At 47.7% G+C, this 141,613-nt stretch overlaps 3 protein-coding genes and 1 long non-coding RNA gene across 9 annotated transcripts in view; 3 read left to right on the plus strand and 1 right to left on the minus strand.

The window, feature by feature from the left end:
• Positions 1 to 14,292: 14,292 nt before the first annotated feature.
• LOC109282924 (uncharacterized) lies at positions 14,293 to 28,783 on the minus strand. 4 transcript variants are annotated; one of them, XM_059718292.1, is made up of 13 exons: positions 28,649 to 28,783; positions 26,847 to 26,882; positions 25,882 to 25,930; positions 25,665 to 25,731; positions 23,487 to 23,537; positions 23,288 to 23,315; positions 22,680 to 22,710; positions 21,966 to 22,023; positions 21,551 to 21,581; positions 21,213 to 21,249; positions 20,777 to 20,812; positions 15,873 to 15,908; positions 14,293 to 14,469 (listed from the first exon to the last, which is right to left on the minus strand). In XM_059718292.1, the coding sequence occupies exons 1-13, from the start codon at positions 28,671 to 28,673 to the stop codon at positions 14,439 to 14,441; spliced, it is 516 nt and encodes a 171-aa protein (XP_059574275.1). In that variant the 5' UTR covers positions 28,674 to 28,783; the 3' UTR covers positions 14,293 to 14,438. The 4 variants fall into 4 exon arrangements, with proteins under 4 accessions (XP_059574275.1, XP_019342002.1, XP_059574276.1 ...); XM_019486457.2 differs by lacking the exon at positions 28,649 to 28,783 and adding an exon at positions 28,483 to 28,642; XM_059718293.1 differs by lacking the exon at positions 26,847 to 26,882.
• Positions 28,784 to 29,488: 705 nt separating this feature from the next.
• On the plus strand, positions 29,489 to 78,007 carry VPS45 (vacuolar protein sorting 45 homolog). Its single transcript, XM_006263138.4, has 15 exons — positions 29,489 to 29,766; positions 30,816 to 30,950; positions 38,281 to 38,341; positions 39,168 to 39,247; positions 39,776 to 39,844; positions 40,513 to 40,650; positions 41,289 to 41,399; positions 43,786 to 43,920; positions 44,310 to 44,423; positions 44,829 to 44,996; positions 49,950 to 50,108; positions 51,371 to 51,478; positions 52,055 to 52,176; positions 63,063 to 63,194; positions 77,410 to 78,007. The coding sequence occupies exons 1-15, from the start codon at positions 29,674 to 29,676 to the stop codon at positions 77,495 to 77,497; spliced, it is 1,713 nt and encodes a 570-aa protein (XP_006263200.1). The 5' UTR covers positions 29,489 to 29,673; the 3' UTR covers positions 77,498 to 78,007.
• Positions 78,008 to 92,128: 14,121 nt separating this feature from the next.
• PLEKHO1 (pleckstrin homology domain containing O1) lies at positions 92,129 to 108,915 on the plus strand. Of its 2 annotated transcripts, XM_006263139.4 has the most exons (6): positions 92,129 to 92,702; positions 93,566 to 93,712; positions 103,610 to 103,750; positions 106,520 to 106,624; positions 107,359 to 107,460; positions 107,957 to 108,915. In XM_006263139.4, exons 1-6 carry the CDS (start codon positions 92,673 to 92,675, stop codon positions 108,716 to 108,718), a joined length of 1,287 nt encoding a protein of 428 aa, XP_006263201.1. In that variant the 5' UTR covers positions 92,129 to 92,672; the 3' UTR covers positions 108,719 to 108,915. The 2 variants fall into 2 exon arrangements, with proteins under 2 accessions (XP_006263201.1, XP_059574274.1); XM_059718291.1 differs by lacking the exons at positions 92,129 to 92,702; positions 93,566 to 93,712 and adding an exon at positions 93,771 to 100,797.
• Positions 108,916 to 129,040: 20,125 nt separating this feature from the next.
• The window catches only part of LOC106738090 (uncharacterized), a 17,185-nt gene continuing 4,612 nt past the window's right edge, over positions 129,041 to 141,613 (plus strand). Inside the window, exons 1-2 of one of the 2 annotated variants that reach the window (XR_009457278.1) lie at positions 129,041 to 130,961; positions 134,051 to 141,613. The exon at positions 134,051 to 141,613 is cut by the window's right edge and continues 2,572 nt beyond it. This is a non-coding gene — a long non-coding RNA (uncharacterized LOC106738090). The remainder of the gene's footprint in view (positions 130,962 to 134,050) is intronic. The other variant, XR_009457279.1, reaches the window with a different exon arrangement.

Consider the following 141,613-nt stretch of genomic DNA (forward strand, 5'->3'; position numbering starts at 1 on the left):
TCCCATGCCAGCTCGTGTGAACTGATGTGTGTCTCAGCTGTCTGGTGCTGAGGCTGGGAGAACATTGCCTTTCTGCCCCTAGGTTGTAATCTGTTGCAGTGTGTCCACGCAGCACCCAGGACACTGAAAAACCCGCAGCATCCTTATAGGCTCGGCAGTGCTATGCTGGCTAGCACTATGGAAGAAAGAGACTTGGGGGTCATCATTGACCACAAGATGAACATGAGCCTGCAATGCGATGCTGCGGCTAGTAAAGCAACCAAAGCGCTGACTTGCATCCATAGATGCTTCTCAAGCAAATCCCGGGACGTCATTCTCCCCTTGTACTCGGCCTCGGTGAGGCCGCAGCTGGAGTACTGCGTCCAGTTTTGGGCTTCACAATTCAAAAAGGATGTGGAGAAGCTTGAGGGAGTCCAGAGAAGAGCCATGCGCATGATCAGAGCTCAGGGAAGCAGACCCTACGATGACAGGCTGAGGGCCCTGGGGCTCTTTAGCCTGGAAAAGCGCAGGCTCAGGGGTGATCTGATGGCCACCTACAAGTTTATCAGGGGTGACCACCAGTATCTGGGGGAACGTTTGTTCACCAGAGTGCCCCAAGGGATGACGACTAGGTCGAATGGTCATAAACTACTACAAGATCGTTTCAGGCTGGACATAAGGAAGAATTTCTTTACTGTTCAAGCCCCCAAGGTCTGGAACAGCCTGCCACCGGAGGTGGTTCAAGCGCCTTCATTGAACACCTTCAAGAGCAAACTGGATGCTTATCTTGCTGGGATCCTATGACCCCAGCTGACTTCCTGCCCTTTGGGCTGGGGGCTGGACTTGATGATCTTCCGAGGTCCCTTCCAGCCCTAATGTCTATGAAATGAAATCTATGATGTCCCAGGCTTGGTGGTGGCTTCTTGGTGAACGTGGGTGTTTGCTGTCCTTTGGAGCTGGTCACTGGATGCCTGGGTGGCTGTCTCTACCCACTGCCATGTGTACAGCATGCCATCCACCCCATCACAGCAGCTCCCTGCATCGCGCAGACCCTGCAAGGTCCCTGCTAGGACCACTGAGTCTCTGATGCATGGGAGCAGAAGGAGGATGGAGCTGCAGAGAGGGCTCTTGAGCCAACATCTGTGGGGAGGGAGGAGAGGCCACATGAGACAGAACATGAGATCCATGGGGGTGAGATCCTGCCCCTCCTGACATCCCAGGGCCGGTTCAGGCCCCAAGGCAGGACCACTGGGAAGCTGCTGGAGTTCAGCTCACCCTACAGCAGGATCCTCCAGAAGGGGGTAGCTACTTGGATCCCATGTCCTTGCTGCAAACCCCTATAAAACAAAGCAGGGAAAGGGGAACTAGGTGAGGAGGGAGGGTGTCTTGCAGTGACAGCCTTGGTCTGGGTTACCAGGAAGTGCAGGGGGCAGAGGAGCAGGGAGCAACATGCTGCTGGCTGCCCCGTGCCCAGGCACGGGAAGGGCTGGGGCGAGCTGTACAGGCCAAGTGTTTTGCATTCTCTCTGGCGTAGGCTGCCAGCACCCACAGGCCAGGCATGCTAAGCGTGCACCCGATCAGCTGCCATTCATTCCCTCTCCAGAGGTAGAGGTTTCCAAAGCCACCACAACAATGGAGTGGTCCCATGGGCCTCCGGGCTGCTCTGAGGCCAGAATTGGGCCCACAAGGCTGGTAGTCAACTAGGGCCCTGGTGTGAGGTGCAGAGAGCTCACATGCTGGGGTGGCAGAGGCTGCAGAGAGCGGCTGGACTGTAGCTACATCTGCCTGCCCCTCATCTCTGAAGTCCAGTGCATAATGCACTGCAGCCAAGGTATTCTCCCTGCTACAGACCGAGGCCTTAGGGTGGGCCTGGAGGCAGCGGGGCTGACTCCATCACTCTGTAGACTGTCCTCAGCAGAGCAAAATGTGGCTGTTCCCATTGAGTAGCATTTTGCACCCGCTTTGTGTTGGCACAAAGGGCTTCCCAAGATGCAGGGGGTTGGGCAAATTCAGGACACCCAGGTTCTCTCCCTGACTCTGGGAGTCTTCACACCCATCACAATGTCTCATGGTTGGAAGCAAGGACAAAATCTCAGGACTCCTGGGTTCTCTTCCTGCCTGGGCCAGCAGCTTGCTGCATAACCTGTGTAAGCCACTTTCTCTTTGTGCCTTGGTTTCCCCTTTTGGAAATGTGTGGAGAGCTGTGTCAAGTGCCAGGTTTAGAATACCTGGCTTTGCACTCTCTGAGACCTACTCCTGAGCTTCACCTGAGCAGAGCAGGGCCCCCTTCTCACTGGTAGCACATGCAGCTCCTTGCACGCTGGTCAGACTCTGGTCCCATAGAGGCTGGTATAGTATAAATGAGAGCAACTCAGCTGATTCTCCTTGGGCAGGATTGTTGTTTACATGTGGCCGAAGTGGAAACGGGACGTAGAAAGGAAAATCCCATCACAGAAGTGGCTGCATCTCGGCAGAGGTCTCTGTGTGCAAGCCCAAGGCTGGGGCCAGGGGGAATTATATCCAGACATGATAAATGAGCCAGGCACACAGGAGATGGAAGTCACAGTCCCTGTCCCTCTGCCCCCTGCACGAGTGATGGTGTCACACTGGCTCCTGGACAGGTCCAGCCCATCCTGGGGACACATCAGACAGTTGCTAAATTACTGCTGGATCAGGGTTCCACAGACACATGGGCAGTTACCCCAGAGCCTGCTTGCTTTGCAGCCAGCGTCTGCCTCCTTTTAACTCAGGGCAAGTCTGTTCATTTCCCTGTGCCCTGCATCAAATTTTGCGTGGGACATGGAATGCTCTCTGCGCCCCCAGCCCTGTCTCTCCCCGGCAGGCTTTGCTCCGTGCACTGGCTGGGGTATCTGTTGCACTCAGAGGTGCTGATGCTCTCCGGCAAACATCCACTCCAGTAGGAGCAGCACAGGCCTCACCATGTGCACAGTTCAGCTGACCGGGGCTGTGAATCGAGGGCTTTGTTCTTCCCCAGCCGCCTCCTGTTGTTTATCTCCCGCACAAAGGGATTGTTTATCGTGTCGGAGGCACCGAAAAGTCCAGCAAAGAATGAGAAGTCTGTGCCCTGCAGCCTGGCCCCCTCGAGATGGGGGGGAGGGGGGTGTCACAAATGTGTTTTCCCTGCAATGTTTGTGCAGAGGGGAGATCTTTCCCAATGCCTGTGACAGCCCCAAGGCTGCGTGTGCTGTGTTATTCCCCCTCCTCTTAGGGTGCATTTTGTGCTGCTTTCCAACATCCCAGAGGGTTTGCACATCTGGAGGGGAGTAGGGGCTTCCTCCTTACCTTCTGTCACCTCATTCCCCAAGCCCTTTTCATTGAGGGGTTGCTGGGTCCTGACACTGCAAAGCAGCCACCTCTGGGCCAAAACCCAGCTGCTGCTCAGCAGCATGCTCATCGCCCACCCATGAGGAAATCCCTCCTGGGCTCTGGCATACAAGCTGCTCTGGTGTTCAGGGCCAGAGTGATGGGAAGGAGCCTCAGACACACCGGGCCCCAGCGTCGATGTCTGAGCCCAGGCTCATGACCAGGCAGGATCCATCCCCACCAGACAGGATCAGCATTCGGTACTCTTTGTGCTAGCGTGAAAGACTGCACCTGGAGCCTCCATTTACCAAGCGGCTATGAGTGCAGCTCTCTCCATACCCTTCCTGCAGGGATGTGTGGATGGCTCAACACAGGCTATAGCTACCCCCACATGGGCTGAGATGCTGGACTCTCACCTTGCCCGCATCCCCTTCCGTTGGCTGTTGGGGGGACTCTGGGTTTATAGCATTGGCCATTCAAATCAAGGGCTCAGTCACATTCTGCACAGCCAGGGGCTGGCGGGCTGGAACCCCCTCACCAGCTTGTGACTAGTGGGAACGATGATGAGAGGAGGTGCAGGGCAGCAGGTGATCAGAGCTCCCTGGAACCTGAATAACGCCATTCCCTTGCGAGTCTGATTCAGCTTATCCTGGCTGCTGCGAGTGGGACAGCAAATCCCAACTCAGCTGGGCATCAAGGCACCTTCATGCCTACGAGGTCCCCAAAAATGCTGTGAAGCTGCCTAGTTTGCTTTCAAACCCCAACCCTCTCTTTTTGCCCATAAAATCCCCTGGACTGTGATTGGGAAGCTGTGATATAACTCCCAGGTTGAGCTATGTCACTGGATGTTCCTTATGCTCCCCTCTCTGCCTGTCTGTACCTCCTGTCGAATCTACTTAGACCAGCGGCACTCAACCTTTTTATTTCATAGATTTCATAGACATTAGGGCTGGAAGGGACCCCGGAAGATCATCGAGTCCAGCCCCCTGCCCGAAGGGCAGGAAGTCAGCTGGGGTCATAGGATCCCAAGCATCCAATTTACTCTTAAAGGTGTTCAATGTAGGTGCTTGATCCACCTCCAGTGGCAGGCTGTTCCAGACCTTGGGGGCTCGGACAGTAAAGAAATTCTTCCTTATGTCCAGCCTGAAATGATCTTGCAGTAATTTATAACTGTTCGACCTCGTCATCCCTTGGGGCTCTCTGGTGAACAAATGTTCCCCCAGATACTGATGGTCACCCCTGATAAACTTATAGATGGCCATCAGATCACCCCTGAGCCTGCGCTTTTCCAGGCTAAAGAGCCTCATAGGTCTCAACCTGTTGTTGTAATGTCTATTTTCCTGACCTCTGATCATGCACGTGGCTCTCCTCTGCACTCTCTCAAGCTTCTCCACATCCTTTTTGAATTGTGGGGCCCAAAACTGGACGCAGTACTCCAGCTGTGGCCTCACCAAGGCTGAGTACAAGGGGAGAATGACATCCTGGGATTTGCTTGAGAAGCATCTATGGATGCAAGCCAGCATTTTGGTCACTTTACTAGCCGCAGCATTGCATTGCAGGCTCATGTTCATCTTGTGGTTAATGATGACCCCCAAGTCTCTTACTCTGTAGTGCTAACCAGCGTAGCACTGCCGAGCCTATAAGCATGCTGCAGGTTTTTCCTCCCAAGGTGGAGAGCCTTATATTTTTCAGTGTTAAACACCATCAGGTTCTTGTTCGCCCATTTGCTGAGCTTGTCCAGGTCAGCCTGGATCACCCTCCTGTCCTCAGGTGTGGATGTTTTACCCCAAAGTTTGGTGTCATCGGCAAACTTGGCCAGCCCGCTTCTGACTCCAGTGTCCACATCATTAATGAAGATGTTGAACAGTATGGGTCCAGGGACAGAGCCTTGGGGGACCCCACTGGTCACAGGGCACCATGATGATTGGCTTTCGTCAATCACCACCCTCTGGGTCCGACCACGGAGCCAATTCCCCAGCCAGCAGATCGTGGTGGACCCAAGGCCACAATTGGCCAGTTTTGCCAAGAGGTGATCATGGGATACCAGATTGAAGGCTTTTTTGAAGTCAAGATATATGACATCAATCTCTTTTCCCTTGTCCAGGTGATAGGTCATCTGGTCGTGAAAGGAAATGAGATTGGTCAAGCAAGATCTACCCGCAACACACCCGTGCTGGCTATCCCTCAGGATGTTGGCGTTGACCAGTCCATTAAGGATGGCCTCTTTAATAAACTTTTCTAAGATCTTCCCCAGGATAGAAGTCAGGCTGATGGGCCTATAATTTGCTGGATCTACTTTCCTCTCTTTCTTGAAGATAGGCACCACATTGGCTTTCTTCCAGTCTTCGGGCACTACACCAGAGCACCAGGAGTTCTCAAAGATCTGTGCCAGAGGCTGGGCTATGATGCTTGCCAGCTCCTTGAGTACCCTGGGGTGTAGATTGTCAGGGCCGGCTAACTTGAAGGTGTCCAGCCTCTCAAGGAGCTCCTTCACGAGGTCAGCATTGATGGATGGCAAGGGATGTCCCTCACTCGGACCTCCCTGTCCCATAGCGGGCGTGGGCTTTAGACTTAAGACTGCCCTTGGAAAATGCCAGCTCTTAATTTTCACTTATTTGACTATGGAAACATACCAGAGCAATGCTTCTTTTGCAGAGAACTCAGAGAGCCCACAGCAGGGCAGGGCACCTATGGATGCCTTTTTGCAATTTCTGGGTTTAACTTGTGAATCCAGTTCACACACCTAACATTGCTACCATGGTGTGGCACCCTTGAAAGGATCTCAAGGGTGCCACTGCGCCCTGGATGAAAATTGCTGGTTTAAACTGCAAGCCCCTTGGAGCAGAGACTGCCTCTTTAGGTGTTTCTAGCATGCAGGCGCATGGTCCACAACAGGACGACAGAGCAATACAAATGCAATCTATAAGAATGTATTTCCCGGGCACCAGGAAATCACCTCTCACTGATTACAGGCTGCTCAGAATTCATATGCCACAAACAGCCTTGTCTGTATTTCACCTACTCCATGTGGCTGCTGTTGTCCTCAGCGCTGCTGTTCCAGCCCAGCAAATTCACGCTCCCAAGTGTCACCCCTGATTTCACCCGGCGTTTGAAAACTTGTGATCCTGTCACTGCAATTCCAGGCCTCCCTTGAAGCAGCCTTGTCCTGGGATCCTGGTAGACATGTAGCAATCACAACCATTCCCATCAGCGGAGGCTACAGGCTTTTAAAACACCTCTTAGCACTTTTGGTAGCTTGGTAGAAGCTGGGCCTGTGGGTGAACTGCAGGGTGCAGGGAGATATTTTTAGGAAGGCAGAACATACAGGAGGTGCAGGGCTAATCAGGCAGCTCCACCGAGCTGGGGTGGGTGTGGGCTGAGAGCTGAGCCTCCCCCATAAAGCTGGCACCTTGCCCCTGGGGGCAGTGCTCTGTCTTCCTCTGGTGATGCCTCAGCTTGAGGTGCCTGCTACAGCCTCCAGGTCTTTCAGTTCAAACCCTGAGATGTAGCCGTCTCCCTGGTTCAAGCCCTAAGTCTGACTGATGCTAAAGGGGGAGTGGTTCTACTTACTTTACAGTACAGCAGATGCCACCTCAGTGAGTGGACAGCATTGCTCATCGCAGAAGTTTAGGGCTGGTGAGATCATTGGGTCCAGCCCCCCTGCTCGTGGCAGCAAAGGCTGCTGGGGTCAAATAACCCCAGCAAGGTGTGCGTCCAGTCTCCTTTCGAAGATTTCCAGGTTTGTTGCACCAGGAGCTCTGCTGCCGCCACTGCTGGCAATAGGAAGAGTGGCAAATAGTACTGTAACCAGAAGGTTTCAGCGGAGGTGCAGCTTAGGGAGTGACACTGAAACAGCACTATCTCTCCAGGATGGAGTGTACATTACACTCAGGCCCTTTTATGCCATCCTGACAGAATAAAGGGGCATTAAAGTGGGTAAAAACAGGCCTCCAAGCCTGCCCCTGATAGGGGCCTCCCTGGAGCAGATGCAAAGGCCATGAGCCCTGATCCCAACCCCAATGAAAGGGGAAAGTCAAGGACATGCCAGAGCATGCTGTACCGTGACCCTTGGCTGGAAGTCAGCGGGCACAGAGCAGTGACTAGAGCCACCTCAGTGCTAACTGGTTTCTGGGGCCACTTTGTATACAGGTTAGCATGAGTGTCTCAGGCCCAGCTTCACCACCAGTCCCTGCCCCCAGCCCAGAGCCGGGAATGACACCCTTGCTCTTGGCCCCGTGAGCAGGATCTGAAGCCAAGTGTTCAGGAAAGGGTCAGCAGAGCCAAGGCTCCATATATACGTCCCCTGCACAACAGCCAGGCAGGGGGCCGACATGAAAGTTTGTTGAAAGCACAATGGCATCTTTGACGGCTGACACTGTGGTTCTTCGTGGGGCTGAATGGTGTGATTCTCAGCGCACTGTGTGGTGCCATCAGTCAGTCGAGGCCAGATCCTGATGTCATGTTAAGCTGGGGTGACCCCGCTGCTGGGACGGAGTTTTGCTCCCTGGCCGCTGCGCTGAGCTGGCCTCGAGTGTGCTCAGGGATGGCATTTTCAGGCAGATGAAAGCTTTCGGGAACTTCCTGGTTGGAAACGTCTCAGGCACCGCTGCGTGAGCTGCTCTTCAATTGCCAAACAAATAATAATGCTTTGCACTTCTAAAGGACCTTTCATGTGAGGGTCCCAGAGCACTTCCCTGATGGTGATGGATTAACCCATGCCGAGCTCCCAAGAAAATGCTATTAGAGCCGTTTTACTGCTGCAGGAGTAGACCTGCAATGCCAAGAAGTGAAGTGACTTGCCTGTGTTCATAGGATGAGTGAGTGGCAGGGCTGAGACGTACCTGCAGGTCCATGTGGGTCCATCTCACTTAAGAACTATTATTCAAAGTGGAGCGGGCACATAATATACAGCACTGCTATGCAGTAAACCACAGGGATTCAGGGTTGTTACCCCATAAAAACAGCACGGTGATTTTACTATCTGGGAAAGTCTCTAGGAGGAATGGGCTGTGTGCCCACTCCCCTAGTTGGTTTTAACCCAGAGTAGCTGTCTGCTCAGTGCAAACTGCTTTCCCTGCCAGGTGCTATAATAGCCCATACTCTAGAAGACTCCGTTCTGTCTCTGCTCCTTGTTATGGAATAAAATTGGGGCAGGCAACCCTTTCAAACAGTGGAGAGTAACTAGACACCAGGGCAATTTTCGTCACGTGTACAAGCGCCCATGTGTACCAATCCCTGCTCCCCAGCAGTTTCATTCTGGGGCAGAAACTTAGTGCAAACCAGCTGCCCCACCGTGCCCTCTAATGTCACCTCCTGTGGACATCTCCCTGAGGGGGTCACGTGTCTGCTTTTTGCCATGTAATAATTTTAATATGGAATTAAATCTGAGATAAATGACAATTGTGCTGTGTGTTCACATGCTAAAAGAAAGCCTTTGCTGCCTTGCAGTGGAGTCAGTAAGAAGACAGCTTCTGTTGGCACAGCATCCAGAACATTGATCACGTTCTGGGACGTGACGGTTACAAAGCACTGTAGGTGTGTAGATGCCCTGTAGATGGTGCCAAAAAGAATAAAGCACAGCAGATCAAGATGAAATAACTGCTGCACTTTACATCAAGGATAATAAGGGAGGGGAAGGATAAAGATGGATCCCTTGGGAGACTAATGAATATGCCTGAGGGACAATTTGGTCTATTTCTATAAGGGAGGAATAACATTTGTAAGCCAACCTGAATAAATGAGGCAGGGGAATGATGTTCAGTGAGGAGATTGACTTGGAGAGGAGATAGGCCCTTGAGAAAACAAGGGACATAGTGCAAGAATACACGTAATGGAAGTACCACGATAAAATCAAACTTGGTGGAACAATTAGCCACGGTAAAACTGAAAACATGTCGGAGGTGGTCTAACTTGCCATGATAAATCGAAACCTACCACGATAAAAAAAGTCAACGCATATGTCCTCACGCAATTAATCTAGCAAAACAGAAGTTTTTGGTGCTGTTTTGTAACACGTATCTGAACAGTACACATCATATACAAGAGCCCATAGACAGCAGTCAGCATCATTCTTTGCTTGTACCAGTGGGTTGAGTTTTTCAGGTGGCTTAAGGGGAATTTTCAATACCCAGTGGCCATTAATATTAACAAGGAGCAAGACATAGTGCAAGAATACACGTAATGGAAGTATCACGATAAAATTAAACTTGGTGGAACAATTAGCCATGGTAAAACTAAAAACATGTCGGAGGTGGTCGAACCGGAATCTCAGCCTCAGCTCTTTCCCTCCCATTTTTTTTAATTGCATTTCACCTTGTAGCTGAATTCTCACTGTTTCCAAGACTCTCTGTAAACACGCTCTGCTTGATGACACAGTTCTGCATCTGGAGATTTTTCATTTTCTTTGAAGACTCAGGTATTGCCTGAGAAGCAGAAGTATTAGATCCAACGGACCAATCTTCTGAACAGTCAGGACAGCTGTTACAGTACTTGGTGTTTCTGTCCTGGTCCTATCCAGAACAGACTGACCCCACAGTGCACAGGAGCCATTATAGTAGGTTACATCAGCTCTACTAAGGGAGATTAAGGTGCAGGTCCTGAGTCAATACTATGACTAGGGGGAGATCACATGGATTTGTTAGGGGACATTAGGATAAATAAGAAGAGTGCAATAAAGAGGATAAGGGATTGGAGTAAAAGGGGATAAAGAAAGAGGAACAGATGGCCTGCGTGCCAGGATACGAAAGGAGGTGAAGCAAGACATTTGTTAGGGTAGGGCTGCTATTGTCAGCGCTTTGTATAGAAATTATTTCCCTACTGCAGAGAAAAATATTGCCAGGAAGCACAGGGATTTGGAGCATGAAACCTTTTCAGATTAACTTAGAAAATTGACCAGTTGGCTCTGGACTGATTTGTGAAGGAGATTTTTAAAGGCTGCCACTCACAGGAAGGGGCTGGAGTTAGTGAAAGAGCTTTTCTTGCCTTAAAACCTGTTTGACTTTTTCCAAGTCGCTGGTGGAATAGCTAATTAACACAACACAATCGACATGGCTCTGCCGTTTCCAAAGGGCATTTGATGAGGGTCTGGACAGAAAAAGACCTTTTGTTTGTTTGTTTCCTCTCTGCAAAAAGGGAAAGAACAATATGATTATGAAAAAATAATGAAGGCGAGCAGATAATTGTCTGTAATGAGGTGTGCTTTTTTTCCTAGGCAAGTGACCAATAGGAATCTACGAGACTCACTTACTGTAGGTCTGATCAATAACTATGTAGACTATCCCACAGGCAATTAAATCCAGCTGTTTGTATTTACTAATGGTAGATAATTGGGTAGAAGAAAAGGCATGCATCCCCATGCTATGCTAATAGATTCGCCTAGAAGAGGAAAACAGTGGGTTACATGGCAGCTTACTCGGGGCTTGTAAGATCAATACAAATTAAAGTAGGACTTTTGGGCAGTGAAACACTCCAAAGATGAACTAAGATCCAATTTCTACTTTATTAAGCAGGGCACTTGCTGTTACACTTTTAAAGACTTTTAAAGCATCTGGAAATCCTGCTTGTGCAAACAGTCATGCAGTAGCAGTGCAAGAAAGGGCAAAAAACGTGGCGTGTACAAATGCCCTTAGTGTTTTTAAAAGGTAGATTTCAAAGCATAATAGATAGCCCCAATTAGCTAATGAATAGCCTAATAGATAAGGTACTAGCCTCTTAAGTCAGGGATTGTGGGTTCAAGTCCTACCTGGGGTGAAGATGTGTGTTTTGAAGGATCATATCTGTGTGAGTCCAGCAGAAAAAATAATGCAGCAGGGAAATGTACCAACATGGATTATTTGTAGTAGGTAGATCATGCTTGACCAATCTGGTTTCACCTAATGACAGGGTCTACTCCTGTTTAGATGCAGGAGTAGAGGTGGATGTAATTTTCTTGGACTTTAGCAAGGCCTTCGATACGGTATCTCATCCTATTCTCATAAATAAATTTAGAGGCTGTGACATAGATGTTTACATGGTCAGTGGGTGGCAAATTGGCTTAGCGGTCACACCCAGGGAGTGGTAGTAGATGGGTTGGTATTGACCTGGAAGGACGTGAGTAGTGGGGTCCCGCAGGGTTCGGTCCTTGGACCTGTACTCTTCAATATCTTCATCAGCGACTTGGATGTGGGTGTGAAGTGTATTCTGTCCAATTTTGCGAACAATACTAAATTCAGAATGATTGCAGGCAGACCTGGACAGGTTAGAAAAGTGAGCAGCACACAATACAATGCAGTACAAAAAGGGCAAGTGCAGAGTGATGCACCTACGGCACAAAAATATCCAGCACGCTTACTGGCTGGGAAGTGACCTTCTCAGCAGCACAGAAGTGGAAAGCGATTTCGGCATCATAGTGGACTCCAAGATGAGCATGAGTTGTCAGTGTGACGAAATCATCAGCAAAGCTAACTGCACTTTATCATGCATCAGCAGATGCATGACAAATAGATCCAAGGAGGTGATGCTTCCCCTCTATGCAGCATTGGTCAGACCACAGTTGGAGTACTGCATCCAATTTTGGGCGCTGCACTTCAAGGAAGTTGATAGACTCAACAGGGTCCAGAGGAGGGCCACTTGTATGGTTAGGGGCTTACAGGACAAGCCCTATGAGGAGAGACTGAGGGACCTGGACCTCTTCAGCATCCACAAGAGAAGGCTGAGAGGTGATCTTGTGGCCATCTACAAATTCATTAGGGGGACACAGCAAGGGATTGGAAATGCTCTGTTCACCAAGGCGCCTCTTGTGGTAACAAGGAACAATGGTCACAAACTGACAGAGAGCAGATTTAAGCTAGATATCAGGAAAAACTTCTTAAAGTAAAGGTGGCCAAAATTTGCAATGGGTTCCCAAGGGAGGTGGGGGGGTCTTCAAGAGAAGGCTGGATAGGCATCTGGCGGGGGTTATCTGACCCCAGCGCTCTTTCCTGCCTAGGCAAGGGGTCAGACTCAGTGATCTGTTGAGGTCCTTTCTGACCCTAGCATCTATGAATCTATGAATCATATTACAGAAGAGGTCAGTGTCTTTATTCCCCTTTTATTGATGGAGAAACTGAGGCATAGAGAAAGGGCATGACTTAGATAAGTCACCCAACGGGAATAGAGGCCAGGTCCCCTAACTTTTAGTTCAGGATTATATCCACTAAACAACACTGCTTCAGTCCGACATGTAAATATTTTAGATAGCAAGCTAAGGAACATGATCCTGCTAACAAGTCATTATTCTCTAAAGGAAAAAAATATCACACAAATGCTGACATACAGGCATCAGTGTTTCTACAGAACTACTTTATTTTCAAAGTTTTACTTGAGTAACAGCTCTTTTCTGTTAGCAACTGTAAACAACCTGATAATACTACCAGTGATTTAGTGCAACACTGGAGGTAGTTAGCTTGTTAACCTCCTACTTATAGAATAGAAAAAATAATTTTGTGGAGCTACCGAAGACATTCACTGATAGGTCAAGATATGGACCTGGGCAAAACTCCAGAGTTGTATCTGCTCACACCAGGCATGAATTTGGCCTGTTTTGTCAAACCTGGCAGTAGAAGGAATCCGATAATATTATTTGATGACAAGCAGAGATCTTGTCATCTATAGAGAGATCTATAGATTTTGCATCCTGTCAGGCATGACACTCTGATGATATGCAGGGACAGGCAGTAATGAGATAAGGTACACAGGAGAAAATCCAAGATTTCTTTGTCAGAAGACAGTGTTGCTTTTGAAAACCCATTCTCTATTTTTTTTCTTACAGAGATGATTGATCCTTGGTCTGATAGCAGTGCTTTCTGTGTGCCGTTCCAGAAAGCACAGTAGCCTGACAGGGTTCACACGTCTGTGTGGCATGATCATACTCAGGTCTGATTCTGCAGTCCTTCCCATGCAATGCTGTCATTGATTTCCAAAGACACTTTGCACTTGAAACAATGACAGGATGTACAGGATGATCTCCTCCTATGACTTGTTAATGATCATGTGGTTTGCTGCAGTTCTATTGCTTCCTACCTGCAAGCGTGGCAGTTTTATAACTGAAATATTGCATATCATCAGGCAGAATTGATATGAATGGATAACAGACACTGAGAGCAGAGCAGCGGAGATAGCTGGCTCAGGTGGGCTCATCAGAATTTTTCTAAGTGAATCCCAGCACTTATAGCAATTTATCGCAGTATCTCAAACAGCAACAAATAAATAGGAAGCAGAAAATTATTCCATAGAATTGTTTTGCGCAGGACAGTATGTTCTTCTCCCAGATACAGTTTGAATTACAAAGAGTTCCTGTAATTCAATCCAAGCAGCTGTATATGAATATCACAAGTAAAGGTATGACAGCATTAATTTTAGGGCACCAGGAAGCAATGCAATATGAAACTGATCTCATAATGCCGTTAGTTTGTTACTTGGTTCAGATACAAGTTGTTTTAATTGAACATACCAGTAAGCTAGGTAAAGAATGATTTGGCAGATTCTGTCCATGAGTGGGAGAAGCCAACTTGAAGAGTGCATTTATGGCTTTGTTGTGTCAGAAACTCAATGTGGAATCTTGGCTCAGGCTTGACAGGACAACTCCCAAAGGTGATGAAAAGCCAGGATGACATGCAAAGGCACAGATAGTGGATGGTGATTTTCTTAAGTGAGAATTTAATAAAAAACTCTTCTAAAGAACGTGACATGGGAAAATATAAGGCCTCTCAGAGAACACCTGTCTCCCTGAAGAATTTCCTCTGACAATCTTTACTTGGAAATGAGGGAAGGAACATCAATTTCATCTTAAATAACAAGCCCAAATGTTGATCCCCTTGCTCACAGGGATCAGCACCTTATTTCTCAAGTAATTCTGTTGATACCACCCTTGTATAGCAGGTGTCTTTAAAATAAGGATATCAGAATCTGGTCCTCAGAAATCCCCTTTTCAGTACAATGTTTTACAGGAATTAGACTACAATAAAACACCAGTGAGATTAGAATAGGTTTTTATTTGTATGTATATATATGTGTGTGTATATATATATATGTATATAGATTTGAATAATTTGTTCAATAAGAGTTAAACGTGAAACAATGTCAAACATTCTATTATCCAGCAGCTAGTCACATTGAAGTTAAATTGATCTTCTGCCATTTAGAGTCAACCTGTGAAGGGAAGGCAAGATAGTTAAGGTTTCCTCGAAGCACATTTGCTGTGAATGTCTTTTCTATAAATAACACATTTACGTTCTACAAGACTACACAAACATTTTCACTCTGCATATTTAGCAAAAGAAACACCCAAGCTGTTTTTACATTAGAGAATTTCATTTCTATTAGCGGTGGAAAGTTTTTATCATATTGTTTATTAACTAATTTGGAAAAGTGGTCGATTGGCCAATTCTGGTTAGCGAAACGTGTCTAGTTTCCAGTTTATCACAACGGCTAGAAAATGTTTTTGGTGAATCTTCCTCACAGTGATGCCATTATTACAAGATACTGGCCTTTGGTGGTTAGGTAAATGCCACAGTGGAAAAACACTGATGGAAGAAAAGGTGCCTAGTCTTGCAATTCAGAATAACACAACTAACTACCTCTCTCAGTTGTTTCATGAGAAATGTTTAGTAACCTCAGTAAGTCTGTTGACTTCAATAGGTCTACCTGAAGAGAGAGCAGGGGTTGCAAGACTGGGTCCTCTTGCTTTTGCTTCCAGAGACCGCAGTTTAAATCTAGTTAGGTAACAAAAGAATATATTTGGTAGTCTCATGCTAGTTGCCAGATGTTCTCAATTACTAAAGTGTCACACAATGGCAGGACTAAAGCTCCATTGCAGAGGCTCAGGATTGCTTTGAAGGGGCACTGGAAAACTGTGGGGAGAGTTCACACAGCACCTGCCCAGAGTCTGCAGGGTTCACACAAGGCAAAAATCAAGATATTGTGGTTATACTGTATTAACACAGAACATGAGTGACTGGTGCCTCCTGAATTTGGCGGGGGCACCTGCAGGAGCTGCCAATGGCAGCCCTGTCACGGGGGGCACCAGCCCTACTGACAGCATCAGTGTTGGCTGTCGGGGGGGGCACCAGCCCTATCAGGGGGCACATGCACCTCCTACCAGTCGCCTGTGACAAAGAACAAATAGACTATTCCAAATCCTAATGTGCTTTAAAGACACACAATCCCAACCATAATCTGCAATATATGGAAGTTTTGCCACTGTTTTCAATGGAGCCAGGATTTCACTTCAGGTTATTTTTTTTAATAAACTGAATTTATGGACTTCAGCTGGAATGATGGTTTCTTAGTGTCCATGAAAATCAGATTCTGGGTATCTCAAAGCCATCCAAAATTACAAAGGAGAAACCAAATCCTTTGATACTAATTAAGAGGCCAGAAGGTTGTAACAAAATTGAAGTGGTGGTTTTTTTTTGGTGTATTTCACATAATTTTAAAAGGCAAATCCATTAGAATCCATGTACAATCTTTATTTTGAAAAGAAACCAAGTGCTTTGCTAAGATCTGGAGTATAATATTTTTACTAAGCATTCATATGCTTCATCTTGTGGTACCTTGAGCTATCTTCATCAGTCTGAGTTGCAACAGTCCTTTGTTGAGAGAACAATACAAAAGCAAGTTAATTACACATATTTGGCATCTTTCTTTAGTTAAATATTAATTTTAAGATCAGAAAAATCAAATGTTTTACTCTAGTTCTGATTTTTTAAATTATCTTGGCAGATCCATCATAATGCAAAAAAAGGTAAATGAACAAAAAGACATTTGTATTCCTTTAAGGACAATTATGAGGATGAGTTTATAAAAAAGGAGGCAACACACTTGGCTTATTTAGTTGAAAGTAACATCACTGACACCATTACAAAAGCATTTCCAAGGAAACAGAACAATAATTAAATGATAAGTGCTTTCCAGACATTATCAAAGTGCTTTAAATCAAAACAGACTGAGAAAAAAAAATGCAATTCAACCCTAATTTTGAACTTTATTTTGCATTCCTTAGGTCTACTAGGTGTGCCTATATGAGACGTTTACTGCAGAGTAGGCCAATTAGCTGCACAGTAAACATCTTAGTGTCTATACATGCAGGGCAATAATAAACTCTGCAGCAGCACAGTTCTTGTAAGTACAAGAACTATCCTTCTGCAGAGTTTTTTTTTTACTCCGCAGCACTGAACATGGAGACACTTATGTGCCTGGATAGGGTATGAGGGTGCTACCAGCTAGCCCCGCACTGGAGCACCCTCATGCCCCAGCCAGCCCCCCTGCAACATGTTGAACTGGGCAGGAGCAACCTGGGGCTCCTTGCCAGCTGGGGCTGCTCCAACCAGGGTCAATGCACTATGGTCCCGGGCACATGTTCAAACAGCACACCTGGGAGCAATAAACTCTGGAGCTCATTGCTTCACATTAATTGCATGCGTAGATGCACCATGTTCATTAATGTGCAGTAGTTACCATGCATTTAGTTTAGTACTTGCTTAATGAAGTACTAAACTAAATGTGCATTAACTACAGTTACTGTGCAGTAGCAACAGTGAACGGATTTTTTTGTGACGCTTACTGCGCAGTAGCCTAATACTACTGTACAGTAGCCTATTAGCATCAGTTTTGATTGGCATGCTACTGCAGTGTTATTAGGCTACTGCACAGTAAGCATCTCATATAGATGTGCCTGCATAGTCCCATTGACTCCTACTGTAGTAGATATTAATCAATAAGAGTATGACACAAAAAACTGGTTAAAAAATTTCTGTGTATCTAGTTTCTTAACTTACAATAGTTCTACTATAGTAAGTCTCAGAGTACTAAGTTCAGCAAAGTAAAATAAAACAAGGGCTCATATAACAATTTGTGTGCTTAAAAGAAAAACATCACACCAGATGAAGAAAAGACATGTTACTTAATCAAAGCCAAAAGGCAGGATTTATCCATTCAAAATTGTTCTATAAGTATGGAAGTTACAGTAAAGGTATATACTGGATTTATTATGTTTAACTCCTTTGTTGTTGTTTTTTTTCACCTCAGCCATTCTCATTCTAGGAATAGCAGCTAATCCCAAATGCTATTTTTACCGAGATTAACAGGACCAAGAGCTGTTGTCTGTTCTTCAACATTAGTGACTCAGAGCTGATATTCTCTGAAGGAAGCATTACCTAATTTCATTTAAAAATAGAAAACCGTCTGGTGCTTAAGAACAGAAGTTATAATCATTCGATTTGTCAGGCGCTAATCATTCATGTTGAGTTCTCAGTAACAGTCAGTTAGGGCGTTATGAAAGTCTGCAGTACAGGGGTTGTTATACTGAACATGCTGCTGCCTAGTGCAGAGCAACCTGATCTCTTGCAGGTTCAATACCAACCAGTTGTTTGAAGCCAATAGCCATGCTGGCAGAGGTTCTGAGCAATGCCTTACAGCTTTGGAGTTAGCAGGAGTCAGAGGGAAAAAGCTGCTGAAAACTGTTTGATTTACAAGAAAGTATAAATGGATGACAAAGGACAAAGCTTTAATGCCATTCATAGGTTTCCAAACAGCCATACATGTCATCTCTTTTCTTATGACCAGAAATTATGTGCCATTTTGTAACGTGTATCTAAACAATACACATTGTGTACAAGCGTCCTGAATGGATGAGATACAACAGGCCCGGGAAAAAAAAGAGACATCCCTGAATACTAGACACTGATCAAGGAAAGCATTAGGCTACTGTGCCTCATACTCCCCATTGGTGGGACTTCGAAATACCACACTACGCATGTGAGCCCGGTACTACTGTTGCTCTAATCAGGGAGATAGGTGCAGAATTGCACTGTGTTATCTGTGGGGGAATTTAAGGATCAGGCTTTTTGTATGGCACCAGTCTGAGTGTGATTTATTGGTATAATTTACAGGTCCAATGCCCAGAAAGTTGAAGCTTATTTTTAATATAACTGAAGAGAGGCTGCAAGGGATTTTAGGATCTTTCCCCTCAATTTAGAAAACATTTGGATTTCTTCCACTCTGTTCCTTGAAAGACTCCTCCTGTTATATAATAACCAGTCTCACACGTGTGCCAGCTGACTGGCAGGTGCAATGGACCAGTTCCAGTGCCGGGGAGTTTTCCTTTATTCCATATACCTAATAGGCCCATCTTGAACATTAGCTATAAGGACCATGGTGGGTTTTAGGGTAAATCTCTGCTCACTGCCTCTTATGAAGATTGAGAATGAGTTCTCTAAACTTTTATTCACAAACTGAAATGCTCATTAGGCTTGAAATCCTGGTAACTGCCTGTATAAGAAAACTGAGCAAACCAATAAATAAGCTCTTCATATGTGGAGTCCCATGGCCTGTACCCCCAGCACATAAAATACCTAACTAGAAAGGTGTGTGGGATTGGGTTGCACTGTAGCTACTCCTAAATTTATGCTCTTGAAGAATTAATTAGGATCATAAGTGGCAAACCTGCAATGCCAAATACTTAGAGCAAAGGGCCAGCCATGACTTGGTCATGTGACAATGTGAGTGGTCAAAGGTTACACTTTCTTCCCACCCTCACTGATTCCCACTCATTTGAAAGCCAAATGTACCTGCTACTAACTCCATTTAGGCAATGCAGAGCTTTAAACTCCATTTAGAATAAAGCCACCATCAGTGGCAGATGCTCCCAAACATGCTCCTTAAGAATGATCCATAAAGAAGAACAAGAATGATACCAACAAGTAGAAAAGCCTAGGTTCTGAACAAGTGTAGTAGAATGCATGTATTTATTCCACACCTAGCAAGGTATCTGTCGCTGTTTACCAAGATTAAGGTCTGTAGAAACTCTGGTAAAAACTGAACCTGTGCTTCAAGGGAGTTTAGTGATTTCAAGTTATCTGTTCAGACCACTAAACTAATCCCCTTTATTTTATAACTCTCCCTCAACTTAGTACAGCAAGGATACTTGCTGTGCAGACCTAATTCTGAGAGTACATTTACTATGGTATATCATCTGTGTCTTATATGGTATGCAAAGATGTTGGATGTAAAAACGGCAGCAATTCACTAGATGTCTTAGTGGCAAATGAATAATAAAGATATTGCATAACACTTTTAGCTAGAGGATCTCAACATTTCGTATACTTATTGCTCAGTATCACTGTGCCTATTTTCCAGGTAGGGAAACTGAGACCCAACAAAGTTTAACTGGCTTGGCTGGTAACAAACAGCATGAGAGTGGCACTCAGAAAAGTGAATAGAGTTTAAGACTAGAAAGGACTACTTACTGTCTAGTGTGACCTCCTATATACATCACAGGTCATTAAATCTCATCCAGATACTTCAGTATAGAGTCATTTGACCTTGTCCATTCATTTTGTTTGTGAAGCCATACATTTATAGGTGCAGATCTGTGACCCTGTCACTGCATATGCTGGAGTCCTTTTATTTCACTATTTCACTCCAAATTTCCCAGGCAGCCTTCCTCATGTTTTAGTAGCTACCGGTTCTAATCCTGTGCCTCCTAGAGTCAGTAGGACAGGATTACCTTCCCATCAGAAGGAAAACAAAGTCTCTTAAGTCCCTAGTCCAGCCTTTCATTTCTAGACCACTCCCTTTAAGAGTCTAAAGTTCACAGTTAGCTAGAGAAATCTTCACCAGTTGTGAAAGGAAACAGCCATTGCAACACCTGAATTTAGGAACTCATGCATCGGAGCTATCCACAAATTATGAAAGGAAACATTCATTGCAACACACAAACAGATTTAGGGATTCATATATTAGAGCTATGCACAAAGGTCTCTCATTTCAGCTAATCTTATCTGAACAGTGCTAGACAACCCTGCCTGCTGATCTCATTCTATTTATTGCATGTCACTGAACACAGCTTCTCATTCTTCTATTGATCTTCACTGAACATGGTGATAGGAGATGCAAATGACACATTCTCTCTTGTACAGAAGTAAAGATTTCCCTTAGGAGAGGGTGGGTGGCAGTGACATTGCTTGCCCTGCCTCATAGTTTTAAATTCCATTGGGAGCTCATACTCTGCCAGAAGATAGTGAAAGCAGAAGCTCTGAATCACTCTGATCATCACCTCCTACCCCAGAAAGCATCACTTTTTTGGGGGCAGTACTGTCCCTCAACAACCAGCCTCCAGCATATGGATGACTGTAGCCACTTAATTCTGCTCAGTTCCAAGTGGAAATTCTTCCTGATGTTTAATACAACATAAATAAAGTATCTAAACTTGTTTGAAGCTAATGATGTGACCAGACTCTGGAACAGACCCCCAAGCAGGTGGTGCAGGCACCTACCCTGAAGATGTTCAAAAGGAGACTGGACACACACCTTGCTGGCATTATTTGACCCCAGCAGTCTTTCCTGCCCAGAGCAGGGGGCTGGACCCAATGATCTCACGAGGTCTTCCAGCCCTAAACTTTTGCGAATTTGTGCGAATCTGTGAATTGCAACAAGTAATTCAAATAGGAGCGGTTACCTTTTCTCTTGTCCAAGCACGCCCTCTGTCTGAACGCTGTAGAAATACAAATACAAGTACAAATTTTAAAAAAGCCATTGATCTTTCAGCATTAGCCCTTTAAGCTGCAGTTTAGGGATATTAATTTTATCCTTATATAATTAAAAACCCAGATTATTAGGTTTGACTTGGTATTTGGTCTACATTGCTATAAATTTCTTGGTAAAGGTAGGTGCTTTAATTAAATGCATAGTAGTGCAATTTTGATTTTTATTTAAAGTTCAACTGAGGTCACTGGAAGTTGTAAGGGCTTAGCACCCCTGAAAAATCAGACTCAGCCTGCCTGCAAAATGTTCTTTAGCTCAAACACTACACTGTGAAACAATGAAATAATGTATTATATATAATTATTTCCTTTGAAGTGGTAACTGGTAAATGACATTTTTTCATTGCTTACCTAACATGTTTGGTTTCTTCCTTTGTTGTTCTTTTCTCTGTTAGATGTAAAAATAGAATTACAGCCTTTTAACTTTTGGAACTTTCTGACTTCTGTATACTTGAATTATCAGGTCATTACTGTCTCTATAATTTATTTCTTTGTAAAGTATTGTGATCCTGTTTATGATTTTAAGATTATGTTTTCACTGTAAACCAGGTAACATCATAGATGTATCTAAGATAACTGAGTAACATTCTACAGGAGCCTTGTAACAAAGAAAAATGTAGCAGCCCACAGAAGAGAGTACTTTTATTACTATATTTAGATGTCCTTTGCACTCACTAAAAATAACATACCTGTGCTATTCAGAAGCTCTGATTCTTCATACTAAGAGAGAGATAGTTCATTTCACAATCCATCAGAAAAAGCCAAATATTTTCATAAAGGCTAAAAAACCTACTTTGGACTATATCTAGAAGTACCATACATGTTTCATAAGCATCCGTTTTCCTAGTGCAGGCAGAGGAGATAAGACACAGATTCATAATTGGTCTTTTTTTTCCCCCTCACTTATATTCTGTCTGTTTCTGATACTTTTCTAATCCTTGCTAACAAATAGAACAAACTCTAATCATTTTCATAATGAATGTCCTCAGGCTTCTTTCCTTTGCTTTAACTATTTTTATATGCCACCATAGCCAATTGCAAAACAACATGCCCAAGAGGGCATTCAATTCCATTAAAACCATCCCACCACACACACATACTCACCCAGAAATTGGTGACATTTAAGTAATTAGATATCTCGCCAGAAAGTCTTTCGATCTCACTTAGAAAACAAAGCAAAATACAAATAGATGTGTTACTCGTCAGAATGATTTTTAATTACAGTACTGATGGAGACATCCATTTGTCATTGAATCATAACAGGTAGATATAGAAAAGATTTATTTAGAGTGAAATTTACCCCTGTGAAGCTGAACCACAAACCCATTTAAGTTTTATAGTAAGGGCTTAAGTGGTATTTATGTAAAAGGCTTTAAACGAGCCCAGTATACTGGCGTGAATTCAACCTATAGTTCCTCTTTAGGGTCAATATAGCTGTGATTTTTCAAAGCATTTCCGTCTATTCTTAAATTCAGGTACATGTTTAATCCCATTGAAGTTAAGTGATCATATTTTCTTCATTGTGTTATTCTGTCTAGCCTTCAATAACTGAAGCAAGCAGAATTTATTATTGAGAAGTTTTCTTGTCATTTTGCTTAAATTTTCTTTTTTTCAGTTTTATCCCACATACAGAGAAAGGAAAACAAGTATAAACTTGAGGGGGAAATAAGATATGAAACAGGTACCAAAGCGATATTTTCTGACAGAGATAAATCCATATTCTGTTAGATTGTGAAACGGTATTGAAAATTAATAATATTTAAATAGTGTATATCATTTTAAACCTTAAGTAAGAACACTCTACTGCCTCAGCCTTACTTCTCATATTCTTCTTTCTTTAATGCCCAATCTAGAAAGAAAGAAGGGGGGAAAGGATTCATTGTCTTTGTTAGCAAAACAAAAAGTGAAGCTGGAACAGGAAAAGTCCCCATTATTTTTAATTTGCTGATTGAAAGATATATGGACTTTTTCCAAAAGTATTTTTATATAGACTTTTCTGCCTTTAAAATAATCTGTTTCAAAACAATTTCAGCTCCTGATCCTGTAACAGTAGTGTATGACACGTCGATTTGAATGATGCAGCAGATTGCAAGAGACTAAGCCAGCCATGCCTTCCCCAGGGATTTCTATGACTTCCAGGGGAGTTGTGGTTGTTCATTACCTCTGAAAATTTGAAAGCTTATTATGTGTTGAATTTATAGTGTCTCATTTGAAACATTTTGGCCACAGTATATATTCTAAAGCTTAATTCTTTTTACCACTGCATTTTACTAAACATATTTGTTTTTTCCATCATTTCCCTCCCACATGCTTCCACCTAAAACTCTCAAACCCAGTTTTTCATCTTCAATTCTGCTTCTAATATAAACACTGACAATGACAGAAATTTCCTGTTGAAAATTTGTACGTGCTTTTAGATCCTGTACCTTTGGTTTTATATCGCAGTCTTGAGTTCTAATGAAGAGAAAACAGAATGAAAGGGGTATTATGCACATATAAAGCATTAACAGTGAAGTCTTTATATATTGAAAAACCAGAGTAATCAATGTGATTTGTGGAACTATTCTCTGAACAGCTGCAGAGAGTAGTTACCTAAACATGTAAATAAAAAATGTAAACATATACCGCATTTTTTAGCTTCCTGTTTTCTGTTCTCAGAGCATCAATTTCTTGGACCTGACAAAGAAAAAAAAATTATACCTGTAATTGGGTGTTGAGCATTTTAATGTCAGTATCATGTGTACGCCTGGAAGTTAATGTCATTTTTTTTCTGGCTTGCTACAATTCTGCTGTCAGATTTTAAAACGCTTACAATATTATACTGTATTGGTTAGGTGTATGGTTTAAACAACTGTAAGAAAGTTAACTTTTTTTATATAGTCAATAAATACCATAATCATATAGAATTAATAAATATAAGAGTCTTGAGACTATTGTGATGTGAGTTCATTGCTGTTCCATGTGGGACAATGTTCAATTCTTATTCTAGAATCAGAGCCATTTTTAAAAATTACATTGTAATTGGCTGAATGTTACTAACAAGCTGAATCACTAAAATGAAGAGCTGATGAGCACCACCAGCAAAGAGAGGTGCTATGGTATATACATCCCCACTGGCAGAAAAATAGTTGGTTGGAACCTGTGACCTCAATTAGTACTCATGCTGCAAGGGTAGTGGGATTGGAAATTCAATGTTGAGATTACACCTGCAGAAGCATGTAAAAAGGAGCTGGAAAAATGTCAGTGAGGACTGAGTAGGGAAGAATTTCAGTTGAGAAGAGAAATACCTGTGGTATATGTTGCAGGAAAAGTAGAGGAGGTTCTGGCTAGTTAGCTCTGTGGGGTAATCTTTTGCAAAAAAAGTACTGAAACACTTGAAGGAATGTCTAAAGGGGCTACAAATACAAGTTTTGTGGTGAGCATAAGATATTTGAATTGCATTTTATTTGTATGGGCAAAAGGATTCCTATTAAAAGACCCCAAGGGACACGCCTTAGCTCTTCTAACTCTAAAAGAAGACTGGAAATGAGGAAGAGCCCAGGTGTGTATTTTAGAAACAGTGTCAGAATTCTTATAGATAACTTCTTCCCTGGATGGTGGGGACTTAAACATGACCTGGTCGGGAGGACTGAGTCACAAAAGCAGCAGAATATTAGAGCTGGAGGTGTCAATTGGCAGGGGATGCCACGTGTGGGCAAAATCTGCAATACCCTGTCCAATCCAGAGGGAAGCATTGTGTGGTGAAAAGCCCCTTCTTCCAAAAACACACGTGTTCTTGCGAGGCTTATTACTGCAATGTTCCATGCGTAGTAATGCTATGTTACAAACAAATCTGGGTGCCTTGGCTTCATGCAATTGCTGAAACTGAAAACTAGGATTATAAAACTGCTGCTGTTTGCATCATTCTAGAGATGCTACAGAACTTTTCTCTTTGTCTCCCTTTCTTTTGTTTTTCCTCATGGAAGCATCATGTGTTTATGAAAGTAGGGGAAGAGAGGAAGAAAGGCATCTTTGGCTTGTACACTTAAATCATAGAAATTGAAGAGATCTACTTTCATATTAATTGTATACATTTATTGTTATCCCCTGAACACACAAGTCATTTTTACCAAAATAAGATATTGTACATGTCCCAAACAAGTACTGATTTATTGTAGTGCAGAAGCAGACAACATTTAAGTGGCATTGTGCTAGACAGATAAGACAAACCCCTAAATCAGTCTACCTCAACCCTATCCAGCGGAGAATGATCAGTTATACCTGCGTGAAAAGGATAAAATGCATACTAATATAAGTTGCATCAATTTAGGTTTTGTTTGGGTTCAATCCAGGGTTGCCGTGTGATAAAGGCTAATGTGCTGTTACTTGATCATGATTTCCATCTAGTGGCAAGGGACAGTAATAGCCTAGTACAGTTGATTCCTTCCTGTTTTTGATCCCTGTATATCACTGGTATATCAAACCGATGTAGATTATACAGGAATTTGCGTGTGCTTGTTTTCATAGCTGCAGATTAACTATGTAAAACTGAAAACAATATAATTCCTCCACTCAGCTATGCAGTTATATCCATATAAATATACTTACAGTAGTGAACCAGATTCTCGTGAGTATGGGTAAAAAACAGCATCTATTCTAACAGTCACATGATCTAACCATCAGTTTAAAAAGATGCCCCTAACCAGCCTAATTACATGGGCATAATAATTGTAACAGCAGTCCAAAGAGATTCTCATCTACATATGTAAAATTCACTTCTTAGAGGCTAAATATTAATAATATACTGATCAATGTCTTACTTACAGACTGACTGCTGTCTAAAAAGGTACAGATTTCATGGACAAGTCTTTTTCTCTGATCCTTATTCTTCCTAAAAAAAAAAAAAGTGGACATTTTAGACTGTCCATATTTTTGCAACTTATTTTGGTGTATATTAAATGTAAATCAAGCAGAACAAAAGGTAAAACCTGAGCAAGATGAAAGAGATCCTTTTAGTCAGCTTTTATGAGAAGGTACTTACAAGGTTTGCAAATAGCTTTCATTTTTCACCAGCACCTGCTCACCGTTTTCTGTATAAAACATGCAGATATTAGAGGATTACATTTTTATGAATATAATAGCTCTCTTCCAAAATGGTCATATTCAGGAATAATAATAGCAGCAGAACAAATAGCACAGAGACCCACTGCTTCTAAAGACTGTCAAAATCTGGATAGGTTGTAACTGTGCCTATTGTTCCAGGTAGGCAGACCCGGCACAACCCATAGAGATGAACAGGACTCCAGGGGGTAGATCTCTGCAGATGTGTGGATTTAAAGTACAGAATGACTAAACTAAGACCCAGCTGTATTTATAAATACTGTATCTGTTTTATGTTAATTTCTTACAGAAAGTCTATATCACAGTCCAAGGTGAGATTTCACAGCCACTGTAGACATACCAGAGAGAACTTTAAACACGGTACTGATACCGGTATAACCGTAGCAGCATAGAACTGTGCAGGCTGAAGAACCCACCAGAAAAGGGGTAAATACCCAGGTACTTAGCTTTGTACTACTGCAGGTGCCTAGTTTCAAGCCAGCATGGGTACATCTACAATCCCTTGGCCTGCAAAGCAGATGTAACTATAGCTGTCCTGCTGACTTGTGGAAACTCTTTTTGTGCACACAGACTGCATTTACTGATTAATATGCAATCGTTCCAACTCTTACTAGGGTAAATGGAGAAGTGGGTCCAAGGTTTCTAAGCACCTGGATCCTCCAAGACTGACTGTCCTCTCTAATACGGCCTCAAAAAGGAGCTTAGCTCAGCATCTTACAGAATTTGTGGCTGCGTTTTGGATAATATGGTACGATCAACTTTCCCAAATCAACAGTTGAGCCTCATTACTCTGGTGTACATAATACCTGAAAAGATAGCATTGTTGATCTTACTCCTGGCCATGTGATATACCTCTCATAAAGATATTCAAGAGTTGGCACTTACCCTGTTTTTTAAGTAATGGCATTTTGAAAGTGAAACCTGGAACACACAAAAAAACAAAACAAAAAAACCCCCAAAACAAACAAACCTAAAGATGAGCATAGACTAAACCTATTTCCTTCAGTGCATGCTACTATTTTCCTACTTTAAGCCTTCTTTTCCCGCAGTCTGTTTTTAATAGCTAAATGGAAGGAACGGTAGGAAATTTACTTTTTAAGCAGAGGGAAAGGAGAAGATGACGGGAACTTGCCCTTTAGCTCCTACCCACGTCTGGGAGGAGTGCTGCTCTCTCTCAGACCACTGGAAACAGTGACACAAAGCAGTACATCACACTAGCCTGAGACATAGCAGGATTCCTACCCAAACTGTAGCCTTTTTGCCACTATGATGATGTTTTGCACCAGCAAACGCAGCAAACGCAGCCAAGTCTCCAGTGAAACGACAGGGTCATTAGCAGTATGCAGTCACAAACGCTGCCAGTAAACCTTTCAAGTATGGATGTGGCCATAGATCAAAAATGCAATAGCAGTCGTGTACTGTAATACACTTTTCCTGGATAGATCTGAAAGCGATTAAAAAAGGAAAGCAAGCACCATGGTCCTTGTTTTACACCTGGGGGAAATTGAGCCCAAGTGACTCAGCTGTACAGTAAGCCAGTGGCACAGGCAGGATCAAGAATTGGGTCCTACTGTTTTATCCCATGGGATCCTATAATGATGCTGATTCTGCAAGCATACTTAGCTATGCGCCTAATAAAGCTAAGTATACACGTTTCTGCAGGACTGGGGGTCTGCCGTCATCTAGATATCTTATGATGTCTCAAAGTTCACAATTCCCCTGAATGCCAAAAGAAATAAATCCCCAAGATGTTACACTGTCAACAGAAGTATTAGCATCCATAAAATCCCCACGGTTCAATCTTGAACTACAGTAATTATGCAGTATAACCCTGAACTATGGTAGAGCACAGTTTGTCAGCCAGAGCGTCCATGTTTGAACCACATCCCACGCAGCGATTCCTATTTTGGTTTTTTTACACATGGTAACAACAGGATCAGCAGGATGTTAGTGCCAGGAGTCCTGCTGAGTGGGATGTTGGATGCCCTTATGGGAGGGCTCCTAGCAAACTTAATAGAGGCTGAGGGCGGCTGAGACTTCAAGGGTAGATGACAGCAGATAGCACGCACATAAATAATACACAGCCTGACCCAGCTACCCTACCCCAAGGTGGGGAGGAAGCCTGCATCTAACACTGTGCTATGAAACGTCAGAGATTCCCAAGCTGTATTTTGCACACAAAAGCCAGGTCTCACAGAGAGGACAGGCTGAACTTTTTAATGGCCAGGCACAACTTCCAGGAGGGACCTCAACCCTTCCCCTCTCCTAGCTGAGGGAGAAGGAGCCTGGGGCTCATTCCTCACCCCCAGCATCCCCCCTGGTCCAACAAGGCTTGGGACTGGAAACCCCACCCCAGCTCTCCCCTTTCTCTGCTGCAAAAAGATGTTGGGGGCTTTAAATGACCCTCCCCGCTGTATTATCCCAGCTAGGAAGACCCTGACAAACCCCCTCAGCCCTGAGGGGCTGGGGGACACCCCACAACCCTATTATTATTCAAGCCGGGAAGCTGGGAGACCCTCACAGCCTGCCTGAAGACCCTGCCGGTCACCCCAGTGAAGGGGGGTCATGTTTTTATTCCTGACAGGAAACCGGTGTGTCTTGTGGTAGGGGGGGTGAGACCCCTACAGCCCCTCCACCCTCAGACAGGAGACCCATGTGTCTTGTGGCGGTGGGGATGAGACCCCCACCCTGAGGTGTCTGCACAGAGCTCATCCCCAGGAGCGGGCGCACCCCCAGGCGCTGGAGGCGGGGGCGGGGGCGCCCCACTCCTCACCCCTCAGGGAGGAGACGAGGGCCCCGCCCCGTAACGGTCGCGCGGGGGCTGCAACCGCCCGTGGGGGGGGGGGGGGGGCAGGCTGCCTGCAACGCTTGCGAAGGGCGGACTCAATTCGGAGTCACGCCCCACCCCAACCAGCTGCGATGAGGCCCAGGCGGCCACTTCTTTCCCCACCTCGCCTCCCTCCTCAGTGACACTTGCAGAGTGCAAGGAGCCCGCATCAGAGGCTAAATAATAATAATTCGTAATAATAATAATAAAAAAAAGCAACGAGCCCGCACGTTGGGGATTTGATCTGGTGCAACATGGAGGCATAATAATAATAATAATTATTATTATTATTAAAAACGCAACGAGCCCGCACGTTGGGGATTTGATCTGGTGCAACATGGCAGCATCAGGGGCTGCAAATGATCGCTCCGTTTTGTTTTGTTTGTTTTTTTGCAAGAGAGCTATAGGAGTTTTTTTGGGTTTTTTTTTTTTTGAACCCACGAGGAAGGGCTGCCCCCGCAGGTGGTTGCAATGCTGTGCTTTGCAAAACGCCTCCTGTGCAAGACCTCCCCGCGCAGCCGCACTCGCACTCGCACGCGCAGCGAAGGGCTGTCAAGGCTGCCCGAGAGCGCGGCGCACTCAGGCCCGCCCGGCCGGCTGCAGGCAGCGGCAGCGGGAGCGGGAACGGGAACGGGAACGGGAGCGGGAGCAGGAGCAGGAGCAGGAGCAGGAGCAGGAGCAGGAGCAGGAGGCTGGGACTTGTAGTGCAACCCCGCTGCTGGCGGGCGCCGGGCTTCGGCGCGCGGACTACAGCTCCCAGGGCCGCCGCAGGAGGAAGTGAAGCCGATCAGCTGCACCGGGGAGAGGAGCTGCCTGCTGGGCTTTCACCCTTGCAGCGGGGGATCGAGTTGTCGGAGGGGTGGTGGTGGTGTGGGGAGAAGGAAAATGAACGTGGTGTTTGCAGTGAAGCAGTATGTGTCCAAGATGATCGAGGACAGCGGGCCGGGGATGAAGGTCCTCTTGATGGATAAAGAAACGGTGAGCTGGGAGTGCTGGCGGCGCTTCTGCCCTTCCTGAATTGCGGGCTGCGGTTTGCAGAGGGGTTTTTTTTTCTCCACAGCTCCCCTGTGGCTCAGCATCCCGGCTGCCCCTGCCTGAGAAGCAGGGGGACGACTATACTGTCAGAAGGCAGTTTTTCCTGAACTGCTGTTCTGGTGTGGTTTGCTGCCCGCTTGATGGAAATGGGAGTCTCCTCCCTTGCTTGCTTCGAGGGCCTTCTGGCTGAGGGCAAGCAAAACTCGGGGGGCATCCGAACCCTGAGCCTCCGGGGTTGGGCCTGCAAGTAGGATGCCTGCCAAAGGTTTTGGAAACATCTGAAGGCCTAGGAGGATATTTGCCAGTAGTAGCACCACTTATAGTTCTGGAGGCTTGGATTGGGAATTTAGTTTTAGCTAATTTGGCCTTGGGTTGTTTTTTTTAAATTTAATTTGTATCCAACTGTATTATGCTTTCCTTCCTCTCTAATCTTTGGTCTTTTCGGGTGCAGACAGAAGTGCAGCTCTCCTACTTTTCAAGTGCAATATCCCTTCTTCAAGGAGGGAATGGGGTGGGGGGGGACATTTTGCTGGGTCTTTGAGTTGCTGAGGCTACAGACTGCTAGAATAAATGAGAAGGGCTGAGGTGCAAGCAGTTTTATGTTCGCTTTGGAGGGAGATGAAGATCAGGTGAGCATGCAGTGGATGTGGATGCATGTGTTATGCCTTTCTTCACATCCCAATAGATTTGCTACTAAGCTTAATAGGGTCTATTATCGTGAGCTATAAATTCAGCTGAGGCTATATCTTGCACTGAGGCTTCTGGGTTAAAAATACAATTAAAGTGAACCTTACAATTTCCCCATAGAAAACTATGGCCCAGGAATTAAAACTATGTGAAGCAAATCTTTGGCAAGGCCTGGAAGTAAAATCAGGAGGCCTGACTCCCAGTCCTTTATGTTTTAGCCATTAGACACCATTCCTTCGTCTCATCTAGTATGTCATCAGATGGTACCGGTGAGTTGAAATAACGGCTGCTTTCTTTTGCTGCAGACCAGTATTGTAAGCATGGTGTACACCCAGTCAGAGATCCTGCAGAAAGAAGTTTACCTCTTTGAGCGCATTGATTCTTCGAACAGAGAGACCATGAAACACTTGAAAGCAATCTGTTTCTTACGACCCACGAAGGTAAGGCAGTTCCGTCTCCGTGTTTGATCTCTCCAGCTTCTTGATTTCAGCTGAGTGGATCGTGCACGTGTCATATAACACCTCAATCCTGTAAATATTTAGTCACGTGCTTGTCTGCCTATTTCTGAGCCTAAGCTCTCAATTTCAAGTCCATAACATCAGCACAGGGGCATATGCTTGCAGGGTGAGGGTATTAGTTTGCTCATCTGCAAACTTTGCCTTGTCCACTATTTTGGAGATGGCAATCTTCTGTATTTTTCTTTTTTTTCTCTCTCATTTATGTTATAAAGTGTGCCCAAGTAGGTTGTATATCCAGGTGGATACTTTTTTGTGATGGTTTTATAAGAGTGGTGTGCTCTATGGTGCCTGCTTATGAGAGGGTAGGGGGAATTTGTTAAAACTGTTGGGATTATATCAAGAAGGTCACCAAGAATTCCTCATAACTACAGAGAAATGCAAACCTCTAGAACTCTTGGTTCAGAGATGATACCTTTTATTAGACCAACCTTATATCTACAGAGTTTGCTACGTTTTTAGTTTAACTAGTCATCGTACCCATGACTGGGCAGTGGACATTGAGGGCTACAGGCTGTACAGACAGGACGGGGGGGTGGGGGGGGGGTGGTGAAGGGCGTTGTGTTGGCAAATAAAAATGTAGGGTTCTGGACTATCCCAGGGATTGACACGACACCTCGTTGGATGAGTGACAGAATGGCTTTATTTACTACTAGTATTTAAAATCAAGTCGAGTGAGCCCAAACCAAATCAAAGTCCAGTAATTAGCTATAAGGTGATGATTTCTTACCAAACGGGTGATGAAGAGGCGGTCTGTTTCTCTTCAACTTCTCGAGTAAGTCGGGCGTATCAGCAACTGGTGTCAGAGATTTCGCACTCTTGAAGTGCGCATGCTGTTTGCTGTTTTACTGCCTTTTTATACCCTTGCTTTAGCATCTTCAAAGCATTCTTTTAGTTGTGTAAATCAAGAGAGTCCCAGGCAGTAATTGACAGGAAAAACCTGCTCATTACTGGTTATCAGAAATTCCTAATTTGAATGAGTTGCCTTCTTCAGTAACAAGAAGTTATCCAGTTTGAAATTTATCAAGAAACTGATTAACAGCCAGGAAAAACATACTAAATCAGGAGGAGACATCTATTGCATATGGGGAATGTCTCTTCCTGCACATAAACACGAGTTAGTCGCAAAAGAAATATTTACCATACTAATTAATCAAGGATAGACATTTCATATGGTTACACACCAGACAACTAAGAGTCTGCTTGAAATTACCTTGAATATAGCAAGATAAGCTGGAAGAGTTGCTTCGTTATTCCTTCTTAGATGGCCTAGCCATGAACTTGCATCCTCTTGCAATATGCATTTAGTATTATTATTCTGTATTTTAACTTTTGTGAGTAGGCCCAAGCTTAGCACAAGTTTCAGAGTCATCAGTTGCTCTCTATGTTAAGGAGCAATATACATCTTCCGTAGTTAACTTGGGCCAGGAAGAAGGGCAAATTGAGGTACTATGGGTCAGGTTACAGGGGGGTCAGGGTGAAAGGGACATGGTAGTGGGGGGTCTACTACAGACCCCCACACCAGGGGGATGAGCTAGGCCTAGAATTCTCAAGATGGCTCTTAGAGGCAGCACGCTCAAAGAACCTGGTTGTCATGGGTGACTTTTAACTTCCCAGACATCTGCTGGGAGAAATAGGCAGCCAGGTCTGCCCATTCACAAAAGTTTCTAACCTTCTTACAGGACCTTCACCTATTGCAGGAGGTACGTGTTCCCACTAGGGGAAATGCCTTACTAGACTTGGTACTGGCCACAGGGGACAACTTGGTGGGGGATCTGCAGGTGCAAGGTAACTTAGTGACCACCTAAGGATAGTGACCACCTATTGATAGGGTGGCACAAGTTTTGTCTGTCAGCAGCAAGGGGTGCAGGGCCCCAGAACCCCTGCACCAATCTCCTCGACAGCTGGCAGGCTTCATGGCTGCAGCAGGGGCCACCATCCCTGCAGCTGTCACCCCGCTGTGCCTTAACGCATACAGTGTCACCCATGGCATGAGTTTTGCTTGTCCACAGCTTGAGGGGCAGTTTCCCTCAAACCCCTGCACCGATCTTCTTGAAACCTGGCAGGCTTTGTGGCCTCAGCAAGAGCTACCAGCTCTGCAGTTTTGACCTCCCCTGTGTTGTAACACATACATGTGAAAGGAGTTTTGCTTTCAAGAATTTGGGGTACAGTTTCCCCCCCCCCAAACCCTTGCACTGGTCTCGAAACTTGGCAGGCTTCATGCTCTCTGCAGATTCTACCACCCCTGAAAATTTCATCCAAATCGGACAAAAAAACCCAACGTTATAGATATTTTATTGTTTCCCAGTCCTCCCTGACCTTAGGCCTGGCAGTGTTTCTCCTGAGTCCATCTGGAATCCTGGTCGGGGAGTCCTGGTCCCTGCAGAGGAAAATGGAGGCAAAGAATTTGTTAAAGAGGTCTGCTTTCTCCTCTGGTGCAACCACCAGATTGCCAAGCATATCCTGCAGGGGCCTCACATTACCCAGTGCATTCTTCATTCTCCCTATATATTTAAAAAAGGACTTTTTATTATCTTTCTTAGCTGTGTGCATGGTGGAGAGGGAGGGAAAGAGGAAGCTTGGGGGGTGGGAAGAGACCTCTGAACCTTAGCAGATTCTGAAGCCAGAAAACAAATAAAAACCCTGAATTTGCGATTTAAAAAAAATATCACAAAGTATTTAATCCTATATTGTGATATATTTATATACTTGGAACTGGCAACGCTACTTTTCTGGAGTGCAAAATGAAACTCCTATCTCCTTTCAGTTTGTACTAGAGCAGAGTTTCATATATGTTAGAATCAGAAGGAACCTATTAGATTGAGTCCAACCCTGTCCTGGGCAGGAATGAGTGCCTGAGTCAGATGACCCCAGCCAGGTGTCTGTCCAATCTCCTTTTAAACACCTCCAAGGAAGGGGACAGCACCACCTCCCTTGGAAGCTTATTCCAAATTTTGGCAACCCTCACTGCAAAGAATTTTTTCCTGATGTCCAGTCTGAATTTGTTCTTCCAGTTTGTGGCCATTATTTCTAGTTGCCCCGACAGCTGCCCTGGTAAACATTGTATCCCTTATTTTTTGCTGGCCCCCCCCCCCCCCCCTCCCCCCGCATGAGTTTGTAGGCAGCCACAAGTTCACCTCTCAGCCTCCTCTTGTGGAGGCTGAAGAGGTTCAGGTCTCCCAATCGGTCCACGTAGGGTTTTTTCTGTAGGCCTTTAACTAGATGAATGGCCCTCCTCTGAACCCTCTCCAAGCCATCCACATCCCTCCCAAAGTGCAGCACCCAAAACTGGACACAGTACTCCAGCTGCAGCCTAACCAATGCCACATAGAAGGGAAGTGTCACCTCCCTGGGCCTGTTTGAGATGCATCTACTTATGCAAGAAAGGGTGCGGTTAGGTTTACTTATTACCTTGTCATACTGGTGACTCATGTTCATTTTGGAGTCAACTACGACTCCGAGATCCCTGTCTGCAGTTGTGCTACTTAGAGTGGTACCTCCCAGGCAGTAGGAGTGTTGATGATTCTTCCTCCCCAGGTGCCACTCACAACACTTATCCTTGTTAAACTGCATCCTATTCTGTTCAGCCCATTTCCCCAGCCTGTCCAAATCAGCCTGGATTCGTGCCCTGCCATCTAGTTTATGTACCTCCCCCCATAGTTTGGTGTCATCAGCAAACTTGGACAAGGTGCTTTCTACTCCCTCGTCCAAGTCACTAACAAAGACATTGAATAGTACCGGTCCCAAGACAGAGCCTTGCGGGACCCCGCTGCTCACATTTCTCCAGGTAGAAACCGACCTGTTCACCACTACTCTGAGTGTGTCTCATAAGCCAATTTTCTACCCACCGGACTGTGTAATAATCTGCATTGCAACTGTTTAGTTGAATTATAAGAACTGGGTGCAACACTGTGTCAAAGGCCTTTTTAAAATCTAAGTAAATAACATCTACCTCTATTCCTTCATCAAAGCATTTTGTGACCCGGTCATAAAATGAAACCATGTTAGTCAGGCAGGATCTGCCTGCTGTGAACCCATGCTGATTGCCCCTTAGCATCATTTTACCTGCTGGTCCCCCTCAAATGTGATCCTTAACAATTTTCTCAAAGGTCTTGCCAAGGATAGAGGTGAGACTAACCAGCCTATAGTTATCAGGTTCCTCCTCCCTCCCCTTCTTGAAAATAGGGACAACATTGGCCCTTTTCCAATCCTCTGGGACCTGTCCTGAGCACCATGAGTACTCAAAGTTGTGCTAGCAGCTCCACTATGACTCCAGCTAATTCCCTAAGTACCCTAGGATGAAGATCATCAGGACCTGTTGACTTAAATACATTCAACCCCTCCAGGTGCCCCTTTACTAGGTCAGCTCGAACAGTTGGTGGGATGGTAGCTATACTGGTCTTACCTAAGGTACCAATGGGGTGCGTATTTGTATTCATGTCCAGGAACACAGATGCAAACAAATCATTTAGAAGCTCTGCTTTGGCCGTCCCATCTGTTACCAGTTGCCCTCGTTCATCCTGAAGGGGCTCTAAGTTACCCTGCACCTTCTTTTTGCTTCCTATGTACTTGAAGAATGACTTTTTGTTATCTTAACTTTTGATACCAGCCTGAGCTCCTTTTCAGCTTTGGCTCCCCTCACTGTTTCCCTGCAAGCTCAAGTCAAGCAGGTATACTCCTCCTTGGTGGCAGCCCCCTGCTTCCACAGCCTGTAGGCCTCTTTTTTTCCCCCTCCAGGCTCTCCTGGATTTTCCTACTCCACCAAGAGGGTTTCTCTGCTTTTTTCCACCTTTTATGTGTACTGGGATGGTCCTTTTCTGTGCCTGCAGGATAAGTCCCTTGAGAAACACCCACTAGGGCTCTGCGAGGCTTCAGACACTTTGGGGTCCAAAGCAGCATGTCCGGGTCAAAATGCTGGCCTCGTTACGCTTCCTGAAGCACTTCGGCGCCGCCTCGGAGATCTGGCCATAGTTAGAGAGCTTCTGGAGGGGCTGGATGTGTTCAGATCCGCAGGTCCAGATGCTCTCCACCCCAGGGTGTTGAGGGAATTGGCAGGGATTATTGCGGGGCCCCTGGCACGGCTTTACGAACACTCGTGGTGCTCTGGCCAGGTGCCAGATGACTGGAAGAAAGCCAACGTGGTCCCCATCTTCAAAAAAGGGAAGAGGGAAGACCCGGGCAACTATAGGCCCATTAGTCTTACTTCAATCCTGGGGAAACTCTTTGAGAAGATCATCAAGGAGCACATCTGTGATGGGCCAGCAACAGGGATGATGCTTAAGGGCAACCAGCATGGTTTCATTAGGGGCAGGTCCTGTCAGACCAACCTGATTGCCTTCTACGATCAGGTCACAAAAACATTGGACGCAGGTGTTGTGGTGGATGTAGTCTTTCTGGATTTCAGCAAGGCCTTTGACACTGTCTCCCACCCCATTCTCATAAAAAAACTGGGTGACTGTGGCATCGATGCCTACGCAGTCAGATGGATTGCAAATTGGCTGAAGGGTCGTACTCGGAGAGTAGTGGTGGACGGGTCTTTTTCAACTTGGAGGGAAGTGAGCAGCGGAGTCCCCCAGGGCTCAGTCCTTGGGCCTGCACTGTTCAATTTCTTTATTAGTGACTTGGACGACGGGGTAAAAAGCAGCCTTGTTTAAATTTGCTGATGATACCAAGATTTGGGGTGAGGTGGGCACACTAGTAGGGAATGACAGATTACAGCAGGACCTGGACAGGTTACAGGGGTGAGCTAACGAAAATAGGATGGGTTTCAATACTGACAAGCGCAGGGTGCTGCACTTGGGCAGTGGGAACCAGCAGCACACTTATAAGCTGGGAAACTCCCTTCTCGAGAGCACGGTGGCAGAAAGAGATCTTGGAGTCATTATTGACTCCAAGATGAACATGGTCCGACAATGCGAGGTCTCGGTCAGTAGCGCTAACCGTACCTTGTCCTGCATCCGCAGATGCACCTCAAGCAGGGCCAAGGAGGTGATCCTCCCCTTCTATGCGATACTGGCCAGGCTGCAGTTGGACTACTGTGTTCAGTTCTGGGCACCGCACTTCAGGAGGGATATGAACAGCATTGAGAGGGACAGCAGGGCAGACCCTACGAAGAGAGGCTACGGGACCTTAACCTGTTCAGCCTTTGCAAGAGAAGGCTGAGGGGGGACCTGGTGGCCATCTATAAACTCGCTGGGGGGGACCAGCAGGGAATGGGAGAGACCCTGTTCCCCTTAGTGCCCCCCGGGGTAGCAAGGAATAACGGCCACAAATTGTTGAGGTTTAGACTAGACATCCAAAGGCACTACTTCACAGTCAGGGCGGCTAGGATCTGGAACCAACTTCCAAGGGAAGTGGTGATGGCTCCTACCCTGCGGGTCTTTAAGAGGAGGCTTGATGTCTACCTGGCTGGGGTCATTTGAGCCCGGTTTTCTCTCCTGCCTGGGGCAGGGGGTCGGACTTGATTATCTACAAGGTCCCTTCCGACCCTACTTCTATGAATCTATGAAAGAAACTTTGCTTTAATTAAGCTGAGGGTGTTATATATTTGCATGGTTGCAGGAGCATTCCAGAAAAATTCAGGTATTGTGATCCTTTGATAAGGTTGCAAGAGCTGGCAACACCACAGAAGTGGAAGCACCCTAAGAAACAGAATTCTGAGGGACACGGCACACCACACAGACTTCTTTTCTGCAACATTCACTGTAATAGCTGGGACTCTGTCCCACCTTTTCAGGATCAGCTCAATGATATATAGCACTACTTCACAATTCTAATTGCCCGAGGGAGTTGCCTGCCTCCTGGCTCACTTTCTCTTCTTAATAATGCCTATGGCAAGCATAGAATATTACAAAGTACACTTCCTTCTCTAGGGTCTAAAACAAGTGGCCAGGCTTTTAAATGAGATGGTGATTAAACTTGTTTGCAAATTGGTCACTGTCAGTGGGAGGTACTGGGTGCTGAGCTCCTGTGGGCACGTATAGCTGCCAGAAATGGTGATGAGAGCCACCAAACCCCAGTGACTTTGGAAGCTCTCTCTGCTGCTGTGAGAGAGAGGTTACTGGGCTAGATAGGACTGTGGTCTGAGTCCTTTGGGCACTTTTTATGTTCTAATAATGCAGCGACTTGCTGGATCAGGCCCATGGTGCTCCTTGTCTTTTGAACTACCAAAGAAGCATTAGTCTAATTTTTTTCCCCCCCATGATCCATGGGGTGTCTTCTTATTCTGCTTCATCTGGAATCTGTTTTTATCCAGGAGAATGTGGAATACCTCATTCAAGAGCTGCGGAGACCAAAATACAGCATCTATTTTGTTTGTAAGTATATCCTTTCTAGCCATGTTCTTGGGTCCCTGCATTGCATTAAAACTCCTTGACCTCATCTTTTACTGACTACTACCCCAGGTTATTTTTTCTTAGTGCCATATAGCATTACTTGGTTTTGAACAACAGTCTAGTCACAGTTTGTGCTTTGCTTGGTTTTGGCTTAGTCCTCTAGAAACTGAAAAAAGGGTTAGGGATACTTCATCTGTTGCAAATCTTGTACAGCAGAACTCAGTTGGCCTCTAGATGTCATTGTCTCTCTGTACAAATGCACTAAAGCAGGAGCAAAACTAGTTGGGGGGGGGGGGGAATGCAGCCCTGGGAAAGGTGGTGTTGGTTTAATGTAAATATGATGGGATATAGGGTTGAGGATATATGGTGCTAAGCTTTATATAAAGGTATAATAAGAGATGTACCACTGTTGATCGACTACAACAATGGATCTGGTGCTGCTGATGTGGAGTTCACTATCTAGGCGTGTGTTAGGTGCAGAAAAGGAAGAAAATTGCTCTGATGCTGCTTGTGGAGTCCCGAAACTTATGTGAGAGTCTGTCTCTAGCTCTTTGATTAGGTGTTGAGCTCATACAGAGTAATAGGGAGAGAGGAAGATAGTTAGAGTAACCTTTTTAAAACTGCATTGGTAATCGGGTGATTATGCCCCAAGGTCAGATTCATGTCTGCTATAGTTTGGGAGCTACTCTTTCCAGTGGAAAGTTCCTTGCTATCTTTTATTGTCCTTGTGCTGTAACTCCTTTGTGTCCTACTTGTCGGTTTTATGCTGCAGCCATTACTTCACTACTGTGCCTTGTCTGTCTTTCAGATTTCAGTAATGTGATTTGTAAGAGCGATGTCAAGTCACTGGCCGAGGCTGATGAACAGGAAGTTGTGGCAGAAGTTCAGGTAAAATCTAATCTCCTAAATGGCTCTCTTCTCCCCAAAGTACTATGAGAATTGACCTACAAATGTATGTTATTTTCTCCCCACCCTGTGGTTACTAGAGCCATTTTTAGGGCTCATGTTGTAACAGCTGACTAGTGCATAGCAATAACACATTATTCCAGGAGTGGAAAGAAAGACATGCATGTAATGCTGCTCTTTCCTCAGGTGCCAGAACTTCTTCATCCATTGCTACAGTCAGTCTCTGTGCTGTAGCAAGGATGGTACTTGTCTCTTGTCTTGGTGACTAGCAGGTGTATGGTCAGACAGGGGAATAAAACCCCTATATCAAGGACAAGTGCTAGAAGTTCCAGCAGATGGAGGAATTCTAGTGGTTGGAGTTGAAGGCATGGGGATTGCTAGGAGTTTTCTTCAGCAACTTGAAGAAACTGTCCCTGTATGTAGCATTTTGAGCTGGTATTAACATTTGCTCTCCTAGGACAAAGAGGTGTTGGCAAAGCATTAACTGTATTTGTTTTTGTTCTTTGGCAGGAGTTCTATGGAGACTATATTGCAGTGAATCCACATGTCTTTTCCCTCAACCTCTTAGGCTGCTGTCAGGTATGGGAAAGTCTAATACTCTTTCAGGGTTTCAGGTGTGTGTAGTAGCTGAGGCTGAAGGAGACTAGCAGGTGCAACAAATGTGGGACTCGTGTTTGAGCTTCCTGCTATTAGGATTTGCAGACTGAAACTGGGAGGGTGATGGGCTTGCACAGCATGAGTAGTAGCAGCAGTTGGCTATGCTTTACTGTCACTTTATAATTTCAAAGTAAAATTTCATTTATTTAACATAGCTGCTACTCACTGTAACTGTCTCACTGCAATGGAAAGGAGACATGCTTCATGCAGTACAACTGACATGTAATACAGCCAAGTACAAATATGAACGTAAAAACCCAAAGCATCTACAATTCAGCATGAGCTTTGTAGGATCAAAGAGTACCCATGTTGTTAAAACCCAGTAAAAAGAGATGATAAAAGTGTAATTAAACAAAATAACTGCTTTTATCTGAACCATCCTTCTTAATGATTATTGTGGAGACCTAAAATTTGCCTTGAGGTTTTTTGTTTTTTTTTCTTTTGGAATTTTCTTGACTTTTTCCCTATTTCTCTTCATTCTGTATTAGACATGGGAAGTAATGTATAAGACATTTTGGCTAAAGCTGTGTTTCCTTCTCCCCCTCACTGAGAGGATGCATGACCCAAGTGTCTGGTGTGTTATTTTTCAGGGTCGCAACTGGGATGCAGCCCAGCTATCCAGAACCACTCAAGGGCTGACAGCTTTGCTTTTGTCTTTGAAGAAATGCCCCATGATACGTTACCAGCTTTCCTCTGAATCGGCAAAGAGGCTTGCTGAATGTGTTAAGGTACAGTCCTGTGCTAAAATAATTTTAAATGAGCCTGGTAGTGTGGCTCCTGTCAAAAATCTGCATCCATTAAGAGGAAGAGTCTAAAGCATAGTGTCTTGGGCACTGTCACCTTGCCCAAGTTGTAACCCCTCTGTGCTCCTCAACTCCTTCATTTGGCAAATAGTCAGAATACTTGATCCCTGATTCCCACAAGTTCTGTGAAGTTTCCTAGGCAGATAAGTTTCTTTGGGTAAATGTGATCTCTTTTATTAGACCACCTGAATACACTAGCTGGAAAAATTGTTCTTTCTCCTTTTGGGCACAAGCACCCTAGCTTGTAAAGAACAATTTTTCCAACTAGTGTATTCAGTTGGTCTAATAAAAGAGATCACATTTACCCAAAGAACCTTGTATGCCTTTGTCCTTGAGGAGGGTGTTGGCTAGAACCATCACTCTCAAAATGGTGATTTTTTCCTGTAATTAATGGATCTGAGAACTCTAGAGTGTGCAAGGTAGTGTTACATTTGCCATGTTTACTTAAACACTGTTGTGGTCTCTCTTTACCTCTTGCTCACTAGTGCCTAAGACACAGGGAATTTTTTTCCATCTGCAGTTAGGACCAAATGGCTTATCCCTTTTATTTCCTTCCACAACAGCAAGTAATTACTAAAGAATATGAGCTGTTTGATTTCCGGCGCACAGAAGTTCCTCCATTACTCCTGATTCTGGACCGGTCAGATGATGCTATCACCCCACTTCTGAACCAGGTGAAGTACCTCCTGACCAGCTGGGAGACATGGGGTATAGTAACCAGGGATCCTGAAATGCACATACCTGTCTGGTGCTAGCCTGCACCCCAGAATTTGGGTTCACAATAGCCTAGGGCAAGGTTTAGATTTTACATGTAAAGAGTCTTTTCCTTAAATTATCTCTGTTGTATTCTGTCTGTCAGAGCCTCTGAATACTATTGGATTCTCCTGGGTTCTGTGGCAGATCAAACAAGCTGAGTAATTTTCAAGGGTTCTCATGTTTTGTAAAACATGGCTTTCTGTGTAGGGCCTAAACATCGTGGCAGTGCTCTTCCCAACTGTTTATTTGCAAAGGACATTTGGCAGCACACTTATCAAATGACCTTGCATTACCTTGTTCCTTGTGCTGCGTTATTGATGAGTGTTAGCATTTACTGGGTGGCTATTGTGATTTCTCTAGCTGCTCTGCAGACTTTGGCATTGAACAGTCTATGTGTCTCCTTTCATTTCTCTGGGATGTGCTCAGACACCAGCCAGCTTGGTGGTTAGGTAATGGCTGGAGCTGCAGCATTGTTAACTCAGAGGGCAGCTAAGGCTTTTGTGCTGCTAGTGAGTGTTATTTAGAACTGAGGACTGCTGGAATTCTGCACTTTCTGCCATGAAGAATTTCAGCTTCTTTCTCCTCTTGACCTCTACTATTCTTAAATTCCAACAGTGGCATGAAACTCAACCTCTGGTATTGGTTTGACCTATGTCTTAAGAGTTACACAAGTCCCAGTCTAGTTTTCATGGCTGCCTATAGACATGCTTGTTCTTGTTTTAATTTAAAACACTCCAGTATCATCACACTGTTGCATGTATTAAGCCCCACCCCCCCACATTTCAAAATGGTGGCAGGGGTGCTTTAACTAAACCTTGTCAAATGAATTTTAGTTAAAGTGATCCCACGGCCATTTTGAAACCTGGCCCGGGTGGGGGGGAGTGGGGGTTAATACACATGACAGTGAGCTGTTTTAATTAGAGTGACTGTCTGGGAGCCATTCTAATTAAAATGCACCTCCCCCCTCCCCCCACATCCCCCTCTGAGCATGTGTTTAGGTAGCCCATGGGTTCTCCAAACCACCATCACAATGGACACTAATTTCTGTTAAACTCAAAGGACTGAGGCAAAGTAGTGTATAGGTTGTGAATGCCTAATCCCTCTACTTATAACAGGTAAAATATTATTTGCCTCTGAGCTGGTTATACCAGTGCTACTATCTAATCTGCATGCACCACTGGTCCAGTTTATTGTGTAGAAGGGACTTTGTGTCTAAAGCTCAGCTCAAATACAAGCTGTATTTGTGCTGTAGCTAGTTTCTTGCTGCAGTTGTCTTGTGGATAGGTGGGTCGTAAAGGTGCCATGTCTGGACGTGTGTGCTCTCAACACTCGGCCTCCAGTGAAAGAAAAGCTGCCTGTGTTTGCCTGTTGAGTGATTTTTTTTTTTTTTTTGCCCAGTCTTAATAAAAGGGTACAGACATTTTTTCTCAACTGTCCTTGATTCTTCTGGCTCATTGACTGAGAGCAATATGGCAGTGTTAAAAAAAATCAAGCTGGAACTGTGGGCAAGACACCAAAATATGTTGCCTGCTGCACAGTCGTTGTTTCCAAACCCAGTGCAGAGGTTCAGAGAAGTGGATTGACAAGTATGTCAGTGCTTTGATCAGCTTGCAGACTTCCCTTCGAATTTATATTAGTCTTCCCAGGATAAATATAGCAGCGCACTGATGTGCAAAAACACACAGTCCTGCTGCGTAAGAAGCACAGGAGCGTGTAGGAAATGGTACAGCCTGTAACTGCAGCATCTCTGCAGCCAAAAATACCCTCTGCTGTGCAGGCAGAGGACAATAATCATGGCAAATGTATTGGTTCCCTATTTCCCATCTTCCAGAAGCTTGTCTCAAATACAAATGCAGCAAGCTGTCTGGGGTAGAAACTGTTGCTGGTTTACCTGTACATTGCGTAGTGCAACAAGCTGTTGGTCTCTTGCTGAGGATTCTTGTGTGCTAACTCAAACAGAAATCATGGTTCTGGGGATTTTTTGTTTGTTTGTTATAAAGTTTTATACTCTTTAAAAAGGGAAAATTCCTGCCAGAGAACTGTGGCTATGGTTTGGTGTTTAGTAACATTGGGTCTAACTTTTTTTTTTAATTTGCAGTAAGCCCTCCTTTATTTGAGTAAAGCTTCCCAAAAGTAAGCAGGGCCATACATCACAAGCAGGTGATGGCCTGGCTCTCTTTGCACTGTCTGAATGGCATAAAGTTGTCTTAGCATTACTGGGAGTGCAGCGTGTTGTTTTGCACCCTGGATTAGCTTGTGCTCCAAGTGAAACTTTTTTTTTTTTTTCCCCCCCCTCCTCCTTAGTGGACCTACCAAGCTATGGTTCATGAGCTGCTGGGGATTAACAACAACCGTATCGATCTGTCTCGAGTACCTGGAATAAGCAAGGATCTGAGGGAGGTAGTTCTGTCTGCGGAGAACGATGAGTTTTATGCCAATGTAGGTGTCTGGCTGGTGGGAAAGGGGGTCCATTCAGGTGGTTGAAGTTGGGGCTCAGGTTCTGTTCTTCATTCTGCTGCTGAATTGTTGTGTGCCCTTCCCCTCTCCTGTGTGTTTTCCCCTTTTTCTGTAGAACAAGGATGATGGCATTGGCCTATTACTTGGGCAGGTGGTGAAAGTAAACAGACACATAATGTCTTAGGTGGCTCCTGCTGTCTTTGTTTCCCTAAATGTACTTACTACTTTTCCCTTTTGAGCTGAAGTTTGGGGAAAACAGTTCAGCCTTATAGAGCTTTGGGGAGAGAGGCTGGTGTGTTTTTTTCCACTTAGGTTGCAGCCCTCATCAGAGCAGCCTGCCCTCCAATTTCCCTCCTCTGTCACACACACAGAACATGTATCTGAACTTTGCCGAGATTGGCAGCAATATCAAGAACCTCATGGAGGATTTCCAAAAGAAGAAACCCAAGGAGCAGCAGAAGCTTGAGTCCATAGCAGACATGAAGGTAAAGAGGATGCATAGCATTAACCCGATTGGTTCATGTCCTGTTACTAGTAACATTATGTTGAGGCAGGTCCCAACGTGCTCCATGAGCCAACTCATGTTGTATGTCTGTACATAGCTTGTGAGATTCTGGTTGGTGAAATGGGCTCCTTGGTGCTACTTATGAACAGTGGAGCTCTAGCTGCAAGGAGACTCGAAGCTTCTCTGGGCTCCTGAACTTGGGGTCAAAGGGAATGTTGTCCCAGTTGCTTTACATTGGTGTAAATCAGGAGTAGTTTAATTGAAGCCTCCATTATTGCACCAATGTAAAACCAACAGATATTAATAGGTGCCTTCTGTGCTGCCTTGCTGACATACTTTTGCTCCTATTTTGAAAGAACTTTGTACTTGGGTTTCCCATTTTCAGGCCTTTGTGGAGAACTACCCGCAGTTCAAGAAGATGTCAGGCACAGTATCGAAGCATGTGACAGTGGTGGGCGAGCTCTCCAGGCTGGTCAGCGAGCGGAACCTGCTGGAGGTGTCAGAAGTTGAGCAGGAGCTAGCTTGTCAGAATGACCACTCGAGCGCACTCCAGGTACTAGAGGCCCGGCAACCTAACCTCCATGATCTTTGTCCACTTCCAGAGGGGCAGCTGAGACAGCTCCTCTGCTTGTGGAAGTAGTGTTAGTCAGTGGGAGCTCTTCACATAAATGTGTCATAGGGTTGGGAACCTCGGATACCAGAACTGGCTTCTCAGCTCCTACCCATTCAGTTCAGATGCGAATGAATCATAGTTAATAATTATCTTGAGAAGCTGTTGCACTCCGCAAGCCAAAATCATCTGGCTGTGCTCAGTTGATATATTCAGACTCTCCCCGGATATTTCATGTAGAGAAGGATCTTGGATTACAACTGTTGGGCTGTTGTTTTGTTATGCATCCTACTTCTTGTAGCTAATTTCCAGCAAGGGGTGGGAGTAAGTTTGGTTTTTTGTTTTGTTTTTTTTTTTCTTTTCTTATTTATTTCCCTCCACCCCACTCCACGGTAGATTCTTGGCTGCTTACTGAAACCTGCAGAATTAATGTGCTGGGGAACAGGGCGTGGCTGTGGGAATTATTCTTGGTATCTATGGCCTTGTCTATGCTGGGTGAGGGTGGTCACTCTTGGAACAAGAATCCCAAGTCAGATTTTCCAGCCCAGAGGCAAGACTATTATTTCTCAGTCCCTCAGGATAGTGTCTGGGCTTCTATGAGTCTTGGTTGTGTCTGATGTGAGAGGGCATATGTAATCTGCAGTATTTGCATAAAAACAGCAGTAAGAGAACTGTATCGGTCTGCCTGGCACTAGACTTGTTACAGGACAGATGCACCATGCATACAGTTGACTAAATGGATGTTGTCATTAGCATGTTGGGAGTCCCTCCCTAAGTGGTAGAGTCAGTCTGGAGATGATTACGATAGGAATCTGAACAATTTTCTCTTCCTCACTTATGCTGTTTTGTTTTGTGTTTTCCACATCTGTCATCCTTGTATGAAAGCAGAATTTTTTCGTACAACACTGTAGGTGTATGTGGTGCATTGTCGGTGACTAGACTGGCTGGGTTTCACATGATAGTTTTGGCCTTGATTGCGCAGCAGACTTTATGTCCATGGAATGTGGGACCCACACTAAATCTCAGTTATTTCACTGAGGCTGCCTATGGTTTCAGGGCTTCAGCTGCAAAAAAAATTTCATTGTCTCAATCAGTTGCATTGATTGTCCTGCATTACATTATTGTATCAGGGTTCGCAAAACCACAAGGCTCAGTTCCGTTCATCAAGGGCTCCTGATCTCTTCATTAAACTTCTTATTTGTTAAATCTTATATTATTCTTATATTTTGAACAGACTTAAAAGGAGCAGAGCTCTTGATTGCAGCTCTTGGGCACTTTGTGTACAGTGCTGGTAAAGGGCAATTAACAAGTGTCATAATTTTATGATTAGGTTGGTGAAAGAATGAACTCATACAGAGAGCTAATGGATTATTTTGAACTGCACAAGTTAAAACCAAAACCACCATCTGTGAACAGAGTGTGGGAGGGTGGCGGGAGGAGGGACCCCGTGTCTGATTATTACCCTTATTTGGAGTGTCTTTTCCAGTGTGGAGCTGCATAAATAAAGGATGCCTTTAGCAAATAGGCTCAACCTTAAAAAGAATCTCCTTGTCTGACATCTGAGTGTAGAATGAAGTTTTGACCCCATGATGGCTTGTCAAATTCCATGACCTGCCCCAGAATCTGTCAATACATCAGTAGTGATGAACTGAGGTTGTTGACTCCTAACAATATTGCCATTTTTTTGAGGGTGACTGTATTGTGATACATGGAGAAATCATGCAGAGACGCAACACTTGTCCTTTTGAAAACGATGCTGATCTGCGCACTGCAAACAGGCTTTTCTAAAAAGGATTTTGTTAAAATGGAAGCTTTATATTGTAATGGACTCCTTCACACCATAGTAAGTAAGAACCTCTGACTAGAAAGCTAAAGATCAGGATCTTAAATAGATTTGAAAAGCATTTCTTTTTAGCCTGTGTTATTCAGCGTCATGAGTGGGTGGCTCTGTGATAATATTAGCACTGCAAATAGTTTAATCCTTGGGCCGGATCCTTGAATGTGGTAAGCCAGTGTAGTGCTGTTGAGATCAGGGCAGCAATACTGATTTGTGCCAGCTTAGGAGCAGGGTGAGTGTTTTTATATTTGGTATGTCCTGATAACTGCTTATTGAAATGGCACTTTAGCTATAAAAAGATGGGATGTAAACAGCCTAGGATCTGTTGCTTTACACTGTCTCGTTGTTCCTAGGTCCAACTCACTCCATTTTATAAATCCAATGTTGATTTATCTGTCAGGCCTGTACCCCACCCTCTTCTTGGATTGCTCAGCCTCAGCAGGAAAAGATTCTGAAAAGCACTGTGTATACAGCAAGCTCTAGTGCAAAGAAAGTCTCAGCTGGTGATGCAGTCAGTGGTGAGGAGGGGCAGAAGAGACTCTTGCCCTTTTGACTGTTAGCCCCTGCAGGCGAAATAGGAGGAAGGACTTGCTTAGCAATGCCCAGCTAAGGGTGTGATTCTCACCTAGGCCTGGCACCAATTTGGTTTTGTACTAATGCAACCATTTCAGTAAATAAAACTAGTAGTCAAAAATAGGTATCATCTTAAGCTCTAATGTGAAATGTGGTTATACCAATTTAAAGGTGCTTTTACCAGTACAATCGTACAGTTTAATGCCACATCTTCATAGGATATGAAGTATAGAGGTGGTTGTATCCGTATCAAAGTCCTTGTGTGTAGATGAGGCCTCATGCTGAGGTCTTCATTATCACCCTGGCATTGCAGAGGCAGACTTAAGGTGAGAGCAGATGGCCTGTGTACCTTTTCAGAATGCTTCAGAATGCCAGAACAGTGTAATAAGATGGTAGTGCAATTGAATTTAAGGTAGAGCTCCCAGATCTTGCATAAAAAAGTGACACTTTTCACAGTCACTCTTCTAAATAGCTTCTTCTCTTGAATGCTTGGGTCGTGGTTTTATCGCAAGAGCAGAACTGTCCCGATAGAAGCCACCTGGAGCTTCAGGTGCTCAGCACCTGTCTCTCTCCAGACTGAGGTTTTGACATTTGGGTGCTCAAAATTAGAGGTGTCTGCTTCTAATGGAATTGCCCTTGGATGCATTTGTGGAAGAGCTGAGAGTTGGCTCTTACTAGCAATGGTGCAGCTGCCTTGTCAACTCTGCAATTAAGAATCCCTTCTGAGAAGCCTGTGCTGCAGCATGGACCTTGGTGTTGGCTACAAAGTGTGCCCTGAACCCCGAGGAAAGCTTGAAGATTGACTAGCTGCAGTGAGCTCTATGCTGCCCCGGTTAAACTGGTACCAGTACCTAACTAGCTGAAAAAAATACCCAAGTAATCTTTAAAATCAGTAAGCTACATGGAGCATACAGCAGACATCCTGAACACAGGCACAGCTTCCATAGACACAACCCTCTAGGACATTGCTGCAGTCACATTCGTAGATGTTAGGGGCTGGAAGGGACCTCTTGAGACTATCAGGTCCCTGAAAGGGATTATGGGAGAGCCAACAAATAGGAACCGATTTGGAATTTTTTCTGGATCAGCCAGAAAACAAAATTGCAAACTATATGGGACTGCTGTCTCTTTAAGTGAGGGGAAAGGCCTGTAATTGGTCTATCTGGGTGCACTGGCCAAGGGTGTTCTCTGTTGCAACCTCCTAATGGCTGTGTAGGGGAAGGGTCATGGAAACAATGAAGAATAACCCAGGGCATCAAATAAAGGGGGGATTGTTCTCCTGCTGATGTAATTTCAGCAATTGTTAATTTCTCTTGTGGCCTTGGGCCCCCGAGTACAGTACATTTTTTGGTTATTCCTTTTCTGATCTCTTATTAATTCTGACAATGTACATGAGTCTTGAGTGATGAATGGAAGGTTTTGAATCCCATCTTCTTGGATGGACAATAGCTTTTCTGTTCCTTCTGCTTCCTGCTTACACAGCTATGGCCACCGTGTTCCCAGCCAAGGACTGGAAATCCTGCAAGCAGATATCCTTGTAAGAACCCGTTCTGTGGGTGGAATGGAAGGGAGTCAATGGCAAATCCTCCTCCAGGAATTTGCCCTCTATTTCTGTTGTAACTAGAGCTTGTTATTTAGCCTAGTTATGGCAAACCTGATTTAATTGTGTCCAGAGAAATTATCCTACCTGAGTTGGTCCTGCCCTTTACTTGGTATTGATGTATTTTCTGCCCTGCATCATGTGCCCCCTTCATCTGTATGCCTTAAAAGTAATCCAAGCTGACTCTGCTCTTTAATCTATCACACAGGAAGGATTGCAGGTTTTACTATGAGGTGGATCTTAAAGCATCTGCCTGTCCTTGGCCAAACATCTGCAGGCTTAGTCTGTTGTAGATGGTGATTCTCTGACATCCATTACAAAGGACAGACTTAAGCAGTTTATTATTTCCACTGCTCAGCTAAGCATTGGTGTCTACTTTGTTTGGTCCTTATCTTGACTGACAGTCTGGCATTGCACCATGTCTGAGAGGGACCGTGGGGTGTTGAGAAGCTGCACCACTTCTTGTTGCATGAAGGGGTAGAAATTAAATGTGGGGTAGATCCTGGTTGTATGCCACCTTGGGCAGAATACAGCCACTCCTCTAAAACCCCTGGGCAGTATGAAGTGAACCACATCTTAATAGGCAGGCAACACATCCCTGCTAGCAGCTAAAGCAAGAGATTTGTTTGTTGGAAATATGATGCTTATATGTTTGTCGTCTTCATGCAATAGCTAATCTTGGCCCTTCGTTTCATTCCTTCTTTGGCAGGTTTCCGGTACCTGTTCTCTCCTATCAAATCTGAGACTGCTTTGCCTTCTTCATGCATGTGGCTGTTGCCAAGCAGCTGGGTAGATGCATGATTTGCACAGTTGCTCTCAAGGCACAGGCTTAATGCATTGGGTTTCCCCTCCCCTTTTTATACTCTTGCTTACCTTCATGTCTCAGAACATGCGGCGGCTCCTGCAGAATCCGAAGGTGACGGAGTTTGATGCCGCCCGCCTGGTGATGCTTTACGCTCTGCACTATGAGCGCCACAGCAGCAACAGCCTGCCTGGGCTGATGATGGACCTCAAGAACAAAGGAGTTTCAGAGAAGTATCGGAAGGTAAGTAATTGCTGGCTCTTTTCTGGGTAGATCCTGGAATGACTGGGCTGAGAAGATATAAGGATGGCAGATCTTTAGCTGTTGTAAAGTGTCCTGGCTCCAGTGGCTTTAGCAGAGCCATGAGACTTTCCATCAGCTGGAACTCTGTCCTAGGGTGGGAGTTCCCAGACATTGACTGGCTTGTCTTGCCTTAGTCCTCCCATCTCTGCTTGCCTTCTTGAATAATGAGATGCCTCTAGCAGGGAAAGCATCTCCGTTTCGGACTGTTTTAACATGTAGTAAAAGGGAAGCCTGACCTTGGATAAATAGGGCTGGAAGGCACCTCAGGAAGTCATCTAGTCTGACCATCCCTTCCTAAAACATTCCAGACAAGTCTATCCACCCTGCTCTTAAAAACTTGTTGACTTGGCTCTCTGTGTGTATCTAATAATAATGGAGAATCCCTGTACTTTTGAAGTCCATCTAAAGTGCTTTGGATACTGCTTGGATTCCCCTATTAGAAGCAACTCTTATCAGCTGATAAAGGCTTTATTATTCATATAGTTGCTTATGAAGGACCGTTTGCTCTGGCTTTCTGAAATGCCCCAAACAGTGGTGGTGCTGTTTACAAAGTGCTTTTGCGTCCTGTAAGAGGAGGGCCTAAATGAATGTGTTGTCAGAAAGCTTCCTTGCAGAGGAGATGACCCACCTCCTCCTTCCTTCTAGACTCTCGCTCCACTCCCACCTCCCAGAGAAAATTTTTCAGTTTAAACACTTAAAATGACGCGGGATCCTGAACTAGCTCTTATTTTTGTTTGTATTTTTCCAGGACTGGGGCTCCATTCTGGTAGGTGCTGTAGAAAATGTGTGCATGGGTGGGCTAGATTTGCTAACCTTTCCTTCCTGTAGTGCTACAATGTGTTCTGTTTGCATGGCCCATTCAGTTATCAGCCACAATGTTCTGCCTGTAATGTGTATTCACTTGGATCTGGACAGAGGCCCACCACCCAGACTGGCATGATTATGAGAAGGCTTTCAGCAAAATTGTCCAGGATTGAATTGATCTTAAACTAAAATTCCTTCTCCCTAGAAGTCGCAGGGAGTATTTGGGCACATTTCTTGGCTTTCTCTAGGCTATGCCTTTATTTGAGACTAGATGGAATCCTTTTCAGCTTCTTGGGTATCACTTCGGTACCCCTTTGTCGATGTTAAAGCCACAAAAACTGTCCCGAACCTAGTTCCCCACATTAATAGAGCTCCATCTTCCATCCCTCTCTGTACAGCTAGTGTCTGCAGTTGTGGAATATGGTGGGAAGCGCGTCCGAGGCAGTGATCTTTTCAGCCCCAAGGATGCTGTGTCCATCACTAAACAATTCCTCAAAGGACTGAAGGTATGAAAATCTCTGCCACATAGTCCAGTAGAGATAACCAAGGAAGGGTGTGAAGCGCCCTGTGCACTGTTAAAATGAAAGAGCAACGCTGATGTGTGTAATCCCTGCACTTGTTCATAGATCAGTTCCAGGTGGAAGTTGGGGCAGGTGAAAAAGGGAATGTGATTCTGAAGGACATAACACACGCACTAACTATATATTGAGTTATCCAATGTCTGCTTATTACACAGCAGCCATGGCACCCGTAGGCTGCTTATTCCCGTGGTTCTTGCTGTCCCCAGAAAGCCAAATTAAGGCAGGTTGGTGTGTGCTGCAACTCTATTTCCTGACTTTTGGAAGTTTAGCTGTACGTGTACTTGGCAGCTTGGAAAAGTACATGGTATTTGGATATTGCATCTACTGAAATCTGTGGGAGGTAGGTGCCCACAAGACTTAAGGATCTGGGCCCTTGGATGTTGTTCATTGTACCCACTGGACCACTGCTTGTTTGTGGTGGTGGCTTTTCTGACCTGCTTTTTAAACTCACTGCGTCGGTTTCATTTAATGAACAAACAACTGCTTTCCTCTGCATCGCAGGGAGTTGAGAATGTGTACACTCAGCATCAGCCCCTCCTTCATGAGACGCTGGATCAGCTCATCAAAGGAAAACTCAAGGACAACCAGTACCCCTACCTGGGCCCTAGCACACTCCGTGACAGGTATGCAGTGGGAAGTAGCAGAAGCCTCTTAAGATTATCTGCTCCTTATTTATGCTTGGGTCCAGTGCATGCTTAGTGAGCATTATGGCTCTCTAAATAATGAAAGCTGTGCCCTGTGGCCAGGACTGCCAAAGTGCTGAGTATTGGCCCAACTCTTGGTCCCCACTGAAATTAATTAGAGCAGAGGGAGTTGAATGCTGACAGCTTTTGGAAACTCCCACCCAATAATTTTCCCTTTGCTTTCAGACAACATTGTGTGGAATCTCCTGTTAGCTCTGATTAAAGAATATTGATGCATGTCAGCTTGATTTCTTCCAGCTGCTGAGAAGCAGTATTCTCAAGAGGCAAAGCTGGGAATTGAGATTTGAGTTTCTGTTCTCAACTCTGCTACTGGCTTGTTATACAGCCACAGCAAATTGTTTGACTTTTCTGTGCCTCTCTTCATGCCTGTAAAATGGGAATGTTGCCTGTTTAACTCCCAAGCTGGTGATTTGGGCTTATGTGATGTTTAAGATTCCCAGACAAGATGGAATGTGTTTTATGGTTGTAGCTTTTCAGGTAGCTACATACTGAGCTAAAGCACTTGCTCCCCAGAACAGATGTTTGGAGGCCTGTGCTTGCTGGAAGCAGTACAGTGATTCCAGGATGGCGCAGGCATGCGGGGTTGAGCTGAGACTTGTACTTTCTATCACCCTCCCCTACCCCCAACCCAGCTGCCTTCAGTCCTTCTCTTGCTGTCATCCTGTCTTTGGGGCCAAGGAACAAAAGCTCTCACCTTTGATAGAAATGTCTGGAGCTCTGTCTTTAACGGCATAGCTGCTTGCTTGTTAGAATAACTGTGTGGGTTGAAAGCTCCAACGCATTGCTGTTGGAGATCTGGGAACTTCCATCTGACAGCTGGGGATGGGGAGGGAGAGAGAGAGAGATGAACCTTTGTCCTATAGGTCTAGTGCATTTATTTGACAAACTTTGCCATGACGTTTAATTACTCTGTGCCACCTGGGGTTGTTTGTTTTTAAACAAGGATAAAAAATAGCCCAGTATCTTCCTCACCCTCTTGAGTTGATTTTGTTACTCTTTTTGGTGAGAGCCTGACCTTGCCCAACATGGCTAAGGATCCTATTGAAAAGGAGTAGCTGAGCTTGCTGGGACTATGGGACTATGCTAATCCGTTTCTAACAGAGTCAGTAATGGCAGGTATGTGTTGGGAAGGAAGGCCTAGAGGCATAAGGTGCAGCTCCTGGGAGGCTGAAGACCTGGGTTTCTATTTCCCCCCCCCCCCCCATCTGCACTTCTGTTTCTCTGTCAGTAAATCAAAGTTTAGGCCTCTGAAGTAAACTGGTTCAATGCTTTGTTCCCTTGTGAATGGTTTGCTATCAAGGTAAGAACCTGTTGTTGTGTCAGCTTTGAATTTATTCCTTCAGCTCTGGTAGCTGAGGCCCATTCATTTGGTACTCAAGGTCCTAGGTTTGCTCTGATGCCCCAGGATGGTGTTATCACAAGGGTGTTGGGAATCCTCCTAAGAATTTACAAAATACTCTAAGAGCTGCTGGAAGGTGTCTTATAGGCTGAGTGTTAGACCTCTCATCATTACCTTCCCATGCTAGTTGCTGCTGGCTTTTATCAGCAACTGCCATGTTCTTAGTGAGGCAGAAATTAAATGCAAACTTGTGCTTCTTGACAAATCGGGTGGCTGTCGCAGAGCAGCCTCTGTTAAATTAAAACTGCAGACTCATTTGGGGGAGAGGAGAAAGCAGAATTTGGGACCAAGGCTCAGAAATGTCAAGCGAGTGGGAGGGGAAGGAGCATGTCAAAGAATGATCATCAATCTCCCTGGCTCTCAGACATGCACACTGCATGGCTTTTTCTTCCTTCCTCAGCCTGGCCTTGGGGCATTGCGATCTGCCTTGTGAAAATGGAAGCGTATTTCATAATGGGGAGGCATCCAAATTCCATGCCAGCCTGACAGCAGGGGACATTAATCACTTTATTTACGAATAAGAAAATAATTATAGTCACACAAGAGACAAATTGTTTGTGTACATCCCCAACATGCCAGAAAATCTCTGCCTGGCCCCAGATTATCCCTTGAAAATCAAATTGTGTTTGGGGCTGGTGGAAGGTGCTTGGCTGATGGACCCCAGAACAGATAAGACCATAGAAATGTAAGCTTCCTCCTCAGTATGTGTCCCAGACTGGCCTGAGAGAGAACTACTTGGGTAGGACTTCATGTTCCATACCATCCTTGGCCCTTTCTGCCAATAAAAGGGTCAGCTGTGGCTCTTAAGAATTCATTGAGCCCTTATGAGATCCATTAACCTACTTTGCACAGGTGGCCAAAAGGCTTGAGCTGCTTTCAGCCACTGCAGACTTGTGCTTGACTTGAGCTAGTTAGGTAGGGGGTGAAAATCCCAAAAGGGTCAAGGAACTTCTAGGTGGCCTTCTTCATGCAATACAAAGAAGGGACCCCTTTAAATATCTCATCTTGTCTCCTCTCCAGGGCTCCATGATTTAAGAACCCAGCCTTAGGAATGCCACTGGTAAGGGGTCAGAAAGGAGAATGTAAACAGGGCTCAATTCCTGATGAATAAGTCTAGCAACTTCCTAATGCCAGTGGACAATGTAACTGAAACGAAAGGAAAACAAACTTCTTCCTCCTTTCCCCTTTGCTGTAGAGCATCAGCCTGACCACGTAGCTGAATTGCTTCAAGAAAATAAATCCATACCAGAATTCACGTGCACCGATGCCAAACCAAATTCTGTGGCAAGTTACTTGGAGCACGGCTGCCTATAGTGCAAGCATAGTATCTAGCCATGACCATTCTGATTTGAGCCTGGAGGCCCAACTGTTATGCACGAGAACTAGTGTGACATGGAGGGTTAGAGTATACAGCACAGGGCCTTTGGCTGGATTTTTCTGAAAGCTGGGAGCATGCAGAATGATATTACTTCACTGTAACTGCTTGGGAACTATTAAACATATGATTTTTTTACCTTCTGTAATACTTAACCTAGTGCGTGGGTTTGGTGGTGGGTTTTTAAGGGCTGGCCAGTAGATGGGAGCTACCTGGTTATTTTGCCTTTGTCTTCAGTGTCTTTTGGAAGCTGAACTCTTGGCAAGAACCACTAGCATGTAAAGTTGCCAACTCTGTTTGAATCTATTCCAGGAGGTTTCGTCACATAGTGGATTACAGTGCATAGACTTTTTTACATTAGGAAGGCAAATGCATGTTACTATTACACTTAAAAAACCCACTGGACTACTATATAAATCAGATTCAACATTTAATATTTATTTTAATGAATACCCTATTCTTGATTTCCTGGGTGACTCTCAGCAATCTCCTGGAGATTTATGTCTAATTCCTGGAGACTCCAGGGCAATCCTGTGGTAGGGTTGCCAACCCGCCCGTGGCTGACCCATGTTACCAATCATTTGGCAGAAAGGCCAAGGACTCGAGTGGGTTATAGACACTGCTGAACTGCCTTGAGTACTAGAGGAGGTTGGAGGGTGGCACTGCATCAATTCCCCCTGCCACTCTACCCTAAGTCAGTGCAGCTAAATGCTAGGGTCACCTGTTGACTTGCAGGCACTGTTCCTGCAGCATCAAAGCATTGCTTGATCTTCCAGGTAGATGGCTGTGGGGCCCAACCAATGCTGAGATGGGTTGCTGGAATGCAGAGCAGGATGGTCTGGCAGGGGGCACTGATGTGCTAGAAAGCAGAGCTCAATGTATAAATGAAGTAGGGCCCAGTGGTTAAGGCACCAGCTAGGCATGTGGAACGTGTTGATTCAACACCTTATTACCATTCGGGCAGCTCTCCCACTGTGTCTACAGTGCTCTTTATGGTTGACCCCCTCCCCACCCCCCCTGCCCTAGTCTGGGCCACATGCTTTCTACCCTTCCCTGTCAATGCCACTTTGGCTGTTGTACCTTGGGCTTCCTGTTATAGGAATCAGCCTGCCCACTGCTTGCTTTGCCTTGAAGGAATCCTCAAGTAGCAGTTCAGTCTCATCCTACTATCTCCTTTTAAGATTGTGCCAATTCTGGGAAATACGTATTAGATTGAGAGGTTCTGAGATGCCATGATCCTGGGGCCTTAAAATGTACATAAGTACTCTAAAGTAGATGGAAAGATGGCCTGTTTAATTTTCCTCATGCCAAAAGAGTGGAGTGAAGAACTACCTTTAAATTTATGGCATGTGTTGAGGAACCACTTAAAATCCAGCCCCAGGCAAACTGGGCTATCCTGTCTAGTCTGTGGTGGTTTCAGAGGCCTGAGCACAGTGATTGGCAGGAGTTCAGGAGAGGGTCAGGGTGAAGTGCTTTGTGTTTCGTGATCAAAGTGAGGCAGCTGTGCGACCAGCAAGGAATTTTTAAAGGGCTCTTTTCAATGATTTTTCTGTAATAAATATTATACTCTCTTGCGGGAGATGAGAAGCTTGTGGTCCGGCTTTGGAAATTGGCAGCAGGGAGAGGAAGGGAATCTCCAAGGCTTGGAGCAGGGCTCTAAGCAGATACTAGTAAGCATTTCCACTTTGTTGTTCACATCCACATCAAGTGTCTTGATGCCCATCTTGCTGGGGTCATCTGATCCCAGCAGTCTTTCCTGCCTAAGTGCAGGGGGGCTGGACCTAATGATCTTATAAGGTCCCTTCCAGCCCCTAACAACTATGATCCTCATCCTGTTTGCTTATACTCATGCAGTCCCAGCCACCCTGTGGGTAGGTCAGTGCTAGCTACAATATAGTCCCAAAGCAAAGAGACACCCCAACTAAAGTTAGAACTGTGGTGTGTTGAGTGCTGTATGTACATCCTGTGAAGCAGCCCCTGCCTTGAAGACCTGGCAGGCTAAATAGATAATAGATAAGGCAGGGTGGGAAAAAAGGAGTGTTTGTATCTCTCTTTTATAGATGGGGAAACTGAGGCAGAGTTAAGTTACTTGTCCAATGTCATGTAGTGCATCTGTGGCAGAGCTCTGAAATGGGCGTCTTGCCTCTCAGCCCAGCATCTGACCAGCGTTTTGAGGAAGGATGATTTGCATTAAACTTGATCCTGCTTCCCCTGTGCCAGTGACTTTCCTGTACAGTTCCTTGACTTTCCATTCTGATTTGGTATGGGGCCCACATTAACCAAACCTGAAGCTGTGGGTGACCTACAGGCTAGGAGTTGGGGACAGTCTGTGTGCCCAGGGCACTTCTCTACTGGGGAGTATTTTGCCTGGCCTGTGCTAAAAGTGTCACCATGCATGATTTGAGGTTATGTAGTGTTGTGTCGCTATGATGCTATAATGGGTCTTATGCCAGGCAAGGAGACTAAGACGTGGTTGTTCTAAACTAAAAGCAAGTTCGTTTAAACCCTAACAGCACAAAGGTCAAACCCAGGCCTGAAGGCCTCTGGGTCCCAACCCAGGATCTCTGTTTGTGACTGGGTTTGTGTGACGCTGAGGGTCCCTAACATGGTTTTGTTTGTAAGGCCGTGTACAAGATAGACTCCCTGTCCCAGCCTTTGTGATGTAAAGGCTCCTGGTCCCAGCAGATGCAGGTGCGATTCAGATCTGAGGCTTGTAAGTAAATGGGTCTGTATCCAGTGAGAACTCTCAGGGCCTTCTCGTTCTCCTCCATGGACTTTGGATCAGGCTGTAAGACTGGGCAGCCAAACATCTAGTGAAGTCACTGGAAGATTGGAGTGTTCAGCACCCTCCGTCAGGGTTAATTCTTTCCCTGCTGACTTGAGAGATCACAGTGTAAGTCGGACAGCTTTGCCATTTGACGGAATTGTTATGGACACCATGAAGAAGAGCTTGTAAATTCTTGCAGAAGCAATCTTGCCTTGCAAGAGGTTTAAACCTCCTTTTTTGGAAACATCTACTTGCAACATAAATTGCAAAGCCACTTGGTTGCATGGTCTGTAATATCTTAACCCGTGATATGAAGAGTGCTTCAGAGACTAATGAAAACAAAGTAATTGCCAAGTCCTTTTCTTACATAGCATGCTTCTTCAGCCAGAATTGTGACTATTTCCTTATTTGTGCAAAGCAATTTTCTTCCCCTGCTATGAAATTTCCAAGCATTTAGCTATCAAATTGGTAGTTAACCCAGAGAGAAACAAAGCCATATCCACAAATTGGGTCTGAGGAGGGGAACAGCTGGGGGAGACAGCAGATTGCATTTCCACTAATCCAGTGAGTCTTGGTTTTCTTCCTGCTCCAAAATTGCTGCTTATTGTCCTTGATATATGCAGCAACTCCCTGAGCTCTTAGCAAGAGAGCTGAGATACTCTTGTTCCTTTTATAGCAGTCTGTCTTGGACAAATAAAAGGTAACTGCATTTTGCCATGATGCTTAAATGCACAAAACTAAGCAGTGTATTTAAGGGAAGGTGAAAAAAGACTGCATCCTCCCTGCAGAAAATTAATGATGGTTAGCGTATGCAAGATGCATATTTTGTTCTCATGTTAACATCTTAAATGGTTCCGTGGTACTCTTGATACCAAATGATCCCCATACTTCACTTGCTCATAGAGAGTTATAATTTCACCTGTAAATGGAGTGTAGCCACTCTTGGGGTGCAGTGTAGCATTGCTCTGCTTCATTCAGCAGCTGCTAATAACACTTGAGAATGGGGATATAAGGAAAGCCTTTCCCTTGTGCCCCTCATCGATCAAAATTGTGAAGGAAATGTAGGTAAACAAGACATTTACTGTCTATCTGAGTTAGCCACCCCATGAAGTATAATGCTTTAGTGGGTGCAGGCCCCAGTCAACCTAATCTGTTGAGGTGTTAGCTTGTGGCACAAACGTGCATAGTGTGATGTTGACTCTCCCTGTTGCATCTTCCTTCACTCTACTTTACTTTACAGCCTTCTTCCTTCACTTGACTGTCGGGTATTATGTTTTCAAATGGATTGAGTGACCCAGCTGTCATCCCAAATCGCCTCTACTTCAGGGTGTTGGGGGTCTCCTGCTCTCTGTCTGTGGCACACCAGAGGCCTCTTTCTTTCTTCGGGTGCTTTCCATCTGACATGTGCAAGAGGGACCAGACTGGACTGTTTTTGGGAAAAAAACTGTTGCCTGCAAATGTAGGAGATGGGACCTGATAGCCCAGGAGGTCCCTTTCAGACCTGTGTTCCTATGAAAAATGCAGAGACTTGAATACACTGAGATGGAAGAAAAGATTCAGGTGTCTTTGACCCAAGTCCCTGATTCTAACAGATGCAGGATTTATGTTTGTGGCCCATTTTTAGGAAAAGTGTATTTCTTCCTATGGGAGCCAGTACCAGGTGACATAAGAAATCGCCTATCAGGCCAGCAGATTACCTTTCTGCTCTTGTGTGGGACAGTGAAGTCCCATCCCATGACTGGTGCTCTGTGGTACATGTAATGACAGAATTACCTTCCCAAGAAAGAACTAACTGCCTGGCACTAGGAAGAGAGTAAGCATTAAGGATGAGGGTTTTTATCTTTTTATTAATTCAGCCCCCGCATCTCTTCCTTGCTTGGTTTCAACTGCAGATTTCAACAGGAAGATGTTCACCTCTCCCTCTCCTGGGTCATGATATTAAACTGAAACTTATTTGCAGGGTTGCTTCTGCTTTAATTTAAAGCGATTGACAGCAGTGGAGGCAGAGAAATAATGAACGCAACACTTAAGCCATTCTTATTTGCATTCTTGGTTCTTCCCTAAGCTAATATGATTGATTATAACATTTGGGATGGTGCCTATGTGAGCAGCCTTGGTATGATGGTTTCTAGATGCAAAGATGAGAACAAACAAGAGCAGACCCTCCTCCTGTCCTCACCTCCATCTCTAGTTTCAGATAAACAATGAGACCCCACTTCTAACCCCCCTAGCAATTGCAACCTTCAGCAGTACCTCTGTCCTGCTAGCCCCCTGCCTCTGTAGATCAGCAAGAACGTTACAGTCCTCCTGGCCTTTGTAAACCCTTGGAAATGATGGCATTAGTTCAGGGTAACTGCAATTTTAAAACCCCCCAGAATATTTCAGCCTTTAAAGAAGCCTGTGGGAAGCAGGCGCAGAACTCCTCCTGAAAATCAATGAGGGTCTGGATGCCCTAAATCTCATAGGCCTCTTCAAACAGCAACAGACTTGTGCTGGAATTTGGAGGCAGGTGAAGCAGGAATGGATGCAACTGGTAAAGGAACTATTTCCCTGTCCCAAAATGATTATTTTGTTACCCTGCTGCTTTACCGATCTGGTTCATATTGCTGAAGTTTCAAGACCTAATGAACTGACTGGAGTTTTTGGGGATGCAACCTTTCTGGTCCCCTTATCACATATATAGCCTTCTTCCTTGAAGCAAACTGGGACACAGACTATTCGGTGCCTATCTCACATGCATGGCAGCAGAGGTGAAATCTTCAAAACAGCAGGTGATGGTTGATTAGCTTCTTCTCTGGCCCCTTCCGTCCTCAAAAGACTTGAGCAGCTTTGCATTTAGTTTTGAAAAAGGCATACCCAACCCAGCTCAAGCTGTGGAAAAGCAGTCTCCTGTCCTCTGGGGCTGACTCAGTGACTTGTGTTCTTGCTAGTGTTCAAGAGCTCCATTGTCTGCCTGGGAGAAACATTTTGAACCTGCACAATATGACTGTGCAGCTGCTATATATAACCTGCTTATCTTGAGTCTGCAGTGCAGAAGATTTCACAGCTTGTTCCTTTTTTAGGGGACAGTGCAGTTCCTTGGAGAGAGCATTACACGGAGCCCTGACTCCTTGGGAATGTTGCAGGTGCTGAGCTGCTAAAATTCAGATGGCTTTCCTGCCTGCCTTTAAAAGTTCCTGGTTGGAAAGGCCTAGGTCATCTGCAGGGTAAAAGTACCACAGTGGTTAGAGTGCAAGCATGGAATATCTTGGCTTGCACATTCTTGTACTGCGGGCGTTTCTACACAGGGTTCTGCTCTGATTAACGACCTTGGCCTTTGTAGGAAACCATGCAGCAGGCTGCAAGCTAGGAATCTTAAGAACAGGTACCAGCTATGCCAAAGAATGGGAGGAAGAAATTTTATATAGTGACTGTAAAAGAAACCTGTGCAATGGGAAGGGACTTCTCTGCTTTAATTAGTAATAATTAATACTACAGGCTGCACTTTTCCAAGTGGCCTGTGATACTAGGTGTCAAAACTGCTAAGCACCTAGGACCTGATCTTCTTAGGTGCCAAGAACCAGAGCTTCCAAGCATCTTTAAATACTGGCCTTGCATGCCAGGAAATCCGGGCATCTAATTATGGAGGATGCCTCTGGAAGTTGAGCCTTCAGTTGCTTAGAAGCTGTAAGTCTGTGTGTATTGTCTTGTCTTGGCAGACAAGGTTCCTTGGGTGAATTTGATATCTTTTATTAGACCAACCCAAATAGCTGGAGAATATTTATTAAGCAAGCTTTCGGGTTCAAAAACCCTTCATCAGGCTAAGGAAGTTTCAGCAGTTGTCTTGTCTTGAACATTTATGGCAAGAAAATGCCATCTGGCTGATGTACCTTCATTGGGTCTGGTGCTAAACAAAGGGGTATGTCTAATCCGTATTTGGATGAGGTCCCTTTTTAAAAAAAGAAAAAGAGAGACATTACTGCAAGAAGACCTTTTGGCGGTTTAGTAGGAAGAGCCCTACCTTCTCAACCAGCATCCTATTCCTTAACTAGTGGCCACTGTTCTTTTGGTGGGGCTTCTGGTCAACCTGTGAAACAGAGGTGCTGACCCTGTGAAGTGGCTTATGTTGTGGTCCCATCTCTTGACATTAGCCTTCTGTTCTGATACCACCAGTATCTCTTGTGCTGAGCAATAACAGAGCCAGGGCCTTGCAGGTCTCCTTCCCAACAGGGATGGAGAGTACGCGTGTTCAGAGCAGTCATCCTTGTCCCTTGGTCTGTTTGCTTTGCTGGTGATTAGGAGCTTGTGCAGACAGAACAGCTGAATGCCTGCTGTTCTGATCACTGCAACAAGCAGCTCTTGTCTAATACAGTACCTGGCTGCAGGACAGAGATTAGACTTAAAGGGGAAAAGAGAACACAGCACAAAGTAACTGTGCCAAGACCTAGCTGCCCTTCGGACTTAAATGATTTGACTTGAGCAATGAGAGTCATCCCAGAATGATACAGCACCTTCTGCTGTGAAATCTCTGACAGCAATTCCAAACTTCCTGGACTTTTAGTGTTTAATGTGACAGCAAAGCTGGGTTGTAAGCCACGACGAAATTCTTGTGCTTCTAAGTGATTTATCGAGTGAGAAACGAAGAGGAGGATCAAGGTGCAGGTTTTCTTGAGAAAGCAAAAATAGACTGTGCCATGTGTCTGCATGTGGAGAGATGAAGGCATCCCCTATGCTATTTCCTTGCAAAAGCCTGAACTTCAAGGGTGGTTTGGGACCCTTGGGATCTCAGAGATAAAAAAAAAATATATATATATATAATTGCCGCTGTTCAGGAATCAGACAGAGAAACTGCTGCTGATCCTTGCCATTCAAGCCAAGCAAGCCCAAGAGGTCTGAAGTGCCACTGCTGTCCTAGTTTGACTCCTAGACTGATCTTAATTTAACAGTCCCAGCAGCATTGTGATCATGCTTTAAACGTTGGCGGATGTGTCATGGTGGATCAGTGTTGTACAGGCAGGGTGTGGGTGTTGTTGAGGAGGTGTACGGAGCTTTTTAAGCACCGTTGGCATGCTGTGTAAATGTTTAGCAGGTACAGCATTCATATGTCACGTAATGGGTCACTGCATCACTGTTGGTCTGTGTCCATGGACTCTGAAGGAATCGGCAGCGGGGAAAATCTATTGGAGCATTGACTCTGCCCTAGGTTGGCACAGGATTTACCCCTGTGCTGTGTTCTCCACTGCTTTGTCTCATCCAATTTCAACAGCTCTCTCTTTTCATTGCAGGCCTCAAGATATTATTGTGTTTGTAATTGGAGGAGCAACCTATGAAGAAGCCCTAACTGTCTACAACCTCAACCGCACCAATCCGGGTGTCCGCATTGTGCTGGGTGGGACCACAGTCCACAACACAAAAAGGTAATGGCACGAATCCTGAGCTGAGATCCTGCATATTGCCCAATTTGGAATGTGAGCCCTGGCCCATAACACTGAAGAGAATTCCTGCTCACAGAGCAGCATTGAGCTGTCAGATAAACAGGCTAATCTGCTTTCCTCAGCAAGCCACTCTGTGGCCCTAAATGCCTTGCTGGCTCTGAGAGATTTTTAGGGACTTGAAAGGAGCAGATAAGAGTTCTGGGTAACAAATGATGGACTTAGCTTCTCCTGATGTCAGTTCAGTGCGTGCTGTAATGTTGCGGGGAAGGCAGAGAGATGCCTGAGTGGGCTCTCAGTGACTCCTGATTTACATCAGTGGAGTTATGCTGGTGTGACTGAGATCAGAATCTGTCTCTGGCAAGCGGGGTGTCACTTTTGGATATTGCCTGTTGTCTTCCCATTGCCCTCCAAAGAAGGGAGCTTTCACTGACAAGCACCCATATCTTCTCTCTTGAGAGGAACCATTCATGGGTTTGAACCTGCAAGAAACGGAGTGCTTCTTGAGTGCTGAACATCCTAATTCTGTTTCCCTCAGTTGCTTCCTCTCAGCTGCTGGCTTTAACAGAATGGGAGGGATTTTGCCCAGGTCAGTGCTGATGGCATTCTGTTTTCCCAGCAAGAAGCTGAATGATCTGATCTTAAAACACTCCATTTCTACGTGTACATGTTCTCCATTTCTCCAGTAAGCAACAGGACTAGAGCAACATGATCAGCTTAGAAAATTTTCTAAGATCGTTTTCCAAACGTGAGCACTTGCTCACATGCCTGAGTGGTGATCTGATCATCCAAGGGCAAGATTTGCCTTTGCTAGTAAGTTGGGAATTAGACCATATGTTGGTGCTACTTCCTGTCATGGAGGAGGGGGGCCTGAGCGGGACTACATACTTCTTTCCCACGCCAGCTGCTAGCCAAGCAGAGATCCAAGAATGCTTACAATTCTTCCCCTGCTCCTCTCCATATATTCCATTCTGTCCCCTTTCATAGTCAAGTTGCCTAGGCCAGTCACTGTTCAGTTGTTTGGGAGCAGAGGGTAAAGTTAAAAGGAGTATGACAGGTGACCTGTCCTCCCCCCATGCTGCATCAGGAAATGTGAAATCTAAACTGTGGAAGGGTCCTTTGAGTTGTCCAACAGCTGCTTTGGGCTTAAAGGGAACCACTCTACTCAAGATGGGGGCAGATTTCAACCCCACCCCCCGTTATATAAATACAAAAACATACATCCACGCAACACCAAAGCAAAATTCCAGTTAAACACTGGGGCTGAGATAATTTGATGCTGCCTGAGGGACTTGGGTGTGTGAGTTTTGTTGTGTAAAAATTAATAGAAGTTGGGTGCCCAAGTCCCTTAGATGGTTCTAAAAAAATCTCTGTCTCCAGTATTTAGGAAATGCAAAACTTTACCTTCTGATAGAGACCTTCACTGACCTCTGTTATATGCTGAAAAAGGCCTGCACCCTACTCTTGAGGCCGGCCGGCCAGCCAGCCAGCCACCTTGCAAGATTAAATGTGTTTAAACCAGCTTCTTGGGTCCACTCTATGCTCCAGTCTTCTTTGGCTGTGCTGCTAGGAGGACCTAAGCAGGCTCTCATATCCCTGCATTGTAGTGCAGCAAGGATCAGGGTGTTCGCATTCCCTAAAAAGACAAGTGACATCAAAGTGTGGGGTGGGACATGTTTGAACACATGCAGCCTATTCTCTGCGCACACTGGCTGTGGCCCTGGCTTGATAAACTTACAAAGTAAGTGCCTGGTTTTAACATGCTGAGCTCTTGAGTGGCTGACTTATGGTAGAGCCAGGTTCAGGGTTTTTGGTTTGTTAGTTGGTTTCGCTTTGATTTCAATGCCTCCAGTTCACACAACTCTAAGAGTGTGAGCACGCATGTAAGTACATGCTGTGTAATCAGGAGAGACTTCATAATGCCATGTCTGTATAAAACCACTGCTACTGGGCTCTTTCAGTTCCTAAGAGCTGGGTGCGAGTGTCTTGTGGATGTAGCTATAAAAACAGCTTGGGTTTTAGGCATATAATGTATTGCTATTGTAACAATCCATGCTGTCTCTGAAATTTAATTTCTGTATCTCTACCCTTTTATTCTCCCTCTTGTAAGGCATCTTTAGTTTGTACAGCTGTTGGCACAGTAAGAATACATTATCTTCTTTAAAAGGTTTAGAGGGATCATCCTGCCTAGAGCAGGGGATTGGACTAGGTGACATCCTGGGGGCCCTGCCAGCCTTACTTTTCTATGCTTCTAGAAAGATCTGGTGGCTTTCATCTGCCCAACATACTCTTTCACCTTTCTGCAGTATCTGTGCCAATGTCCTGTTTTTTTCTTTTGGGTTGATATCTAACAGTTGGAAAGCCTTTGAGCCAAACACCCAGAAGCAAATGATTCTCTTGAACAGGTTTACGAAGACAGATCTGTGTCAACACGTGTTAAATCCCACCTGAATTATCCAGCTTTCCCCTCCTTCCCCCTTCTCCAGTAGTCTTTGAGCTTAACTGCATTTAAGGCCCAGTGGCAGTAAATGGAACAAGAGCATTCAGCAGTTTATACTCACTGCTGCTTGACTGATAACTAACCCAGCAGCTCCCATTTTCTTGTCACCTTAGAAAGATACACTGGGCCTTAAAGAAATGTTGCTTTGGTGAACACATCTGGCTTTGCTGCTTATGAATACTTGAAAACCAGTCTCCTGTTCCTCCTTCTTACTGTAACTCCCAGCAGGCACTGGAGAATGCAGTGCCTGAGCTAGGTTCCTGAGCTGGGGTAAGCACCCATTGGAAATCATAGAGCCTGATGCAGAGAGGCTGCCAAGCACCTGCTGATGGCTTGTGATCCGTTTTGGTGCATGGCAACTTCCTGTGCAATTGGAAGCCCTCCAGTGGGAGGGTTATTAATCAATGATCTTTAGAGACGCTGGAAGCAGAAAGCAAACCTTGATAACCAGTCAGAAGACAAAGTAAAGCTTGGGCCCTAAATATCTCTAATCTGGGAAATGAGCCCGAGGCTTGTAAAACAGTCTCAGCTGTGGCCTGTTTTCTCTTCCAGCCACTCTAATGTTCTAGTTAGCACAATACCAGTACTTTGCACTTCTGTATCCCCTTCTGTCCAAGCACTTTGGCCTTCCCAACAGCAGGCCTGTGACTTTCTAGCCCTTACCCCCCTCCCCCCCCCCCCCGCTTCCTTTTCTTCCCCTTCCCAAAGAGCTTAAGGGAATGAGGTGCCCACATTACTTTGGGCAAGGTTTTCCCCTCCTTCAGGAAAACACTTATGTCAGCGTATGATTAACTTGAAACCAAGGGGACTTCAACACATGCTTGATTATGGCACTGTACAGAGATGCTTCCCTGAAGTATTACCCTATCTTACAGCTGAGGAGATGGAGAGAAGGGACTTATTCCTTGTTTGCCAGCTGACTTTCTGCAATACAAGATAAAACCCAGCCATTGCTGTTCTTGGAGGGGGGAGTAGGGAGAGGCCTGTGCTGAGCTCTTAGTTCTTGAAGGCTGGCAAAGGCAAGGGCTTAATTGCACATTTCTGTGCTGTATTTAGGGTCTTCCCATCAGCGAGATGACATGGTCGCTAACCCATAATTAGTGGTGTGTAAAAGCCTAGCAGGGGTCTGCTGCCAGTGTTGTAGTTGCTGTTTCTACAGGCTCTTTGCAGCATGCACAGAGGAGTGGGGGAGGGTGGGGGGAAGACATCTGTTCTCAAGGCATGAAAGTTTAGCCTCTCCTGCTACTGGACCAGCCCTCATTCCACACCTTCTCAAATTGGATCCCCATCACTGCTGTTGCACTTACCATGTGTTGAATAAAATTGAGGTTGCCTTTTGCAATGACCCTGAAATAGAAGCCACAAGAAGGGTTGGAAGAGGCGGTTGGACACTCCCGGGCTGAAGAGTGGTGATGGATGTCAGAGTGAACCTGTGTGCACTCTAGGATAGCGCAGGGTAGCTACACCTGCCACTGATCCAAGGCACTTCTCTCTCACTGGAGCATATCACTTCGTGTTGATCTTCCCAGTGTTCAGGCGATAGGGCTGTGTTATCCCTATTGTAGAGATGGGAGGCTAGACACAGAGAGACTAAGTGATTTGCTCGTGGGCATGCATGAAATCAGTGGCAGAGCTGGAGGTGGAGTCAAATCCTTGGTTTCCCTGCTCTTGTTGCTCAAAGCACCAGGTCCTCTCGCCTCCACTTGCTGCCAGGAGGCTTGGGGTCATAACTGGGCCCTTACTTTGCAATGCTTCCTTTTCCAGACCCTCCAACTGAACTACCATCCATGTGGTACTTCAATAGGAGTAAAGGGGCTATGTTTGGGACCATCACAGTTGAGAGCTCTTTCAGTTTTAGACTCATTACTCTCCCAATACACAGCAGTATTGTACTCTTTCATCTTGGGATCTCAAAGTGTATTGCAAATGCTTGTTTTTGTAGGACCTACACTAAGGTTCTGTGCATATTTCTCTTTGACTTGTAACCAGCTGGCTTTTAATCGCCCTTTTGGAAACTGTCCAAATATGCTTTGGCTCTCTCTGCAGCTGAATGCTTGGTTGCATTTGTGGTCAACAAGAGAGAAGTTTTGCTAGCCTAGACCCTGACTGGCTCAAAGATTTTTGCAATCATTGAAGGGTTGTAACCAAACAGCCCCTAATCTGAATCGCTTCAGATTTTATGGAAAACTTCTACACCCTCCCCAGGCTAGCTTTGAGTACAAATACACTAGCTTTGAGCCTGGTAGCACTTGTTGGGAGGCAGCAGAGTTGGGCTATAACAGAAACCCAATTTCTCCTGAACAGTGTACAAATAAATGACAGAGAGTAACTGATAGCAGCGCTCTCTAGAAAGGTATAATTTTCTTGCAGTATTGCAGGCTGAGACCTGCCCTGAAAAACGATCTGTGTAATGGATTCAGCAGAGACCTGAACTCCCTGTAAGGTGCTGCATTCAGAGGTGACATGTATCGGCAGGGCTCTGCAGAGAAGTTGTGATCCTGTTTAATATGCTCCATGGAGCATATCTGCATTACCTCTCTGTGTCCTAGCACAGAGGGAAGTCGTAGCTCTGTAACCGTGTTTTCCTGCCTGTTCAGGAATAGGCTTATAATTTCACTGTTTCAGGAAGGAGAACTTGCCAGATGTTCCTCCTGAGGCTCTTTACTGCCTCCCTTGGAGCACTTGGGGAAAGGTGGACTGGCTGTGACCCCTCCACCAACACCTGTTTCTGAGCCTCTCCCCTCTGGAGGTTGCGACCCCCAAATTGGACCCCTCCTACCCTTCATTTTCACTGTTCTCTGCCAAATACGATACGTGGGAGTTGCTAGAGGACATAACCATTCTTGCTCTGTGTGTGTGCAGCTGTGGTGAGCACATAGATGGGGGTGAGGGGGGGAGGGTCTGGATGGAAGGCTAAGGAGTTTGTTTGATGCTGGCACAAGGCGAAGCTGATCAACAGGCTGGGGTCTTGGGGGACAGATCATGAACATTTGGCGTTTTGAGTGGAACAGAGGAAGACGGGAGAGGTAGTGTGGTTCAGTGGGTGAGACACTAGACCAGGTGTTGGGAGATCTGGGTTTGTTGCCCCCATCCTGCCACTGCCCTTGGGTGACCTTGGACAAGGCACTTCATCTCCTCTCCCTCTTCCATCTTCACTTGTACCTTTTCCCTTTTTAGCCTGGACCTTCAAGACAGGGATGATCTCTCTCACTCTGCGTCTGTGCTGAATCCAGCAGGGCCCTGCTTTAAGGCTGGGGTCCCTAGGTGTTACCATGATAGTCAGTCATGGAGCAGGCTTGCTGAGAGGTTAGTGGGACACTGCTGTAGAGATGGTGCTGGAATTACTGGGGCTCTGTGAGGATGGATGTTTGAGGGGGGTGGGGGGAGGCTAATACGTAGAGGCTTATGGTGACTGAGAAGCAGCCATATAATGTTTGAGTACCATTTTTTCCTGGGAGAGTGAAGAAGATGCAATGAAGATTGCCAGTGAGGATCTAGGGGGAAGCTTTAGCTCTGGTCACCTACCTATGTCCTGCAAGTGACAGCAACTAAGAGCAGCAGAAGTGCAGCCAACATATTGGTCTTACATGGTAAGGAATCCCAAAGTCAAGAGTCGGAGCCGTATCGCTGGGCTGAGCTCTGCGGATTTGTGCTGTGACAAGTAACAATAGCTAGTGTTGGCCTTCTACTGTGACCAGGGTTTGGTGCAGTCTCTGAATTATTTACGGAAAAGTAGGATACTGTAACAGACTTTGCATTTCAAAGAAGGAAATAAAAAGGATGTATGTAGCCTCTGATGACAGATTATAGCAAGGTGCTGTCCAGAACCCCCTGGTTTGGGATTAGTTGATGTCCTGTTTAAAAACAAAATGACATCCCCCCCCCTCCCCCAAACAAAAAGAAAAAAGAGAACACACAGCTCAACATGGTGTCATGAGCATGTGTGTGTTGGTAGGTGGGGTGGTTTACTTTCTCCACTGGGTGAGACTAGCATTCCCTGAAGACAGAAGGCCACTGGCATAATAAAAATACTACTTTCCCCCTCTACTTCCCAAAGCAGCATCCAGAGATGGTATGGTGTAAGTATGCAGAAGAAGCTGAGGTACAGAGCAGGGGAGGGATTTAACCCACTTTGGGTGCTGGATGTAGAATCCTGTCTGGGGTATTCTATAGACCATGGTCCCACAGTGGCAGGGCAGAGAGACTTGAAAGAACTTGTAATTCTGCCCTGTAGAAAACAAGGCTATAGTAGCATCAGTGCTCATAAGTAGATCACTCTAGCATGTTGCTGCTCCTTCTTTAAAAAATAAAAAAAAGCTTTTATTTTTGCTTGAAATCTAAACCGTGGCTGCAAATGAGTGGCTGTGGACTGCCCATCAGATCACCCACCCCAGACTCTCCACTTCCCTCCCGGCCTATGCAGTCGCCTGCGGTGGGTGTAAAATGAACTGTATGGGAATGGTAGTCCTCTCCAGCTGCTTGGGTCATTCTCTTTGGTGTAATATCAACCCAGATACAAGACAAGGAAGGCTCTGGTCCACACTGCACAAAGCTGTGTGTAGGGAATGACCAAGCTCTTTGCTGTCATTCCCAAGCCCTTTCTTCAGGTCGGGGCATAGGTGTCAGCTTCTATTTTTGCTGGGGTGGCCCTAAGATGATTGACAGGTGGAAAGTTTTACACATTTCAGGAGACAGCCCTCTTCCTGAGGGGGGGGGCAGGGCCCTCAGGCCCCCCATGTTCTCTGCTTCTCTGGGTCAGGGGTACAGATCTAGCCCAGGCTGGCAAGAATTGAAAGCTGCTGCCTGTTCCTTGAGGCTAGGATTTATGTAGATAGTATCCTTTATTGGACCAACTGCATGGTTTGGATAGACTTAGACGAGCTTTTGAAGGCAATGCATTCTTCTTCAGGTCTCAGTTCTGTGGTGTTATGAAGGCAGAATGAGTTGGCATGTTTCAGACCAGGGAAGATTGGGAAAGCTAGCCAATGGAGACTGATGCAGCTGGCACTAATTGGTTTCAGTGTTGGCATACTTTTGTCTTCATCTTCTGAGAAAATCCTGGAGAGCTATGAAATAATGCAGAGGATCCAAAGGGACATGATTAAGGTGTACAAGTACCTCTGGGGAGAAGACACCTGGTACTAAAAAGGGCTTTTTCATTTAGCAAAGAAAGACCTAAAAAGAACCAGTAGTTGAAGCTGAGGCCAGGCGTGTTCATATTACAAGTAAAGTATGAGTTTGGCAGCATGGGGATTAACCATTTGAACCAATACTTGCGGATCTGAGACTTATGGAGCTTCTTTGAAAACTTACAGAGCAGTGTTGACCTGAAAAGAGATGCCCCCAAGCCACTTCATAATAAGAAACCCACAATGCTCTCTTGAGCAGCCTGGGGAACTGATTAATGATTTCTTCAGAGAGAAGGCGAGCGTTGTGGTTTCAGACCCTGCTTGAATTCATCGACTCTTATGTAAATATTTGCAAAGTGCTTGAAAAATCTCGGGAGGCAAAATGCGCAACTTTTTAAGACCTGAAGGAGCTGTTGGATGCTCTGTCTGACCTCCTGCAGAGCCAGGGCAGAGGGTTGTAGTTAGCCCTGTGCAAAGCCCAAACATCAACTGTGTGAAAACCATTGACATTTAGATATTGACCAAACCGAACAAAGCATCGATCCTTCACAAGTTTTTTTTGTGGTGTCTGTGAATTAAAACCGCGCAATCTCTTTCTAATGTTGTCAGCAAGGAGGATTTTAATAAACTGCCCTCAGATTTTAAGCAATTTAGCAGGCGCAACAGTGGTGTCTAATGCACAGAAACCTTCATGGGTTTTATTAGATCTCCATCTCATTACAATTTCCCTGGTAATCCATTGGTCTCCCTCTAATGAACTACCAGTTATTTCTCCTGGATTAGAGTTGATATCTCACAATATACAGGGAGATTTTTATATTAATGCTGTGAGCAGCCAGCGAAAGCACATTAATCCCATGCTCTCATTGTTCTTACTAGTCCCACACTGACTCTCCGCAACAGCTGTGTGCGCGCATTGGAGGGGGCCTATTCTTTTCTTTTTCTGAGCAGGAGACAGACATGTTATTGGATCTGGTTGTGCAATGGTGTGGGTTCAGACTGCACTGTACATCATACAATATCTACGTACCTATTGTGTTTGTAAGTAAATGCTTTAAAGTAGTATCATCCCAATTCTCATTTATGCAAAGCCTCCTCTGGCAGTATAAAGGGACCTCAATGGGTATAAGTGTACACCTAGTTTGAGGGGTTTCTGATGTAAAAAGGCCTTTATGTAAGTAAAAATCTGGCCCGGTGTGTGTGGTTCTACATGTTACTTACATGCACACATGTTGATAGTAGTGTGCAGGGGTGGGAGTTCCCTGTAAATTAGCCCGAAAGTTTTGCAAAGAACAATTTTTCCAGCTACTTACTTAGTCTAATAAAACATATTACATTTACTCAAAGAACCATGTCTGTAAATTAGCAACACTTGATCCTATGAACAGAACTTGTTAACATCATAGAAAAGTAGAGCTGAAAGGGACCTCAAGGTGACTGCCTATAAGTATGTAAGGGGTGTACATCAGGATCTGGGGGAACGCTTGTTCACCAGAGCGCCCCAAGGGATGACAAGGTCCAATGGTCACAAACTCCTCCAAGACCCTTTCAGGCTGGACATAAGGAAGAACTCCTTCACTGTCCAAGCCCCCAAGGCGTGGAACAGACTGCCTCCAGAGGTGGTACAACCACCTACTCTGGACTCCTTCAAGAGACATTTGGACGTTTATCTTGCTGGGATCCTTTGACCCCAGCTGACTTCCTGCCCCTGGGGCAGGGGGCTGGACTCGGTGATCTTCCGAGGTCCCTTACGGCCCTAATGTCTATGAATCTAGTCTAGCCCCGTGCTCAGGATGGGACTATCCCAGTCAAATGTCTATCTAACTTGCGCTTGAACATGTCCAATGTTTTTAGGTTCTCTGGACTGCTGACTTTCCAGAGGTTTGCTATCTTAACAGTACTAATAACACCAATAAAATTAGCCCCTTCTTGCTGGTATGTCAGCTGTTCACCTTTTCCACTAAGACTGCCGTCCCTAACAGCTCAAGAGGAGGTGTGGTTTGCTTGCTGATCAAGTGCTGGAGCCAAAGCCTATTGAAATTAGTAGATGGATTTCCATCAACTTGGTATTTTTAGGGCCAGATCTTGTAAGGCAGAGTGCTCCAAAGAGACTGGGTGCCAACACGAGTTGAGGTGGCTGGTATGCAGGATTAGGCCATGAGTGTCTCCTGTCTGCTAGCAGGGCTCTTGGCAAAGGTCTTTTTACAGTGGCTGTTGGCAGGGCTGACAGTCCCCTGCAATGGGAGCACTTGGTCAGGTTAGTGCCCTGCCCTGTCTTAGTAACTAACTTCCCATGGTAGCTGCTTAGGTGTTGTGGCAATGGCTTCTCTGCAGATACTGATGCTATTTAAACATTCAAGCATCCACTTAGATTTGGTGCGAGTATATATACATCTCAGCCCAACTGTAAAGCAGTTGCTGAGCTTAGAAGGGTTATCTTTCCATTTAAAATTTAATGGGGAGCCCTTCAAGACATCTGTTCTCCCCATATGATTCCTTCCCCCCCCCTTGCAGCCAGTGGGCCTACGGGGTTTTTATTGTTTGGGCTCCTTCCATTTGTAAATGCTAGGCAAACATACTCTGCAATCCAACACCCTCAGCTGACCTGTAACAGATCTGCAATTCAAGCTAAGCTTGACAGAAACCCTGAGCCATGCCTGTGACATGCTTTTGGGACTTTATACCTGGTTAAACCAAGGCAGGAGGAGCACGGCTTTTCTGCAGAATGGCCACGTTCCTCTTCCTCCTCTTGCTGGGAGATGGGCAGTGGGATGTGCATAACACAGTGCTGGTGATGAGAGTCATTGCTCACAGTTCCCAGAGCCCTCCTGATGCTGTAGTAGGTGTCAGTGAGCGAGTCTACACATGTATTTAAGTGTGCCTAAATTCTAATAGTTATTAGCTTAATGCAGATTAAGCAGGTTTAGGCAGGCGTCTTCATGTGTAGGTGTTAAAGTTGCATTAACATTGTGTGTGGACTGACTTGGGACTAAAGTTAGTCCCAAGTCAGTCCACACAGACAATGTTAGTGCACTTTAACGTGTCTACACATGCGTTAATGTGCTTTAACTATTCGTGCCTAAATTTGATACCTGCATTTAGGCACAAATAGCCTAAATTTGTCATTTCTAATGCGCAATAAGGACATGCACATGTAGATGCGCACAGTTAATGCACATTAATTTAGGCTAATGTGTATTAAAACATTATGTGTAGATGCGCTCAGTAGCTGGCCTCCCAGCACTGAGATCCCCTAGATGGGTCCATTTTATGCTAGGGCTGACAGCCTTGGTGAAAACTGAAACCAGCCTTGCTCTTATAGACAGATTCCGACCAGGGACGGGGAGAGGGGTTTGCCTTTCTCTTCCTGTGGCCCCCCCCCCCCCTCCACTTTTCTGTCACACAACACTGCTGTGAATGATGCAACATGCTGGGTGCACCACACATTGGTTGGCAGGGATCATTCAGTCTCTTGGCAAGCTTTTGTTTGGTTATCCGACGCCTCCAAATAATAGCTACTGATTAACTTTGTCTTGAGAGAGTCTAGCATCGTTGATGTACAAACACCTCTCCAGGATCTGAGATGTACAGATGAAAGTCTGATGCCTGGGAGTAACCTTACCATTAAAGTTGCAGGCAAGTCCTGGCTCAATAGGTTCCCAAAGAGCCGTGGCTGGGAGGGGTCACAGGATCCTGTCTGAGGTGCCACAGCAGGGTGTACATGTGCAAGTATCAGAATAGCTTTGCTAGCTCGCAAAGGGGAGATGCAATTAAAAGTCTGCTCCCTCATTACAGCATCTTCCTCACTCTTCTTCTTTATGCTGTGAGCTGGAAACGGCTCTTCCCCTCCACCCCTTACATTCAGATTAGTTCGGATTCCTTGCTAGCGGGCATAAGCCTCTTTTGCCAACAGTGGCCAGCAATAAGCTTTTTAACTTCCCAAATCCACTGAGCTGGTAGAGCTGTGGGCCGGGGGAGGGCAGGGAGTGGGTAAAACAATAGATATTTGCCCAAAAATAAAAAGACGAGCCAATAGGAACATCCAGCGCTAGGGGCCAACTCCTCCAGAGTGCAAGTTAAGTACAGACCAGCTGTGACTAATGCTGGGAGTATCCAGGGTGACCCACTTACAGGAATAGCCCTGCTGTTCTTCTTGAACCAGATGCCAGCATGGGTATCCCCTAGCTGTAGTATGTCCGTAACCAGATACCTGTAACTGGGGAGAAGCCTTTGTACCACAGTGCTTTGCACTTGAAGTGACTAACGTGCACTTGAAGATTGGGTGGGCTGCTCTAAAAATAGGCCTCTTCCATGAGCATAAAGCATGTGGCAAGGGGGCACAGGACAGGGCCGATCTGGGCAAGGCTTCTTCCCTCTTGGGTGGTTTTGTTTCTTTATACAGCGTTTTAATTTCCCATTTCAGTCCATGTATTCTTGGCCGAGAAACCCTAGGGCTGGACTGGCCTAAGTTAGGCTGCCTTCTTTCCCTTGGGGACCCTGGGACATGTTGAATAGTTGCAGCACAGTGCAATTCAGCCCTCCCCAGTCCATAGGGCCCCTTCCTGTAGAAATATTTAAGTAATCCATGGTGACCTGCTTTGGAGTGGCCACTTCTACAGCCCCATCTGTGTTAGGACCTCAAAGCACTTCTCCAAGCATTTGAGTGGCACTTGGCTTCACCTGGTGAGATCAAGGTGGGGTTTACCCTTGTGAACCAATTTGGGGTGATTTGAATGCAAACTGCATGAATGCTGCAAGAGGCGCAGCTCTTCTCCTGGGTTTTGTAGAAGGGGAAGGTAGAACAAAGACTGGTGTAGGATGTGGGAGCCCTGGCTCGTATGCTAGCTGCTGGGCAGATCGTTTTGCCCAGCTTCTTTCACGAACTCCAAAATTGCCAGCAAAGGGTTTCATCGGCTGTTTTATTTTCCTAGGAGCTAGTCTTTGGTGGGTAACTTCTTTCTCTTGGGAGTGGGTCACTGATGTGCTGACTGAAACAAGATGTCATCCAAAGCTATCTGCTTATACCGTGTCCATCACCATGGCAATCTGGGTGCTAAATAACTCAGCAGAGGCAGTAAAGCAGCCTTCCTTTGATAGGGCTGTGGGGGAAAGGAGAAGCCTGTGTTTTGAGAGCAAAAAGGCTTTTGATTTGCTGGGTTGTATTACTTACCTGCCTCTCATTATCTAATGTTACTGGCTGAGTGAGTGGACCTGTTACAGTATAGGCAAACTGGGGCCCCAGTTCAGCAAAGCACTGAAGCAAATGCTTAAGCCTCACAATGTTAAGCATGGACTTCAGGCAGGGATTTCCAAAGTTGCCTAAGGGGTTTAGGTGCCCTTCTCCCATTGAGATCCAGCTTCCCTTTTAAGCCTCTCACGCAGGTTCTGACTGCAAGTGATTTATCAGTAGAGATCAAACCATAAGCATAGGTTTTGAAGCAAGGCATGTGGTCCAGCTCTTTGCTGAATTGAGGCCCTCTTTACTACACAGCTGTGAGTTGAATTAATAGTTAAAGTACACAGAGGTTTGTGGGTTGTTCCCCATGCATGGAATTCTGAATCAAAACAAATGGCTTCTATACAACATGGGGACTAACAGGAAGGGTGATGCTTGCTGTGTGTCAGGGTCCTATGTCTGGCTAGAGTCAAGGAGCAGACCAAACCTGCCTGAAAGAACTGAACCCTGGCAGCCACTTGCATGAAATGTCAAGTCCTCATCAACAGAAGGCCACAACCTCAGTCGCTTCCTTCCTCATCACTTGCACAGGAAGGTCCAAAGCAAGCAGCAAGAATAGGCCTCCCAGCTGCCCCTTCCTGACTTGGTTGCTGGCCGCGGATGCTATGAAAAGGGAGTAGGGGCAGTACAGGGTTGTGACTAAAGGCTGCCTTTGGTCAGCGCGCGTGACAACTCCTCTGCCAGAGACATCTGGTGGTGGGGGAGGAGGGCTGCCCTGCTGCTTTAATTATGAATGGCTGGGTTAAGCAAAAGCATCGATCCGCTCTTCTGTATCTGCAACTAATCAATGCAGCACATCCCCTGTCTCCGTGCACAGAGCGGTTCAGGGCTGGGCCACGCCTGGCTGTGCACCTCTGTCTCTGGGATTACATTTGTGCAGGAAATCGTAACACCCCCTTGTTCCTGGAAAGAAGGTGAGGGCAGCAGCTTCCTGTTGCAAGTAGGATTCATCTCTGAGCATCTGTCACTTGCACCCTGTCAGTGCTTCCTAGCTGCTGTCTCCTTTGCAAGGAAGGGGAACCTGATATTGAGAGCGAGCGTGGTCTGTGGGGGACTAAGCATGGAGCCAGAAGGCCGTGTTCCCAGGTTGTATTTGATTGTTGCATACTCCCTTGAGCAGTCCATACAGCCCTTCTCTGTCTCAGTTTCTCACATGCAGAGCTGGGATATTACACCCTAGGAACTCTGAGTGAGCAGACTACAGACACAGCTGTCGGGCCGCAGAGCACTTGTTGCTTTTGTCCGTAGGCTCAAAGCCAGGCCCTGTGGTGACTTTCTGCCTGTGAACATGAAAGTTTGGCCTGTGTTTCTGCTAACCTTGACTCTACTTGGCAGCTTCCTCGAGGAAGTTTTGGCTTCTGGGTTCCGTGGCCGGAGCGGCGAGAGTTCTCATGTTACGCCGAGGTCAAGCAGCAGACGGTGAACCCAGGAGGGAAGAGCACCGCTTCCCGTCTCGCCCGTCCGCCACTTCCACAGACTGACCACGTGTTTGACAGCAGAGCTGGAGACTCCTACTGTCCATCCTGCTGCCAGCTTGGTTATTCCCATCCACCAGGACACGGGGAGGGACTCTTAACATGTGCATAAAGCCTTTAGGAAGTGAATGGCGTGGGCCTTAGACCTGGGGCTTGCATGAAACGCAGCACTCTCATTGCCTCTGCTATGGGTCCTGGACCAACACATGGATGGACAACCAGGATTTTGGCTTGAGATGGGACTTCACAGCCTCGCTCCCACTGGTGCTGGGGCAGCTGGGTTTAACACCTTTGAAATTAGCTCCTTCTCTGTCTGTTAGTGAGCACATAATTAGCCTGCTGCAGAGTCCACCAGTGTGTGTGTGTGTTGGTTCCTCCAACAGGAAGCCAGCTGTGATGGACACTGGTAGCCTTGTCTGTATATTTTGATGCTTATTAAATGCCCCTCTTGAACCAAATTTCTATTGTCTTTTAAATGATTCCCTATTTAATCTCTTTTTTTTTTTTTTTTTTTCTTCCCTTCCCTTCAGAACATCACTGAAATCCACTTGCAAGTTGGCCCTGCTTTTCAAAGCTCCACATCCCCTGGAAAGCAACACTGTTGTCTGTCTCTGTCCCTCCTTTTTCCCCCACCTTTCCTTTCTGTTCCATAAAAGCCTATATGAATCCAATAATACACGGGTGCTCTGGCTGCATTGAGCGTTTTGAGGTTGATAGACTGGAAAGCATGGGGGACTTGAAGTGTGGACCCACAGCACTGGATGTGCTAGGTTTCTGATCACAGCACTGGGAGCCAAGCTATAGTGAGCATTACCTCTGGTTTTGAAGTTGGTATGGAACCAAATTAATTGCTTCTCTGCCTCTACTTCTCCATCTGTGGGATGCTGGGTAAGAGCAAGGATCTGACCAGCTTTGGTGTCTGTGCTGGTAGAGGATTATTACCTCCACGGTTACCCTATAGCTTATCCCTCTGGTATGAGAAGGCACCTGAAGCTCCCCTTTTGTTCTGCGTGCAAATTCCTGCAGCCTGGAACTGGGGAAAAACTGGACCTTGGGCACACTGAAATCAGAGACCAAGGCTGCAACTCCTTCCCTCTTAAGAGATGCAGGCCAGAATCCTTTCAGTGCCACTGTGAGGCTGGCATAGGCATGCCGTTCCAGCTCTAACTTGCTTCCAGAGTCCAGGTATCCATAAGGAAAACCTTGGAACCAGCTCTCCTGGAAGCCAACCAGTGATATCGTAGAAGTAAAGTCCTAGATCCAAGTTAAGACCAAGATGGTACTCAATGCAGTGATCTATGCTGGCTCCTGCTGTGGTCCCCAGAGCAGCTCCAGAGGTGCAGGGTGATGCGTCCCCTTGAGTATGTTGTATCCCTTGGAGCTAATGTCCCAGGGGAGATGAGCACTATGTTGCAAAGGTCAGTGTGGAGGCCACTGGCAGCTGGTGCCACCATGACAGTGCCCCTTGCCATTCCATCTCCTCTTGGTCTAGGAGTTGCCAGCCTGTCTGTGGCTCTCATGCAGCGTGGGTCACAAGGGACAGCCCCACAGTAGGGTCTGTTTTTCAGAGCCAGCAGCTTGGCAGGTAGGATTTCTCCTCCACAGCCAATGTGAGGTAGAGTCCCGCAGATGTGAAACATGAGCTTGCATTGTTTTTTCTCTTCTGAAGGGGGACCCTCACATGAATTGGTTGATTATTCAAGCATTGGAGACTTCTGTAAGGCAGCCTGGTCTGGGGGGGTTAGGACCAGGAGCCAGGACTGCTGGGTTCTCATTCCAGACCTAGGAGGGAATGGTATAGGGGATAGACAGGGGGGTGGGAGCCAGGGCTCCTGAGTTCTCTCCTCCTCTCTGTTCAGAGAAAATGCATAATTTCCTGGAGGTCCCTTCCCCCTGCCTGCAGTTGACTTTTCTCCACGAGTAATGGGAACACCTATTCTGCCCAGCCTCCCAGAGGGCAGAATTCCATGACTTGCGTGAGAACTGCTCAGGGCTCCCACACTGCTGCCCTTGAGCATTTCCTTCCTGGTCTGTGACCTTCTTGCGTATTGTTGTTAGTGGCGTTAAGGGGATTGGCACAATTTCTGCTCCATTGCCGTAATCCTAGAGGCTTGGGCTTCTAGGAAGTGGACGCTGTTTACCCTGCCATTCCCTACAGCAATAATGCCTTGTGTAACATGACAGCCCGTATCAGACAATGGAGTTCAAAGGTGGGGCTGCCACTGTTGCAGGAGAGAGATTGTATGAAACAAGATTTCCAGGCTAGATTGGATATAGCTGGGAGGCTGGAACCTTATCGAGCAGCTTCGCTCCATCACAAAGAGCTGCACATTGTAAGAAATTGCATTCCCTGGACCAACACCTCTGTGGTAACTTAAGACAATTTAACCACTTGCTCTGCTATATCAACCCCTCCAGAGCCAGCACTAGCCCTAAGTGGGGTGTTTTTTGCTGTCTCTTCCACATGCAGTTTTTTTAGATGCAGGCAATTCATGGGCTGAGTGAACCCCACATGAGATCTCCTGGACCCCCCACAACTATCAAACCATATTTTCCCCCCAATATGGAAAGAGGAGCTTGTTGGGACCTGGTCTTGAATTAGAGCTAGTGCCCTGTAAAGTTGCCTCCTGAGTGACTGAAGCATCGTGGCAAACATCCAGCTGGGTTTAAGTGCAGCCCAGCCACAGGGCATGGGCTTGAGCAGTGAGGGCCAACTTTTTGGCACGCATGCCACAATTTAACCCTCCCTCCTCTGAGTGCTGTTCCAGTCCTTTTCCCCTACCCCATCTGCTGCTCAGCTTTCTGTTCTCTGGCCAAGCTGTTGTTCTGCTGTCTGCTTCATGTCCTATGCTCCCTGCTTGCTCTGCTTTCATAGATTGTAAGGCTGGAAGGGATCTCGGAAGATCATCGGGTCCAGCCCCCTGCACCGAGCAGGAAAGATAACGGGGTCAGGTGATGCCAGCAAGGTGACTGTCCAGTCTCCTCTTGAAGATTTCCAGAGTAGGCGATTGCACTGCCTCTGGAGGGAGCTTATTCCACAGTCTGGACACCCTAACTGGAGAAGTTTTTCCTAATGTTAAGTCTGAATCGATCTTCCAGGAGTTTGTGGCCATTACTCCTGGTTTTCCCCTCAAGTGTCCTGGTGAATAGTTGCTCACCGAGACCTTGATGTACTCCCCTAGCATAGCAGTAAGCTGCTACCAGGTCCCCTCTCAGCCTTCTCTTCCTTGTCCCAGATCCCTCAGCCTTTCCTCATACGGCTTGTCGTGTAAGACTCTGATCATATGTGTGGTTCTTCTTTGGACTCTCCCAAGCTTGTTAAAGTGCGGTGCCCAGAGCCGAACGCAGTACTCCAGCTGTGGTTTCACCAGTGCTGAGTAGAGCGGAAGAATCACTTCCTGGATTTTGCTGGAGATACATTGATTGATGCATGCCAGAGTATTATTTACCCTACTGGCTATGGCATTGCACTGCTGGCTCTTATTCATACCGTGGTCTATTATTGCCCCCAGGCCCCTTTCATTAGTGGCGTTAGTCGGTTTGGTGCCGGTGTGCTGGGGGTTGCTCGTCCCCAGGTGGAGCACTTTCCATTTCTCAACGTTGAACTTAATCAGGTTCTGATCCGCCCAGCTTGCCAGCCTGTCTAGGTCCACCTGTAACTGTAGCCTATCTTCAAGTGTGACCGTGCTCCCCCATAACTTGTTGTCTGCAAACATAGCCAGGGAGCTCTTCACCCCCACATCTAAATTGATAATAAAGATGTTGAAAAGTACTGGACTGAGCATCGACCCCTGCAGGACGCTACTGCCCACTTCTCGCCAGGATGACCCAGGATTCTCATCAGGATTCACTACGACTGTCTGGGTCCTATCCTGCAGCCAGTTTCTCACCCACCTGTCTATTTGTATCTTCCATATTAACATGGGCCTTAAGGCCCACCCAGCTAACTAATAGCCCCTTTGTGGGGCCAAAGGGTGAAAGATGCAGCTAATTTCTTGGGACAACAAAAGCAAAAACAGAATAGGAGTGACATGGGGGTCAAAATGTGAAAATAAGTTCTCCAGAGGAGGACACTGAGCACAGCCCACTGGTCCTCAAAGGCATCCAAGGAGCCGATGGACGCTGCCCACTGGTCCTCTGCCCAGAGACGTGCACGGACAAGTGAGAGGAAAGCAGACGTGTTCTCACCCACCTGACTGGGAGTTAAGCCCACAATCCTCCAATTTTCTCACTAGGACATAGTAGGATACTAGATCAAAGGCCTTTTGGAAGTCTAGGTTTACAATGTCAACCTGCTCTCTCATGTCCAGATGGCAAGTTACTTGGTCATAGAAGGAGATGAGGTTGGTAAGGCAAGACCTGCCTGTGATGAAGCCATGCTGGCTGCCATTCAGAATCTCTCCTTGATGAACTTTTTTCTAGGATTTTCCCTAAGATGGAAATTAGACTGATTGGCCTATAGTTACCCGGGTCCTCCCTCCTTCCCTTGTGGATGGGCGCAACATTGGCCCTCTTCCAGTCCTCAGGGACCTCTCTGGAGCACCACGAATTGTGGAAGAGTTTTGCCAGGGGCTCTGCAATGACTTCAGTGAGCTCCTTCAGCACTCTCGGATGAAGATCATCCGGTCCTGCTGACTTGTATACATCTAATTTTATTAATTGGTCATACACCAGTTCTACAGCAATACTAGGAAGGCGATTATTCCTACCGTGCTCATCCTCTACTCTACCTGGCTGTTATTCCTACTGTGGTCATCCTCTATCTACCTACCTTTCTGCTCCCCGCCTGATTTGCCACTGAGCTGCCTGTCCTCTCCTCAGCCTTCCACGTGCCACATACAGAGGCCACGTGTGCCACTTGTACTACCTATCCCGCAAGTCTGGGGTAGGTCATGGCAGTGGCTATGTTTTTGCTGTTTTATCCATCTCATTTGCAAGTCCTCCTAGCCTTGGTATCCCAGTAGGCAGCAGTGCAGTACCACTTGCCTGTGGGCAATTCAAGCGACTTCTTAAGAACAAGAGATGAAATCCAGAGGCTTGTCATTCCTGCTGGGCTATCCACAAAGAAGTCCCTGGAGCTCCTGCTCACACACTCCTGCGCAGCTGGGAGCGCGATTTCCTGCTTGAAAAAGAGGAGACGCTGCCTGACTGAGCTGTGGATTTTGCTGCTTTGCAAACATTGATTAAACCCTGGCGAGTTCCAGTAAAACACACTCCTATTCTTGCTTTAAAAACTCCAAGGGTAAAGCGGCTCCAGGGATTGCTGCTAAACTCTTACCCTATATTTCTGTCTTGAATTTCTCTAGCTTCTGCTTCCAGCTGCTGGATCTCACCCTGCTTTTGCCTGCTAGATTTAAGGAGCCCTCTCCCATCAGAAAGCTTCCCCCTGGGTAGATATATATATGCCATGATCACACTGGTGTCAGCTTCACTTCCACCTGGGGCTAAAAATAAATGCTGAGGTGAGGGTCTCCACTCTGGTATTTGAGGGTTATTTTGTTTTCCCACCCCCTCACTGGAAAAACATGCGTCACACTGGTTTAGGTAATGTAAGGGTAATGCTGTAGCCATGATGGTTCAGAAATGACGTGAGAGGCAAGGATTTCTCAGGGTGATATCTTTTATTGGACCTGCTGAAGGATGCCTTGCATTTGGAAGCTCGTCTAACTGTATCCCAGCTGTGCAGTTGGTTCAATAAGAGATCACCCACAAAAATCCTTGCCTCTGGTTTAGGGCATAAATGTCGGTGACACCCTCTCACCTTCCCTCAACTTCCTTCCCTAACTTGAGTGATTCATCCTACCATAGACCTGGATTTATTGGCTCATCCCTGGCTCTCCTAATGGGAAGGGCTTTGTCATTTGTCCCCCTTGGCCACAGCTCTGTTCTGGATGAGGAGTAGGAGTGCAGTCTGCAGGGAATTATACCCCTTGGCTCTTTATTCCCCCAGTACTGCACAGGTGGATGTACACGCTGTCAGAACGCAGCTGACTCTGGGGTGGAACGTGGCAGTTGTTTAACACAGCAATGGTAAGGAAAGTAAGAGTGGGGGAGAGTGTACAGCTCAGGTACTAGAGCCATGCAGCATTTTCAAACAAAATATTTTATACTAGAAAATGCAGATTTGATAAATGTGCAATGTTTTGCATATTTGCTTGGCTTTTCCTGTGTTTATTTTTTAAAACATCAGAGAGGTTGAAACGGTTTTTTTTCATCTGTTTTCCCAAGGAAGCACTTTTCCACTTTTATGTGAAATGACCTTATTTAGAAAAGTCCTGGGATTTTACTTTTAAAAATTAAAAGAAGAGAGAAAACGGGTTGAAAATGCAGTGTTTGTTCAATGTCTTCCAATGATTCTTTTTTCTTTTTTTCTTTTCTGTTCTTGATGCACTGATATTGTTGAAAATTTCATTTTCAGTTTGACCTCAAACTTCTGACATTTTGGAATTGCCCGTGTGTTCAGCAGCCTGATGTTGGCCAGGTCCGACTGACATGGCAGAACAAATGTAGCAGTGGGGAATTGGGTGGACTTCCCCTCTGGCCCCACTCCCCCATCCAAAGGAACAGCACAAGGTCAAGTCACCATTGTGAGTCCCTTCAGTCCCATCTGTGATGCCTGAAATGAGTTGGCCCTCTGTGCCAGAGAGAAATGATGCCAGTTTGTGCATCTGATGCACCTGCTGTGAAGCCTGCTCTGTCCTCAGACACAGGAGACTAAAAGTTTCCAGGACAGTTGGGAAAGCTTCCTCCTTGCTACTGGGAGCAGCGCCTGTCCATCCTGCCTATTTGCAGTGTATGTCTCTGGCTAGATGCACCCTGGACCCTGCGGCGTGGGCACTGTTGCTTGAGACAGAGGAGTAATGTGCATTGACCCCAGGGCTGGTGTAGCAGAAGGCCCTTAGGTCAGGGCTGAGATATATCAGCAGCGCTGGGCTGGGCTGGGGACTGCAAAGCATGACAGAGATGCCTCCCAGGGCAGGTGGAGGCAGCTTCCCTGGGGTCTCTAAAGTGGGGCTGTTGATTTTTTTCCTAAGCACTGGATTTCTTTGTAGAGTCTGGCCTGGATCCTGGCAGGAGGGAAGCCCTGGAAGACTGGGCAAGCTGGGTTGCGTGCAGTGCTGCAGGAGTGAGGCTGGTGTCAGCTTCCCTGGACTTGCTCAGCTTCTAACTACCAGGAGGTAAAATATAAGTGGGGCCATTACGAGGGTGATGGTCTGAGACTGAAACAGCTTCCCCCCTCCAGCAGCCCCCAACCATGCCTGAGTGTGCTCTAACCTCTTTACTGCCCCCTCACCCAGGGTTGCAGCACCCAGCCAGCTTGGGATTGCCCTGGGGTAAAATGTGTGGGACGCAGCTGATTCGGTGACTGTAAGCACCGTGCTGCTGCTTCGGCATCTGTCCTCAGACCACCCTGCCTCCCTCAGCCTTTGTCGGCTGGGAAACCCACAAGCTGGAGACAAGGCTGCAGAGAGTTGCTCCTGGAGTCAGGGAGGAAAGGACTTCTTCTGTGTCCTTTGTTTGCTTTAATGACCCCAGAAGCTGGGAGTGTGGGGAGCTTTGCACAGCAGAGGTAAGTGCCTGGTGGTCTCTGGGGCATCTGTGCACGTGTGATGGGATGTTTGGAGCTCGGTGAAATCCTGAGGGGATCAGCGTCTGCCTTGCAATCCTAACTTCCTCCAGGCCCTGGTTAATTGGCATGAATCCCCTGCATCTCAGCATGGCTGGCGCCACCTCTGAATTTGGCACTCTAAGATCCAAGCAACCATGTGTTGTTTTGCTGTCCTCCCAACATCTCTTGTGCCACAAGCCTCTTCAGGCCTCCTCAGGCCTGGATTTCACATGTGATGACACCGGTGCAATACGCTTCCACTGGATCCATGGCTGTAGTACATGCTCCCCTCCCAGAGCTGAAAAACGAACCTAGGAGTCCTGACTACATCCCTTGCTCTTCTAGCTTTCATGTTGCTGCCTCCTCCTGGGACCCAGGGGGAGTCCTGATGCTCTCTGGCCACCAGACTGGACTTCCCTACCAGCCCTGGACTATATATCATTGCTGTCTTTGCTGCTCCAGCTTAGGGCTGTGGTCTTTGAGGGCCCAGACAGCCGCTGCTAATTGCTACTCAAGTCCCATTACCAAGTCCAGCCTTGCAGTCGGGTGTTTTTAAGGCATTGTCAGAGAGCAGTATTATTAATGAGTATGCACAGCCTCTCATCAGCAATTGACTGGGGAATTAAACAGTCAGATCAAATGAACCAACACAATCCCCAGGATTTATCTTATCGGCACAAACAAAGTCTGTTTACGAGAAGTGAATCCAGCTGGGGATGGGGGGTTTGGGAGTGGCAGCAAGGACACCAAGATACGAGAACTGCCCGCCCACAGGCCCTGTCCCCACCAGTGGTCTGTTGTGGGAAAGGAGGAACAAGTGCCTTCCTTTCACCATCAGATGCTGTTTGAAGTTATAATCAAGCTGTGCTTCTGCAGCTGGGGATATCTCGGTACCAAGAGGAACAGGGAGTGTGCGTGTGTATGTGTAAGCCCCTGGGTACCTGTGTGCACACATGGTGAACGAGTGTGCATTAGCATGTCTCTGTGTGCGTAGGGGTGTGGGTTCCTGCCTCTACCCAGCTGACTTTAAATAGCACCAAGGGGTTGAACACTGAGCCACATGGAAGGCAAGCTCCTGGCTTTGCCTCTGTTTCACACCTCCTGGCTGACCATGCATCTGAGCCTGAGCACGGTGCCTGGATCAGGAGGGGCTAGAAACAGAGCAAAGGCCTCTGCAACCCCTGGCTGGCATCCCCAGTTCGCTGCCCAGGCCCACCCCTGTTCCCAGCCTCTCCGCCTCCACCATCTCCCAGCCTGGAGTGGTGCCTGTGGACCATCCCAGTTCAGTGGCATTCTGCACACTTCGGTAGCGGGCTGGTTTGCTCCCCCTTTTAGACTGTTAAATTAGAGATGTTAAATAAAACTGGACCTCTGGGAGGGAAGCTGCTGTGTAAAAGGAAAATGTATTGTTATAGGGACCTTTAACAGATGGAACAAGAAGCATTTTATTTAGTGGAAAGAACCCACCAAAGCAGTCTATAAATTGCAAGAAAATGCAGAAGAGCAGGGGCCTGCTTTTCATGCCCACAGAGGTCCCTTTCTACCCACTTGCACTGCCATGGGGTGGAAGGAACAAATAAATGAGATTGGGGTCCTCTTGAAGGCACCTCTTCTTAGCCAAGAGAGTTGATGAGAGTCAGACCTGAAGGCCTGGACTATGCAGATATAACCACAGTAGTTAGGGCTGGAGTTATTTTCCAGTGTCATAATTTTCCGGTGTCGTTATCCTGGTGGGTTTCAACTAATCCAACTGGGCCCCTTATCCATGTGGCATGAAAAGCTGTTATCCAGCTAGGGCCTGGACTGGATCCACAGGAGATCAGGGTCTGAGTGCTGCTCCTGCGTGGTTATGGGTGGATCCTGAGAGCCCTGATCCAAGTGTATCCACCAGCTTACAATTAAACACATTTAAAGTGCTTTGCTGAATCCTTCATCCCATAAAGCTTCAGTTCCCCATCACTGAAATGGGAATAATAATCCTCTGCCTGTCCTGTGTATTTAGGTTTTGACTTTTGAGGGGCAAGGGCTGCCTCTTGCTGTGCATTTGAGCAGCGCCTCATACCACTGGGCCCTGGTGCTGTCACATCCCTCTTGTCATCAGGAGGGTTGAGGATAAAAACCATGGGGAGAATCCTGCTCTGTGGGCTATCAGTGCATACAGGCCTCCCATTAGTTCTTTGCAGGCAGCACTTTTCCCTGCATTCCCAATCACGCAGCGATTATCTTCAGAAGGAAGAAGATCCATATGCCCTAATTAAACTCATTTCATCTTGTAAGCAGCAGCCAGCATGGTTACACTCTCGCTATCTCGAGGCTAAATAATGCAAAAAGGAGGAGGGAGGGAAAAATAATAACCCATAGCGTTTGTTCTGCTGTTTTTGCTGCGAGGAGATATTTTGGTAACTGTTTATTATGAATCAGCGCTTCACAGGGCAGCGAAATTGCAACATCAGGGCTGAAATGCAGGACGAGGATGTTTGAGGTTGGGAGCAAAAGAGATAATAAGGACTTGAGGAAGAGACTCTCCCTTCGTTCTGCCTTTTATTTCCAAGGTCCTTTCCCCCCTGCGTGTCCTTTTTTTAACTGATATTTTGGGCTCCGTGTGACACAGCTCAAACATATGTTTGCCAAAGATTTCCTACAAACCCATTGTTCCTTATTTCCTTAACGATATTTAACCTACGGGATGCATAGCTTAGAAAGTCTGGTCATAAACCATATGGTCGTGATTCCCTTTTGAATATTTATTGTTCTTTTCAAGGCAGTTAATTCCTTGGTGAAATTTCAGAGGGCCTGTTCTTCCAGCACCCATCATCATTATTATCATATTGTGGTAGCAGCCAGAAGCCCGAGGTATGAGCCAGGATGCCCCAGGTGCTAGGTGCTGTCCAGACATCGCTGCGCTAAAGTCTATGTATCGTGTTGTTTGTGCATGGTAAGCCAATGCTGCAGCCTCAATTTCTGGTCCCACTAATACTTTCCTTGCTTCTCTGGGATGTAGAGGGGTCTGAAGGTGTAACTGGGTTCCTTTGCAGGGCCTGATTTGTTGCAAAGGGAGGCTAGGGTTAATGCCAGTCCAGGCCTGCATTGCACTGGTGCATGACAGAGAGGGGGGCAGAGAATCAGGGTCTTGCCTGGGAACAGTTGGTTGTTCCCTGTTTCCCTCTGTGGGGATTATAGGAGTCTCTCATTAGCAATCAGCTTCTGAACCCAAGTTTTTCCCTTAAGGGGATGCTGTATCATTCCCTGCATTCCCAATCATGCAGTGATTATCTTCAGAAGGAAGAAGATCCATGTGCCCTAATTAAACTCATTTCATCTGGTAAGCAGCAGCCAGCACAGTTATGCTCTTGCTATCCCGAGATGTTATAGTTGGGGTTGGTCCTGCTTTGAGCAAGGGGTTGGACTTGATGTGACCTCCTGAGGTCCCTTCCAACCTGAATCTTGTTGGATTCTGTGATTCTGTGCTGGCGTATCTGCCATAATCCCTGTTCGGCCGCGTATGGGAGGTCTCTGGGGATGGTGTCAGACTCCCTTCTGTGCAAGTCAGTCCTGAGATGCATCAGCAAGAAGGGGTGGATTTAGGACACAGGTCTCTTGGGTTGCAGTGCTATGCCCTGCCCATCAGACCCTGCTGTCTGAGGAGCTGTGTGCCCTATCTCACTTTGCTTCCTTGCATATTTGTCCAGCACCTAGCATTTGGAGGTACCAGTGGTAGGATCATAGAAAATGAAGGTTGGAAGGGACCTCAGGAGGTCACATCTAGTCCAACCCCCTGCTCAAAGCAGGACCATCCCTGACTAGATCGTCCCAGCCAAGGCTTTGTCTACCTGGGTCTTAAAAAATTCTCAAGGATGGAGATCTCACAACCTCTCTAGGTAACCTGTTCTAGTGCTTTACTAACGTCCATGATGGTCTCCTAGGAGCTCCCACCAGTCAGACAATAAATAACAATTAATGGTCTTTGTGCATCACTGTAACATCACTCGTTTTGCCTCTCTCTGCCCTGCTAATGGTTGTACAGCTGCCAGGCACTACAGCCTTCAATTGCTTTCCCCCCAAATGTTATTTATTGTTACTTTTTATATTTCCTGAAACCACAATTAAAAAAAACCCTGGAAAAATAAACAATCCTATAACACTGTCTCCACAAAGGTTGTTAAGCTGTGGATCAAGTTAATTAGCAGCTAATCAGGGACGAACGTCTCCCTATTAGCTGTGCAGGCATGTAACATTGATTTCAGAGCTTATATGTATCCATGGGCACAAGCTCATATCTGCCATGGTAAATGCTGTTGCCAACCATAACAGGAGGGAGTGAGGGGCAAATTCTGGAGCTGGGAGGGACTGATCAGTTAGGGAAGCGGGGAGAGAGATTGGAAAGGAGATGAATCACTGTACCTCTGTTAACTGCAATAGTTACAGCCATTCACTCCTGGAGTGGATCTGGCCTAGGGATTTCCAAAGGAGCAGAGCTCCAGACCAGATATCCTAAGCTGCCTTGAACTCTCCCTGGCTCACTCCCTTTGATACCAGGTGATTGGAGTGGGTTTGGACTACACATGGAAATCCCTTCCATTCTCCTGATTCAGCAGGGCTAGATATGAGCTGACTTCCCCATAGCAGGTGAAGAATTGCCAGGCAGCTTTTTGGGGTAAGTGCATGCTCACACCTGCTCTCCCCTTCTTTCCCACTAGCAGGACAGCATAAGGGGCCCTGGTGTCACTGAGAATTTAGGCCATATCCAGCTGAGACTTGTTTGGCATGTTTAAATTAGTCCAGGAAATGAAGGTTAACACCTCTGCTCATGTGCTAAGGGTGAAGAGGCTTTTAATGACCGCGAGTTCCACGAACGTTGACTTTTGTCTCATATGAAAGACAGAAAATCTGGGAACCTGGATGGAAAGATGCAAAATGCATTAGGGTCTTTAGGCCCCCTGTCCATGCAAGCTGTCAGTTCCTGCCAACCTGGTCAGTGGCTTTGCCCTTTGTGGGACCTACCCAAGTGGTTCAGGAAGGCTGCTTTTTCAGCAGATTGGGGGATGTGTGAGCTGGCTGTGGGTGAGCGTGAGGTTTGTTTGAACTTCCTGATTTCTCAGGCGATCCCATGGTTGAGTGGGGGCTGACTCGAGGCTTTGGGAGCTCGTGGCCTTGGTCATGCTGCAGTCCCTCTCGCCTCTATGAGCTGGTTCTTCCATGATGGCAGGGGAAGTGGAAGCCAGTGCTTTTGCTGCCCAGACTGACTTTCCAGTGAACGGAGGGTAATGGTGCTCTGTGCCAGTAGTAGATTGCCCTGCTCTGAGTTTTCCACTCCAGGTCCCCCTGGGAATTGATAAGGAGGCAGCATGGCCTAGTAGCTAAAGTCCTAGCCTTGGATCTGGAGAACAGGGGTCTGTTCCCAGCTCAGCTCCTTTGAGCATTGTAGTCACTTAGGAAAGTCAAGCTCATAACAGCAATGATCTACATGCACCCTTAGCCCTTGAGGAGCAGTTTCCAACTCTTCGCCTTGGAGGAGCAGTTTCCAGCTGTAGAGTTCCCCACATTTTAAACATCAAAGGATAATTACCCTGATTTCACAGATGGGGAAACTGAGGCACTCAAAAGGCAACTAAATGCCACAGTTCAGAGAGCAGGGACTGAAGCCCAGCTCACTTGAAGCCCGAGGCAGCGCCCCAGCCCTGGAGAGGGACATTATGATGTTGTGGGAAATCTGCTTGAAGCATATCATTATCATTCTGAATTAATATTCCTCTCGCAACCTTCTGGACTGATGTCACTGTCTGCGAGTTGGCAATCTGTCATCCTGTGCTGTGGATCTGCTGGATCTTCATAGGTCAAGGTATGGTTACAGGCTGGAAGACGGCTGCAAAATGGCAGCTTACAGAGACTGGGCAGTGGTGGAAAGGACCAAGTCACTGAGATGGGGCCTCGGTGTCTTAAGCTGAACTCCCCGGAAACCTTGGACATAGGGTTATTATATTCGCAGAAGTTTAGTGCTGGAAGGGACCTCGTGAGATCATCCACGATTCTACCATACTCTGTTATTTTGTTAATTTATTATCACAACTATATTATCGTTTATGGTGTTTCATGCTTATTCTGTCTGTTGTCTGCATTTATTTCACTCTCAGTAGCTTGGGACCTGCTGTGCCAGGTGCTGTACAAACACTGAACTCCTCCAGTGCTGCTCCCTTCCCAAGGTGCTCACGCTTTATGCAAGGCTCTGTGTTAGACAGCTATTTGTTGCAGATATTCCTGGTCTCTGCAGAGCCTGTGAAGTGTGCGTGTGTGTGTATATGGTGGGGGAGGAAGTTCCCATAGAAATGGAAGGGCTAAAAGACCATTTCTCCCATACTTGAATGGCCAGCGAAGACTTTATATTCCAAGCTTTCTGTGGCTATTTTGGCTTTCAGGATTTTAATGCACGAAGAGGACGTCCGCGGCCACACTGGTACATCCACGGCATTCTCCTGGCGTTCGTTCCTATGTACCTGGGCTGAAATATAGTCTGACAGTGGCAAAGTGTGGGTGTGTGCCAAGCTTCAGATTGAATGCCTTCACTGCAAGGCTCTTCACCCATGGAGCTAATGAATCTCTCTATGACCTGAGTACCACAGCACCCATGCCATGCCCCCCGTGCCATGCCACCCAGCACCCATGCCATGCCACCAGTGCTGTGCTCCCATCGAGTTGCAATGGACACACCGTCGCCAACCAATAAGCAGCACATCAGCTATGGGTGCCCCAAACTTTTTGGGGTGTTTACCATTGGCACCTCTCCGTGTTTGGCACGCTGGGCCCTGTGGGCCCGAGATGAGAGCGGGAAGAAGCCCCCGCTTCCCACGCCTGCCAAACACGAGCAGGCGGGAAGCAATCGCTTCCTTTGTTTATGCTTCATCTCTTCCAGCCACTTTCTCGGCTGCGGTTCTCCTGGGTGTGAAAACCTTCACGCTCGCTCTTCTGGCAGCCAGGAAGTCTTGCAGTGACCTGTGCTGAGGCGCAGCTTGCAGACAGCTGACAATTTGCAGGCCTCCCTCCAGCTTCCCCTTGCTGCTGACCCTCAGCCTGGCCTGTCCCCCCCCACTCCTTCCCTTCCCACCCTCGGTAATGAGTCAGAAACAAAGAAGAAAACCCTCGTGGACTGTGATTCGCCCTTTATTCTCGACTCTGAGACGTCATACTCGCTTGGCTATAGATGGAGCTCTGGAGCCCAGGCCAGCCCTTCAGTGCAAGCCCATGAAAGCGCAGAGGGATGGTGGTGGGGGGGATGCTGTGTGTATGGATAAGTATGTGGGGATGTGTTACAGAAGCAGGCTGGTCTTTAATGTAACTGGAGAGCTTCTGTAATCTGCAAAGGGCGAAGAGAGAGCGCGAGAGAGGAGGTACCCAGTGTATCTCCCATACACTTCCCCCCCAGAGCAGGCACATCAAATCCAGCTTCATTGCCATCAGGAGCCCCTCTCTGGTCCCCCTCCCCAAACCCCTCCCCCCCTCCAGGCTGCTTACATTAAGGAATGATGAAAAAAAATAATTCTGCAAAAAGGGTGAGTTGAAACGGCTTCTTCCTTGGGCCGGGTGGGGAGTGGATGAGGGGGGTGCCGGGGCTTTTTTTTTTTTGCTGGGGGATCATTTCTTTCATTCCAATTGTTCCTTTTGAGTCTTTCCTCCACCTTTTGAAAGAAGAAAACGGATCAACCCCCTCCCATCTTTCTTTCTGTCCAGCTGCACCGTGTCCCCTCCTTTGACTTGAATTTTGCCAAGAAACCCAGTCCCGTTTTGTAGAGCAGGGGATGTAGAGTCATGCGGTTTTCATTTTTGACTGCAAGGAAGCAATGAAATACACACAAAAGACATTGTGTTTCTCTCTCCGGCTTCTCTCTGCAGAATCTTTCTGTGTGCATGCGTGTGCGTGCGTGTGTGTGTGTGTGTGTGTGTGTGTGTGTGTGCCGTGCCTATAGATCACTCTGGGGACTTTATAGAGAGGGATCACCTCTAAAAAAAATAAATAAATAAAAATCCAGGCTTTATATTTTTGCCTTTAATTCTTTGTCAAAGGCTCAAAAAATGCATTTTGCACTGCAGTAAAAAATCAATTAGTGAGAATTGCCTTCCCCCCAACAGCAAACGCATGCTGTCTCAGCTGAATGCAACAGAGCAGCCTTTCTTATATAATGCCCAGATTGAGACACCCCTTGTGAATGTGTCTCATTCCTTTGGTATTATTATTATTGTTATTCCTTCATGTCTTCACAGGGCAATTTTGGCAAAGTAGAATTGGCAAAGTACCTAAGTCTCCGCTTCAGGGGTGGGGGAGAGTTGGGGACAGAACGGTCAAAGCATAGGGGCATAAAACCTCTAATAACGCATTTGTCTCTTCCCACCCCCTCCCCTTTTTTTTTTTTGCTAGGGGCCACAGGATGGAAACCAGCAGCCCTTGCAGCCAGAGAAAGTCGGCTGGGTGCGGAAATTTTGCGGGAAAGGCATTTTTAGAGAAATCTGGAAAAACCGTTATGTGGTTTTAAAGGGAGATCAGCTCTATATCTCAGAAAAAGAGGTAGGAATGGTTTTGTTTGCTCCCCCCCCTCCCCCCCGCCTCGTCCCCCCTCCCATCTTCTTTTGCATTTCTAAAGCAAGTTGAGCAACCCAAGTGTTTTTCCAATATCCTTTACAAATGCAGGAGCCTCCATTAGTGGGTATCTGAACTGTCTGGTTATGTGCAAACTGGCAGGTTCCTATAAGGGGCCTCTCTTTCGTATCTGGCTCAGCATTGTCAGTTCAGGCCTGGGTTTGTGTGTCAGTTTGAACAGCGAGAACTGTTTTCAGGAGTCTCCTGGAGAGGAGGAGACCTTTTCCCAGCACTGATCAATGGATGGATTTGCCCAGCGAGGGTTAAAATCTTCCTCCTTTCCCACGCAGCGCCAGTGTGCATCTTGGTGTCTGTCCTCGCTGATGGAGTTCGACAGTGGCCTTGTTTTCAGCCTGCTCCCACATCATCCTCTGAATGGAAACCACCGGCGGGGCCAGGATACATTGATTTGCAAGTGGAGGGATTTCTTCCAAGCCCTGATCCTTCTTTCCTGAGGGGCAGGGGGTCCAAACCAGACAGGAGAAGGGGCATCAGGAATATTTAATCCCTGGTTTGATGCCACCTCTCCCCATCTCCACCCCAAGCAGGCTGGGGTTACATGCAGTGCTTGCATTAAGCATGGGCACCAGTAAAGTCCTAAGGCTTGGGTTTTAAACCAGCTTGGTCTTGGTATCAGTTTGAGCAGCAGGTCCAGAATGACCTGGGGGCTGTTTGAAGTGAGAAGCAGAGGGGTTGAGAAGAGAGTCAGAGGCCTGGATGTAGGTAAAAAATGGGCTGCCGAGCTTGATCCAGCAGTGTGGTTTGCACCTAGAGCCCTTGCTCTGGGGAGCACAGGGCCCTGGAGGTGTGAGTTGAGGGCTGCTCTGTAGGGGAGGGTCACAAGGCTGGGGTGGGGTGTCTGTACTCATGGAAATGTGGCCCAGGTGAAAGACAGGAGGAACAATGCGATGCGGCTTGCGGAGGATAATTTGATGAAGAGACTAATGGAATTACCTGCTGTGACCGAGCGGATGGCTCTGAGCCCATCAGGCTAGGAGTGAGCTGGAGGGGCCTGGTGAGGCCTCCCCTTTGATCACACTCCCTCCAGGGTCATTGGAGAAGAGCCCTGTTGGCTGGTCTGCTGTTGGAAGCTAAAGGGGCCTCCTAGGAGATCAGTCTATTTGGTGATAAATAGGGAGACAGATCAGATACTGCAGAAAGGTTTGGAGACAACACAAGAGATCCTGGCCCCGCAGGAGGTGGCAACCTGGCGTGTGTGAGGCTGGACAGTGGGTAGATACTTGCATGAGATGGGTAGAAAACATTATTCACTGCCCACACGGGACTTGGGCAGGTGGCTTGCTCTCCCATCTGAGGGCTTAATCCAGCAACCACATGCTTTGCTGGCACTTAAGCCCCACTAACATGGGGAGAAACTTAAGCATGTGCTGAAGAACTTCCCTGGACCAGGAAGCTAAGCCTAGATCAGAGAGGAGATGTTTGCTACATCCTGGCTCACAGACTGTCCCAGCCCTACAGCACAGGTAGGCAGCAGCGAGGAGTAGGTGGTACTGCTAAGCCACGGTAACGGTGCAGCTGTGGGGGAATGGGGGCTGTGATGCTGATGAAACCCCCAGGCAGGTGTTCAGCAGTGCTGGCGGGGCACTCTGAGCAGATGTCAGAAAGCAGTAACTTCCCTGGTGCTGCTAAATGCCGTCACTGTTTGCAGCTGATTTTGGGGCGGCATCTGTCTGTGCGTTCTGGGCAGGGGCTGGGCAAAGCATCATGCCACGGCGAGGTGGCAGGGAGGAAGCTGCTGGATTGTGCAGGGTCAGGGTTAGCTGGGGATGAATAAGGCTCCTTCCCCAAGTGACCTACACCTACCCAGGGTTACATCGCCTTGCTGAGTCTGCAGGCAGCAGTAAGGCCTGTGCCCAGCCTGAGCATCTGGGCTCTTTGCTAGACAGCTCAAGGGCTTGAGGACACGGGCCCTGTATCTGTGCTTTGAGGAGTACCAACAGTGTGAAGACATGGGAAATAAGCTGAAGCCCCCCCTGCCCCAGCCCTCCAGCCACCTGCTCTGCATGAGGCCTCAAGATCTAGCCATGGCAATACCCATCTCTGAATAAGCTGCATGTACCTGTTTGGGTGACCAGGTGTGGGTCTCCTGGCAGGGATAAATAGCTCGTGTGTGTGTCTACTTGAGTAAGGGGGCACTACCTGGAGGAAAAAAGGAGTGCATTGGAGCATGTGGCTGGACACTGTGCAGTCTTCATGTTCCCTTAGACCAAAGGATGAGTGTGTGCGAGTTTAAAGGGATAACAACTGTCTGGGTGAACCCCTCCCCAAACGGGTGTGCTTGCATGGGGAAGAAGGGGATGTTCCTCTGTGAATCACTACATAGAAAGAACATGTGTGTGGTGGCGCTGTGCACTGCCTCGTGACACTGGCTTGCATGTGAATGAACAACCCGTGTGTTCTGGGGGGGAGTGCACCTGCTCAGTACAGCACTGGGGTGGCCTCATCTGGAGCATTGGGCCCATTTTTGGGCCCCACACTTCAAGAAAGCTGTGGACAGATTGGAGAGAGTTCGGTGCAGAGTGACAAAAATGATTAGGGGCCTTGGAGATGAGACTGATGAGGAAAGAGCTAGGTTGATTGAGTGGAGAAGAGAAGGGATGGGATCATAGTCTTCAAATACCTAAATGGTGATTTATAAAGAGGATGGAGATGGGCTTTTCTCTGTGGCCGCAGGGGACAGAACTGGGAACAGTGGCCTCAAGCTGCAGCAGAGGAAATTGAGGATGGAAATGAGGAGGAACTTTCTGGCTCTGAGGGTGGTCAAGCATTGAATCAGGCTGCTTAGAAAAGCTGTGGAGTCTCCATCCCTGGAGACACTGAAGAGCAGGTTGGATAGACATGTGGCTGGGATGGTTCAATCGGGGCTGATCTTGCCTTGAACAGGGGGCTGGACTAGATGTGACCTTATGAGGTCCCTTCCAGCCCCACTTTCCTCTGATCCTCTGATCTGTGACATACGTTTGCTTGGTGTGGGCATATGTGTAGCGTGAGCATGGATGTCTACACAACATATATCTGTGCTGCATGTTTCATGTGTGATGGGAGGCACATGTGAATGCAGGGCATCAAGGTGGTGAGTGCATGCATGCAGGAGGTGTGTGTGTAGGTAGTACATACGTGCCACACACACGTAGGTGGTGCTGGTATGTTGGAAAAGTGGTAAATCCTTCCCCCTTGATCTCTGCATGGCTGGGTCTTTATTTCCCTCAGCCTCTTTTCTCCAGTGCTCTGCCCATCAGCAGGCCCAGACCCAGTGCTTCTTTCCCATTCTCCCCAAGCAGTTGGCATCCACTCTGCTTTCCACTCTCTGCAAGTTGCCCGTCCTGGAAACAGATGCTGGCCTCTCCTGCCGATGGGTGAATCAATCTGGATTTGCCAAGCAGAGTGGGATGCAGCCTCTCATGCTCCAGTAGAAAAAACAGAGGGGTATCTGTATGGTGCTGGGCAGTGGTGATAGGGACTCTCTGCTGGCCAGGCCGAGGGTCTGCCCCTACTCTGAAATCATTGTTGCTACCAGCATCATGTAGGGCAGGGGCAGCCAAACTGCAGCACGCATGCCACAGGTGGCACGACTGCCTCTGTGTGGCATGAAGCAGACTGGGGAAGAAGCAGAAAGCAAAGCAGCAGTTTGGGGAAATGAAGGGATCGGAGTGGCCCTCGGGGAGGGTGTGGAGCTAGTTTATGGTACTTGCCAAAAAGGCTGGCCACTGCTGAGGTAGGGGAAGATGTGACTGAAGAGGGAAGTAAGTTGCTTGCGGGACCCTAAAGGAGAAGTGAGCAGGAAGGTCCTGTGGAGACAGGGGTGGGGTCAAAACCAGATCTTCCAAACTGTCCAGTGCCCGGCATTGACGTGCCGCCAGACTCTCTGGGAACCTGGCTTCTGATGCAACTTGTTAGGTCTGGCCATGAAACACGGCTGCCTGAGAAGCACCCAGCCTTGGTGCAGGTCGTCTCCACATCGTCCTTCTGACTCTGCAAGACGCTTCCACCTGCTCCACCGTAGCCGTTTGCTCTTTCATGCATGCACCAGAACTGGAGACATTGTATATCCAATTGCAGCAACTGCACATGCACATCATTAGCCCCCACTGCCGAGAAGTGCCCAGGACTATGCCAAACCTTCCTTGTTTTGGATTTGGTCGGCAGCCAGAAAGTTCCCAGAGAGGCAGGATGGTCTGGTGCGAACTGACTTCTGGCGAGCAGAAGGGCACCGGTTTCCTTTCCATTTTGCATTCCTTCCCTCTGGCTTTGCCCAGCTCCCTCCCTCCCTCTGCAAATTTCTGGTAATTGTTCTCTCGTTTCTAGCACCGCTTTGTTATCGGGCTCCACTTGGGAATAGCGGTCCGCCTAGCGTGCACACAGCTGGGCTTCTGCCACTTCCTGTCAGGAAGCCCAGAGCCGGCCAGAGAACATGCAGGGGCCCTGCGAGGAAGAGATGTTAATGAGGAAACGCTTTGCTGGACTTCCTTAAGCCTCCGCTTGTTTGCTACCAAACGTGTCGACTCAATTAGCACAAGAGCACTTGAAAAGTGGCCTGTTCGTGCGGCTGGGTTTGTTGCAGCTCGCTGATTTGTGGGGTGGGGAGTTGCATGTTCTGAGTGGTTTGTGCATAGGTGGCTTGTGTGCATGTGCTGCGAGGCTCATGCGTGTGTTTTTGGAGGTGCGTGTGTACAGGGTGATGCTTCTAGCACATTGCAGACTCGAGCTTGTGGTCACCCACGTGTGTATTTGTGTAGGGCAATGCTGTTGGTGCAGTGAGGGCTTTCATGTTTGTGTTTGCAGCTGTAGCCAGGAGTGGTGTTGGTGCATATTACATGTGTGTTGGTGTAGGGAGGCTCGTTGTGCCTCAGTTTCCCTTTCTCTTCTATCTGGTGTTAAAGCAAAAGCTCCAAGGGCTGTGGCTAGGGACAGGCCAGGAAGGTATTTAGATACCTCCGGACACAGGTAGGAGCCTTGTGGGCATTTGACTCCCTCTGCAGTCGCTGGATGCTCAGCGGTTGGATTGTGGCTGGAAATCGCTGTTCCTGTGAGAGACGGCAGCATTGCCCTCTCCTTCCCTGGACTCAGCAGATGCTCTATTCATGGAGGACTCCCTCCCCAAGTGATTACTTCAGGGAGCCAGGCTGGAGTAAAGTCCCATTCTCCTGAAGACAACAGCAGAGCAAGCTTCCTGGGCTGCTGGGCTACCGCACCTCAGAGCCAGCCGGAGCCCCGTCTCCATGGTCCTGTCAGCCCTCGGTCCCCTGCCGTTGGTGGGGACATTTTTGTGACCCACCCACTGGGCTCTGAGACCTTCCAGCTCATTACACACAACAGGAAGGCTCTTCAGTGCCCTTCCCAGCTGGCCCTTTGCCTTCCTGGTCCCAGCCCACCCTGCCCACCGGGTCCCTGGCACATCTTCAGCACTTGCTGCAGGAAGCCCTACCGTGGCCAGGTGGATCTAAGAGACTAAATCTTTCCCCACACACTCTCTGCGGCTGCTTCTGCTGACACTGGGCTTTGCAAAAGCCCTGCTGCGCCAAGCTTGCTCTTGGAGACAACCTTTGCTGACAAGGAGCGTGCAACCTAGAGGACTATCCGGGGCAGGGTGGGAGCAGGCGAAGAGCGGCCAAGGCAGGGCATAAGAAGGTAGAGTCACGCAGACACGTGCATAGGGATTGCTCTTTCAGCAAAGCACTGTGGCCCATCCAGCCCCAAATCCCCTTTCCCACAGTGCCAGCTGCCTTGGAGAAAGGGAAAGCAGCAGGAGAGAGAAAGGAGAGGACTACTGTGTGCCTCTACCCTGGGGCAGGAGGAGGAGAGAGGCAATAGCCTGTGGTGCAAACAGTCTGTGGTAAACTGAGGCTGGAGATTGGAAGGAGAATCCTAATGACGGGAGAAGGGAGGGCCTGGGATGCCTCCCTCTTCCTCCCCAGCAACCCCTTTCAGGGGCAGGGAAATGATCCAGAGTGCTCTGCGTGCACAAGACATGGGGACAGGATTCAATAAGCCAGGGTCTTTCTGGGTTACGATTCCAGCCTGGCGTGTGATGCATGGTGGATTTTGGACCTCTAGATGCCATCAGGAAGCCTTGAAGACCCCAGTCCAGGGGGAGAGAGTGTTTAGTCTTCATGCTCATGTGGCGGCTCTACCTGGAAGGATTCCTGCGATGTGCTGGGTTGTTGCCAGCCATGACGCTCTTGGGACTCAGCAAACTCGCTTCACCCAAACCGTCAAGCAAGCAAAGATTTTCCATAACAAATCTGGGCAAAAGCAGGAGATGGTGACTGAATGGTGAATGACTGCTTGTCATGCTCCTGGGTCCCAGGCTGCCAGGCTCAGTGTTAAATATACCCGACCTGACGAACAGGACCGTGACACCCAAAAGCTTGCCTATCCCAACCATACAGTTGGTCCAATGAAAGATGTCGCCCACAAGAATTTGGGCCACAGCTTTTCAATACAGACAGATGGCTAAGGGAGGTTTATGGGTACCCACTATTAGGTTAGTGAAGAGAAAACAGATTCAAATAGCACCAATGACCAGTCCTTGTGGGGTTACCTGCTGCTTCGTTTGTTCCTAATGCACCGAGGCCAGGATTGTTGGAGTCTCAAGTAGTTTCCTGTTCTGATGCCAGGAATCCAAGGGGAGAGGCCAGTGTTTCACAGCAAGGGGTATTCAGGGTCTCAAGTCCTGGAAATCACTGGCCATTTTGGGAATCATCTGAGCCTGTAACTAAGAAAACATGCCCAAGGCTCTTGAGTGCTTGGGATTGACAGCTCAGAAGCCACAACAGCCTTGAGCCCTGGGCGGCTGCCTTAGATCAGCCCAGCATAAGTGAAGGTCAATACTATTATCTGGCTCTTGACTGCTCTTTTACCAACCAGCCGCTGGAGAGGACAGAGGGATCGCGCTGTCTTCCCCCAGTCCCCTCGCACCTTGGCATCTGCCTCCTTCCTGCATCCCTCAGCACCTAGGGATGCTCTACCAGGATATCTGGAAAGGAGTCAAGGTAAATCCTCAGCCCCCTCCCAATCCACGAAAGCACATCAGCTGCGTGCAGTATGGCCCTGTTCACCTGAACTTGGCAGGGCTGGGAAGTGGAAGCTCTCAGGATCCAGGGACCAGGCCAAAGTGGGGCCAGGGGCTGTTGCCTTCAAGACCTCCAGGGGTAGGTTGTCATGTCAGCGCTGTGCCCAGGAAAGGAGCTGAAACTCAGGGAATGGGGATGGCCCGACTCAGTAGCTATCTTACATGGAGCACAACCAGAAGGCATAGCCAAGCCTACGATACTCAATAGCATATAGACACCCAAGTCCCAGTGAAGGATCCTAAATCCCTTGCAGATGTTCCCCTCTCATTCATCTGTATTCACAGCTGGACTTGAGCAGTTCTTGGCTTCATACCTCAATTTAATGCTGCTGCAGCCTGTTACAGCCAACATCTCTGTACTCCCCAGTACTGGCTGCTGTTGTATATCATCATGCATTATAGCTCAAGAGTGGCCTTCTCAGTGTCTGGATTGGAGTGGTTTGAAGGGTGCTCAGAGGCCACTTGAGCCGTTGTAACAACCAGGGCGCGCTTGTTTGGGATCTGTGACTGCTCTGAGGGGCTCTGGTGTGGGCCTAGTGATGCATCGTGGTTCTGCTGAACCTAGTGAGAAACAACCCCTCTTTGAGAGGAGATGGGTAAAGTGAGCTTTGCATCCCATGACAAGTGGTAAACTCCACCGTGATGGCATGAGGTGTGTATGTGTGCAAAGAACCAATGACAGGTCTATGGCCTAAATGGGCAAACATCTGGAATGATGAGTTCTGTGTTGGCTGTAGTGTCACAGCTGGGGAGGGGAGGGAGATGCAGACACATGGCCCAATGCAGATCAGACTTTCCAGTCACAAATAAATGGGGCCGGAGCCCGCTGGAATTCCCGGAGGGTTGGAAGACATGGGAAATAAGCTGAAGCCCCCCCATGCCCAGATGGAAGTACTGGTGGGGACATATGCGTGTGCTCATGCCTCAGTACCTACCTCTGTGTGCATTTGTCTGGGTAGATAGAAAGTGATGCTGTTTCTAGGAGACTCTTTGCTTTGTTTCTGGAATAGACTCACATGACAGACGTCCTACATCCGCTGACACATCTCCCATTGACTGGAACTGGCATTTCTGAAGAGACCCAAGGGAGTTAGGTGCCTGTCAGTTGAAGTCAGGCAGCCGGGACTTTCACAGGAGCCTGTAATGGCACAGACTGAAGTCAGAGCATGCCAGGATTTGGCCCTTGCTGTCTGCTCATGGTCAGATCCTCTTCCCAGCATCCTGCCCCAGTTATAGATGCAGGTGGTAGTGAACTCCAGGACAGGGGAGACCCCAAAATGCAGAGGTGCTGCAAGGCAGGGGCTCTGGAGATGGCAACAGATTGTCACAACAGGCTCTTGGTTTCAGTGGAATCAAGCCCTCGCAGGGCATCGTTTGAATCTAGCTGGTGTATGTTGTAGCAGGGGCTGCGCCAGCCCAGCCCTGATATAATAATAGCCTGTGTTTCAGACTGTTCACCCCCTGCTCTGCAGTGTTGGGCTTCAACGAATTTTGCCTACTAATCCCTTCAGGGCAGATGAGACTAGGGTGCAGAGGCTGCAGGGTTTGGCAATTGGGTCATGAATCTGGGCCTGGCTTGGCCCTCCCAAACTGGCTGTCAGCACATACTGTAACAGCTCCCATGGGTTAAAAATAGCCAGTGCTAATCATTCTCCTCCAAATGTTGGTCATGCCGCCTCCCGGAAGGCACCGGGTGTGAATGCAATTGCTTCTGCTAATCCAGAGACAGGTGCCACCTCCTCCGGCATCGCCAGCTGCCCACAGGGCCAGGGCTTCACTCCCTCCTGTTGGCACAGATCTGGAAGAACACTCCCCAGGATGGCAAAAGCCGGCATTTTGCTTTGGCAGATTGAGCAGAGGGTTTGGTGCTGCCCGCAGCCAACTGGAGATCGCATCATGTTTTGCAAAACAGGGCTATCTATCTATCTATTGATCGATCTATCTTTTCCCTTCTCCCAGCTGCTGCTGCTACCTGGTGCAGTGCACCACTGTTTCTGGGGAGCCTTTGCCTTGGGGAGGGCAGGGGTTGAGAGGAGCAAGGCAGAGATGCCACTTTTTACCTTGGTGTCTCTTTGCAAATAGACCCTGCATTTCTATCTATAGAACTTGCACCCATGCTTACCCACCCAGCCCAAGTGGGCTCCTGGGGAAAGAGCCTGCATCTACCCCCAGAGCCTGCACCTATGCACATGTCTGATTTGAAGCCAGAAGAACTGAGCCTGCCAAGGAATTGTTTGGTGAGCTCATTTTGGAGGCCTATCAATATACAGTAGCATCTGCTGAAGGAACTTACATGGCTCCTATTGGCAGAGCATACGCTTTTATGATCTCCAATAGCTTTAACCACAGGGCTGTTACCCTCAGAGGAACTTTCCCAGGGTCACAGGGTCAGTCTGTAATAGAGCAGGGACTTGAATCATGGTGTTTTGATTTTCAAGCTAGTCTCCAGCCATCCCAGTCCTCTTGTCCCACACCCCAAATTGCCCTTCTGGAAAGCTCCCCCCCAAAAAACTCTAATAGTCAGCTGTAGACGATACACAGGACTCGGGCATCAGGGTACACTCCAGCACCAACAGCTGAATGCCTTTCTCACTGTACAGCCCATAGGAATAATTACAGCTGCACCTGCTATAAATGCAGTGGATCTGGTTCCCCTCCAGCCCATCCCAAGCGGGAGACTCGTGTCTGCCCTGGCATGCTACTAACATGCACGATTTGCATTGACTTCGCAGGTGAAAGATGAGAAGAATGGCCAAGAAGTGTTTGACCTGAGCGATTACGAGAAATGTGAAGAGCTCAGGAAGTCGAAAAGCAGAAGCAAGAAGAACCACAGCAAGTTCACGCTTGCACACTCCAAGCAGCCTGGGAACACGGTAATCCCCTCTCAGGGGCACTCAGTTGCTCTTGCGCCTTGACAAGTTGTTGCCTTTACATGTGGCAGCGACAGCACACAGCTACGGCCTCCACTGACCACGGCCTGCACATGCTGGACACAGCAGTTTGTGGGGCAGGTTCTACCACCTGCGTGATGAGACGCATGATCCGCTGTGATCCCCTCTGGCCTTGAGATCTGTGAAGCTCTGTCCATCGCAGGCAACAGCTATTGAGTGATAAGGCATAGGAGAATACACAGATCAGGAGGATTTTTGCCATTGACTTGCATGGTGTTGAAATCAGGCCTCGAGAGAACTAATTAAACAGGCCAGTAATTTAGCCCCTGGTCCACTAAAAAGGCAGCATATTTTTTGGAGTGATATCAACACAGATCAGAACCTCTGCCAGAAAACAGTGCTACTGGCATCATTAAAGCTATTTCAGAACAACAGCACGTGGGTATGGTCCTTCACTGATGCTGATCACTCAGGACTCATTGGCTTCTGGAGGGGGCAGAATGTGGTCCTGAGTCTCTCAACACCGCAACAAATTTTAGCTGTGATTCCCATTATTTTCTCCCAATCTGGAAAAAAAGATTGTCATTTTTCACCAAACAAAATTACTTAAAAAAAAAAAATTAGCATTGAGGCAATCAAAAGACTGGGTTTGATCAATTAGAAAGGTGTTGTTTAGACGATGACCCTTTTATTTTAAAATATTTTTTCCCTAGACATGAATTGTTTGGAACCATTCCACATTTTCTAAACAGCTTTTTAAATTTTTTTTCTCCGGCTGAAATGTTATTGACAGACATTGGTGCAACTTTATTTAAAAAAGAAAAAAAAGCAATTTCAGTAAAAAAACCTTTTCTGATGGCAAAATTGCTTTGATGATGATTTTCTGACCAGCTTTTCTATAGTGGTCACACATGCACATTTCTCCAGACTTTGCCTTCCCTTGTTCTCTTCATTGAGTGCTTGTCTCTTGCTAAAAGAGAGAGATAATCCAGTGCTTATTGCCCACTGTAACCCCCAGGCAAAACCTGGGGGTTACAGTGGACAATAAGCTCAATATAATCTAGCAGTGTGCCCTTGTTACCAAGAAGGCTAACGGCATCCTGGGCTGCATTGGTAGGAGCACTGCCAGCAGATTGAAGGCAGTGATTATTCCCCTCCATTCAGCACTGATGAGGCCACACCTGGAGTCCTGTGTCCAGTTTTGGGCCCCCACTGCAGAAAGGCTGTGGACAAGTTGGAGAAAGTCCAGCGGAGGGCATTAAAAATGGTTTGGGGGCTGGAGGACATGACTTGTGGAGAAAGACTGCAGGAACTGGGCGTATTTAGCCTGGAGAAGAGATGACTGAGAGGGGATTTAGTAACAGCCTTCAACTCCCTGCAGGGTGGCTCCAAAGAGGATGGAGCTGGACTATTCTCATTGGGTGCAGATGACAGACAAGGAGCAATGGGCTCAAGTTGCAGCAAGGGAGGTTTAAACTGCATATTAGGAAAAACTTTCTCACTAGGAGGGTGGTGAAGCACTGGAACAGGTCACCCAGAGAGGCGCTGGACTCTCCATCCTGGGAGGTGTTTAAGACCTAGCTCGACAAGGCCTTGGCTGGGATGATGTAGTTGGGGCTGGTCCTGCTTTGAGCAGGGGTTGGACTAGAGGTGACCTCCTGAGGTCCCTCCCAACCTTCATTTTCTCTGATTCTACGACAGAGTTCTCCCAAGCGGAAAGAGGTGTTTTACCAGAACCCAGACTTTGGACGGGAATGTGCTGATTTTGATGAATTTCCTTCTGGAAACAAAAATATCAAACTGCTGCCTTTTGCTTGTGTCAAAACCTTCCATTTCAGCGTTTCTGGCTTGGGGCCTCCCAATGTTTTCTTCCGGCACCACCTTTTAGTTTGGAAATACATTTTTATTTTATACTACAACACTGAAAGAAGGCTGAATTACAAACAATCATATCAGTTGGTCCAAACTCATTTTTTATCTTCTCAGGAAATTCTGAAATTTCCATTTGATGTTCCAGTTGGGTTGAAATTTGTAATATCGGGATTTTTGATGCCCAGCCAGCTCTGCTTGAAACGAAGGCTGAGTACCCATGAGCAGAGCTCCTGTGGCCCAGCTGCGAGCTGGATTTATATTCCTCACTTCAGCATATTCTGCCCTCAATGGCTTTTCCTTCTCACTGTGGTGTCTTGCTGTATATTGGGGGACATTTTCCTGAGCACCTCAGAAGTAGCGGAAGGTGAAGGCTATGGCCTCCAACCTTGTTGGAAGTGGTGGAAGGTACAGAAACTTTCGAAATGGCAGATGGGGAGAAAAGCAACTGCGTCCTTACATGGTCTCTAAATGTTCGACCAAAACCAGGACTGTCCCGCTACAGGCTCTGGGCACGATCCTCCACTTGATAGACCTCAAGGTCAGATATTCTCAGACCAGAATTACAGGTTCCAAAGTGCTCAGTATCCATTGATTGCCGTGGAAAATCCAGGTACTTGGTTAGGTGAATAGAAGCTGGGCTTTCTGGACAATCTGTACACATATCACAACTGCAGAGATGCCCAGACCCCAGAGATGGCCAGAGAGGAGCTGCCTGCTGGTGTGAATGATGTGCTGTATGTAGCTGTGCACTGATGGTGGGCCTGGTCAGCGGGTGGGTGGACTGCAAATGCACTGGGGCTTGTCTTTGGGCAAGGCCAGGGCAACAGGGTTTGTGTGAGAGCAGTCCGGAGCCCTGACATGCATTCCCCTATCTCTTAGGCACCAAGCCTGATCTTCCTTGCAGTCAGCCCAGAGGAGAAGGAGTCCTGGATCAACGCCCTCAACTCTGCAATCACCCGAGCCAAAAACCGCATCTTGGATGAGGTGAGCAGGGCCCGTGGGCTGGGGCCTGTCTCTGTTGTCTCAGCCTTGATCGGAAGTGATCTTCAGCCCATCCTCCTTCCCCTCTTATTCCACCCCACGGGGGACTGCCCATGTGCTGTTTGCTGTCATGGGAGAATCCTGCTGTCATGGCCATGGGAGCAGAGCAAAACCCTGTGACAAACAGGTAGATTCCTGTGCCCCTCTGGCTCTGGGCCCCACCTGCCATTGCATCTCCAACAGGAGTCAATGCAGCTCGCGCAGCCTTGGAAGGTTTGTCTGAGTTACCACCAGTGGTATTTCTCTTCCCTGCAATCTCTATTCGAGCCCAAAGCAAGGACTTTTCGGAAGTCCCTGCCCCTTGGCATTGGGTGAGCTCACAAGTTTTCCTTCTGTGAGTATTTCACAAAACAAAGCCGTTTTCACAGCATTTGCTGGACTGGTCACCACTGCAGGGAACACCACTTGTCCACCCACCCTGTGACTTTGCAGTTTGCAGTGCAAGTGTCCTGCGGGCTGGGTGTTCCTCCATGAACAGATCAGTCCATTGTTCCAAATATTGGCTCCCTTGGAGTTTTATCGATGGCTCCAGGCAGGCAGACCACAGGCAGGCAGGGAAACCCAGCTGAATAAACAATATGCCCTGAATTATCCACCCAGCTCCAAGTGTGGGGGTATGGAGGCCATGTGGGCTGTATCTCTGGGCCATCAGTCAGCCTTTGTCATGTTCCTTGCAGGTCACTGTCGAGGAGGACAGCTACCTCGCCCACCCGACTCGCGACAGAGTGAAGATTCAGCACTCGCGACGCCCCCCAACCCGGGGACACTTGATGGCTGTGGTACGTAGGCTGAGTCCCAGGAACGCGGTGCATGAACTACCTCTCCTGTCAGCTGCCATCGTCAGTGATTAATTCTGTGCATAGATGGAGGATGAGACCATGTCTGACCTCGGGGCTGACGCCCCACTCGGGCGGGAATGTTGTCTGAGGAGCACAGGGCCCCGCTTGTCACCATCGGGCAGCTCTTTCCTGGCTTGGATAATACAAAATGGAGCTCCTCCAAGCTCCTGCACCCTGCAGCTGGGGAGCTGAGGGCCAGGCTAGGGACTTTGTCCTTGGAGTCTGTGTCTGAGCTGGGAGCTGAACTCAGATGTCTTGAATCTCCGCCCCTGGATCCCCCTTCCTCCTCATTTCCTGGTCCTTGACCCAGGTGATGGAGGTGTTAGATATGGCCAGGGGATTGAAGATTTCTCTTTGCCCTGGCAATGAAATACTAGCCTTGCCGCCCTCGGGTCTGTGAAACCGCGGCCCCCTCCATTCTCCCTGTGTCCTGCAGGCATCTACCTCAACGTCTGATGGCATGCTCACTCTGGACCTCATCCAGGAGGAGGACACCTCTCCTGAGGACCATGGGACCTGCGCCGAGAGCTTCCGCGTGGACCTGGACAAGTCCGTGGCCCACCTGGCAGCCGGGCGGCGCCGGTCCGACTCAGAGAATGTCAAGCCCTCAGAGAAGGGCCGGTCGGGGAGCCTCCCACGGCGGGAGGTGATCTCTTGGGACAAAGCGGGGCAGCGTGACGCCATTGACAAGGGGCCCGTGTACACGCCGCAGGTCCCCAAGAAGCTCTCTCACTCGGAAAAGAACAAATGTGCCTCCTTGGAGGAGATCCTGTCCCGCCGGGATTCCTCCGCGCACCGGGCGGTGCTGAGGAGGGGGATCGAGGCACAGTTTGCCTCGGCAGAGCCGGAGCAGCTGGCCCGGATACAGGAACTGGTTGCACTGAAACTGGAAAAAACTCAGGAACTGCTGACAGAGGTGAAGGGCTACGGGGAAGGGAAACGGAAGACAAGGGATCTCGCCACCAGCACCACCCCCTCTGGCACCTCCTCATCGTCCTCCTCCAGGTCGGACTCAGAGAAGATCCTGCAGGAGACGGAGAGGTTGCTGGGCGAGGCCTCCTCAGCCTGGAGCCAAGCCAAGAAGGTGCTGCAGGAGATCAAGGAGCTGAGGGACCTGTACAAACAGCTCGACCTGCCACTCTCGGACTCTAAGCCCAAGCAGGGCTCACAGTCTCAGTACAGGAAGAGCATGATGTGAAGGCAAGCAGCGGGGGGTCCGGGGGGCATGGGAGGGGGGCAGAGAGGGGGATTTTTTTTATTATTTCCAGTGTTCGAAGCAGTACAAGGTGCCTGTTCTCACCCAGCTTGGCCCCATCCCAACCCTCGTGTTCCCCTCTCCGTGCCCCGTCCCCAGACAAGACGACCATGTGTTCCAATAAACCACTTGGATTCCTCCTTTTTTTTAAAGCCTCCTTTCCCGCTCCAAGTCCCATTCCTGCTGTGCTGGTTCCATGCCCCTTGGAGGGCGGAAAGCCCCCGAGAGACCCCAGCGTGCTTGTACATCCGTGGGACAGCCGCTCTCGCTTCGTATAAAAGCCCCGGCTTTGCTGTTGTCAACCCGTGGCTGCGGCCTGTGCTTTGGCTCTCCAACTAAGAGCGTCGGCGGCTTGGGCTTCTCTTTCCCAGCCAGCACTTGACAGCCCTGTTTCAAAGATGCTTCAAGATGCATCCAAGCTTAGTGGGGAGTCAATTGTCCGACCTAGGAGATCCCTACTTGAAGGTCGCCACAGGAGCCTCCTGGGTCTCCATCACTGGATTGCAATTCACTGGGATTTTCACTAGCTCAGGTCCTGCACTGATCCAACTCCCCCAAAACTCGCTGGCAGGCAGCAGCTGTTAGCGTGGTACATATGCAGCCCTCCACCCGGAGGGGACCGGTATGCAATCTGTGGTACCCCTAGCTGTGTCTGTCTGTCCACTCATGCTTTCAGGATATCCCTTCACCCAGTGCAATGAGATTTAGCTGTGATAATGTCTTCCTTCCTGCATCTGATCCTCGTTATCCACCAGGCAGCCATGCTATGTGGTTCTTTTGGGTTCCATGTTTCTTTGCTCAAGGCAGGGTGAAATGGGAAACTGGGGTTTTGGCACAAGGGGCAAGAGAAAGCTAGAAGCTGGCATGGAAGAGAGGCCGGTCCTTGCTCTGTTTCACTCGTTCCCACCAGTTGATGACATTTCTTGACTGGTACTGGTGTCAGATCAGGATGAGACCTGCTGAAACACAAGCTGATCTCAATTTAGAGCTCGGGTATCTTTCCTCACTGGTGTCTAGCACTTTGCTAATTGGGTGGCTCAGCTTTCGGGCATTTAAGTGGCAGGACAAGAGGGGGAATACACTACGATTTCTCCCTGCGGGGGTTGGAAAGACACTGCCGGTGTTACATCCATTTGGCTTTGTTTCATATTTTTTAAGGAACCAGAAGTCCGTACCTATGTTGCAAATAACACATGGAGTATGAAGAGCAGAGCTGGATCATTAGAGGCTTGATTTCTTTACTTTGTGCAGCTCAGGTGAAAGGAGAGGTGTTATTTTCACTTCCAGGTCTGCTCGGTTTCCCTTCGTAGGGTTCCTTTGCTCTCTAAGATTGAGATGTTTGGGCTACAAACATTGCCTGGAAAGGTTTATCTGATTTTTTTTCTAAGTTCCCATCCACTGGACTTCAACAGCAAGGCTGGAGTATTCTTTACAAGCTGATGGTTTACAAAGCTTAAATACAGAGCCAAACTTGCAAGCCGACATTGCCCCTTTTAGATGTCTCACGTCTCTGACGTAGTTCTTTTCAAAGACTATCTGTTAAGTGTGCAGTGATACCTCTGACTCACCGTCACTCTTCTCCTACTGCAATGTCTAGTGTTAAGGCAGAGATTCGACTTTTCTTGATTTCTTTTCTTTCCTGTCCAGTTTTGAGTGCCCACAGGATCCGTTTTACTCCGTGGGCAGAATCAAACTCAACCCTTAAAAAATAATATATGGCACGCAAACCATTCTGCTGTGCCCTTCCTTTGATTAAGCAGCAAACAAGAAAGAAACATTCATGTAGTTCCCAGATATAACACTTAGCATTAAAAATAGCACTGATTTTCTGAATCTAGAAGCTCGCCTGAAAAGCTGGAAGTCCCAATTACACTGGATTAGCAGACTGTGTGTCAGGGCTGGTGTTCAGATGCAAAGCTCTGGAATAATATTGAAATGTAGGCATATAAGAGCACTAAGATGGCCAGGACGTGTGGTTTAATGAAGCACACCTGCAGATGGATGCTGGGAGCCAGTAAAACCTTCCTCTTCCCTATCTCTCCTAAGCAGCCAGCCAAGGGAATGACAAAAGCTGGTTGATTAAGAGAGATGGTCAAGGACAGAATTTCCCCAGAATTTCTCGGCAAAGCCATCATTTCCCCATCTAACTCGTTAGGGCTTCAGAAAGGATGCTATTTCTTCCTCTTCTCTTCTCCACCTACGTCCTCCCTCGTCCTCCTCCTCCCCACTCCCTGGTCAATGAGTCTGGAGGGCATCGGGCTTAGCATCCCGTGTACAGGTAGGACTGTCCTGCAGGCTGGGGCACAAAGTGACACCCCAAAGCTGGCCCTGTGCTCTCCACTACTCAGAGGTGTCTGGGAGGCTGCCCCTTGCTGAGTTTTGATTAGTTGTAGGGCAGATTGGAAAATTCCCGACGGAGCGATTTTCCATCGGAAAAAGCCGTCCCATTGCACCTGCAACTCCCTATGGGAAGTCATCGATTTCAGTGAAAGTTCATCGATGTTCTCAGGGCAGGACACTTCATTTCAAAACCTCTTCCAGGTTCAAAACCACGTCCACCATTCGTTAAACATGTCCAGAATCAAAGTGAAACATTTCCTGTGACCAAAACCCTCTTCTTTGCCCCCCAAAATGTTGCTTCCTCAGCAGTTATGGAATTCATTGTTTTCCCTCTAATTCAGGACAAAACTAGCTACAGTTCCTGCTTCTCTCTCACTCTTTGGCCTCTGCCACATGTTACATATATTGCACAATTCATTGGTTAACTGTGCAGTAACTTTTAGACTGGCCACACCTGCAAAGTTATTATCATGCAATGAATGGGTTAACTGCACAATAAATTTAAACCAGCCCACATGTGCAAAGTAATTACCACACCATAAACACGTCCATGCAGCTATAAAAAGAGCCAACAGTTAGTGCTTGACAATGTGTAACAAGTTTATAGCTGGTTTGTATCCAGCTTGAATTTGAATGGGTGGCCGGGGCCATTGTGTTTCACAGACTGGGTCCTGATTTGTGCCAGGTGCTGTACAAACCCAGAACACACAGATGGGCTGCAAAACAGATGTCATCATTTATTTTACATTTCTTATTTATTGCAAATCTGGCCAAATTCCTCCCCTTTGTCAATCCGGCTCACGGTGTTACAGACAGAAGCCAGTTACAAGAGAGTGGCACATGTGGAGGAAAACATGCCAGTCAAATGCAGGCTGCTGTTGCTTTCTTGTCTTGAGCACGGCTTCCTGAGTGAGATGCAGATGGGGAAGCTGGAGGCCTGGGGGGAGCTTCTGGGTAAAGGGAATGCCTGTGGAGCCAGGGGGACGGGCAGGGAAGAAGAGGAGGCAACATCTGGTTCTCTGGTTTCTCCCACATCCATGCAGAGTGGCTGTAACTCATGGTCTGATCTGCATGGGTTGCCTTTTATATTCGCTTTGTGCTGGGATAAGTGGCTAAATAAGGGTCCAGACCAGCAGACTGGGCCCATGTTGTCTACGTTGTTGATTCGTCGGTTCTTTCAAAGCATTTTAACTGGTTTTGAGAAAAAAATCCAGGCAGAATTGCACAGAGGCTCCGTGGCTGATGCCTTTCAGTCCACCGGCAGCTGGTGGGAGGTGGTCGATCGTAGCGAGGAGAGCGCTCCATCCCAGCGCTGCCACTTCCCTGCTCTGTGCCTCAGTTTTCCTGTCTGTGAAGTTAGAGGGAGGCAACTGGCCTCCTTGGGAAGGGGCTTTGTGACACCAGTATTGGAAGTAGGCATTGCTCGCTGCTGCAGGCCTGTGGCATTGGCTTTCGGGTTTCTGTTTGGGGAGCCATTGCGGGAACGCTATTGCCACTGTCCTGGCCAAGGGCTGTTGGATCTGGACTCTGATCAAGCCAGTGTGGGGCTCTGGAGATTTGCTTCTCTTTTACAAAGTATCGCACGCTCTTAAAATCAAAGTCCACGTCTGCCCCTGCGGTGGCGTTGATGCTGGGGGCAGATGTAGGATTTAGGGGCTACTGAAGTGTGGCTTTCATGGCTTGCAACCTCCAACAGTCACCCAGGGGAGGGAACCCTTCGCTCCCTGTTTGAACTGCCCCAGGATCATGGGAGGGTATTTGACTGTCCCAACTCAGAGCAAGACGGAGGCTGGGAGTCAGGCCCCCCGCCTGGTTCATACCTGTGGGTATCAAATGCAGTGAGTGTTTCACACCTGCCTCTGATGTTGTAAATGAGGTGTATCAGGCTCAGGTGCTTTGAAGTGAGGATTTAACAGGTCCAGCTGGGAACTTGCAGACAAACTCCAGGCTCTGAGCCAGCGTTTGAGACACGGATGCAGCTCCCACCTCCCAAATGCTTCCACGGCTTTGTGCATTTGTGCTAAAGACCCTTCTCCCAAATTACCTTGGGCCCTGGTAGCCAGTTATCCGGGGCTAATCACCTGCAAATTATCATCCTGGCTGAAAGCAAGCAGCTAAGGACAAATGAAGGGGGGCTTCTTCTACCCCTGGGAAGAGGGGGAGAATAAGCCTAGAAGCCAGTCGCTTTTATTTCTTACTTAAAGCTACTGCGGCTGGCTCTTTTCATCTCAGTGCCCCCACACGGAAACTGTCAGCTTTGATGCTACCCTGGCTCGGGTGTTTTACTTACCAGTAGTGATTCTGCCAGTGAGTGACACCTACAATATACTCAATGGCTCAGCAGGTGAAAATTAGCAAGGCCAGGGCACTGAGCATGGGCAAATCAAGTTGCACAGCCCTGGGAAAGCCAGACCTGAGCCCGGGGTGGATTGGAGAAGCTGGTGACCCTGAGAAGGCCTGCACTTGATCCAGCCTCCAGCTCAGGGAGAGCAGATGGCCGGGGCGGTGATGAGCACAGCAATGTAGCAACCGCGGCTGCAGTTCAGTTGACTCTCAAGGGAGGAAAGGCCGTCTGAGCTGGGCGGGATGGAGCTTCTTGCCTGAAACAGAGCGTGTAGGCTGAAAAACAAAAATCAGTCCTGTGTAACGAGATCCCCACAGTGCTTGCTGCAGCCTGACTCTGTGTGTGTGTGTGTGTGTGTGTGCGTGCGTGTGGGCATGCGTGTATGCGCATATGCATGTGTGCGTGTATGTTGGTGCCATTGGACTGCTACCGCAGGATTCAAAGCAGAGCCATGCAGAGAAGAGGAGCGCCATGTCACAAAGGTTTTCCCAAGCGGCACTGGGCTGCAGAGGGGGCAGCATCCACCCTCAGGGACTGGCAGCCTCCAAGTCTCCCCCAGGCTGTTTTGAGAAGGGGCTTTGGCCCCTGCAGTCTATAGGGAGCCCATTGCAGCTTGTACCCCTGCTCAGCAGAGCCCCTGTGCACTTGGATGTCCTGCCGAACAGATAGGGGAACCCAAGCCTGTGCATAAGTGTTTTTATGAATTAAAGAACGAGGCTGGAGCTGGATCCATCTACCCAGTAGTCTCTGCTCCTCTGCCTGTCTCAAGGTGTCTTGGGGCCTGGCACGTCTTATGCACTGAACTGCCATGTGAGCAAGGCCCACACCACCCCCCAGTGCTGCAGAGGTTGGGCAGCACCTGGACAGCCCCCGCTCCCCTTCAGCCTGCTGAGAAGAGACGGGCTCTCTCCCTTGCAATGAAGAACTGCTGTAGAAGCAGCCGTCTGGACTCTCAGCTGATACAGGTGGTTGTAGCTTTGGGGAGTCTCCCTGGCAGGGGGCGGACAAAGACTCCGCCCTGCAAACCTCCCCATAGCGAGGAGCAATGCAAGAGGCAGGGAGAGCTGTGCATGGAGCTGGTGGCACGGTTGGTGTGTTTGTCCTGTAGCAGCCAGGTATTGTCTCAAACTCCTCCAGCCCCTGCCAAACTACCGAATTCAGTCTCACCTGGAATAGACACCCCCCCCTCCCCCCAACTCTAGATCCATGTGAAAAGCCTGGAGATTGGGATTTGGGGCCTTGTGTCTGCAGCACCCACCACCCCCGACTCCTTTCCCTGGGGCTGACTGTGGCTTTGAGGCTGTTCCCCGTGCCCAAGTTGCTGGCTCCTGTCTCTCTGTCTTGCTGGCAGCCAAGTGTACTTCTGTATATCCGGTACTTGAAGGAATCTGACACCCCGCTCCCCGTCTCATTGTCCCTGCTCTTGTAATTAACACTGGGCCAACTTCCTCCTCCAAGTCATCCCCCCCATGCTCCTCGCCTCTGCCCTGGACTGTCTTGTGTGCAAGGTGAGACAGTGAATGAAAACCTGGCCCCGCAGGCAACAGTGCCTTGTGCCTGTAGGACCTCGTGGTTCTCCCCCGAATGCAAGCGGCATGTGGTTGCTCAGAGGGAAAGGCAGGATTTTCGGAAAGTGACTTAGGAGCACAAACCCCAAGTCACTCGGGGCCAGAGCCAGAGGGACATTTTGGTGCCTAAGTCCCACTGGAGTTGGAGTTAGGTGCCTGAATAGCTTTATGGATCTGAGCCCCAAACACTTGGGAAACTCCCCCCATGTCCCGCATTGTGTAGTCCTCCTTGGTAAGCCAGATCACGAGGGCATTGGGCAACAGGGCTTTGAAGGTGCTACATGTTTTTGCCACAACCACCTATTTGCAAACCCGATGTTATCCTTGCTCGATTCCTTGGTTCTTCCCTTTCTTTCCAACATGTTGCTTTTTGGTTCCCCTCCCCTTCCCCCTGCCCTGTTCTGGTTCTGTCATGTTCCTTTTGGAAAACAATCTGCACTGATTTTTATGTAAAGTCAAACTTCCGTATGTACAGACTCTGTCTGCTGCAGTTCTGTTTACTTTGATTGATTTGAAGGCTGTGATGAAAAAAATAATAATTAAAAAAAAAACAAAAAAAACCTAAATGAGAATTAAAAAAAACAACAACCCACAAAACACCAAACAAAGCAGCAAGTCTCTTTCTTCCTGGATTTATGGGCTGGGACAGATGTTTCTTTCCAGGAGTCATATTTTGAGCATCTGTAGCATCTTTCCACACTAATGAGCAGTTCTTCAGTTCAAGAGCTGTGGGTTTGGCCTAGCGATGGAGTACAGGCATATATACAGACACTCAGTACACAGTAATTGGGATGATGGCATTATAACAGAGCAGGATGCAGGCATGGCTAAGACGGAGACAAGAGCACAATTAGGATAAACCTCTGCACCTGCATATGCACATGTGTACACACACACACGCCCCTCACCATGGAGATCAACCCTTGGGAAGAGGAGAGCAGGGATGATCTCTCAAAACACAGATCCTGGGGAGATCCAGAATATCTGTTTCCACTCCACACTTGGATGCCAAGGACAAGGTGGATTGACTAGAAGCCTCTGTTGCTGGTGGACTCAAGCCACGAGCCACTTCTGGTCACCTGTCCAGGCAAGATCCCCTGGGGGGTAAATTCCAGTCATCTCCGATGGCTCCTTTTGCTGGGGGCAAGTAAGTTAGGTCATGTTAACTTAGCAGCTGATTGCTGTTGCGTACCCACGGCTGGAAAATGGTGGGTTTTTTAGTGCAGTGGTGAGGAGAGAGGCATTGGCAAGACGGCCACATTCAACGCACATGTGAGCACCCCGGCGCCTGCTGGCTGGTCGAGAGAGAACGTGGAGCCAGGATCTTGTGCTGCAGGCTGCTATGACTCGGAGCTAGCCACTTCTCTGGCCCCCAGGTCCACCGTGCATGGAGACCCAGCTCATTTATTCCACCTCGCTGCTGAGCAGGAACAGCGGAGAGGCCTTTGCACTGGTGGGAGCAGCAAATGGACTGTAAATGGGGTCTGTAAGAGAGTGGGACCTGCTTAGCTCTGAGGCCTCATCCAGGCCGTTCCTGCTGGATACCTACGTATCTACCACTTGTCCAGGATCCAGGCACAGTCACGGCTGATAATAAATCCCTGTGGGCCAGCTCCCAGCTGTGAACATCTCATTACTGGAGTAGCTACAAGCTCCAGTCGAGGACCAGGCTGGTGGCTGGGGCTGTGGAGACAGAAAGCAGTGAAGCACCCCCTGCCCCAAAGCAGTTATAATCAGGACAGAGACAAGAGGCACCAGATGATGGAGAGGTGGGGCTCAGAGACAATGTGGTGACTGCATTGTGGTTGCAATGCATCACCAGCCTAAGCATTGGAAAACCTTGCAAAATGGCCTGCTCCAACCCCAGATCCGTGGCCTGAGCCCATCTCTGCTCAGCTGCTGGCAGGCCCTGGCTGAACAGGTCACTTGGAGCGGTGGCTTTTGTCCCTGCAGCATCTGTCCCTGCTTCACATCTCACCCCTCTTGGCTTTCCAGCAAGGGTCGGACACTTGAGCCAAGGGATGCAGGATCTTTAACCGTCACAGAGAGCTTCGGTAGGATCTCTGGGGCTGGGTGACAGGCTAGGGCAGCTGCTGGCACTTGCGGTTTCAGGGAGTGTTGGTATCTCACCCCGGTGTTTAATAGTGTTGCCATTGGGTTGGGGATTCAGGGCAGGCAGAGGGGCTGCTGTTGGAGCAGAGCCAGTGCCTGCCATGTGCAGAGCCCATTGGTATATGACGAGATAGCGCTGCCCTGACTCTGAAACCAGCAATGTTTCACGCTGGAGAGCTGCAAGAGCGGCAGCCTTGGGTTGATTGCTTACTGCTGCATGGAAGGTCACCGGCTCTGGTAAGGCACCTGCTGAGCCTGGGAGCCCATTGCCCAGCCTGGCAGACAGGATTCATTAATGCCAGAGGGGATTGTGTTTGCGGGGAGGGGAGGTAGGTTACTAGAGGACAGACGGGCGCTGGTGGATCCATTCGGACCCAGCCAGTCTATTCCTGCCCAGGACCTTTGCCCTGGGGTTGGTGGATGCAGGGCAGCTTTGCAAGCAATCTCGCTTTCCCAGTCCCTTCTTTTTACAGCACGATGCTCTCTGACCAGTCTGGCTCTGATTGGCATGGAGGGAGCTGGGATGAGGCTTTGTTTGTCCTCCAGGTGAATCCAGGGGTGATGGCACAAGTGTGGCCTGGACAAATGACATTCACTGCTCTTCTGCTCTCACTCATTGCCCCTGGGACCAGCCCAGACTCAAGAGCAACCGCCTTGGGTGCAGCAGGCTCAGCCCCTGGTCTCTGTGCAGTGCTTCTCCTCTCTCTGCCCTGGCCACCAGCAAGGGGCCAGTGGGCTCCCACGGGCCACTAGGATGTGGTGATATGGATGCTGGTCCATTATGACACGCCACATCTTGGTCCAGGTAAGCCACCAGGCAGGATCTGTTATAATCTTCCTGATTCTTGGCTAACAGGTGCTCATGACCCTACTTGAAAAGCTTTTGTCCCATCTGCTATTTAGCTCAGCTTTGTCTGCTTCTGCCTCAGAGGCCTGAGGAAGGGGACTGTGATACCTAAAAGTTTGCCTGTCTACAGCAACCATCGAGTTGGTCCAATCAAAGAGATCACCCACAAGATTTGCCTCTTGCATATGTCCTGGACCATCACAGCAACATCATCCCCTCAACACTGCTGTTCCCCTTCCTTGTTTGCCCAGGTGGACAAGAGCAGAAGGGCCAGATTGGTCCATCTCCTGCGGCCAAGGCATGGTCTTGCAGGCAATCTATTCTCCAGCACCTCATCCAGGCCACTTAGCTGAGCCAAACTTTGCACTTTCCACTTCCTGCCAGACCCTGGGATAACAGACCTCAGCATTTCCCTTCACCCAACATGTACAGAGGGTTTCTGATCCAAGAGTCAGGAGCTCTTTGCAGAAGCTGGTCTCAGTTACAGCAGGGAAAGGTCTTTAATTTCTAAAGTCTACAAGTGTCTTACCGCTCACATTCAGGCCTAAACAGACTATTACAGCCATCCAATGAATAACCCAAGGCAGAGTTTCACCCGGTGGTTCCTCCACCAAGCCTTGTACATCACTGGCCTTGCCTTGGGCCCTGGCTCAGGTGGACCTCCATGGGAAGGGTCTTTCCAGGTAAGATGTGAGCTGCGTAGCAGAGGGTGAGACCTGGTCTGTTCACAGAGAAGATGCCTGGGCTGTTTTTACAACCACAGCTGACCCTGAGAAATGAAGGGCCCACTGCGAAAAACAGACTCAGACCGGACAGAAATGTGATCTGTGCTTGAATTGCAAGCCGGTTTTTTGTGCCTGTTGTTACAGCACCAGACGCATAATACATACGTTGATGCTGATTTTGACAGCCACGCTGAAAAGCGCCAGCTGCCTCGGTCTGATTTAAAATAATAACAATAATAATCATCATCATTTCCTTAAATATCTGATTTAGCAGCAAACATTTCACAGCGGTGGGAGCCGGGATGGAGGAGATGCAACCCAACCCCCCTGGAGAATCATTGACCCACTCTCTCTTCAGTACTAACGCTGCTGCAGATTTACAGCCCTGTTAGAGATTTACAGGCCTCATCCACCTGCCTGATGGGAGCGGTTCACATATGCCCTCCTTGCATTCAGGAGGCAAGGCTGTGGCTTGACAAATAACCTTGTTTATAGACCCTGCTCTTGTGTTTTATCTTGGCCGTTATCATCCTGAGCTACGTCTCTGAGCAGGGAGAGAAGGTGGCGTTAAGACAACTTATCTATCCATTGATCTCACTGACCGATCTGTTAAGGTTTCATTCTTGTAGCTATGGACCTTCCAATAAATTGGATAGCAAGCGCAGTATCCTCAGGAGCTCTGGGTGAGCCTCCTGCATTTCTCTCATTTGGAAGTATCTCTATTTGGATGGACGGACAGGCCGACACTTTTTTGGTTGGCTGATCTCTTTGTTACAGCTTTTATATAGCTATTACCACAATTGCTGGGGGTGGCATTGGGTGTCATCCTCAGGGATGGGATGTCATCCTCAGGGGTGTAGATGCAGGGATACCAAAAGATACCATTGCCCTAAGTCACCATTTGCTCACAAGCCACCAAGTCATGAAAGGCTTCCCGACCTGGAGTCTGGCCTGACCCCAAGAACCTGTCTCTGTCCCCAGGATTTTCCAGCTGAGGCAGCCTGGCTTCCCTCCAGACCCTCAGAGCTTGAGTTTGGGTTTATAAATCCCAGTCTTCCTGAGTGCTGAACCCAGCGGCACCATGGGGCATGTAAGGCCTTAGCACCCTGCAGGAAGAAGCCCCTGAAACCTCAGGTCACAGCTGGGAACCTCCACTGTGCTGTTTACACTGAGGATCAGGCGGTTACCCATGATTCAGATCACAAGTGAGTGACGATTCATTCTGGTACTTCAGCCCACATGGGAGGGGAGCTGAGCTCTGCAGAGCTCTTTAATTGAAAGCTCTGTCTTTACAGCATCTCTGTCTCCTACAGAGGCAGGAGCAGTATCCAGGTTTCAGGGGTGCTGCGGGCTTCTGGTCTATAAAGGAGGAAACCCTGGACAGGACCCCTGATGGGCTGTGATGGGAAACCTCTAAGGGTTCAGCTCAGGTCTGATTTGGAGAAGCACTCAGACATGCAAACGCCGGTCCAAGATATTCAAGGAGTCTGCAAAACAGGCTGGTCAGATTTCCCGGGGCTTCCTGCAGCAGGAGCGGCTGGAAATACTTGAGGCATTCGTTCTGGTTTGCTTTTGCCAGGGTTTTTTGGGTCCCGGGCAGAACCCAGAAGGGCAGAAGCATGAGAGCGAAAAAGAGCTGGAGAAATTATTTCTGCTGCCTCGACTACTCCAGCGTCAGCCACCTCCGCAGTCCTGAACCAGAAGCCAGGCCCCAAAATCAGGAGATCAGTTTAAAAATCATGAGCTAGGGTTGCTTTTGTGCCCCGGGGCTGCCAGGGTTGAACGCAGGGGCCACATTTCCAAGCTTTTCTCTGTGCTCGGTGGGCTGTGAACTTCCTGAGCTGTCTTTCAAGTGTAAGGTGCGGCTCTTGCAGGCTCACGTGACTCCAGGAGTGTCGGGCTTTAAGAAAACACGACCTGGGATGAGAGCTGGTGACGCAGAGGGGGACTGCACCCCCTTGCTCTGCTCAGCCTCACCAGCCCGACTGCCCTGACTTCTCTTCATCCATCCTATAAAACCCAGCTCCCCTCTCAGCCCTTCGTTCTCCGGCCTGCCCTCACCCGCCTTGGCTACTGCATCTCGCCTTCCCCCATGGTTGCCTTCCTTCCTCCACATCCCGGCTGCCTCTTCACGAGCTCTGGACTTTTAACAAAAGCTTGCAACTGAAGAATATTTTTGCAAAAATCTAGTTGGCCTAATAAAAGGACATCACCTCTACCATGAGTCCTGGGACTTTTAATGAGGCTTTTTCACCATTCCCTTATTGGGATGAGCCCTCTCAGAGCTCAATGGGGGCCAGGGTGTTTCTGCTTCCTCGGCTCTATCCGTGCAGGGAGAAGGACCTCGCTGGGTCAGCTGAGTCTCCCCAAGAGGCCGTGCTCCCAAGGGACGGCTGCACTGTCCAGCTCTATTAGGTGAGCTCCAGAGACAAACATTTGTATTATGATCATCATAAAAGAGAGGCCTGGCCTCATCATGCAGACTGGGACGGGCTGCAGCTCCCTGCCAGACAAGAATTAGGATTATAGTGAGCAGGGCTGGTGGAGGGGGAGGTATGCGTGCATGGGGGTAGGGTTGTTCCTTATTAAACCTCGGTGACAGCAGATCAGGCCATGCATTAATAGCCGAAGTGCTTTAAAAATAGCAGAGCTTTTCTCGCCGGGCCCCAAGAAGGGCGTGTTGTTTTGCTCTGCACGTCAGCGGCTCCTCTGCAAGCCGGGAGAGCGTTTCCCTGAAGCCTCTCCTCTCCGGGCCCATTTCCCTTTTCTTTTTTTGTCTCCCTCCCTTCGTCTTTTCTTTCTTTTGCTCGTCTTCCTACCTCCGGCCGCTCGGCCCAGCCAGCCAATCGCGGGCCTAGTCAAGCTGCGCACCATATAAGGAGAAAAAACACGGAGGAAACCCTGAGCACGCATGTACACACACGTGCACACACGCCTCGGTCACCTGACTAGCAAACGGCGCGGGGCAAAGTGAACTTGGTTGCTGTCATTCTTCCCCGCCACTTTGTTCTCTTTATTCTCTGCAGGGCGAGGAGGGGGATCAAGCCGGTCGGGAACCATCTCTGGTGTGTCCGAGTTGAAAATACAGGACGCGGCGACTCTTCAGCACGCGTGTCCATGTCACAGATGGTGAAAGACCCCTCCCCCCCATGTCCCCCTGTCTCTGAATGCATGCCCTTTGCTTGCAACTTGTCTGATTGCATTGTGAAGCTGTCGGGGGAAACGGATGATTTCAGCATCCATCTGAGCTCCTGCAACAGGCGTCTTGCAGGCAGCACCATGGAGACAACAGGCGTATCCAAGCAAGGGGGGGATGGGAGTCCTCGTACCACTGTCTTTATAGCAGCATGGACTTTGCAGGCGAAACCCATTGGCTGATGGCTGCGAGTCCTTCTTAGAGACGTGCGGGCACAGAGTCAGCCTCACCTGCAAAGATCCTGCGCGTGTGCGTGTTTCCCACTTCTCCACCCCCAAAGGACCCTGTTGGTCTAAGATCAAAGCGAGTCAACAGTTTTAGCAGCAAAATTCAACCCTGGGGGCTACCGCAGGCCTGGCCAGCGCCGGCAGGAAGGAACAGGGGAGCCGAGACACGCATGCTAACCCTATTACATGAGACACACGTGCTAACCCCATGTTATGTGAGTCATGCATGCTAACCCTGTGTTACATGAGACACGTGTGCTAGCCCTGTTACATGAGATATGCGTGCTAACCCCATGTTACTTCAGACACGTGCTAACCCTGTCTTGAGACGTGTGTTAACTCCATGTTACGAGATGCGTGCTAACCCCGTGTTACATGAGACACATGCTAACCCCATGTCATGCCAGACACGTGCTAACCCCACGTTACATGCGACACATATGCTAACCCCATGTCATGTCAGACACGTGCTAACCCCATGTTATATGAGACACGCGTGCTAACCGCATATTACATGATGCTGCTTTTTAATGAGCCTGGTGCAGCCCTGAAGGAAGTGGCTCCAGGGTTTGGATATAGGACTCCCAGCGGTGGTAGAAATCCGGGGTTGGGAGGGAAGGAAAACGATAGGGCTGTTTTGTGGCAGGGGAGGGGAGGCAGGGGTCCCCCAAGAAATAAAAGCTGAATTTCTCCAACCCCCCCACCAAATCCAGTAAAAATTTCCACAAAAAATGTTGAATTTTTATCCTCTCAAAAAGGTGGAAGGAAGAAAACAGCCCCCAAATCGATCCGTTCTGATCACGTGGCCTCACAGCAGACGCGCTTCAGGCACGGCGCTCCCCGCCAGACACCGGCCACCATCATGCCCCATGGTCCCCCTTACTGGTGAGGCATAGGAGTGTGTCCCAGCCATCGCGGTGCTGCTTTGTGGGTCACACCAGCCCAATTCTGCATCTGAAAAATGCCCCCTTGTTGTTTCAACCAGGTCCCTGTTCTCTGAACCCATGCACGGCTCATCCCCAGGGGATGGGGTCTACAGATCAGGGCCCACCATTACTGTGGGCGGTCGCTGAGGCCAAATGAGCCATGTTGACCACTCTTCCTCTTGCGTTGGCAGTGCCTTGACCGGGCTGGCATGGGGAGCAGGGGTAAAATGCTCATGTCTGCTCAGTGTGTCCTCCCCCCGGAGCCCAGCCTCCATGGGAGCTCATCCAGCCTTTCCCAAGGTGCTAAATGGCCGAGGATTTCCCCACACACGGTCTGTAAAGAATGATGGAGGCCATCTTGGCCAAGGCATCTTAGTCCTCACAAGTCGCTGTACCTTGAGCTAAGGGGCCTAACGAGGCCGTGAGAGGTGCGCCTCCTCGGACACCATGAGGAACCCATGATACACGCTCATTAGCATGCGCTGGAGGACTGTCCGGTCACGTGGCACCAACTAATTCCTAGCTTCTAAATCCCATTACCAGGTGGTTCAAATGGCCCTTTGCCACGTGAACCCTCACTGCTGTGGCCCTAGGAGTGTTACATGGTGGTAAGAGGAGGAGATGGTGGATGGGATTATACCGTGGCCCATGCCTCAAGAGTTCGGTGATGCTTCTGCATGGCCCGTGACTGCATCCAGACCTTCCAGAGCTAAAAACAGCCTCGGCGGCTGCAGCTTTGTCTAAAGGGCAAATGCTGCAGCTGGTACAGACTCATATGCTATGTGGATCGGGGAGGTAGATCATCCAGTAACCTCCATTCACTGGTGGGCTCCACCTAGGCACTTCAAAATCCATCCGGGTAAGCTGGCTCCCTGCCCTAAGGACACTTTGAAATGTTCCAGTCACATTAAGAGGCTTTTAGATGGATAGAGATTGGATTTAAACCCACATGAGGGTCCCATCACGCCACTAAAGAGATGTAAAAGGGCTTTGGCATAAATAAGCATCAGACCCAAGGCGTTGAAATAGAAACCTTCCACACACTGCAATTATATCACACCAAAATGGTTTATGATGATAAGCTTTTGGTAGGTAATTTCCTATTCTTCCAGCTTCTTTCAGCCTCCCTGGCTGCCATTGCATTGGAGAAGGGAAAAATAAATCCAGCGCAACATAAACAGTTGTGACTCACACCAGCAGGGCTCTCAATCTCGCGGGGTGGGTGGATAAATGCAGGTTTCTGACGTGACGGCTCCTATTTGCCATGCAGAAGGATTTCTCAAAGTTCCTGATGAAGGAAACAAAATGCAGGAGGGATTTTGCCGGTTTGCAGCGTGGAGCACATGGAAAAGATGGGGAGAGATGGGTTATTTCTGGAAGGGGGTGGGAATCGCTCCCCCACAGACTCCAAGCAGTGACAGGAGAAGGTGGTTGATTAATTCTTTTCCAAATGCTTTTGGAAGGGAACCGGAGTGTCTTGAGCTCCTCTGTCTGCATCAGCAGCGTTGTGAGAGCTGGATGACTTGATTGTGTTTTGTGTTTCCTAGACAAATAGTTAATTTGCTAAAAATACAGTGTTTCAGGCCCCAAAGCGATTTGCAAATGTGGGTCAAATCCGGCAAGTCATTTTGACAGCAGGGAAAGGGGAAACGTTTCAGGAAAAACATCAAACCTTTCATTTGAATATATCCTAAACAAAATGTTTTGATTTTTCAGTCCCATGGAGATTTTTTTTTTCCCCCCTTTCAAAAATAAGCTACTGTAATTGCTGGCTTGGCTTTCTCGCAGGGAGGGGTAGAGGGAAATGACCTAATTACCCTCTTTTCTGATTCTCATGGACTATATCTATTAAGCATATATAACTTAGGGAGCTATAGGGAAAGAGAGTATAGAGAAGGTATGTATAGGGAAGGTAAAGAGAGATGCGATGGATGGATGGATAAAAAGAAGATTAGTCATTTTAGTATCATGTATTATGAGTGAATTCTTGCAGCTTACTTCTTGTTAAATGTATGTATATAAGCACCTGCTTTTGAAAGTGCTTAGTGCAATGGAAGCCACTTATACCGAACGCAGATATTCCCGACACTCCAATTTCAATAATTTTCATGACTCTCAGACTCTTTCAATGAACAGCAGAGTAAAGATACGTGAATCTGATTCCAATGAACATCCTCCTTAGAGAGAACCTGGGAGACAGGCTTGATTATAACAGAGTTCCCCAGCGGTTAGCCTGAAATCCTAGGGTCTTTCAGCTCTCTTATTGATTGATAAGGGATGGACATCTCTCGTTAATGGAAAGGATGGTGCCTCTTTCTGTAGCAAATCCTTCGCAAGAGTAAATCAAAAAACCCCTTCCAAATCTTAAGAGCGAGACTATTCCTGAAATCCTCTGACCTAAATTCACAAGTGCCAATTACTGACTTAACATACATGCATGTCTGTGAGGACAGAGCGGGAGTTTGCACATGCACGCAGGCTATGCGTAGACATGCAGGGGTGTGGGGGCTTCAAGGCACGAATTCCAGCTTGACACCAGAGGGCTTCTGTTCCCAAACACTACTTATTGGTGGGTATTTTTCCCCGTAAACTAGCCTTTTACTAGAATAAAAGGATTTAATATCGGGGGCATTTGTAGACAACACGGAGATTTAATTCTCCCTAAAATGAAGTGTTTTTTTTTTTAAAACACTACTTCAATTTAGGGCAAAGTAAACCGCCGTGTTGTGTACACCCATATGAGAGCCTGACCCTTACCTGCCTCTCCAGCGGCGGGGAGGGGAGAGTGAGCTGCTGGCGGGCAGAGTAGTCCCTAAGCTGTGGGGATCGGAGTTGGTGCTCCCCTCTGCAGCAGCAGTGCCTCAGGCATCACCTGCCTGCAGGCACCCACCTTGGGCAGTCCGCGGAGGGAAGCACCAGGCCCCCGGGCAGCTTAGGCAGGCAGGCAGGCCCCAGGGGGTGGAAAAAAAAAGATCAGGCTTGCCACTTTTTTTTTTTTCCGTCTGTGGAGCCTGCTTTCCCGGGCTGCTGCCGGGCTGCCTGCATGGTCTGCCTGCACAGCCCCTGGGCCGCACGGAGCCCAGTGCTTCCCTCTGCGGTGGTAGGGAAGGAAATAGGGCTGTGCGAAACAACACCGTTTCGTTTCGACTTCCATTTCACCGTTTCAAAGGGACAGTGTTTCGTTTCATTTTGTTTCGAAGCACTGTTCCATTTTGTTTTGTCGAAACTGTTTCGCTGGTTTGCCACGTTTCGACGTTTCACCCATAGGCTATAATGGGGAATCATGAAAATGCCTAAAACTTTGTCATTTCTTGCCTGATTAGGATGCAAATTGCCGGGATGGTAGCCCCTTCTGAGAGCATGAATCCTGCTAAGGTTCAAGGAGATAGGTATAGAGGTTTCTGGGAAACTGCACCTTGAACTGTTCAAAGCAAAACTCGTGACTCTTGCCGGCAGTGGCAGCCTCCTCTCATCCGGCACGCAGATCTGGGAGCCCGCACTCCGGGGAGGGCTTCAGGGCTGTGCTGGACTCCCCCTGGGGGTGCGGGTCCCTGGTTCTGCTCACCAAATGAGAGGAGACTGCCGCTGCTGCCTGGGACCGGCGCTGGGCACAGCCTGCACCCAGCGCCGAGGAAGATTGCTGTTGTCACTGGTCCCAGGCAGCAGCGGCAGCCTCCTCTCATCTGATGCACAGATCCGGTGGCCCACACCCCCGGGAGGCCCCGGATCTGTGCGCCGGATGAGAGGAGGCTGCCACTGCTGCCTGGGACCAGCACTGAAGCCAAGTAAGCCCAGCTCCGAAACTCAAAACTTTTCAAGTGCCCTCGTTTTGTTTCAAAGCTGTTTCGGAGCCTTTCATTTCATTTTGATTTCTCTGTTTCAAGCTCTAAACGTGTCAAAACAGCTTCGAAATGAAACACCCAGCAAAATTTTGCACAGCCCTAGTAGGAAACTAAAACTCCTCGGAGGTGTTTTACTTTGCAGCAGCCCAAAGTCATTTGCTGCTTCCCAAAGTCGTTTAAGGCACAGTATGCCGCCGAATGTGCTCCAGTGGCTGGAATTAATGCACAATACGCCACCGAATGCGCAAACAGCAATGCCATTAAAGCGGCGCAAAAGGCATTTAAGCCACTTTATACCCGCTAAAAAGTGTCATCTATAAATGACCAGGGGCTCCTACATACAGGTCCAAATTCAGAAATCACTTCTCTATTCAAGCCAGAAAGTGCTTAATTTTCATCCTGTGCCGATGTCCTTTCCTGAGTCAGGGCTCCGGTGGAGGAAACAGCATCATGCTCTGTAACCATCTTCCATTTCTGGACTCAGTTTGAGCACCGAGCTTGGGCTTTTTCATTACACTGCAGGTAATTGAAACCGGCAGTAATTTGGTTAGGCTCCAGGTTTTTACTAATATTTTTATGGCGAAACACAGGCAGGTTAATTTCTCTGTCTATGAGAAGCAACTGTGCAGGCCTATTTATTTTTGGATAGCATCTGTCAGAGCAAAGAAACAGCACAGATTGACCGTAATGCGGCAGATGACAGCCGAGACCCACAGCCGTCTGTAATAACGTGCGTCCATGCAGACCAGCTATTACCTAGGGCTGTTGCAGGGCGCGGACGTGTCTAAGAAGGGAATGACACAAAAGGACCGCCGTGTGCTGTGATGGCAGGCTCACGTCCAGATCTGTGGGATGAAGTTGATGGGCAGGGAAGGCTTTGCAGAGGTGGATGCTGGGCCCCATTCAGATGGCACAGGTGAGCATCCGAATGAACTGGTTATCATGGGAGACAGGGAGAAGCCATAATCCACAGTGTAAGGGGAGGAACGAGGTCTCCGTGACTTGCCCAACACCCCACAGGGTGATCACGGTGGGAGAAGGAACTGGTCTGCCGTCTCCCAAGTCCAAGGCAACTGCCCTCCCCTCTGGAGCATCCCGAGGTCTTTATCTTCTCTCTCTGAGCAAGCTGTCTGCACACCCTCCTCTATCAGCATCGCTGTGGAAGGGCCCACCCTAGGCACGTCCATTCAGTCTCTGCCACGCTGCTGGCTGGTAGCAGTGGCTTTGAGGATGCAGAACCAGAACTGGACTGAACATGAGACATTTTACACAGGCCACAGACATCAGACTGATTTCCAACCTACCACCTATGGACAAAATTAATGTAGAGCCTCAGGCGCTCTCAGCCAGCCGCTCTGAGACCATGGGCAAAGTTAATTAATAGGGACCCGGGACCTGCCAGCCTGGATTGAACCCACCCGGCTCAGCATCCAGCCTTCACCGGGGATGAGACCCAGCTGCTACCAAGGGAAGCGGAAGAATAAATTGCCTCCCAAATCAGGCCTTGCCCTTGGGTCTTTATAGTTGGATCTGGCTTGAATGCCCATGTGGGAGGATTCCTGTCCCTTGCCAAGGGGTGATAATGTGTGACGGTAAATGAGTATTGCTGATATCCAGACAAGTGCTCAATCCCTCTTTGAATCTTATGAAAACCCTTGGCCTCCAGGCTCTGTGGTAGTAGCAAGTCCTGACTTCTGTCTTGGCAGAGTTAGCTTATGGAAATGCTCCAGAGCAGCTTCCTGAGCATGAAGCTTGGATCCAGGGGCCCTGAATCCCTCTGTAACAATGGATGACAGATGTGATCCCCAGTGCCTCGGTCTCCCCGTCTGTAAAATGAGCTGTTACCCACCTCCCCAGGGATAGGATACAGTGAGATTAGTTTAAAGAACATTTAAAGGGGTGAAAGGACCTGGGTGACTGGACGTGCTGTTCAGAGGAAGCACTAGGACGTCTCAGGACACCGTGACCATTTTTCTTTGCTTTATAGCCAGGAGGGAGATGGTGCTGTGAAATAACATGGGGTGGAAGAGGGTGGGGATCGTGGCGGTGTATTGTCCTTCCTTTTGGCAATATTCCTACCGAGAGCTGAGACTGGACAATCCTCTGCTGTGCTTTCAGGCGTGCTTCCTTTGAATTGATAAAAGTTCAGCAGTGAATTCTGCCAACGATTTGCCATATCTCTGAAACCTATTTTCAGAGATAAATAAATAGGTGCCTTCTACTGGATTTATTGTGATGACGCGAAGGCCAAACAATCCTGGGTTTTTTTTCCCTCTTGTTCCAAATCTCCAGGCTGCAAGGAAGCCGAAGGAAATGGTTTCTCCCTTTCTGAATTCCCGGAGTGTCTGAGAGGGGTTGAACAAGTCAAAGCACTAAATGCTAGTGCCCTGACCCTCATGACGCCAGTGGCCTGAGAGTTATGCATATCAATGACTGTTGCCTCTTCCCAAAAGAGCCATGTATTTCTGGGAAGCCTCCCCTCCAGGCTGATAAAGGGGAGATGTGCCATAGCACTGTGGTCAGGATAAAAGGTTTCTACAAGCGTCACAGGCAGACAGAGGGTGATTATTCGGGGCTGGAAGAATTAGCAATGGTACAGTATGATGCTGGACAGCCTGCAAGTGCTGGCGCTCCCGGGCAGGGGAGGGTAGAAGCTGTACTTTCAAGGCCTGGGCTTCAGCAGATGGGTGGCAAATGTTTGTCGCGACTGTTTAAAGGAGAAAATGGGAAAGCTCGGACTGAGGGCGGCCGCCAGCCATGAGGCAGGAGGGGACAGCGACGTGGGAACAGTCATGTGCGTAACAGGGTCAGCCAGGGAACTCCTTAGGCACAGGACCTCTCCAAGGGAAACCCAGGCCGCTGAAGCATGAACTTTGATGATTCAGTTGGTGAAAACCGATCCAATGCCCCGTCCTGCGCTACCGGAGATGACCAATGAAGCCGAGATGCTGGCTGCTGTGACCACCGAAGGTTGCACAAGCCTTGCTCTTTGCTGTTAAAGGGCTGCCGTGTCCCGCCACAGAGGTGGATGCATTTAACAGGGAGTGCTGCCGTCAAGCTTGACTGCTTAAGGGCTTCCAGCTTGTCAGAAGAAAGACGAGACGGGGAGGTGGCCAAATGCTAGGAAGCTTCAGGACTTGAAAAGCACGGCTGAGGATAACAATACGGTTGGAAGCCCGCGAAGCCGGGGGCTGGATCACTCTGGTGGCTGCTTTGTCCTCTTGTTCGTGCCAGATCTGGGATTAAACTGCATCATGTCACAGATCCACCCACCAGTCCCCCTCCCCGTGCTCGGACCAGACATCTCGACTCCAGGATGCTCAGGCAATCAAGTGAGGGGGAGCTGATCTCCCAGCCGAGAGGTGCTCCGGGGAAAAATGGCGTTTTGCCGTATCCCTGCCAGGAAATCCAATTCCTGAGCAGATGGCTCAGCTCGACTCGCCAGGTAGCTCGGAGATTATTAGCAGGCCCTAGATGCTGCAGTTTGTAGTCTAAAGCTTCCCAGCACCCATCCAAGGACTGTGGCTGGCTAACAAAAGAGGAGAGGAGTTTATAATCAAGAACATCTTTCATCGTTAATCTCCTGATCCTGATCTGGTTTGTGTATATTATCCCAGGTACATGCACTAAAAATCCTTCCATGTATTTGTTGGCCTCACACCCCTACAAACCAGCAGCGTCCTTCCCTTGTGCAGGTGGAGAAGTGAGAGCTAGGCAGATTAAGTGACTTGCCCGAGGTCACACAGGAAGTAAGTGGCAGAGCTGGGAAACAAACCCAGGTGCCTGGGCCTCTGCTGTGTATGGAGCCATCACTCAGGTCCTTTGAGTTGGGGCTCTTCCTCTCGATGCCTGAATCCATCACTGTAAAGGTCAGTCTCTCCGCTGCGCAGGTTAATCGGTGCGGCACTAAGCACTTTGACGAGCCGGTTAGCTGCAGCTGGAGCCTGTTAACCAGCCTGATTGGCTGTGGGCTGTATTTAAGGTCAAACAAGTGCTTTTGGTTTCAGCGTGCCGGGCCTGGTTCCTGCCTCTCTCTCGAATGCAGATGCTTCATCTCAGGTCAGTACCCTTCTTAGCTGTTAGCACTGACGTCCTAACCATTGGCCTGGGCTGCCTATGCTCTGGCCTTACTAGTATCAAGAGGAACTAAGAAGAAAATAGTCTCAATTGCTTCCAAGCTATTGAGAGGGAGAGGGAAGGGGAGGAACAAATGCGGTTGAATGTTTGGAGCCAGCACCTGGGAGCTACGGCTGGGTTTTGTGAAATCATGTCATTTCTCTGAAGCAGCGTTTCACTTCCTCTGCGCCAGTCATCCTTGCTCTCTCCCTTCCGGCCCACTTGTTGCTATCTATAATCTCGGTGCTTCTAGCCCACGCTGGGGAAAAAACCCCATGAGTCAGGTCCTGGACTCATGAGACCGCACTGAACATCATGGGGGTCCTTGTCACCGTGCCCCTTTGTGCTTCCTGATCCTCTTAGGGGCTGGTGATGTCCCTTTCCCAGCTTTTCTCTGAAATCAGGAGGATTTGAAACCTCTTCTCCTTCACGTCCCTCAGCAGCCAAGGGCTTTAACAAAACCATGAGGCTCCCAGTAAAATCCTGAGAGGTAGCAATGCTATTGTCTCGTCTCTAACAAGGTCTCTGCACTTTCTCCTGCCTGCAGCCCTTGCCCATAACAGAAGTGACTGGATTATCTCTTATACAGATGTGTAACTCCATCTCTGGCCAGGCTGATATTGCTGGCTGCTTGGATGCCTAGAGTGAAATCCAGGGAGGCAGTAAAGCGGCTGTTAAAAACCCGAGGAGAATACAGAAAAGACTGACACAGATAAGTCTGTCTCCGATGTGCAACTTCAAAGGAGTCTAGATAACAGTGGCTGGGCTCTTGCCAGGCTGGAACAGGGGGCTCTTCCCAAGGCTAAAGGCCATGCTATACTGCCATAGCTATGCTAGAAAAGTGACCAGGGCCCTGGGACGAGGAACTAGGGTTGTTGAGTCTGGAGAAGAGAAGACTGAGAGGGGATTTGAGGGGCAATTATAGATGCAGTGGAGATGGGCTTTCCTTTGTTTCCATAAGGAGTAGGACTTGGAGCAACAGCCTCAAGCTGCAGCAAAGGAAAGTGAGGTTGGAGATGAGGAGGACCTTCCTGACTCTGAAGGTGGACAAACATTGGAACAGGCTGCCCGGAAAAACTGTGGCATATCTCTGTCCTTGGAAGTTTTCAAGAGCAGGTTGGACAGATGCCGAGCTGGGAAGGCTGTCGGGGCTCATCCTGTCTTGAGCCGGGGCCTGGACTAGATGTGACCTTGTGAGGTCCCTTCCAACCCAACTTTCCTATGAGCATCAAACCATCTTCTACCAAGAGAGCAGTGTCCAGGGGTTTGCTGGTATTGTTATATCCATCCCCTCAGAGTGGAGTTAGACCATAAAAACTGCCATTGACTGGGTCCGAGCCTGAGTCCATCTTGCCCAGTCTCCTGTGTCTCAGGGGCAGGGAACAGATGCTGAGAGGGGGAGTGATCTGGGTCTGATCAGGGTTTCTCCCACTGTTTCTCTCCCACTTGCAGATCTCAGCATTTAAGGTCTTGGTAGTGCAGATCTGGCCTGCAGATAATACTAGAAGGAGACCTGGAGTCCCAAAGGCCCTTGGCATGGGAATAAAGCTGAGGGACACTGAGAGGCTCTAACAGTTCCTGGATACATCTACATATTCATCAACGTGCTTTTGCTAATGTGCATTAAATTTAGTACTTCCATGGTGAGGTACTACAAAAGGGTTCATTCGCCTATTTTAGGGTGCAGTAGCAAAAGCACATGGAATTTTTGTGACGCTTTAATGCGCATTAAAATAGGCTATTGTGCATTAAAGCACATGTGTAGATGCGCCCCTGAGGTTGAAGAGGATTTTGCAAGGAATGCTTGCTGGTTGTCTTGAAAGGGGAAAAGGTAGGACCTGTCAGGGCTGTAGAGGGGAGAGAAAGCATGGGTAGGGAGCATGTCTGTACCCGGTTATATTACAGCCACTTTTCCAAGCACAATCGGTGGGTAAGTCATGCTTTCTTCTGACATGGGAATCACTTCCGCGGTACCTGCAAAGGCTGGCAGGATTCTCAGCTGTGTGCGAGTGATATTTCTCCTGGCAGGACTGCTCAACCCTGACCAATTGCATGGTTGCTTAAACTCTACCCTGTGCAGTTTCAATTGTTTGAGTGGTTTTCCTTTAGTTCCTGTCCTATAACTGTGCTGTCTAGCAGCTGCCGTACACCACCCCACAAGTGGCTGCAATCCACTCCTGGATGGATAAGAGGACTAAGACCTGATGCTTAGAGACAGAATCCTAGCCAAAGTGGACACATGGTTACAGACAGAGGAGGGGTGATGGACTTGCTGGTACAGACAACTGTTACCTGGAGAACATGGAATCAGATTTATTTGCATTTCTGCTTCCTGTTGCCCAGCAAACAGGGGAGGGAGCAAATGGCCAGAGGGAAATGTACTTAGCAGACTTGTGCACGGCAACAGATAAACCAATTTCCCTAATGATAGGTTGGAGACAAAGAGGGATTTGAACAAACATGGGGAATAAATGCACAACTTCTTTGGACTGGGCAACCATTTGCTTCTGACTGGGATGGTGTATGCATATAAGCTTGAAAAATTGTGTGTCTAAAAATCACCGTGATGCTAAACCACCACCTCCCCTTCCCAAGGAAATTCGTGTCCGCCTCTTCCACAGTCCTTAGGTGATTTGAATTTCAAAGCATCTCTGAATTTAGCTCAAATCAAAGGGAGAGGAGACACAGATGGCTTCCCTCTAAGGGACCCTTTTACGTATAAGTCAGGTCACCGGATTTCCTATTGCCAATTTGGCCAGAAGACCCAGGAAAGGAAGTCCAAGTTGGACCTAATACTGCTTTAGGCAAAGACAGTTGGGAATCAGAAAGAATAAATAACATTGTATGGGAGATGCTGGCTTAGATCTCAGCTCCTGGCTCTGTTGCAGCTTCCCTATGTGACCTTGAACACTTTGTTCAATCTCAAGTGCTTCCTGTAAAAAAGGTTGGTCTAATAAAAGATATCAGATTCACCTAAGGAACCTTGTCTGCCTCCTGTAAAATAATTCACCTTTTATCTATCTTGTCTCTAGGGGTAGTAAGCTCTTCAGGGCAGAAACAGAGCTCAGTCAGTGTTTGGACAGCTCCTGGAGCTGCAGGACCCCAATCTGATTTGCACAGAGCTGAAGGCCAGAGCATCTTATTTGAGCAGGTACCAGCTCGAATTGCAAACTGTTACCTGATTTGCTATCGACTGTTGCTGTTAAGTCTCTCTCAGTATTACTGCCTTCCAAGTTTCTTCCTTCACTTGAATATTTGCAGGGTTACTTTTCTTCAGACCAAGTGGTCCATGCCAACAGTTCATAGATTCATAGAAGTTAGGAGCTGGAAGGGACCTCACAACATCAAGTCCAGCAGATGTCATATCCGAGCCTTTGTGCTTTTCACTGATAAACCTTATTTTCTTGACCATATTTCTAACCTAAATCCCTAATCTATACTTGACACCAGGGGTGGCCAACCTATGGCACACAGCAGATCAAGCAGGGGGGGACAGGCAGCACAGTGGCAGGGAGCAGAAAGCAGAACAGCAAATCAGGCAGAGAGCACTGGGCTGGGAACAGAAAGCAGAGCATCAGATAGGGCAGGGGAAGGGGATCAGAGCGGCACTCAGGGAGGGTATGAAGTTAATTTGTGGCACACCTGCCAAAAAAGCTGGCTCCACGGCTCTACACTATATAGGTACCTTTATATATATTTAATGGGTTGTACGTATGTATGTGTGTATGTATATATATGTGTGTTTATAATATATAGGATATTATATATATATATAGGTTCTCATGTCACTATTGTGTTCTACTACAGAACAGATGCTAGGTGAGGAGCTCAGTGGTGTGTTGGCTTTCTATACAGAGTTGAATTTCACGTTGATGGTTATAGGCTCAGGAGTTAGAGACTGTAAATGCCAAGGTGATGGACACAACATAAAAAATGATGGAGAGAAAAAAAGGGCCTCGTAGACAATCCAATCCATTTGCTACCAGCATCCTACAATAAGCACAAATGTGGAAGGGATTTCAGCACAGGGGGACTTAGACTTTCTCTAGAACCATTTGGAGGAGTTTCTCAAAGTGCTTTGGAAGCGTTGCTTAAAGTTTTCAGTTTTTCTGAGTAAACAAGCAAAGTGGGCTGCCTTTTATCTATGGGGAATCCCAGGCCCGTACAGAGCCTGGCTCAGCATTACGCAGCAAATCGAGAGCAGACGTAGGAGCAGATCCCAGAGGTGCCTGCTCATAGAGATCAGTCTCAAGTGCAGAGCAAGAAACTCCTTAAATAGACCAAATTAACTCTACAGAATCAGGTGAAGAACTGAAGAACTCTGAGATCGAGGGTCAGGGATTAGGTGTCTGGGTAGGAAAGAGCTGATTATGTCTTTTTACAACAAAAATACAGGCAGCAGTTCAAATGAATGTATTCCTAATATGTGAAAAATAGCATGTATCATCCTTCGAGCCTCTTCATCTGCCGCTAACCCACTGACCCCTGATGCTGACATGGAAATTATGCTCTGTAGCTCTTTTCGCAGCCTAAACGAATGATCTGAACCAGCTCGTGACCTGTTTTTATTCCTCTTCATTTGTTTAAAACTGTCATCGTGTCTGTTTTGAGATTTCTTTGCAATGCTTCCTTTTTAAAAAAAAAAAAAAAAAAAAAAAAAAAAAAAAAAAAAAAAGAATAGCAAAAGTGCCCTGTGTTCACTGCTGCTTCCTCTTTCTGATTCACTTAGCCACTTATCATTCTTTCCTCTATGGAAATATTTCTCTTGCTTAAAGGCGATGTGCTATAATTGTGGGGCAGGGAGAACTCTGAATCCATGAAAGCTAAGTTTAATGGAAATCTGTTCTGGTGAAATGCCCAGCGTGACTTCCAGCACAAAGATGCCGTGATAACATCAGCAGAGAGTCAAGCCTCCCTCTTAGGAGTGTGACGTATCAGAGTTTGTGTGTTTGTAGTGCAGGTGGGGTCCATAGTTATGTTGCATAAAATGGCCTTGAGATGGCAATGCACGGGTTCTGAAAATGAGACTGGGACTCAGTAGCAGTGAAATTTGTCCCCCTGGGACTAAGATGAACTCTGCAGTGGGTAGAATACAGTCACACAGTTGACTTTAGTAGTGTTCAGCCAGTGTGTCTACACAAGACGTTTTACTGCGCAATAGACTAATCTACTGTGCAGTGAAGCATCACTATGTAACCATGCTGTAACAGGAGGCCTTCTCAGGGCCGATTTGCCTTTGGCCCACCCACCTGTTCTGAGCCAACCACCTGCCTTCTCGCCTGCCATGCCTTGTTGTTAATTAATTAATTATCTTAATTAGGCGGAAAGCTGCCCATTTCTTGCCCCGGTGCCAGGGGGTGCTATCTGCGGCTCCATACCTCCCCTACACCGCAGTCCATGCCTTGCAGATGGCATCCATAGTTCTTACAATCACCGGCCCCATGCTAGGCCCCAGACTTCTCCGATCAGGACCCCTCTAAGATCCCTCCATTCCAGCGGCCTACCCAGCCTTCATTCAGGCTATCTAGCTCCCTGAAACTATTTTCCCCTCTTGGGTGTGGTCCCCCCGGGACCTTTGGCCATACAGGCCCTGGCCTTACATCCAAGGCCAGTCGGAAACCCCAGGCCCTCTTAGCTCTGGCCATCCCTTGCGGTGGGCCCCTGGCCCTTTTGACTGGTCTGGTCCTGGCCCCAGCATTGACCAGTTGAGGGTACTCTCTCTGTCAGGTCTCTGAGTCTCTAGCCCCACTCTATCTCCTGGAGTCTGTCCTCTGGGCCCTACTAGCGGGTGACCCACCTGGGTGGGAGCTGAGGTTAAGGCGCCTCGACCCAACTTTCACTGGGGTGGTAACTGGCCTGGCATTTCCTGGGGGCTCCACTGAGAGCCCCACCAGGCCACCCACTCCCAGCAGGGTGCAGTTTTAGGTGGCTACCTCAATCAAGCACCTGCTGGCCATTTGGCTCTGATCTTAAAGTGGCAGGCACAAACAGTGCCCCGTCACACATGCCCTGGGCTACTGCGCAGTAAAATAGGCTAATGCACGGTTATCTACTAACTGAAAATATAAGTAGTAGATTAACTGCGCATTAGCTACTGTGTAGATGCTGGCTGGGAGCAATTTGCTCCTGCTCAGCCCAGGCAGCAGGGGGCCCACTGCTGCTTGGTTAATCCTCATGTGGTTGGAAATGTGCTGCCTGCAGGGGCACCTGTCTCCCCACCACATGGGGATCAGGACGTCCCGATCCCCACATGGCTGGGAGGCTGCAGCTGGGACTGCTGCATCCCAACCAGGTGGGGATCAGGTCTGGTGGTGGGGAGAGGCATCCCCACCTGGTGGGGACAGCCACATGGGGATTGAGAGGGTCCCAATCACCACGTGGCTGCCAGGCAGCATTCCCATGGGGACACCTCTCCCAGCCACTTGGGGAGTAGGTTTGATCCTCAGGTGGCTGGATGCAGCAGTCCACCAGTCCCCAGCCCCCTGCCAGCCCCAGGCTGGCACCTGGGGCAGTGTGGAGCTCCCCCTGGCTGGTGCAACAGGGCAGATCAGGGTGGGGGGTGGGCAAGAAGATCCTGGGGTTCACCTGCTCCAGTTGGGAGCAAATTTGCTCCCAGACCAGGGCACATGTAGACCCATTCCTTTTTTAATGTGCAGTAACATTACTGTGCATTAATGGCACATGTAGCTGCACCCAGTGACAAGGATGAGTGTGCAGATGCTCTTGATAATCTCCCAGGATAAACTGCTAGTGCCTCTTATCCTGTGAACCTTGCTAGGGTTTGTCCTGAGATAACCATCTGAGCCACTGTGCTTTCTCCCAGGACAAATGCAAAGTCTATTTGTTGCCTTAAGGTATCAAGTCATGTTACATCTTGCTTCTCTCACAGCCTTGGACCATCACAGCTACAACAGGAAAACTCCAATGAAGAGAACAGGATTTCCGCTCTCTGAAAAGAGCTTCCAGGCCTTTGTATGAAATAGCTACAGAGGGAATTGTCTAGTATTAATTAATCGGTGGCTGTTTAATATTAACCTGGCATAAAGCACAGTCTTGAAGAGTTCCCCTTTACATCTGGATTGAAAATAAAACCCAGAGGAAGCGATTTTAGATCAAAAGAGCAGAGTGGAAGATGTCAGCAAATGGGAACAGGCCAGGTGCTTGCTCCCAGGAAGAGCGAGAAGGCTTCCAGAGAGAAGGGAACTGGATAAGAAGGATTGTGAGCATATTTACGGCCATCTGGCACCTTCTAATTATTCAAGTGATGAGGCTGCCTGAGTGCTCTCCAAAATGTGGGGAGGGAGAGAGGGAAAGAGTCTGTTTGGGCAGCGGCTCGCGAGCGCTTCCTGCTTGCGACGTATGTTTTTTTGGAAATGTTTTATATCACTTACAAAACTATTTATATTGCTGGGGAAGTAGGGAAGAGATACCAGAAGGAGATTTTTAGAGGCTGTTCCTTCTGAGTTTGCCATCCATGCTTGTACAACATAGGCACCTGGGAAGGATGGGGAGGGAGGTTTGGAGTAGTCCAGTAGATTTCGGGTCCCTTGACGTATCAGCGGAACTGGGTTATCTTCTTTCTGCCACTGCAGCATTGCTAATTCTTGCCAAGTTTTGTCTCGAGTCTTGCAGTATTGCAATATCTGATTTCTAAAAACCAAAAAAAAATAAATAAATAAAATAAAATAAAAAAAGGCCCCTCTGCCTGAAGTCACGTTAGCTAGAGAACATCTCTGCTTTCCATTTATAAAGATAATAAATCTCTTTGCCTTCATGTTGGTGGCAAAAAGCTTGGAAATATGATGGGAATGCATCCTGAAGGCTCAATGCTCAGAAGGGAAATCAAAAGACCCCTAAAATGTATTAAATCAGCTCAGGACAGGTGATATCTTTTATTAGACCAACTAGATTTTTGCAAAAAAAATTCTTTAATTTCTTTAACTTAAAGTCTCTCTCTCTCTTTTTTTTTTTTTTTGCAAAAATTTAAAAAGCTGGTCTAATGAAAATATATCACCTCTGCCATGAGTTCTGATTCCCTTTGCCTCTAGACCGGTATGGCTACAATCTGGATACCTTAAATCAGCTCAAATGCTGATGATTTTTTCAAGCCTTAGCCTTGATTTTTTTTGACCACTTGGGGTGGGCAACACTGCTGTGGTGTTGATCTTGAGCAAGTGTCTTCTTCTTTTTGCTTCTGTTTCCCCTCTTCTTGTTTGTTGGGTCGGAGCTGGACCAGCTGGGCAAGCTGGTGCGCTGAGTCAGCATGTGGGAAACTTTGGAGAATCGGCTTCAAGTTCTTCTTCCACCACAGACTCTGCATGATATTGGGCAAACCACTAGGACTCTCTTTCTGGCTTTTCAAATAAGCCCAGCACCAACATCCTATCGCAGAGTGGTGTTGGGAGGAAACTCAGGTGCTCAGAGACTATAACAACAGGGGCTGTTTCATGGTCTCCAAGCTCTTCAAATTCACTGAAGGCTCATCACCATCAGTAGCAATTTTAGGGTGTTTTTGTTATTTTTCCTGTGTGCATTGCATTGTATAAAGCACATCCATAAAGCCACTGCATTGGGAAGCTACAGGATGCACTGCAGCTTTCTTTCCTTTGAACCGGAGCATGCTTGCTGCGATTCAGTGATGTATGCATGTGTTGTTCCAGCTCTGGTTAACGCCGACTGCTCAGGTGGCCCCTGATGGCTTTGTAGAGCCAAGATGGTCCCCTTCCATATGTTAGTCACCAGCACCGTACAGCCTGGTCCTGGCTGGCATCCCTCAGGGTCCCGGTAGCACAAAGAAGCGATGACAGTTTAGCCTCTATCTAGTGATGTCAGCACACGGCAGTGACACAAGAGCTCTGACCTTTTTCTCGGCTCGGTCGCCGACCAGCTGTGAGAGCTTGGGAAGTTGCTGCAGCCCTTCCTGACTCTTTCTGTCACTGTAAGATGATGCTATCTATTCTTTGCTACCTGTTGTGTTTTAATTACTTAACACCTGTGCTCTGGTGAGGCAAGTCACAATAGAAATGCAAAGCAACGTTATTATCATCCTTAATCATGCATTTGGGTATGCCTACATCCTGGCAGAGGGTAGGAAGCGAAGAATAATAAATTGATGTTTTTCATGTTAATTCTTGCTGTAAGCTTTTTTTTCCCCTCCCCTGCTAGAGGATGTTACAACATCATATACCATAGATGCAATTTTTTAAAAGCCTGGGTAATTTTATGGCCAATTATGACACCTACAGTTAGGCCTGCTAAGAGGAGGATAATCAAATTTCCTCCTTCGGGGTATAAGCTGATCACTGCAAGGGTCAAGAAGAAATTATTTTCCCCAGCTGGTAGGAGAGGTTATTGGTCTGATGGCCAGACTCTAGACTTGCCCAGACCAGTGATCTGATCGGGTATGGCACGATGCAGGATATTGGATATAATGGAGCAGCTCTCTAGTGTGACAGGGCTATTCCTATCTGGAAAATCATTGCAGCTCGTGCTGAGCAAGTGGTGCAGTGTGAACCAAGTCCACATAACAGTGCGGAGGGCTCCCTGGTCCCCAAACCTTCCTCCATCCACCCTATGTACACTGTCAGGCTGCTCTAAAGCATCACCCTGGTTTCTCTGTGAGCAGCCTGCTACTGTCCCGGACTCTAATCTCAGACAGCTGCTGCCATTGCTGCTCCTTGAGATAAGACTCGCCGAAATGAATGTTAACGTGATTTCAGTAATTGCATAAACAAGCTCGCTGCCCCCAAGAAAGGTTTGCCTCCAAAACCTGGCGCAAAGGATAGAAGATGGGCAGGAGCCGGATAAGGCTACCAGGTTGTGCTGGAGACGAGCGAGCCTGGGAAACCCGTGTTTCAGGGGTTGTTTTCTTTGGCAAGAAAGCGGCGAATTGACAAATTTGGGGTTTAGCTGAGATGTACAACCAAGGCCCCAGCTGCTTGTGGTCATTAAACATCCCATAATACCTTTTGTAAGCGCCGGCGTGCAAACCCCGTGCCCTGCCCACTTCCATGTTCTGGCCTCAGATTCCTCCTGCAGTTTCATGTGAGCGCAGAAATCCTTTTGCACTTCTTGTCCTGACTCATGCTGTGGTGTTTCTGGGCTGCTGTTTCATCTGCAGAGGTGGCTGCAACTGCACAGTGGAGGGAACCCGATTCTTGTGCATAAATGTAAATAACTTGAGAATAAACTATACGACATAAATTAGGTTGTGGTGGCGACGGCGATAACAGTGGACATGTCCCAGAAGTTCAAACAACCATCCATCTAGTTTCATACCCTGTCTCTGAGAGAAGCTAGTGCTGAAGCTACAGAAGTTACTAAAATCTCCAGAGTTTCATAGATATTAGGGGCTGGAAGGGACCTTACAGATCATCCATAATGAGCAATTAATAAGCATCTTGCCCATAGCTTATAGGTAGCTATGCAGCGTCCAAACTTAAAAACTGCGTCTCTCTTTATGTATCTTGGTCTCAATAACACTTATCATAGAAAATTTCATAGAAAATTAGGGCTGGAAGGGACCTCAGGAGGTCATTGAGTCCACCCCCCGAACTCCAGCCTTGTGGCAAAGAGTTCCACGGATGAACTGTGCT

The sequence above is a fragment of the Alligator mississippiensis genome, chromosome 15 (assembly GCF_030867095.1).
Source record: "Alligator mississippiensis isolate rAllMis1 chromosome 15, rAllMis1, whole genome shotgun sequence".
Classification (NCBI taxonomy): Eukaryota; Metazoa; Chordata; order Crocodylia; family Alligatoridae; genus Alligator; species Alligator mississippiensis.

Coding starts and splice junctions, on each gene's coding strand:
- LOC109282924 (XM_019486457.2), bottom strand. CDS start 28,528: ATGACCCCCCTTCACTGGGGTGACCGGCAGGGTCTTCAGGCAGGCT. Junction 26,883..28,482: donor GCAGGGTCTTCAGGCAGGCT/GTGAGGGTCTCC, acceptor TGTGTGTTCCAG/GTTTCACTTTCAAAATGCCA. Junction 14,470..15,872: donor ACTGATGAAGATAGCTCAAG/GTACCACAAGAT, acceptor TTCCCTTCACAG/GTTGACTCTAAATGGCAGAA.
- VPS45 (XM_006263138.4), top strand. CDS start 29,674: ATGAACGTGGTGTTTGCAGTGAAGCAGTATGTGTCCAAGATGATCGAG. Junction 30,951..38,280: donor GTTTCTTACGACCCACGAAG/GTAAGGCAGTTC, acceptor GTTTTTATCCAG/GAGAATGTGGAATACCTCAT. Junction 39,248..39,775: donor AAGTTGTGGCAGAAGTTCAG/GTAAAATCTAAT, acceptor GTTCTTTGGCAG/GAGTTCTATGGAGACTATAT.
- PLEKHO1 (XM_006263139.4), top strand. CDS start 92,673: ATGATGAAAAAAAATAATTCTGCAAAAAGG. Junction 92,703..93,565: donor AAAATAATTCTGCAAAAAGG/GTGAGTTGAAAC, acceptor TTTTTTTGCTAG/GGGCCACAGGATGGAAACCA. Junction 93,713..103,609: donor TCTATATCTCAGAAAAAGAG/GTAGGAATGGTT, acceptor TTGACTTCGCAG/GTGAAAGATGAGAAGAATGG.